Raw genomic sequence first — 144179 nt, forward strand, 5'->3', positions numbered from 1 at the left:
ATATGATTTTGAAATTGATGTACATATAAGCTTGATTGTATGAAAATAAATGATATGTACTCTTCATTCTTCATTGTGTTTATATTGGTATGTATATGACTATGTGTGTGTATGACTATGTGTGTATATATACATATGTGTGTGTGTGTGTGTGTGTGTGTGTGTGTGTGTGTGGGTGTGGTGTGTGTGTGTGTGTGTGTGTGTATGTACGCATATGTACAAATCCATGCATTTTCTTTACCAAGGAACTCAGGGGACTAACCCAACGCATGGCACTAACAAGACACAGGTCTGTTGCCTGGGGAAGAAAACCAGAAAACCTGGTGGAAACCCCCATAGCAAACATGCAAATGTCATGTACACAGAGCAGATGTGGGAATCAAACAACCCCATAGGTGTGAGCCAAACACTCTGGCCCTTTCTACAAATAAAATACGTCACTAATATTTTTGTATGATGTGTACTTTAAGCAATAATTTTTTTATATGTCCAATGTATAATTATACTTGTGTGTTTTTAACTATATGTATGCAAATATATTAATATTATATTAATATTAATATATCAATATAGCCAGCATTAATGATTCAATGCACTTATGTATGTTGCTCTGGATAAGGGTGTCTGCCAAATGCTGTAAATGTAAATGTAAATATATTTACCTGGATATTCTTTCATTCATTCATTCATTTTCTAACGCTTATCGGAACTTCTCGGGTCATGGGGAGCCTGTGCCTATCTCAGGTGTCATCGGGCATCAAGGCAGGATACACCCTGGACGGAGTGCCAACCCATCGCAGGGCACACATTCTCATTAACTCACGCAATCACACACTACGGACAATTTCCCAGAGATGCCAATCAACCTACCATGCATGTCTTTGGACCAGGGGAGGAAACTGGAGTACCTGGAGGAAACCCCGAGGCACGGGGAGAACATGCAAACTCAACACACACAAGGCAGAGGTGGGAATTCAACCCCCAACCCTGGAGGTGTGAAGCGAACGTGCTAACCACTAAGCCACCGTGCCCCCCTTACCTGGATATAAATATTTTTTTTAAAAATTAATAAATAACATTTTTGGCTCACTGAACCTACGTTAATGGAATCCATTTAATTATTCATTACTGGACTTCCCAATTGACATAATTTAAAGACCTAATTGTTAAATTTATGCAAGTGACCAGTCAAACAGGCTAATAACTATTCTGTCAGCTCAAGTGCCATGCACTTCTGGGTCTGCGACGCCCACTTCCATTTAGATGGTCTTCTCAGTTTTCCTTGTACTCCTGTTAAGCTATCCTGCCAAGTTTCTTTTTCCTGGCAACCCATCATGCCACACACCGTTCTCCTCCTCCGGCCCCTGCTCCTGCTAATCTCTTCCCGCCTGCAGCCCAAGCCTCGGCCTTTCTGAACAAAAATTATGTGATCAGGGGGCAAGAATAATTGATATAAAGCCATCATTGGAGGAATGGCATAACTGGTTGGAGGGCACTGTAACCCTTTCTGGTGTGAACAGACTACAAGAACATAGAGTACCTCGGGACAGCCAGAAGACAAGCATGCTAGGCTCCCTTTTTTGAGCAATCCTATCAGTTAGGAGTCTAGACCAGCAAACCTAATGCCCTCGCCTGGCAATTGGCCCCGGACTCAGGGAAATCCACCTCAGACCATATCCTCCTGTCTTACATCATGGTCTGGGGCCTCCACCTCAAAATTGAGAGAAGGGTTTGTCAAGCTGCTGACCACTGTTGGATGCCTGAAGGTAAGGTTATGCATCCCCAACCATCTACGATCCCAGGTTCTACAGTGTTACCAAACAGCTTGAAATAGGCCTCCACATTCTCTGCATGGAGGAACCTTCTTCCCGGGCCTTCAATTATTGTGGGTTGAATATGCGTATAACTGGGGCAGTGGTGGCTCATCTGGTTAAGGCTCTGGGTTCTTGATCGGCGGATCAGGGTTCAAGGCCGAGCACAGCCAAGCTGCCACTGCTGGGCTCTTGAGCAAGGCCTCCCTGAACTGGAGGCCTTGCTCCCCTTTGCCTTAGTACTCATCGATCATTGCTGGTGGTTCGGGAAAAGAGCCTGCACCACCCTGCTCTACAAAAGTTATTCCCCATGAGCCAACCATAACTGCCACCTCCTTTCCGCATCAACCAGAGGGTCTGGCTATCTACCAAAGACCTACCCTTGAAGGCTGCCTGCAGGAAGCTTGCATCTTGCTTTGTCGGCCCGTTTCCCATCTTAAAGGTACTAAACCCTGTGGCACTCCAGGTCAAGCTCCCTAGAGTGCTTCAGATCCATCCCAACATCCGGATCTACAATGCCCTCTTCCACATCTGCAGCCATCTTGGGGAAACACTCTGAGCACTTGTGGAGCTGTCATTTTATGGTATCCCATGCTAAATAAGTGCACAATGGAATCGATGTTCTCCACCAAATGGCCTTCTCAGTTTGCCTTTGCTCCTGTTAAGCTATCCTGCCTGCCTGGTTTGACCCTGCCTGTTCCCTGTTTGCTGACTCTGCTTTCTCTATGCTTGCCTGTCTGGTTTTAACCCTGCCTGTTTCTTGTTGCTGCCCCTGCCTGCTCAGTGTTTCACCAGTGCATAGGATTATTGGCAGTGCATAGGATTATCTGCCAGCTGCATACTATCCGTGACTGTTTGTTTAGTTATACTCATTCACTCCCTATACTTCCCTGCTACGCTTCCTGAAATCACTAGACTCTTAACTAGAAATCTAGTCTGTGTTCTGCATTTGGGTCCACCTCTATCATCACTGACATATTAGAACTAAAAATTAAATATAATGGCTTTGATAATGGTTTGTTGTGTTATGGTAGGCCATTGTAACAATGTTTTTATGGGCCCCCTGGCTAAACTGTGCATACCACTGGGCGATCCCCACTTCGAGGACCGGTGATATAGACAATATTGAAAAAATATTGACTGATTATAGGACCTCTGCCAAGTAGGAATTTTATTACACCTATATTTTTACTAGTCACATGTAGCAAATAAACCTTTATAACCATGTGGAATTAAAAACGAATTACAAATCTTTTGGCTCAGTGAAAAATAGCCTTCATGATGAAGCAGGTGGAGTAGCACAATAGTGTTATCTCTTAGTTATCAATTACCTTTTCACTATGCCACTATGAATAGCCCTGTTTATATTTAAATAAAACTGATATCCTAAGCCACACCAACAAAACCTTATATAAAAAAACTACAGTATATAAGCTATATACCTATATAAAAGAAATACATGTTACAATTTCAGTTACCAGAAATACTACATCTGTTACAGTATTTATAATTACATCACAAAAAAGCACCATGTAATGGTGAAAGGTTATTCTGCTATTTCGTATATATAGTGTATCACATATACAGTCATGTCTGTAAGAAGGCTGCATTCATTTTCAAATGGCTTTAATTAGCTGGCACAGATTGACTATGGTAGATAGCTTCTGCTAAATACTTGCTGAAATATTGATGTTGCCCAGTATGCACAGCTGAAGACTGAGCTGTTCTTAAATTACACTGTGTTGGATACATCAAACTAACTATTCTGCCTATGTATGGTTTTACATATATCTTGTATATTAAAAGGGGACTACTGATTATGTGTAACAGTGTTAGATTTGACCACTTTTATATTTTTTGTTTGTTTTAATTTTGGTTTCTTGCAATAAAAAAAAAATTCTTGCAAAATTTCCACTTTAAGTTGTTTTTCAGAAGTGAACTTAAATTCTTTAATGAAATATGTTGCTATGTATTGGTATTTCAGTATTTATAATGCAATACCAATAAAGCAGTAATAATTACATTTACACACGATACAACGTTCATAAATTAATTATCATTTATAAATTGTTTAACCACTCATAATTAGATATGTAATGTCTTTTCTCAAGGCTGATTTTACCGGAAGGCCTTTGGATAATGCTTTTCAAATTGTTCTTACTTTTTTAATGATCATTCTTATTATAAATTACAAAAAAGCATAGAGAAAAAAAAATTAATCAGGTTTAGCCTGATTACTGCAGAAAGATTAACACTTTACAGTTTAACTGCTGCACAAACATTGCTTTCTGTGATGTTTATTTATTCAATATATTGATTAATACAGTGTGTTACAGAAGAGGATTGAGTTAGAAACAAAGTGATTCAACAAGGGGAACACTTGAGTAAGTTATTTTTATACAAGTGTACCCGTACACAAGTGCATAATGTATGTGCATGTGTATTGTACACACAAAGTGGGAAATGTGATCCCAGTGTTGCAGTGCATCTGAAGGCCTCAATGTGCATTACGAATGAATAGGTCTTCAGTTTCATGGCTCTCACTACAGGTAAACATCTGAGTGGTCTGGGGCTCTTTAGACTTGTGATTATCGTTTATCCAGGTCTCGTATGACTTATGATGTTCTCAATTACCTACTGACAGCAGAGATCGGTATCATGTTACATTGATTTTTAGAGAAACTCTAGGCATATAATATAATATTATAACATTTCAGCTTTTTGTTGTTTTAGAAATAAGTAAAAATCCAGAGTTTAGAAATGTAACTGAATATCACAGACTTCAGGCGTTTAATTAAATATTATCCACAGATATTTTGAATATACAGATATCTATAATTCACTATCGGTGTAAGCAAAACATGAAAGTTTTAAAACAAATATACATGTTCTGTAATCATTTCAACATTGAATTCAATCGTAATCAATTCCTCACACAATCCATTATGTGCTTAAGCATTATGTGCATGATGTGTTTACTTGTCACCTGTAGTGTTAATATAGTTTAAAAAAAACATTTGTAGGGATATTATTTTCAAAGGAATTTAACAAAAGCATTATGATCTGAAATCTGAGATTTTTGTACAGGGTATGACTGTTAAGACATCTTGAACAAAATGAAGTTATGCTGTCAAAAGGATTTCTTACTTGAAAGGCCTTTTTGTTTAAGACTAGACCTAGCACTTGTCTTGGAAGCTGGCCCACATTTTTGAACTATTATTAGCTGTGTGATATTAAAAGACTCATACTTTGTATTTTATTAGAGCACAATAACAGTCATAGTGCAATGAATTTGCTGGCTTAGATATCCAATACTATTTTGTTGGTGCTGCGGCTGGGCATTTTAGCCCACAATATCTTTGCATGTTTATTGATTATACATTTTAACTAACTGAAAACATATGCTGTGCCTTTAGTGTCTGATCAGCAAACATTTTAATTACGTTTGGGATTACCTACTTTCTCTGAATGCCCTTTGTATTTTTCCAGATCTTCTACCAGAACTCTGAAATACCATTCAGTACCGCTCATGGTAGTTTAAAAAATATATTTATCTAGCTTGAGTAAATGCTAAATTTAAGATATAAATTGTCTGAGATTTTTTTTTACTTTTTTTTTCTCTGTGTGGAATTTTATCTACAAATGGAAACTCACACTTCTTATAAGACACAGGGATACAGTGCTTGTGTTGTAGGCCCAAATTCAGAGTGATTCACAAATTCCAGTTTTTTTTTTACAAGCTCTGGAAGGGGAAATGCCAATCTGTGCAATTTTAGACTGAATTCTGTGACTCAAAGTTAAACTCTCATGCAGTGACTCTTACAGCGACACCAAGCAGCGTTGGTGAAAAAAACACACTATAAAACAAAAATGCCACATAAACCTGAACCCTCTGCGTATTTATGTGATTACCTGTTTCTAATGACACCATGAACGAACCACAGTGAAACAGCATGCGGTTGGAAACTGTGGTTATTATCTGGAAAACTATTTTACGTAGGCCTCATTTTAATTCTCTTAACAGGGTTATATACTCTAGCATTTACATATACCATGAGGGATCTGGGACAGTTATGTGGACAAATATGACTTAGATATACAAATCTGTCACTGTTTGGGTGTTTTCTGTTAGTCATTTGTGTATTTAAAACAAGAACCAATACCGTTTTCATCACAGTGAATGATTAAATGTCTTGGTTATAGATTTATGAACCAGGCTAATGCTTCAAACTATATAGTCTGACTATCAGCTAGAGAAATTGCAGTTCCAAAATAAGTCCCAAGATAAGTCTTGTTTATAGACGTATCAACCAGGTTAATGCTTCAAACCCTCCGCATGTTTAAGTGATTACCTGTTTCTAATGACACCATAAACGTAAAAGTTTTTTAAGTAGGCCTCATTTTAATTCTCTTAAGAGGGATATATACTCTAGCATTTACATATGCCATGAGGGATCTGGGACAGTTATGGGTGGACAAATCTGTCACTGTTTGAGTGTTTAAAACAAGAACCAGTACCATTTGTATTACAGTAAATGATTAAATGTCTTAGATATGGACTTATCCACCAGGCTAATGCTTCAGACTATATAGGCTGACTTTCAGCTAGAGAAGTTGGATTGTAATAGTGACATGTGTCTGATATGGGATGCTACTGTCAAAAGATTACCAGCATACATTAGAAAGATTGACTCAAGTTATTAAATAAATAAATAAACAAACAAACAAATAAACAAATAAACAAACAGACAACCTATTCACACAGGCGTCTGTATGTGTTCAGGTGATTTGAGTGCATGGGTTTGAGCTGACATTTATGACTGGTTAAACGCTGCTGTGTGTGACCAAAGGAGTGACGCATTGCAGGTACAAACGAGCCAATCAGAAACTTCCGCACGACCGCATCACACGCGGTAATCATCCGCAATCAAATAGTCCTTGCGTGTTTTAGCGAATAATTTTCTTAGTTAAACAAAAAACTCATTTGTGTCACTTCTGAAGTGTATATTTCTCGATATGCTTTTAAATCGTTTTCGGTTAGAGTATGTAATATTTCAGTATTTGCGACAGGCTCTTCGCCAGAATGCAGATAAGCCGGCGGATGGATACATATACAGGGGAGGCGTTTTATGTACAACCGTCAAGGCGGGTCTGCACTGTAGTGAGTTCTGTGTTCACCATTAAAGAGGTCTATATTCGGGACAGAACGCTAGCAAAATAGCAAAATGGTGAGTACATTTTAAACTAATTCGCTTCTATTTCTATCCTATATACGATTCTCGTTTCGTAAACGCTTTAATCTGATTGTTTTTGCCAATGAAAGCAGGCGTTAATGCTGTATGAACGTTACATCATAGCTGTTATACAGGCTGCTTATTAGAGCAGGAATAACTGTATATAAGTATACAATCTAGTCATCGACCTATACTATATATTAATATATTACTATCTAACATGTTTATATAAGTATATATTTGCGTTTATGAGGTCATTCGTTTACACCGTTTTATAGTTTAGTAGTTAGCCTTGTAGCTAGCTGATTTAGCTAATGTACAATACTCGTTAAGTAATAATACATAAACGTTGGATTTTATTGGTTAGGAAAAACTAACTAACTCACTAACTATAGGGACGTTATTATATATTTGAAGTAAAGTTTATTTTATTTCCTATAGCTAGGTAACTGCTAACTGAACCGGTTTTTAATCAACCTTCCCGCCTTGGTGGAGATATACAGAAAAAAGCGCCAATGATTCATTGTTCAGAGTTCTTTCACTTTGTTCTTTTCAGGTGAAGAGCTCATAATCTTCCTTGTTATCAGCAAGTTAGTTAGAGTAGTTTGTACCAAGGCTAACTTTTGATACTTGGGTCGATCTGGTAAATTATACAGTTATAATGTCACACGTGCGACTAAACGTGTTTAATACAAAGATGGTTTTCGATCAACATACTATATAATAGTCTAATTACTTAATCTAATAGTCTAATGTCTGTATGCATAGATACAGTGACGTTTTTAATGACAGGCTAAATATCTAAATGTGATCAAATTAACTTAAGGAAAAAGAAAAGAGAAAGAATAAATGGTATTCATCTAGCACAATAATCTTTTGCAGCCTTCAAGGTTTTTTATTTTTTTAATTCCTGCATCTTTTCTTCTTTTTTTCTTTCTTTCAACAGAATAAGAGTAATAACCCTGTAATTTACACTGGCCACACCTGAACACTGTTAATTCATTGCCTGAGCTGGTTTATCCATGCGAATAAAAAAGCTTCTCAAATGGCTGTCTTTTACATTGTCTGTTCTAGGTGTGTTCACAATTTAAAATTGATGTTTAACATAAGAGCTGCTTGATTATTTCAAAGGAAATTTCACACACCGCTTACTGGGTAGTAAAGCTTCAGGGTTTGACTCTACACAAGGTACACGATGTTAGTCTGTCCCATCAGGATTAAGTTTCATATAAGGGAAGGCCCACTGATGCATCAACCTGTGAAGTGATTGTTTCCTCTCAGACAGCATGAATTACAAGAATTTTCACACCCTCGGCACCCTGTTTGGAGCTGTGGGATGAGGGCGGGTAGTGTGTGGGTTTAGTTAAGTAATTTTAAAAAGAAAGAAAGAGAAAGATGTGCACACTCAAAAAAAAAAAAAGGCGGTGTGTTTTGTAATGTTCTTGAAATGTTTAAACCAACTCACAAGCATTTTCTTGATTTTGTCTATTTTCTACAGGCTGATCAACTGACAGAAGAGCAGATTGCTGGTATGGTCATAAACATGTCTTCTCTCTCTCTCCTCCCCCCTCCTTTTCTTTTTTTTTTAACGCACTTATTCTTTCTCTGCACACTCTTTGTTGCATGGTTTCTTGCAGTCCTGCCAGCAACTTGTGTGCTGTTAGATTGTCATCTCTCTTGTTTCCTTTTAAGGTGGGTTTATGGACAAGCTTGTGTTGGCTAACTGGGTGCATCTGTGGGTTGGTCCAGAAAAAGTGAGATCACTTCCTCACAAGGACTATTAAATAAAAAGCTGTAGGCGTTTGGAAATATGTGGGAATAAATACTTAATTCATGACATTTGCTTAAGGTTTTCTTTGTTTTGGCCTCGGTTTTCGCTTTGTGTTTATGTTTTAGGGTGGTGTTATTATTTTTTGTTGTTTTTCCCTTAGAAGGTTTATATATATATATATATAAAGCTGTTGTGGGTTACTGTGGTTTTACAGTCTCCTGAAATTATTATTATTATTATTTCTTACATTTATTATCACTTGCTTACAATTACACATTACAATGTTGAGGCCACTTTTCCCAGAGGCATGTAAAAATTCCCCTTTTGTAACTTGTAGTCTTTTACTGATCTCTCCAACCTCATGCAGAAGGCAGTGTCATTAGCTTGGCCTTAGACTTGTTGGCGTGGGCTAGCGTTGCCATGGCTGCAGTTTGTTTGTACGTCTACTACAGCTCCCTCCTGCTCTAGACATTTCGGTCAAGGCATTGTTAGTTACTGTGTCTTGGTAACGGTCATAAATACAACTGTCTGAAAAGATTGGAATTGATCAGGTTGCCAGCACAGTGACTTTTCTGCCTTTTTGTGTGAAAAAGGTTTAATATACACTGATTTAGTAGTGGACCTTTTCTTAACAAAAAGGTGTTCTGGTTCCTGCTATAAACGATTTAGGCATGGCATTCTGTGTGGAAGGCTGGGTGAGGGTGTGTGTGTGTGTGTGTGTGTGTGTGTAATATGTATAAGTAGATAGCAAAATATGAACTGTGATGTGAAGCTCGACATGTTTATTCTATGCATCTTGACTCTATACTTGTGTCCTGACAGAATTCAAAGAGGCCTTCTCGCTATTTGACAAAGATGGAGATGGCACCATTACCACTAAAGAGCTTGGTACAGTGATGCGTTCTCTTGGGCAGAACCCAACGGAAGCTGAACTTCAGGATATGATCAATGAAGTGGATGCAGATGGTGAGCACACATTAAACTACTTTGGTCGATCTGGGTAATGGGAAAATTTTAAGTATTTATCTGAACTGCTAATTACGAGTATGAGGGTTTGCATATGACCCTGTGCAGCTCAACATGTTTCTCTGCTGTGACTTGCGTAGGTAATGGAACAATAGACTTTCCAGAGTTCTTGACCATGATGGCAAGGAAGATGAAAGACACAGACAGTGAGGAAGAGATCAGGGAAGCTTTCAGAGTATTTGACAAGGTACCCTATCTGTTGGTTTTGTCAGTAAAAGTAATGGGAGCCCCTTATGTCTAAACCATTGCTTAATTGCCTGTATACGTTCAGGATGGAAATGGATACATCAGTGCTGCTGAGCTGCGTCATGTCATGACAAACTTGGGGGAGAAGTTAACAGACGAGGAAGTTGATGAAATGATCAGAGAAGCAGATATTGATGGTGATGGCCAGGTCAATTATGAAGGTATGGATGCCAGGTCTGGATTTGTAAAAGCATTAAAACCTTTTAAAGTATAAATCTGAAGTAAAACACCCTTTTCTCTTTCCACAGAATTTGTACAGATGATGACAGCGAAGTGAAATCCTTGTACAGAATTTCTTGTATAAAACTATTTGCCTTTTCTTTTTAATCTATGTAAAATGTTTCATTTTAGTTCTCCCCATCTTCTACTGTCCAAAGGAACTGCATGTGTAATTTTTCTTTGTTTTGCCCCTTTCCGCACTTGGTAATTGTTAACATTTTGATTTAGTGGGCTGGCACAGGACCAGGTGATGGGTATAGGCAGACAGTTTGGCTGGCACTACCTTGATTTTATGCTTTTTGCAGTCTTTAACCTCATGGCTGGAGTTCAATTGATTCCGATTCCTTTTTTCCCCCCTCTCTCTTTCTTTCCTGTTTTGAGGAACTGCTCTGCATGGACAACGGACTACATATAAAAGTGGGGGGGGGATCCTCAACATTGCACTATTGCAACATCAGTGAATTAAATACTAACGGGTTTATCGGCAGGTACTCGTACACTATAGTCTTTTTGTATTTCTGTTCTCTCGTTATTACTATGCTTTATAATTGGTCACTTTTTCTTTGTTAACTGCTTATGGCACAGCCATGCCTCAAAGAATCCATTCCAAGTTGTATATTTGTTTTCCAATAAAATTAACAATTAATCCCAAATGCCTTTTCGCCCATTTGATAAGATTTTTTCTTTTCAGCTGAGATGGGAATTCAGAGGTTTTTTAATCAGCGTTTTACATATTTAAAGCTATTTAAAGTAATCATGGTCATATGGTCAACACGATTTTGTTTACAGTAAAATAATTTCCTTTACGATTCAGGTGGAATCTCCATTTTTACTCCAGCACAATTTACATGGCTCTATTCTTCAGCACAAAATAACCTTGAATTGTGGGACAGAGATTTGCTTGTAAATACAATAACACAAACCCACATACAGGATTTATTTATTTTTTGATCATCAGATTAGCTTGAGCCGTTTTTAGTATAAATTTTAAGCAATTTATGGTGGAGTATCTTATTATTCTAAATGTTTCCGTCCATTGATTGCATGCTCTCTCCTCACATCAATGTTTTTCCATCAATGCTAATGCTCAGCTTGATGTCTATCAGAGCACTGCCATTTCCTTAAATGGGGCTGTTGAAAAGCAGCCACAGTTCACTGTGGATGTACAAAAGGCTTGAAAGCGGAAAGGCAAACATGTTGCCTGAGTATCTTTTGTTAATGTGCATACATGGTGCTGGCTGACAAAGCCTTTTGGAGCTCAATTAGGTGCAGGTGGAATTTAAGGGTTGCTCCCTAAATATGAATGATATGGGCTTCAAGGAGATGTGAACGGTCCACTGTATCAAGAGAGTGACATTCTGCATATTTGTTTTAAGTTTCTTAGCAAACCACAATGTCCAGACTAGCTCTATTTCTAGCAAGGGTTGAAGGGCCATCCAAAGGGGACAGTTTTTGGGCTCCGGAGATGACATGTTGCTTACGAAATTGCCCATTTCGGGGTGTGTTAATTTTGCTACCTTTTTGGACAGTTACCATCAGAGTTTTTTCTAGATTGTTTGCAGTAAAAGCTCGTTAAACCCCCTGGGAACTAAGGGGCAATCAGTTTTTTCATATCCTTGTAGTTTTTGAGAATGACAGCTTTTTAGAGATTAAAATTTCTCCCTATTGGGAATATTTGATAGACAGAATAGATATGCTGTGACAATACAAGTAGTACTTACTAGCCATGAGAGATAAAATCAATGTTTAATGCGGGGTTTTACCCTGTTAGGGAAAACGCGTGGGTGTGTGGGTGTGTAAAAGAAAGATACAAAGTTGGCTGAATGATATTGGTTTATCAAAGGTGGCTTGCATCACCCTCTTTAATTTACCTCCTGATGGAAATGCATCCTCTTCTCCGATGGTGTTTTGTTCAGATGTTCTGGCTGTCTATCTCCAACAGATGCTGGTTTTATATATATATGTATATACATACATACATACATACATACATACATACATACATACATATTGCTCAGCAAGGACATGGTATGTGCCTGTCCCATAATGGGTTAGTTACCTTGTGTGTGCACCCCTACCCACCACACTGACACTTAATATGATCATCTTTCTCTTTGGCCCTGGCTGTTCACTATCTCTGCACATGGTTTAGTAATCGCTTGGGTCATTATCACATGCTGCTGATGGATGTGACTGTGCACACTCCTGAGCCCCCAGTTACTTCTGTTGTTGCTATGATAAATGAACAAGGGTGTCCAATAGGCCTTTGTTCCCTTTTCTCTTTTTTTTCCCCCTGCTTCAGTACTGTGCTTGATCACATTCTTCTTGTGAAGGAAAAGTGTTTATGCTTTTAAGATGATGCTGTCGGGTACCAACGATAGCCTCATCTTAAAAGCATAAACGCTTTTCCTTTCACCTGAATACACACCAGTATTAGGAAGCCTAGAAAATGGAAACTGAAAGTGAGTCAGCAGTTAAGAGTCTAAGCAAACAAATCCTCTATAAGTGGCAAAGAATCACTGCTAGGAAAAGTAAATGCCACTTTTCCTAGCAGTGATTCTTTGCAAGAATACAGCAAGGCAGAATACTTTGTTAGCTTGGTCTTGGTATACTCAGTTCTGCAGATTTTAGTGTTTTCCCTGTTCACAACACAACTGATTCAAATAATGAACCATTTCATTTATTAAGCGTCCTCATTTAACTTGAATTGAATATTAAAGATCATGGAAAACTCTAAAATGTGCAGGCCAGGGGGTTCTCCAGGACTGAGGGTTACAAACCATACTTGAACAAATATATTCTACAGTCCTTGTATTTAACCAACACCTTTTGGATATAATGCCTGTGCAAAAGTCCCCTGTTGATTAATGGCCTGCTTTTTGCACATCATACCTTTGGACAGGTCAGGGTCTCATCCAAATAAGCTCATGGTAATGAAGCAGTTATTAAAATAATAAATAATAATGCTTGACAGCCACTGCCACAGCTGATCACTATAATAAAGGATTTGCTGGACAGGCTTAACAGCATGTGGCTAAATTAACACCTCTTGTACATACAGACCCTGTCCTTCAAAAAAGGATTGAGTGCAACCTGCACATGATGCGTAAACTGCTGCTGCTGCTGCAAGTTGGTCACCAGGAGTACATACCTTATACCGTGGAAAAAAGTATTTACCCCCTTGGTTTTTGGCCTGATTTTCTGTGGTCTGTACATTGATTACGACCACATGATCTGTCACATGATGTCAATATTAATACACTTGGTTTGACAGACCACTGAGACTTTAACACTTCTTTGAAAGCCACATGTAGACCAAGGAGCTCTTAAAACAATTGTGATGTATAGAACAGGGTTGGGAGAGAAAGAATATGGCATCCCTACAAGAGAAGGCCACCCACCAAAACTCAGACCAGGCAAGAAGTGCATTAATCAAAGATGCAACAAAAACCCCAAAGATAACACTAAAGAAGCTTCAAAAGGAACAGTGGAATACAACTACTTATACTATTGTATGACTGTAGTATCCTTATCCAGAGTGACTTACAAAAGCTTTGAAGTCTTGATAAATTATTCATCATCACTGATTGACTAAGTTTGTGACAGACAAAGCTTAGGATACCATCAGTCTAAAAATGTTTAAGTGTTTCAGGAAGAGATAGGTCTTTACCCGTTGTTTAAAGCTAGCCAGTGACCCATAACAAAGAGAGATGGTGGGAACAGTCAAGAAAACACTGCCAAAATTGCCAAACAGCATGTGCCTGTCTCTCTAAGCACATGGAAGAAGCTTCGCTGGTCAGACAAGACGAAAATCAAGCATTTTACACAAACTCAACACTTTCCATTGCCTTGAGAACACCATTCCCAGAGTGATGCATGGTGATTCCAGCAGAGACCAAAAAACTGGTAAGGATTGAAGGAAAAATTTATGCCACTAGATACAGGGCAGTTCTTGAAGAAAACCTACTGCTAAAACTACATTGCATTGGCACTGGGATTTTGCCCATTTACTACATTGCATTGGCACTGGGATTTTGCCCATTTTTCAAGGCAAAACTGCTCCAGCTCCTTCAAGGTTGTTGGGTTGAATTGGTGCATAGCATAGATCTAAAACCAGTTGAAAGTCAGTGCCTAGATTTCCTAAGCCAATAGAGACATACCTGCGAAACTATTCCAGGTTGTAATGCAGAAAAACAGGACAAACACCAATGGGGTGAATACCTTTGCAACCCACTGTAAAACTCAATGATGTAAGAATTTGCATGACTTATTTAACAGGAAATCATTGCTTGCTCACTTTGTTTGTATTAAATTCATCTCCCTCACTTTTTTAGATGAGTAAAATAGATTATAAACAGGATTAGATTAATAACCTGCCACAAATATGTCATACTACAGATAAATGAAGTTAATTGTTTTCCTTTCTCATTTTATGTATTCATCAAATACAGACAGTGAAGTCAAATTGAAGAGACCCTTCCTCATCAACGTTATTAGGTGTCTGTCTTTGGGTGGCCTGGTGAGGGACGTGGTTGGGTCAGAGAACTGCATAATCTGCTTTCATATCAGTGTTTCTTTCGTCTTTCTAGAAAAGCACGGATAGATAGAAGCAATGTGCGCTATTTCTGCCTGCATGCCTGCAAGGCTTTGGGACGTGCCGGTGAGGGGGGAGGGCTGCTGAAAATAGTGGAAAGCAATTAGAATATCACAAAGTTCAGCTCCTGGAGGCAGCACTCATGAGAGTTTTTCAAACATTAGAACTGTTCTGAAATGTTCTGAGTGTGCATTTGGTATAGGAAATGGAGAGAGTGTGAAACAGAGAATGAAAGAGTGTGTAAAAAGGTGGGGGTTTGTGAAGTGACATCACAGGAAATTTAGCCACAGGGATCTGAAACCAAAAGGAGAGCGTTTTCTATTGCACAAAAGACTCTTTTCAGGAATGGAAATGTTAAGGGCTGAGATTATAAGTGCCTGTCTCTCAGGACTACTAAGTGCAGAGCAAATGTAACCGAACTCAAATAAACTACAAGAATAGGGCAGTGTGGTTAGCTTAGATGTGCACTGTAGTTTTTGTGAGAGAGTCACCATTTTTGTATTCCTGTCCATATATACTGGAAAAACTGGGCTTAGACATCACTTTCTCAGAAAGTCAGCTTCAAATACTTGATGGTTAACCTCCTAGAATAGGACTTCTTATCACCTTCTTTTATTCTCATACTTCCCTCAGCTTCAGGAGCTATCAGATACTATAAAATACACATATGAATGAGAAATGAAAAACACACAGCAGCATAGTCCTGCTCTCAGTAGTTCTCATTTCCTGATGGTGTAATGAATCGAAGGTTTTCCAAATCTAGAGATGGATGATAAATTAAAGGGCAAAAATAGAACATGACCGATAATGTAGGATGGATGAATACCATTCTTCCACAAGATATCAGTTGGTATATTGAAAATGGAGCGCACAGTGCAAGTATGTCCAAAATCATCCAAGGGTGTGTTGAGATCTTGAGATCTACAAAGGCCATAGTATATTGTTTTACATTACATTTCATCCTTAAACCAAACTGTTCAGGGAGCTCTTGTGAGCCTTGAGACCGCTAGGGAACATCCTGGAAGAGACCACTCCTACCAACATTTCATAGGATAATAAGGATAAAGGCCAGAAGAAATAGATAGCAGCTTCACTTGTATTCCTTTCATTCTTCCCCATTTGTATTCTGATAATATTGTAAGATTCAGATCCTGGTTGCTTAAGTTGTTCGTTCACTTTTAACGGATAAGGCTTTTAGTGAGAAAATTCAGTTGTAGGCTGCTAGGGGTACTTTTTCAATCATAATAAAATACATCTCAGTCCATGGGCACTGATGAGTGGAGCTGTTATGACATTTTTTCCACTGCCAGAGCAGTTTTATTTTTATAGCCTCTCTGAATGACTGAGACTTTGACTGAGTATAAAAGCAGAGAAGTGTCAGGTAATAAAACCTTACTATCACTATGTTACTACTATACTATAATGGCTGGGGAATAAATATTAAGAAATATGAGCAATCAGCATGAGTGAATGAGAGTGTGTGTGTGCCCTGCGATGGGTTGGCACTCCGTCCAGGGTGTATCCTGCCTTGATGCCCGATGAAGCCTGAGATAGGCACAGGCTCCCCGTGACCCGAGGTAGTTCGGATAAGCGATAGAAAATGAATGAATGAATGAGCAATCAGTTTTTATGATGCATTAAATCATGTGTGCTGTTTATGGTGATTGATATCAGTCTCATTCACTTCTTTGTTATTCTGACACAGGGACGACAACGTTGCATGCTATTGCAATGGCACCAGTAATACAAGCCCCGCATTAATTTTCCTCTATAGTCTTTTTTCTTCCCAAATACTATAAGATGCCATAATGAGCTGACAAATTTCTTGCACTTTCTAAATAGATTTCCAGACTTTCCATGTTCAGGTACCTTGAAATAATAAAAATAACCATAATTTTCCACGGCATGAAACGAATTGATCTAATGTTTGAAGGTCATTAAATATGTCTAATGGGAAAACATAAAATGCGGTATGCCTTAGTAAAAATAATTCATGCTGAAAATTGGATTGTCCATTCTAAAACATTTCCTAAACTGTTGTACATCCCAGGGACCAGCATAAAACATATCCCTATATGGGATATGAGTGAAAACGTTTGTCCAAGTCTTTACAGGATTACTGTATGGCACAGAGATTTGATATTGAGTTTTAATGTTTCTTTGGCATGCTGTGGGTATCGTAATGTAATCATGCTCATGTTAATCCATTTACAGTCAATCTCCAGCTGTTTGGTGGAGTGGCTGCTCTGCCTCCTCTCAATAATGGCTGCATCCTCTCTAATTGATCCACAATGGCAGTGAAACATGATGATTAATGATGACCAGCTCAGACACACTGCATTTCACTCAGCCTATTACTTCATAAATATTTTTCATGCAGGGATAATTCCATTTCCATTCCATTTAGAAGAAGATACATACACGATATTTCAGTTTATGCTTTAGACACAAAGAGTCATATTACAGATGTCCGTATATACAGTATGGGACGAGTTCACGTTTTTAATCAGGTAAACCAGCAATCTGCGCTTACTTAGTTTGCGTAACTAATATTTTAGGACAACTCAAATCAGCGGCATGAAACAACACATAAGGGCTCCAAGCCATCTCTCACTGTTTGTACTCTTTGGGGATTTATATATGTGCATCCCTTGTGATAACCATTGGAAAAATTCTAAGCACATTCCAATTTTAGAGATAGATACGACCGATGGGAATTCTGTAGAGTTCACTAAATCCCCAGTGATGTACTATATTAAGTTTCTGTTTAAAACCACAATTGAAAATTGATAAAGTATACAAACAATAACTACAGTTAATTTTATTAGCCATGTGCCATGTATTAGTATTATTCAACAGTTTGGGATAAAAACATTCAGTATAGTTATCAAGAATATGTACTGAGAAACGTTTCTATTGCTTAAAGTTTTTTTAACTGCTTTTTAAAAGAAATTTATAATTTCTACTCACTATAGATTGTTTAGAATTATGTCCAATGCTGACTTTTTGCAAGATGGCTTGAAGCTTTGCTGCTGTCATATTCTTCTGTAAATATAAAATATTCAAACAAGTCACTTAATATCTCTCACTTCAAGCATATACCATATCTGTCATTAGCTAAAATTTTTTTTTAGCCCTCCTGATCTTTTGTAGCCGTCCTGTGAGGTTCTTCTGGGTTTCCTCTTACTGTCCACAAACTTGCAGGTGGGTTGACTTGCCGTATAAATTTTCCCTGGATGTCAATGTTTGTGCAAATGGTGCCCTAAAATGGACCATTAACCCATCGGGGGTGACTGCTAATGAAGATAAATTCATTCAACTAGTTGGATCTCCATTACTAATAGTTTCTCAACTGCTTGGATGGATTAAAGTGGACTACAGTTAGTTCTGTATCCTAAAACAACAGAAAGTAACAATGTGCTTTTTTCACGGCTTCCTTAATATGCAGGAGTCATAAAATCTCTAAGGAAGAGATCAGTGACCTCTTCAGTATCCGTGTCCATGCCTTGGGTAATCCTCTGATCCGTCCAGATGACCCAGAATTTGTGATACGTGTCTATTCTCTGATTTAGGCTCATGGCTACGATTAAAATACCCATATTGTCTCCAAGTTAAACTCCATCACGGAGACCAGCGCATTACCCATGCACACACTCTATTGAGAATTAAATCCCCTGAAATCTCTCTGACCTTAATTCAACCTTTTCTAAAACTCCCCAAAGTACAAGATACGTATTCAAATAAACAATGGCTTGGCAAACAGACTGAAAAAAATCCAATTATTATAAATGACTTGGGAGTTTGTTTGACCTTCACATGGATATTCAAGCTGGAAAACCAGCTGGAAAAAAAAATAAATCAACAGACACTGAATAGAATAATAGCCCCTACCCCCATACCCCTCAGAGACACATACTTTTCAGCATCTTTAGAAAGTGTTGTGAGGTGAAGCAATAAAGGGAAAGGAGACCAAAATGTCCTCTCTTAGATTCCTCTTGAGAACAGAATCAGTAGTCAAATATTGTAATGAATTCGGAATAGTGATGCAGATCCTATAAATAAAGGACTCCAGAAATAAAATTTAGGACATGTCCATGTTTTATGTGTTGCAGCCACATACATTTAGGCAATATTACATAAAGCAACATTAAAGCATTGAAGTACAGATGTGCAGATATTTGCACAGCTATCAAAGACAGGTCAGATGTGAATTATCCATGGCTCTGCACACCACCTGTGCATTTTTTCCAGTGGCTCTCCAGATGAGATGGCCAAGACAGGGCCTCAGTAATAGAGCCAGGCCTGGGAGCCCTGGTGTCCAGTTCCGCTGCTAACACTGGCTCCCGTGGACAGATAGTGATGCTCTATTGAATGACTCCTGAAACTTTGATGAGACAGAATAGGCCACCACTCTGAAGACAAAAAAAGAGAATGCTGGTATCCAATAGTGGCACCAGCGTGATGTTGGGTCAACCATGAGACGTGAATAAAGCCTGTTGTGTTAATCTGATGCCACGCTTATATTTCCACAATTCAAGTGGGCAAGGGTGAACTCATTGGTTCTGCCAGCTCAATTAAGCTTATAAACAGAGTCAATTCCAAAGCTTAGTTGAAAAGAGAGGCGTCTGAGTGCTTGAGCCAACATGGCCATGATCATGAATTATTGCAGCCAGGATCAGAATATAATGAAACTGTATGATCACAACTACAGCACCTCATGCATTGCATTACAATACAGTACTGTACACAGTGCAAAGAAGTGTAACTACACAATCCTGATACTCTGAAGACTCTGAGATACCATATATAAATATAAAGAGTATCTCTAATAAGACACATTAAACCCATTTCACTTCACTTTCATGTTAGTTTAAGGACATATTCATAAATACTTGGGTATTCATAGTAAGGTGGATAGAAATACTGTTAAAGAGGGAAAATGAAGTCCACTATCACGAATTTAAAAGAATACAGAATATCCTGTGCATCTGAGTGGAAATCAATAGAAACAAAATGCATTTTCCAGTGATGGTGAAGAGGAGTTGCTCTCATGTTCCACGCAGTAAATGGTTGTCCACATGCAGAATGGAGCATGCATCAGTAAATAGCTCTCTAGAAGATCTTAAATGCTCTATTGGGATCAGCAATGAGAGGAGCATGAGAAAAAAATAAAAGGATTATCTAGCCTACCTTTAAGAACTACCCATTATATTGCTTCTATGATAGATAAAAAGAGAGTAAAATAGAAGACTTGGATTATTTCTGTCCCTTGTGATTGTGGTATCCATATTGTATTATCCTCATTCATAATTGTTTACCTGTAAGGATCGTATTTTCCTGAAGGTTCTATTAAAAAACTATGGACCACAAAAGCATTCTAAGGATCCACCAGATTATCATTGATGAGTTTCTGTCATAGAAACAGATGTAGAAATAGAAGTGCATCCTAAATAATACACACAAACAGGCCAAAGGTGTCTAGGATTAGTTCCTCGAATCCAAGATATTTCATTTATAAGGATGCCACACAAAATTGTACTCGGCATGTTTACTCAGAAGCGAGTGTCCTCATAACTGGATGTTACTTAGCAGGCAATGCTACTATGATCCTGTTGCTACACTAAGCTTCTATGAACGCACAGAGAGATGGCATTTACACTGATTTGTGTAGTATGCGAGGTACCTGCATATAAATCAATTTAGGTTCAGGTTGTTCTTCCTAGTATTAAATATCAAATGTGATTCTGGATGTTGTTCAAAAGGATGAGCTGGTCAATTCTTCTGTTTTGATTTGGCATAAAGTTGAGTAGTTTGTGGTAGAAATTTGGTGAAAGATCACTCTTTAAGCATGAGGTTTATTAATTGTCCATATTGTGAAAAAAAATGAATAAAAACTGCCTTTTCATAATTTTCTGAAAGGTGTAGTTAAATCTCAGGCATCTCTGTTTTATTTTCAGTATTTTATTAAAATACAAAATAATATTTTGTACTGGGTTTTTTGTAATATTTTGTGGGATTTTTTTGAAAGTGGAGCATAATGATTTTTTTTTTTTTGCATTTATAATAAATGTTTTTTTGCATGTTTCTTACAAATCCAAAAAAGGCATTGCAGTAAATTTTAACCAGGATTATGTTTTAAATCATCAGAATCTTAGATAATAATTACTGTCACACATTCCCTTCCCCTTTTATGGTCCATTAAATATTATGTTGTATAACATGTGTGGCCTCAGTGAACTTGACTTATGGCCGATCTTTAAACCCATGTCATTATGTAAACTTTGGACTAAAAGAGGTCATGTGATCTCTGTCACCACCCTCTCAACCGCAGCCATGTTCCGGCCTTTTCTCCTCTTTCATCCTCTCCACAGATATTTGCACATTTTTCCTCGGAAAACAAATCCAACGGAATAATTCTTTAATTATTCATGCTTCACTGGTGTAGCCATGCCCTAAGGTCTGTGTTCCACTAATGGAGATGGCAGGATGTTTGTGCTGTGTTATAAACGGCTGAGTGAACTCTTCATTGGTCTCAAAAGCAGATCTGCCACTCACTCCAATCAGCTTTGCCTGCTCAATGTCTAATTAAAACTAGACATGCCGATTTCTAGCCCAGGGATGTACATGTGCTCGTGAACGGAGGACTGACTGGTCGAAACCAGAGACGACCCAATAAAGGTTTCTTGTTACAGCTCCACTTTACACACAGACCCAGAACAATACACACACATCATGTAATTCTCTGGGTGCTAGATTTAGTAGTAGATGTATTGGCAGATCTATAATTAGGATTATTTGTATTATTCTATGTTAGCTGAAAGTTGCAGATGAGCCACAAAGAACACAGAGTTCAAGAAAAGCCGATGTGATGTTGCTTAGGGCGTCTGGTGTTCACAGAGGAGAAGATCCCTCTGGTAGATTAATGAGGAGCAGCCTGCTCATCTGCTTTCATGTTTTCTCTTGTAACACGCTTAATTATTTACTGAGCATCCTCTTGTTACAGAATGCAGAAAAGCACAGTTTTAAATGCGTGTATTTGCTCATGGCTCCCAGTGCACATTAATGTTTAATGAGACAAGATGAGGAATGAGAATTTGGGGAAAGGAGTCAAATTAAATGACATTGTTATCTCAGGACCAGGCAGTATACACTCCACCTAAAGTAAATTGAAAAATGTTAAGGAAATTATTACAAAAAATGAAAGCATCTCATCATTCATTCCTTATAATGAAATAATGTTTGATCGGAATGACATAATGACTGAGTGAATTTATCTACAATATAAAATAAAACAGATTGTCTATAGAACAAAGATGGGATTCTTCATTATAATTCTTGGAACATATACTATCTTTGGAAACAGTAAGACATGCGGACAGACAGACATGCACAAGCATGCACACACACGCGCGCGCACGCACACACACACAGAATGATGCAATGGGCTGCAATTCTGAGAAATATGAGAGTTTAATACCACTGACATAGCTTTCTATAACCCACTTAATGTCCTCTCTTAATTCTCAACACATTTTTTTTCAAGTCCAGTGACTGAAAATGCATTTATAGGTATAAGTTATTTCAGAGAGATCAGAGACTTCCTTGGTGGCTTTACCACAGAATGCAGATGCAAATCTGTGCTCACTGAACTGATCTTCCTTATGGCATTATTCAGATCACTGATCTTCAAGTGCTGTTTGCCAATGTTTCACTTGTAGATTAACTTGCGAATCAAATTCCAATTTCAAGATTGGAAAAACTCCAGCATTAAGGTGGATTACGTTGACGAATCTGGCTGACCTGGAGATGCACTCGATGTGTGATATATTTGAGGACAAAGTGAGAAGCACAGGCTGTAGTGTGTGTGTGTGTGTGTGTGTGTGTGTGTGTGTGTGTGTGTGTGTGTGTGTGTGTGTGTGTGTGTGTGTGTGGTGTGTGTGTGGTGTGTGTGTGTGTGTGTGTGTGTGTGTGTGTGTGTGTGTGTGTGTGTGTGTGTGTGTGTGTGTGTGTGTGTGTGTGTGTGTGTGTGTGTGTGAGAGAGAGAGAGAGAGAGAGAGAGAGAGAGAGAGAGAGAGAGAGAGAGAGTGCAGGATTAAATTCAGGTCAGTACTGTCATGACCCCTCTTCTACACCTGACCCTGCTCTCCACTTTCACATCTCATCACATTGTCAGCATTTTGCCTAACAGGTAATGAGGTGCAAAGTGTTTGAGATGTGTGTGTGTGTGTGTGTGTGTGTGTGTGTGTGTGTGTGTGTGTGTGTGTGTGTGTGTGTGTGTGTGTGTGTGTGTGTGTGTGTGTGTATGTGTGTCCTCACAGCTAAAATACAAGAACAAGAATACCTCTGTAAATGAATCCTCTAAACACTAATAAAAACAAAATTATTTACTTCACTGAACTTGAAGATGTTCAAATTTACTCCCTTTGTATGTTTGGCAGCTCAAAAAAGAGTTAGCTGATGGTATCGTAAGTCTGTAACCTAGTGAACCAGTGTAGATGTATTCATTGCTAGAGACTTGTTTGTATATTGTAGAGACATGTTTGTAGAGACATGTTTGTATATTGCTTTTGTAGGGGCATCTTCCTAATGGCATAAATGTAAACGTAAATGTAAAAAACTAAGTTTGACACTCAAACGTCCTTTTTCACACCTTATCTAGTCAAATGCAAAGTGAAAACGAATCTACCTGAATTTTTTACTGATTTAAATCATTTGCCTAGTGTTGTGCTGATTAATATTTGTTTTCTGTCAACATAAATCGTGTTATAAATCATGTCTGATACCTTGCATGTTGGATCAGATATATAACAGCTTATGAGAAAACAAATAATTGTCCAAAATATCTTTTGATGCTACGATGTTATTATTAGCAGCATCCTAAATTTAAATATGTTGGTTTTACAAATGCATTTTTTGCATGCTGAGAATGTATGTGTGTGTGTATATACACTATATGGCCAAAGGTATGTGGACACATGACTGTCACAGCATTGCTGATCATCTTATTACAGTACAAACCAATGGGCTTTAAAATTCATTTAGCTCCTCTATCTGCCAGTAACACACCCTGAAAAGGCTTTCCACTACATTATGTAGCAAGCTGCTGATTTCTGCTGATATAGCCACCAGGGTATTAAACAGATGTCAGATTTCCAGTTGGGATTCAGTGGGGTTGATATAAGGGCTTGGTGCAGGACACTCGACTTTATTCACACCAAGAGTAGAAAGCCATATCTGTATGGGGCTCGCTTTGTGCACATTAATTTGTCAAGTCAAGTCAAGTCAACAAGCTTATATTGTCATTTCAGCTATATATAGCTGATGCAGTAAATAGTGAAATGAAACAACATTTCTCCAGGACTATGGTGCTACATAAAACAACAGAGGGCTACGTAAGACAACACGGAGCTATGTTAAACAAACAAAAAAAACAAAAACAGACAGTGCAAACAATACAATACACTACAGTACTGATGCATAATATATAGCACTGACCAGGGTACAGAGAGTAAACATAGTGTGCAAATAGAGATTAGTAAACTGATATATATATATATATATATATATATATATATATATATATATATATATATATATATATATATATATATTCCTATTAAGTGAAGCTGGCATCCTGCTTCCTTTTTCTCTTCTTCTAACAAACTTTCATATTATATGCCAACGGTACTATTTCTGAAATGTTTCTTTTGCTTTTTCTGCTCATGATGTCACTAACAGTACTCTAGTCCCTTTTTTCAACTAGGAACTTTTTTCAACAATCCAGGGCTAAGCCTGTGTGTGTGTGTGTGTGTGTGTGTGTGTGTGTGTGTGTGTGTGTGTGTGTGTGTGTGTGTGTGTGTGTGTGTGTGTGTGTGTGTGTGTGTGTGTGTGTGTGTGTGTGTGTGTGTGAGAGAGAGAGAGAGAGAGAGAGAGAGAGAGAGAGAGAGAGAGATAGAGATGCTTTTTCAATTTGAAGTCTTCACAGCACAGCATGTATGAGAATTCCTCCAGCCACCTCCTTTGCATACTCTAATTGGTAGAGATCATGTGGGCATGCGTTAGGTGTGTCTCATGCCTATAAATCTTCAGTAAGTTGCCAGGCCTTACTCTGGAACAGCAGATGCCAGCTGGTATTTCAGAAATCTGGACGTGAGGAAAGGGCAGCAGGTGCTTCACCGTAACTGAGTGTGTCTCAAAGAGCAACAGGCCCAACCTGTTTACGATCTGCACCCTCCCTTGTGTGGTCACTGACTCACTGGGAACTGCTCCATCTACACACACACACACACACACACACACACACACACACACACACACACACACACACACACACATGCACAGACAGACATTAGCTCCTTGTTCCTTCTCCTCTCATGTTTTTCCTGATGATCTCAGAACCCCCCCCCCCCCCCTTCTCTGGAGGTAATTAGTGTGGTTGCTAGGGGATACCTGGAGGTTCACAGATTCTGTTGAGTTATAAAAAGCATGGTTTGCATCAGCTAATCAGAAAGAAATGTCCTTAAACGAGAAAAAGAGCAAAGGAGGGAGTGACAACACACTAAGGAGTGGAAGAAAGAAAAGTGTGAAAGGCTACGGCTACGGTTGGGGGGAGGGTGTGTGTTTCTTTAAGAAGTTGTGAATGCCTAAAGCGCTCAATGATCCACATTTCCTCAGGCTCAAATTCTCTTAGCCAAAAAAAAAAAAAAAAAAACAAGCAAGAATTAAGTAAAACCTGTATAGTGTGATCACATATGAAACACAATAGCCCTCAAATGACTAAAAGAAAAGCTTCCAGCTCAGGTGATGTGGGAATTCACTGTATACAGGAAATGTTTTCTTCATTTCCTGTTTATCCGCAATTTCACTGCAGCCCCCAACCAGGGCTCAGGTGGAAATGAGAGTTTTGGGAGTTGGTGTGGTGGGGCTCAGGGGTATGACACACACACACACAGAGAAAGAGAGAGAGAGAGAGAGAGAGAGAGAGAGAGAGAGAGAGAGAGAGAGAGAGAGAGAGAGAGAGAGAGAGAGAGAGAATCCCGAAGAGAGAGAATCCCAAAGAGAGGGTAAGACCAAGAAAGAGGACAAGGAAATGAGAGAGGGAGAGAGAGAGAGAGAGAGAGAGAGAGAGAGAGAGAGAGAGAGAGAGAGAGAGAGAGAGAGAGAGAGAGGTGCAGGAGTCCTCCATCTTCACAATTTTGTTGCAGCATACAATTACACTTTGGATTTGCTCCATAGTGACTCATCCTGCTAAGAAACTACTTCCACAAAATCATATAAACAGACTTATGCTCATGCTGCACTTGTCTGGGTGTGTCTGTGTGTGTGTGTGTTTTTGTCCATGTGTGTGTGTGAATAGAAGGAAAGAGGGGCAGCTGAATCCATTGCAATAATGAGAGAAGATCGATACTGAAGTGCATTAGTGATGTTTCGCACTCAGCAGTCAGACAGCACTCTGCAGTTTTTAATGAAACCTGCCTGTCCACACCTCGACCACAAACACACAAGGCTACACTGGATCAGGCTCTCAGCAGCAATATCAAGTAAACACATGCTTTCGGAAGTAGCCAGCTTACTGAGCTAATAAGAAATCTTTACAAGGGATGCTCAAAAAAAAAAAAAAAAAAAAAAAAAAAAAACCCTGATCACGTGAGACATGCTCGTCTGTCTGAAGAATAAAAGGCTAACTTCATTTGCTGCTGCTCCACGGATGGAATCAAGAAGACAAATAGTGCAAAAATGAATTGTGTAAGGCCTGCTCCAAAAATACCCCCACCAGCAGGCAGTGCAGTGAGTCATCCTGCCCCCACACTCTCATCTCCAATATCACCGAGATGGGCTACAGCCCTCTGTGTTAGAGAGCCATGTTCATTGCAGAAAGACAGCTCTCTAAGCCTGCAATAATACGCTTATTAAAACAGACAGATAGTCCATGGGTTGGTTGTTCCAGTGGAAGATCAGATGCATCAGACATTCTGTTCATATAGCAGTACCTTAAGTGTTCAGTTACAATCCTGTCTGCTCTTGTTTTATTACTGCAATAATTCACATCAGTGCTGTACAGAAAATAGATATGTCAGTAGCATTTTACAGGTAAGAAAATACACACAATTGACCATGCTGTTTGACAGGAATAATCCACATCAGGGTGGTGTAACACAAAGGATTATGTTTCTAAAACAGCACAGAGCAAAGTGTTATTCCACTTATATCCCAGCAATTAGCAATTACAGTTTTTAATTTGTTAATTACTGACTCAAAATGCTGTTAACTACTTATATTTACATGATATCCTATGGAACATATAAGATATGCTATTTACAGTCATTCCCTCATTAGCATCTATTGAGTTAATGAGACAAAAAGCTGGTCATAATTACAGAGAAACCAAGTGTAAACTTCTCTCTACTGTTTTTAATGCAAATATATATATATATATAAATCTGTGATATAAACCAATAAACTTTATAATATATTGTCATCCTACAGCTTCTCCCTGTCCGTGGTCGCCACAGCTGAACATTTGTTCTGCATATTTGATTTTGGTACGTTTTATGCCAAATGCCTTTCCTGACACAACCCTTGCATTTTATCCAGGCTTGGGATTGGCACTGAAATTTTAACCACTCAGTGGTTGGATTCGATCCTGTACTGTGGTAGTGAAAGCATACGATCTTGCTGCTGGACCAGCAGGAACATTGATAATATTGATAATATAGCTCTTTGAATACATGGGTGATTATAAATATGTGAACAAACAGATGCATATATAGATCAATATATTCAGGAAATAATTTATAATCTATAAACTATGCATTATATATTTGATATGATATGAAGGGAAGGGGGGCACGGTGGCTTATTGGTCAGCACGTTCGCCTCACACCTCCAAGGCTGGGGGTTTGATTCCCGCCTCCGCCTTGTGTGTAGAGTTTGCATGTTCTCCCCATGCCTCGGTGGTTTCCTCCCCCGGTCCAAAAACATGCATGGTAGGTTGATTGGCATCTCTGGAAAATTGTCCGTAGTGTGATTGCATGAGTGAATGAGAGTGTGTGCCCTGCGATGGGTTGGCACTCCGTCCAGGGTGTATCCTGCCTTGATGCCCAATGATGCCTGAGATAGGCACAGGCTCCCTGTGACCCGAGGTAGTTCGGATAAGCGGTAGAAAATGAATGAATGAATGAATGAATGAATGAATGAATGAATGAATGAATGAATGAATGAATGTGAAGGGAAGTCATAGCTTAGTGTTGTTTAAGCTGCTAGATGACTGTTCAGAAGGTTGTGAGTTGTAACTGCTGTGTTATATAATGAATAATTGTATAAGCAAGGTAAATATAAATGAGATAAATGCATCTGCTAAATGCTGCAAGTGATATTGTATACCTTGTTGTTTTAATTTCATCGTGCACCCATATACTTTATTACAGGAAAAGAATCCATCATTGAAATCATAGCCTTGTCATTAATTATCATTAAGCCTTGTCATTAATATCCAGAACTACACTTAAAGAGCTAGACCAAAAAGAAAAAAAGAGAAGTGACATATAACTTTCTTTTAGAGCAGCATGGCTAAAAATAGAAACATGTTTGATGGGATCCTTTCACTGTTACGTATGGGCTGATCTCCAACATGACTGTCAGATCCTCACATTTATTCCAAAGTCTCATTTTTAACCCATAACGCTTACGGGATGGTTCCTTGCTACTGCCGTTCACATCTCTAAAAATTGCTTGCAGCAGTACTGACGTGAAAAGCATAGTCTGACATTTAAAGGAGAAAGCTGTGTGCATCCTGTATCAGTATTTGGCACCCCGTGATGATTCTTCACTCCACAGAAGTCTGGCAAATTTGGAGCATTGGAAGGATGCATTCAAGGACACAGCTGGTATCAGGGTTAAAAAAAAGGATTGAAAGAATCAAGGGGAAATAATAAAAAATAAAATTAAAAACTCTGAACAGTGTAATGACCAATTTGGAAGAAATTATTACCATATTTAGAGAGAAAGAGAGGCAGGTGCAGGCACTTGAAAGCGATGCTGTGCCTTGATCTGACGCTGCTTAAAAATCAATCATCTGATTCATCAGCATTAGTCAAAATGACACTTGGACATTTGTAAACGTGATCCTCTCTCTGCCTACTGATCTGACTGCTGAATATTCATCAAACTCTCTCCATCTGTCACACCAAGTCTCTGCCATTATTTCTTGTGACGTAGCCTTTTAGGGTTCCAATGCCTATTTTATAAATTGTGGTTATTTTGATTTTTATAAAGCATCAGACCAATAAAGAATCCTCTTCATTTGAATTGCTTTCATTAACTTTCATTTAAGACCGTTTGTATTTGGACAATGTGTAATCTAATTTACATTTTATAAAATATATATATATATGTGTGTGTGTGTGTGTGTGTGTACTGTATGTGTATGCTTGAGCCCAATCAAATCTCAAGAGACTACATTTTAAGTCATCAATATAGCCTTACATTAATTAACATTTATCTTCCAAGTAAGGCTGCAAAATCCCAAAAACCTTTTAGTGGATGTTGCTATATCACAAAAACAGCTCTTATCAGTTTAGCTTAACACAGAGTTACTGTAAATGAACTGGATGGACATCATGGACAGTTCTATTCTGTACTATACAGTATATAGAGGATATAATATAATGTAGATGTACTGCATTCATCCAATCCTTTTTCCAATGCTGTAATATTGTAATTCTGATCAGAATAATGTTGCATTACCAAGCTGCTACTATTGGGCCCATGACCAAGGCCCTTAACCCTATCCACTCCAGGGGTGCTTGTATATGTGGAAAAAACAGTGTTGTAATGCAGATATGACAACACTATTTTGGAAACAAATGTTCATCTGCTGCCTTATAAACAGGAATAAACTTGAGTTTATGATAAGCTTTGATTTAACTCCCAATATTCAAGACAATAGATTACGTTTCTAACCTTGAGCTCAGTGTCCAAAACTTTTCAGGACAGTTGGTGTTATGACGAAAGACAGAAGTTTACATAACTTAATGTGGCTGTCATGATTTACAGTGAAATAAAGGCTTATTCTTTCAGAGCTATCATAGAGATGACTTTTGTAAACATTTCTTAAACTTATTAACTCAAACAAACTGAAGAGATATTAGCATTCATGGCTCCCACATTCGTTTACTTTGCCTTGAAACAGATTTACACATTAATAATTGTTGCTTATCCAGGATCAGATACAAAGACAGATATTAAACAGGGACAGAAAGTATACTTCACATGTTTCATGCATATACTGTACTAATGCACACCCACTTAAGCTTTTTTAATCTTGTCACCAATGCTTGGTCTCACAAATCTAGGGGTACATGTCCGGTCCTTCCTTTGCCAAGATTTCTTACATTGTTACTTGTATTTCTCTGCAACAGCTTGTTCTTTTGGACAGGTATAGCATAACAACGTCTAAAATAAACTATACTTTATATGGCAATTAAATAGATAGCAAGCAATGCAGAGCTCTTAAGTCTTGAGTTGTGGAATTGTGAGTCCCTTTCAAATTCCTTTGCTCATCTAGTTTCCATAAATCAGGGTGCAAAAGCATATCATTAAAAAAAAAAAAAAAAAGAACTCTAAATGCACAAATATGTGTTCTGTCCTTAACAAACATTAAAACAGTACAAAATTCTGCAACACTGCCAAAACTTTCCAGTCATTCGTGTGAAACAGTGCTCTAAGTTCCACTCTCAGTCCCAGATGTGAGTCATTTAAATGATCTAGTTTTTATAGAGTAGTATTTTAGAGATAAATAAAAATCATCATCCGCAGCATTGCACTACAGAGTGAAAGCCCCATCATATTGCCTCTCTGCTGATGCCGTTTCAGAAATGTTGTTTACAAGAAAGCTCTGCTTATGAGGCAGCAGATAAAGTGTAAGCCTTGAGTACTATAGTCATATTTTCCTTCCTTGTCTCATTGGCACCTCTTCAGTCTCATGAGCACAGCAGTACTGAAGCAGAATCTTGTGATAATAAGCAGCCCAGAGTAAGCTGACAGATGCTGTGTAGCATCAAACCCTTCAATGCGATTACTTCCCAACAAGAGCAATAATAAATTCGGTAATGGTGACTAAAACTTTGTCAGAAAGAAAACAGGGACTTCTCATGAGTGTTTTAAGAAAGGACAAAAGGAAGACAGCTGCACCTTCACTCTGTGCTATGTGCTCTGGCTGACCCATTGACCCAGTAATCAGAAATATCCCAGCATAACAAGCACATGGGTGGCCATGTCTTCAGTCCACACATCCATCTCCCCCATAGAGAGTACATTAAAATACAGAAATAAACCTCTTGTCATTTTAACTGCTGACTATAAATACATTTAAGTTTGTTCCACATGACTTCATTGAACTCATTCCTATACTATACTAGTATACTAATTACAATGCTGCAATGCTGAGATATATGTCTAACAAAAGTCTTCACATACCTGGTGTATATCTGTCTCAATGCTACAGATTTACTTCGTATGCATCTTTATTCTGAAACAATAATTTACTCATGAAAATCATTTCAGAATTTTTAGCTCACTGGAAAGTTATTAGATCACAAAATTCTCCTAAATCGGTTGAGAATAGATTTGGAGTTGCCATTTGCTGCAAGTCTCTATTCAGCTATTTACTCCTTTAGTAAATCTCCATGTGCAGCATTTGGGGATTTTATACAGTCTAATCGGTCCACAGTCGTTTTCTAAGAATGCTTTTTTGCAGTCATTTAAGGTGAAATATGTGTACTCTACTCTCAAAGCAGCTTTACAGAAAATAAGAAATATTGTACAAAAAGTACAAAAAAGGTTAACATTATACAAAGATTTATACAAAGATTCAAGAATAATATTAGACATGTATTTAATTGTGTTTGTATTTATTCCCAATAAACAAGCCTGAGGTGACTGAGGTGACTGTGTCAAGGAAAAACTCCCTTAGATGGAAGAGGAAGAAACCTTGAGAGGAACCATACGTAAAAGAGAACCTCATTCTCATTTGGGAGACACTGAAGGGTGTGGTTATAAATTGTTATAAACACCGGACAGTGTTATTATGAATATACGATTATAATCTTGCCAGTGAGTTTTTCTCAGAACTCTCTGTGCTGGTCCCAAGCTCAGATAAAATAGAACGGTTGCATCAAGAAGGTCCTTTGATGTAAAATCTTTTCCATGATTGCCTTCAGAGATACTTAATATACTGTATATAAGTGTGGATGTTCATGACTTGTTAATGTTAAATAATGCTGTACATATATAATGTACAACAGTGTAATTAAAACTGAATGAAACACTCTGCCTTTGACATCTGGTCTTAAAGTTCTGACTGCCGGTGTAGTGTACTGTATGTCTGCAACGTCACTCAGTGTGCAACAAGACACATTACTAAAGCTCACTCAGTTTCTACATTAACTCCTATATCAACAATATCAGCACAAACAGCAATGTTCAGCCAAAAAGAACAACAAGACATATCTATATCAAGCATCTCTCTGCCACATTCTATCCAGTCTTAGCAAAAAGTTAAGGATTACGTAAGAATGAGGCACGGTGCTTGCCAAGGATACATAGTTATCCCTCTCAGGATGAGTCACATTTCCTTTGTGTGATAAGAACTTATTTTTATTTCACCTACTCCCCGGTCGCGTATTCCATCAATCCTATTTATAACTTTATCTTCATACCTGACCATCCAGCACTCACAACTTTATCGCATTAATCACCTCTTAAGCAAATCTTCTGTTAGTGCTGGCATAAACAGTGCTGTTCTGTGTGTGTTAATCTGTGGGACTCTGGGATGCTGATGAGAGATTTGTTGATGTCTTTGTCCTCATTAAAGCTGCATCTGTGCTGGTTTCAGCTCTGTTGAAATTCACAGTGTTACTGTGAGCATCCCACATTGTGTTACGGCCCTCCTAGAGAACAAGATGGCATCATCATGAAAGTGTTGACCAGTCATGTGCAATGAAACACTCGCCTGCAGCAGAATGGAAAAAAGGCTGTTTTCTATCATCTACATGTAGAATAAGCTTATTTGTTTAACAAGGTACAATATAATCTGCAAAACTAGGAGTTGTACTACGTACAGTAGTTACTAGATCATATAGTTATAATGAAAAGAGCAAGTCTGTGATTTCTGCAAGTCTGAATACATTTAAATTACTATTTGAGAAACCTATGCAGAATAAAACACAAGCAATCCCTACAAATGTCTGCAAAAATTAATTTATGATTGCTTTTTCGTTTAGGACGTAACAAAATGACACTATTTTTATCTGTAATTGTATCTTTTTAAATCTCCAAATCTGGATTTAAACCTGAAGTGAGTGTGGTCAAAAGCAAGAAGTGAATTCTAGCCCTGTCAAATCCTCAACTTCATTCTTCATTCTCATCCTGACTGTTTTTTATTTACTCTGTTCAATGAGTTAGTATTTTTGTTTGTACCTCTATATCACCCCAGTCTTTCTCAAGCCACAACGGTTTGCTAATAAGTCATGTGGCAAAAGTGCTGAATGCTTTAGCTCGTACGTAGCTTGCTGATCTTCTGATACAGTGTCACCCATCCAAAGCTTTTAGCTGAGACAAGCCTGATCTTAATCCAAACTCTCACTACTGTAGCTCAGCCTTGTTTATTATCAGCACAAACAACACAAACAACAACAACAACAACAATAATAATAATAATAATAATAATAACAACAACAACAACAACAAGAAAAAGAAGAATATTTTATGATGATGAAGATTCTTCTTCTTCTTCTTTTTCGTCTCCTTATTATTATTATTATTATTGTTGTTGTTGTTGTTGTTGTTGTTGTTGTTGTTTGTGTTGTAGTTGTTTGAAAGCCTATGCAAAAAACAAACATCCTCACACACACACCCTGCATCACATTTAGAGAAGGTACTATCCCTGGAGTGTGTGTGTGTGTGTGTGTGTGTGTGTGTGTGTGTGTGTGTGTGTGTGTGTGTGTGTGTGTGTGTGTGTGTGTGTGTGTGTGTGTGTGTGTGTGTGTGTGTGTGTGCGTGCACTGAATATAAAGCATTGAATCTCATTTCACGGTCATCTCAAAATCACCATCTGAAGCATGAGTGTTTGGCCCAAACAAAGTATGCCAGACCAATTTCTGTGTCTAGATCTTAATCTTCATGACCAAGGGGATAAATGAATAGGGATCAGAACTGCTATTTTTCAGTGTATGGTCAACATGAACTGATTGAGGTGATTAAAAACAAGAAGGCAAGTTGTGATACTTGTAAATATGTTCCAAAGCAAGTAAAGATGGAAGCATGAAGACAAATGTTAACCAGCTCTTAATACGGAAATGAAACACACCATTTTTTCATGTCCTTTATTATGTATTATTATTCACACTGTACTTCCACTCTTCATCCATGTTTAATGTCAGATCCCATCTACGCTAAGGAAAGATCTCACTCATGTTAAAATCTTAATGATGGCACCAATAAATGAACTGAAATCCGTACATGTTTTATGAGTAATGGGATTTTCTACTTTATACTGAAGCTAAGTGTCCAACATAAGGGCAGAAAAGAAAGTGAAAACAGAGGAAAGAAGGAACAGGAGATAACAGGAAGGTCAGGCACAGGGGGAGCAAGAAATCATTTCATCTCATGTTGTCTGTTCCCCTTGCCCCCGCTTGTCTCACTTGGTGAAATGTTAATATGACAGAGAGCACAAGAAAAAGCTGTGACTCAAAAATAGGTCAGAAGCAAAAGAAAGAGGGGGTGAAGAATAACTTGCCCTGTGATTTACATGAGAGAGAAAGACAGAGGGAGCACAGATAAGATGAGGTTAATGCAGGATTAAAACGAGTCAGTTCATAGCAAAGAAACCAACATTTAACCCCTTAAAATCTTGTATTATTTATTAGTTATGAGAGTGTGAGTAAAATGTAAAATGGGTTAGAATGGGTGTGTGCTGCTGGAACATTTTTATAATCTGATAAAATGACATTTTTATTTATAAACCATAATCTGTGATTTTCTTGAATCACATCTAGGAACTCTAGGTTTTTAGTTTAGCTCATTCTTCACCTGATAAATTTGTCTGGTATTTTATTCACATTGTCGTATACTATTTTACATATTAACGCTCCCTGTGTAATGCCACGTCGACTTTCTAATTAATGTTCGGTAATCAAAACTACGTTATTGCGCTCATGTATAAGAATAAATTAATCCAGTCCTACATGTTTTCAGCTTCAACAAATGGCAGAACTACTCTACTGATGAATAAGTAATCACAACAGTTTCTTAAATACTATCTTGGCTACTATCTGAAGAACTAGCCAATGCTCACTTTAGTAACATACACTATATGGACAAAGGTATTGGGCTGCAAATCTTAATTATTGAATTACTGAACGGAGTTTCAGTCAAGACCACGTAAATTCACAGTGCAGGGTCCATGGTGTGTATAAGTTGTCAAAACCTTGCTGTTTTCATAGTAGAAGAACTTCAAACTTCCACTGGCATTAATATCAGAACACAAACTGTGCAGCGGGAACTTTATAGAATGAGTTTCCATGGCCAAGCAGCTGCATGCAAGCCACACGTCAATAAGAACACTGCCAAGTGTGTGGTGTAAAGCAAGCCGCTACTGGACTCTGGAGCAGTGGAAATGTGTTCTGTAGAGAGATGAATCATGCTTCTCTGTTTGCAGTCTGATGCTTGAGTCTGGGTTTGGTGGATGTCTGGAGAATGTTACCTGCCTGATTGCATTGTACCATCTGTAAAGATTGGTGGAGGAGGGGTAATGATATGGGGTTGTTTCCTTGGAGTTGATCTGTGCTACTTACTTCCAGTGAACTGAAATGGTAATGCTTTAACACTAAAAGATGTTTTGGACAATGCTATGTTTCCACCTTTGTGGGAACAGTTAGTCGTAGCTATATAATAATGTATTTAGAATGTGTGATATCATAAAAGTTCCTCTAAGAATAATGGACACTCATCCCAATACTTTTGTCCATAGAGTGTATCTGTTAAAATATGTAAGAGGTCACCACATGCCATATTCAACCACCATCCCTTCTGATTTCTCTTTGAGCCTTTATATGAGACAATTTGCACATTGGTCTACAAATGAAACTCAAAACATTAGTGTCTAGTTCTTTTCTGCAGGTGTAAATGTGCCAGTGTGTTCCTTCTGAATAATCACACAGACATGCTGACATAAATATATGGAATCTCACTCTGTTATATCTATCCCAGTTCTAAAATGTCTTTAAGGCATAATTTCCAAATATCATAATGTTATAATGACCGTGAGTATTTTAGATAATAACTGAAGTGACACTGTTTTTTTTTCCATAAGAGATAAGGACAACCTGATAAAGTACCACATCACATTATGACGCTACTAATGAACAGTTTAACAATAGTTTTCAAGGAAATTTGAATTTATTGCTGAGGATTTATAAGCTACTAAACCATTACTTTTTTTTTACTGGGCAATCAGACAGTATTCATTAGTAACTAAACTTTAATATGCTGCTAGTAATTTGTTTCTGCTAGTCCCTGCATATTTATCTAGGAGTTATTACAATGCATTGTAAAGTATTAATTATTTATGCTGAAATGGGGTGACACTGATAAAGTACATCCACAAAACTGAGTTGAAAGAAACAGTAGAGGACATTTAAGACTTTGCCTGAAGTCAATGCATCTATGCACAAATTAGCCTCAGCAGGGAGTAACATTAAAACCATTCTTGACCAGAGTAGGTCTGGAAATATCACTGTGCAGCAGTTTTTGAATGTCACACCCTTGTGGTGTGACATGCAGTTCCTCATTTAATAGCGTATAAGCTCAACAGTTATCGTAATGTGTTGTGTAAGTTTTAAGTACTGCCTTTAATGTTTATGTAACAACCAAAAGATTATCCTTCTGTTTCATTATTTCATCCCTGACTGTGTTTGTCTATTACTTGCATCACTGTTTGTAGAACCGAACTGCATTTTAGGGTTGACAGTAAAGTCTCTTTAAATGACTGCCAAAACTCTCCTTACTAGACTGGAAGATTACTATATATATCACATTTTTTAAAGAAGACTTCCTTTATTCACTTTGCTCTGCACAAATTAGTGAGAAAAGGCAAAATCTGGCCCTAAATCTTAACTCTGCTTTGCTCTTCTAATCATAAGCTTGGCATTTTTATTCAGGCCCTCTGTCTTTGGGATGGTCCTTTACTGTAATACAATTATTAATGGATTAATGCTTTTATGCAGCTTCAATGCAGACCATGACCCTCATTACCACATGTGGCACTGTAGAAAAAGACATTCTGCTCTCCAAGGAGGTCAGTCCATTTCTCTGCAGCTTTCAGCTTCCTTTCATGCAGAAAAGCATCTGACTCTCACTCTCTCTCTTTCTCTAACAGCTGTGTACACAATATCCCACTTTATAGACCCACACCAAGAGGCCCTAATCGGCTCTTATTGCTGCTATAATCACTCCTATGTGATGCTCAGTAATACAAAAAAAATAGAGACTGAGAGAGAGAGAGAGAGAGAGAGAGAGAAAGAGAGAGAGAGAGAGAGAAGGGAGGTGGATACTAAAATGCGTGTGGTTGTCTGTGTCATGTATGCTGTTCCTCTCACTCTTTATGCTTTATGAACAGTGTTAACATTCAGTCCTCCCACCCTTTAGCACTCAGAACTCAGAAAACATATCCAAGGCCTCTGGCATCTTTCTCTCTCTCTCTCTCTCTCTCTCTCTCTCTCTCTCTCTCTCTCTCTCTCTCTCTCTCTCTCTCTCTCTCTCTCTTACTCTCTCTCTCTTAGCTCTAATTATACTGAGAAGTAGGCTGCTGTTCTAGTTCAGAGCATGCAAGTGGGTGGCCTGATTCACCATCAATGGAAGGACAGAGGGAAAATGTGAGTACATGTACACTCAAGGCCAGATGTACTAAACTGTTTGTTCCTAGCTGGAATTAGGCTGCCTTCTTTGAAGAAAAAAAAACTGACAAAGACAATTCTGCACATAACTGTCAAACGAGGCTAAATGTGCAATTTAAACACATGCATGTGGCAAGACACAAACTGCACCACTTTCACTTTCACACATATCACACAAAAAGTGGGAAGAGGACATTGTACTACAGTTGCATGTGGTTTTGTCTGCTTCCCAACCCAAGTGTAAATTTGATTATGTGTTGCTTAGAACATCACGGGTACTGTTTTTCTGCAGATGGTTTGCCAGTGTGAGCTTTTTTTCATCCTCATTTTCATTTTCATGTCAAAAAGTGTAATAATAGGGTGCCATTTTAAGATCTTGGAGACAGGACAAATCAGGGAAATTACATGTGTTAATACTGGTTGTCAATTGACATTTTTTTTGTTCTGCGGATCTGGCAACCCTGTCCATGGCACATATGTCTGGAAGGCAATCATCATTTTTCCTCAGATCTAACAAAGAAATTCAACACAATAAGGAGCATTCTTGTTACATTTTTTGAAGCCACAGTCATTTACATGAAAAAAGCATGCACTATAATTAAAACATTTCTATATGTTTATTCTGTACACATGGGCTTTTTCATTAAAATCAGTTAGCAACCAAATGATATATTATTAGCTGCATTATTTCCATCAGCACTGTGCACATGTTCCTGTTTGCACGTTATATTTGTTACTGAGCTTGCACTTTTGTTTTTTTCTTTTGGACAGCAAATGCTCAGAGGCACAGTCTACATAATGCCTTAAATTAAATGTACATTTCATTGTGTGACTGCATCATTCATTAATCATTGTGTCCATTGACATGTTTGTTACTGCCTACAGTTTATTTCTGGACTGGTTTTTAGGTGAGGGGTAAAGTTAGGCCAGTTTTAACAGGTGCCAGTAGTAACACTATCAATTGCTCCAATCAGCAATAAGCTTCAGTAGTGAAACTCACTCTGCACATGCTCAGTATCACCCTCTAGCTGCCTGTAAAGGAACAGCAGCTTAATCACAGATCTGAAGAATTTATCAAACATTTTTTTCCTCAAAGTATTTACTACCAAAAAAAAAAAGAGATTCACTTTAACTATTATTGTTATTGTTATTATTTTTTAATAGTTATTTATTTATTTATTTTTTATTTAAGGATTGCCCAAAGATGAGACTTAAAACCCCAAGCACAGCGGATAAAACAGCTGTTATTCATATGATTGATGTATTTTATACAGTGTTTAATACTCATGCAGTCAATTAAAAATTTTACATTTTAGCAAAATAACGTGCTTTTTCATGTGCAAACTTTGTAAAACTACATGAGTTCTCTGCTCTGCTGTACGATTTCAAAAATAAATTGTATGCAACCTTAAGATATTAACATGAAAACGGTGTATATTAAGATATTATGAGTCGTTATCAGATACCTGCCTATCATGTGTTTACAAAATGGAACTTTGAGTTATTTTGCCCATACGATACACAAAAAAGTGACAGATATTACAACTCCCCCAATCATAGTATGAATCTGCACAAATGATTAGCATGTAATCATAGCATGTTATCTTTAAGGTAAAACTAGGTTTTTAATTACTGACTGTAGCCCAGAATACACAGTGTTCTGATATTCCTTATATGTTTGTACAATACAACACCCACTATCATTTCAGTGTCACTGCAGTGTTCAGAAAAGTCCAGTACAAAAATAATATCTGGACAAAGATGGCTATAGGGTGGCTGCTTCACCTTGAGAAACAGGGTGGGTGAGGATGACAAATGCATAGTAATTGTAGATACAAGGGAGCTACATGTGCCTAAAGTGTATATACACATATGCGTCATTGTGTGTGTGTGTGTGTGTGTGTGTGTGTGTGTGTGTGTGTGTGTGTGTGTGTGTGTGTGTGTGTGTGTGTGTGTGTGTGTGTGTGTGTGTCTGAGTAAGCCTTAACAGTAGTTATACAAGATTTTAGTCTACATTTTCTGCTTGGCTTGTCTAGTTGTCTTTTCTCTGCATGCCCCTCTTTATTTCTCTCTCCCTTTCTTCATATGCACACATTTACCAAGATGTTTACAAAGCCACAAATCTAATTCCATCATTAGCGGTTGCCCAGCAACACAGTCTCCTAAATGATCATCTTATCAGGCTTATCTGAAACTGAGCACTTTCAAAGTGAGATTCTAATTATCGTCTTGAACAGTTTTGAGAAACCGTGACCTGTTCAGACAGTAAGCTCTTCCTGTATCAGATAATCAGCACACTCCTTCTCACAACCATTTCAGATCCTAACAGCATCCCCATTTCACACCTCCCATCCTCACAGGAAGAGAGTCAGAGCAGAATTTAGAAAGTCCAATATTTTTAAAAGGAAAATTTTCCTAGTGTTTAAGTTAAGAAAGAAATGGGGGAAGAGAGAAGAAAGAGAGGGTGAGAAAAAAAAGAGAGATAGAAAGAGAACATTGGCAACATGTTTACTTGCATAACCATGAGTAGCTTTCAGCGAGGCTGAGACTACGGTTGCCAAGCAACGGCATCCGTGCAGCAGCTGCATTGCGCCATGGAGTTGGGAATATTGTGTGTGAAGTTGATCTTTTTTCCCCTCCCCCATAAACCCCCAGGACATTTCATTACAAAAGGTGTGTCTCTGATCTCAACACAACGGAAGTCACGTGTAACTCATGATTAAAGTCTTTTTCTTTCTTTTTTAATGTGAAATTCTGAGCACTTTTAAAATAGAGCAAATCTCAAACCTAAACAAACCCTCGCACACATACACCTACACATGTATATGCATAGTTCAACAGAGCCACAGATCCAGCAGGCTGTCTAGATAGTAGATTTGCTGACTCACTGCTTGTTTGGTGAAGCTATGGGGGATAGAGAGTGAGGGGAGACTATAATTCATATAAGACTATCTCTAACTGTTTGTTGCTTTTCTAAAATCCACAGTAAATTGAAATCGATCTCATATATTTTTAATAATTACAAAATTTAATACCAAAGTGCACACAATTTAGCATATAAGCAAATGCTGCAGCTCATCTCTTCTCTGCAGCAGTGTCTGCAAATACACTCCAGTATGATGTTCTACCTGTAACTTATGAAGCAGCACTGACACCAACTGGTCATGAAGATGAATGCCAGGTCACATATACAGAGACACAAGCAAGGGTGTCTGTGTGTGGTTGTGCCCTGTGATGTTAGCACTTTGTCCCCCATCTTGCCCTGAGTCCCCTGGGATAGAATCCAGGCTACCATTTGACCCTTGTAGGAGAGGAAAATGGATGGATGGATGGATGGATGGATGGATGGATGGATGGATGGATGGATGGATGGAGGATGATGTTATGATTATTTCTTGATTATCTTTTAATGGATATGAAGATGATAGCATAGTAACTTAGCGAGTAGCATTGCCGTTTCAGTGCTCTAGGGTCCCTGTCTCAATGAGAATGTATGGTTACATTCTCCCCTGTCTGCGTAGGCTTTCTCTGGATTCTTTAGTTTTCTTTCCACCTTCAAAAACATTCTGGTAGACGAACTGATTACACTAAATTGCTGCAGAACAGACATCCATCAGGTTCCAAAGTGCATTCCTATTTAAGTATTTCAGAAATTGATTTTCATGCACATCATTGGCCAGATACAGTAGGATACAGAAGGATACAGTAACTCAAACAACCACTTCTTACTAATGTGGTGATATGAAAAGCATCTAAGACCAAGTTGAACCTTGAGCAAGATACCTTGAGATACCTTTTCCTATAAAAACAGAAGACCACGTTAGGTTCCACTCCTGTCAGTCAAGAGCAAAAATTCTAGGCTACAGTGGGTACATGGGTATATTGTTCATGGAAATATAACAGTTGAAGATCAGTAGGATTGGAAAAAACTAGTGTTCAAGACTGTGTACAGTGTTTATGCACATAAACAGATAGAGGTATACAATGTGCTTGTGCTGTTTAAGAAATGTTTAAGAAATTAAATTATTTGATGATGATGATGATGATGATGATGATGATGATGATGATGAGGTCACATAATGAAAGTTATTCAATACAGAAATCCAAAATTTCCTCAAATTTCCTCAAAAAGAGTCCTCAAATATGTTTTCATCTTGTGACTGATTTGATGTACAAATACTGAGGCTGCCCTGAAAATGAAGACAGACAAAACAAAGCAACAAATTACAGAGAGTGGCAGGTTCATAGCTGCAGTTTCTCCACTTTAAATCCTTCAGACCAAAGACAACTTGTTTATTAACTTTCTTTTTTTTTTTTTTTAAATGGGACCTAAATAAGAATCGTGCAAAATCGACAGGAAATATTTGACTGGTCTTGAACTACCGTTAATGGGTAGGTCTGTTGAATAAATTTAAGCATTTCCTCTCTCTGTTGCCTCACTTCTGAAAAACAATAACCTGAAGGCATACTTTTCCTTGTATTTTTTATCCAGACATGCATTTTAAATCAGACTAGCAGCAGAAGCAGAGTAGAACAGGTTTGTTTAGATTGTCAGGAATAACTCAGGGTCCAGCAGGTCACAGCAACAATTGAGTAAAAGCAAGCTTTTTTTTTTTTAGTAACATGATTTCTGGTGTGAGCATAATGCTTTGTTTGATCTTCATTTTTGGATCATCTTATGCTTGTAAGTAGCCAATTTGCTTTGTTTTTTTTTTTTTGTTTTAAAATGCCACTATTCTAGAGCTAAACCTTGTTGGCTTCTGATATATTGTTACTTCATTTTGATGGAAATTAAGAACTTAAGTATATAGAGTGTACAGAACACATTTGTTGTTGTTGGTTTTTTTTGTCACAATAGGACATTATTATAAGCTAGAACATAACCAGGGCTTGAAAAGACATTAACAATCATAAAATATTTCTTCTTGTTCTTCACTTGACCTCAGTTTATTGTTTCGTGCATCGAGCCTATGCTGGACCACATGTGACAAATCTTTATGTGAATGTTAAATCACTGTTAGTAAAGGGGAAAAACAAATACTTTGACTTTTTTGCATTGTATTTGGCAGTGCAAACGTTTGTATACCCTTAAAGCATAGTGAAGAATTTATTGATCACACTGTACAATAACAGCAAATGAATAATCAGCCACTAATACATGAATTAATGCTTAGTTAATTATGCCCTAATGATGAGGTAGTGTATGTACTAATCACAAACTAATAAAGAGCTAATCTTGAGTCTTATGAATTCATCTAAACTTTAGTTTGTGTTTAGTACATGAACAACTCTAAACATTTTTCTGGCCATATGTTTGATCACTGACAAGTTATTCAGTTCAGGTCAACAGACCGAAGACTGTTAAAACCTAGATTTGTTTTGTGCTTGATTATGGCCTTACAGGACACACCCACACTTCATCTTGAACGTTTGTCTGCAGATTATTTGTATAACTGATTTCCCTAGGTAGAACAGGTTTTCTGTAAAACATGGGGGATGCAAACTTTTGCCATTGTACATATTTAAATACAGCCTTCAACCATTTCAAGAGCTTAAAGTCTGTTGGTGACTTGACCTTCAATCTGTCCTCTATGGCAGTGATTCCAAAATGCTTCCAGGTGAAAGCAGAAGTCTACCACTCTCAGCTGTTCTCAGAGAATAATATAACAGCTCTGACTGATGATGAAGGGCTTTATGATCCAGAGTGTCAACCCAATGGACTCTTCAAGGCCAAGCAGTGCAATAGCAGTGATGTGTGCTGGTGTGTAGACAGTGCAGGTGTGCGTCAATCTGACAACGGTGACAGAAACCTTCAGTGTGAGGAGTTAGTTCTGCCAAAGTCAGTATAAATATAACCTGTCAGTCTGAAATATTAGTATAAAATGATTGAATCTAAAATACTTAGCATTGTCTTCTTCTACAGCTGGGTACGTATTGAGATGAAGCACAAGAAGACCAGCAACCTCTTGGCGCTTTCCCAGTTGCAGAGGTAATTTGATGATTTCTCCTTAATTGTGGCCTTTCTGGATATATAGTTAATTATAAACAACTTCATTAATTCATTTCTAGTGATTGGAATCTGGTTACTTATTTACAGGGCTATTAGCACTGCTATTCAGGAACCAGATCCAAATGTGGATAGTAAAACTGAAGTCAAGGTGAGGCTGAATTAAAGTACACATTTATATCTTCCTTTTTAATCCAGCAATTCATTAGTAGATATCTATACTTGGTCATCAAACTCATATGTGGGCCTTCACTCCAAATTGCTGTCACAAAGTTGCAGAACATTTCCACCTGGTTATCTATATATAAAAAGTATGCAATTTATTTCCCTGGCGTAGTATAATGTTGATGCTCGTCTCATCACCATTGAGGTGAGGAAAAATCGTGATGATCAGAAAAAGAAGGAGTCTCTGTTGGCCTACTACATGGGGAAAGATGTAAGAAAGACATATTTACAAATTTGAACTAATACATGCACTTCAGTTCTGTTGTTACTTACCAAAATAATTATTATTTCCCACAAGGTTGTAGTGCAGTCACTCTTCAGTGACCAACTTAAGTTTGAACCATCATTCGAAGGGGAAAAACTGGAGATTGAGAGCATCATAGTTTATTATGTGGATGAGAAAGAACCCAAACATAGCATGCAAATGTTCACTACAGGCCTTCTGATTGTCACTGGTGTGTTCATCCTGGCAGCTTGTCTTGGGATCCTCATTCTGGTCAGTTCTCATACAGCGATAATGTTCTGTATTGATAGATGACAGGGAAATATTTATACCATTTGTGTAAATTGATGTAGAGAGAGTTATAGTCAAGAAATTAAATGTTCTTAATTTGGATTATATTATATGTCATTATGTTCCAGGTTGTTTTTTACATAACAGTCAGTGGATATGGAGAACATTAGTAAAATATATATATATATAAAACTATGTGTAACTATGAAATAAATGGAGAAGCCTTTCCCCACAACAACCAAACACTTGGAAATTGACAGAAGGCATACAGGGGGAAAAAGTCTGTGATAGCAAGAACCTTTTAGATTTGGCACAAGGTGCTAAATTTGGTGGAACATAAATGTTGTGTGAGAACATAATCCAATCAAGGTGAAACATGTTGGTATTAACAAAACTACAAAACTACAAAATAGAAAACTTTGAGGTGGTTGAATACTTATATAATCCACTGTATTGCCTTAAAGTATATTTGATTTCTTCTGAGTGGCTTGTGTTAGTTTGCAGTTACTGTAATACTCAGTGTTACAGGAATCCAAAGTTTACTGACCATCTTACTTTCTTCCTGATTTAGCTCTTGATCAGAAAACAAAAGAGGGGCCAATATGCAAAAGCTCAGGTGAGCTACTGATGCCATATTTTATAGACATTCTGTAATCTAATCTGTTAGAATTCCAAACACCTTAATACACATTTTAATGATCTCATAACTTCTTTGGAGATATGTTATGTTAGGATCTGTCATGTGTCAGGTTTGGAATTCTATGAAGATTAACCCTGTGTTGGGTCAAAGACAAAAATGGACATGTTAAAATTTCTTTGCAGACTTGTGAAATGGAGGAGATTTAGGTACTATTCTGGATTTCCAGATGATGGAAACTGATGCTACAACAAAACACCTGATGATTATTAATACATAAATTGTTTATGATTTTACATTTATGCTCTTGTCACTGCTTCTCTTTTTCTCTTTCTATTCTGTTGAGAAATATATTTAAAGTTAATCCTTTCAAATAAAGTTCTTTATTGTACTGATATTGGATAGACTTTGAGTATTTAATGTTGCACACCATCATCGTCACTGCCATCATCATCAACAGTATTATAATATTAGTATTATAAATATAAAAAAACTTGCCATAAATCCCATTGAGAATTGCTTAGTTTCAAGAATAAAGGCTTTCTGTTAGAGTCTGGCCTACAGTAGAGACAACCAATATAGCTGTATAGTTTTTGTTTCAGTCATGACCATTAAAAAATAATGCAGTCTGTATCATGACTGTAACATATTTACTCGTGTATCTGTTTAATAGTATGATTATATCATATCATCACTGTTGGTTAAAGGCAGTTTTTATAAAAGATTGGTTTACAATAAAATAACAATCCAATCTTTTATCAAAACTGACTTCTTGTACTGTAGAGATTAATGGACATTGAATTGTCTGTTTACATTTATGTTGTTAAATGCAGTGGTCTGTAAACCAGACCTCGACATTAAAAGGCCCTACAATGCTAACATCTTGTGGCTTTCTATGAACTCACATGGACAGTTGTTCATTCATTCATTCAGGCAGTCATCTTTGGTAACTCCTTTTTCCTGGTCACTGGTAATCTGGCAAACAGCCAGGTACACACCCTGGATTGGATGTCAGTCACTTGTGTGGAACCAGGCATACACATTCACATCTTGGGGCAATTTTACTTTCACCTGCTGGCATGATTTTGGGTGCTTCAAAGTAACCAGAGAACCTGGAGGATAACTCTAAAGCAGCAATGTGACCCACTGTGAAAGTGTGTGTGTATGTGTGTGTGAGATAACTCTAAAGCAGCAATGTGACCCACTGTGAAAGTGTGTGTGTATGTGTGTGTGAAATAACTCTAAAGCAGCAATGTGACCCACTGTGAAAGTGCGAGTGTGTGTGTTTATATATATATATATATATATATATATATATATATATATATATATATATATATATATATATATAAACACACACACTATATATATATATATATATATATATATATATATATATATATATATATATATATATATATATATATATATAAACACACACACTCGCACTTTCACAGTGGGTCACATTGCTGCTATATATATATATATATATATATATATATATATATATATATATATATATATATATAAACACACACACTATATATATATATATATATATATATATATATATATATATATATATATATATATATATATATATATATTCTGTTTCCAGTGAATTTTGTATAAAAAACATAGAGCCCGTTAATAACTAATATTTCAGGTTATTTGGATTTGCTTGTGATAAAAACATTAAAAACGCCAGGGCCAAAATATACAGTTGCTTAATTAGGATGTATTAATCTCTCAGTTTTCACTGTCTCTCATTACTCAAGAATAAAGTTCCGTATATAATTACCACTTATATAACCCCTTTTCCCCACTCAGAGTAATTAAAGACAAAGAAAACCGTTAAAACGAAGACAAACGGTCATGTTGTGGGTTTCTACAGGAACCTCGACCTGCCTGTGATGACGTGTTTCCGGAGCTGGTGCTGTCGGTGGCGGGAGATTCCAGCATGGCCGTTCAACCAAAACAGAACTTGTGCATGGACAGTGTGTCCGAAAGCGGCTTCCTAAACTTTTATTTTTCCATGCCGGAAAAACCGGACACTACGGTTAGAATATTTGACCGCAGCGATTACTACACCGTGCATGGAAAAGATGCGAGCTTTGCGGCAAAAGAAGTCTTTAAGACCAATGGAGTTATTAAAATGCTCGGTGCAGGTGGGTATGGCTAGGCTAGGCTAGGCTGATCTGATCTGGGTAGAGAAATGTAAGTCTTATCGTTTACTTTGCTTAAGTCACCAACCGAAAGTGTTCCAGTAAACACAATTATATTATCGGGTTCCTCTAAAGCTCGTTATGGAGATGTTTATGTGCGTGATTCGCTCATTTAGCTCTCATATTACTTAGCAGGATGTACACTCACTATAGGGCCAATAGTATGTGAACACTTAGTCATCAAACCCGTATGTTCAACCTCACCAGACTGTTGATCGAAAAGCACACAATACACACAAAGTCGCATTACAATTTCCCTTGAGTGGAATTAAGGAGCCCAAATTTGTTCCAGCATCTCAACGCCCATGTGCACAAAGTGAGAGCTGTGAAAGCTTGTTGACTGAACACCTAAAGATGAAAGGACACCACCCCATATTTGCTCACTTATTCTCTTATGGCTAAATGAGCACAAATCCCTGCAGCCATGCTCCAAAATCTAATGGAAAGATTACCTTAACGTCACACTGCCAGTAAAATATAGTTCCACACATATGTGCAGTTTTAATTATATGACTGTAATTTTAGACACAAGCTGATATTGTTTTATGGTTTTGCCAAAAAACTTTGCTGGATAAAGTTCAATGTGTTTTTTTTCCACACTGAAATGGCTGTTTATGTGAAATCCAGGCAGCAGGAGGCTGGAGAGTGTGGTGCTCAGTAAGATGAACTTTGAGGCGTTTGTGAGAGACTTGCTGTTGGTCAGGCAGTACCGTGTGGAAGTGTACAGGAATAAGACGGGAAGCAAGAGCAGCAAAGATCATGACTGGCAAATAGCCTACAAGGTAAAGTGACTCTGAAATTTGCCTAGACACCTAGTCCAGCTTTTATCTTCATGACTGGGCTTGAAGTTAACACCTAACCACCTACAATACAGTTTTCTACAGGCATATGTTCCATTTTACCATATAACCTTATAGTTAGGCTCAGTCAGTGTATGAATATATACACGTACACATACAAAAAATTGTATCTGTGATCACTATACATTTTCTCTATTTCTAGCAATTTATCCAGTACTTCAGATATGGACATATCAGAATGAGTGCAAAGATTGTGAAAAATCGGTGGGAAATAATATTAAGGTTAAAAAAACAAACAAACAGGAAGCTCAAATATGGCTTTGCTTATGATTACCCAAAAAACAAGCTAATCTTTTAATTCATTGTTTTATGAACACTTGTGATCATCTCATTCTCTTCTACACACTGTTACTTTTTTTACACGCTTTTTTTACACGCTGTAATGAGTAATAGAATGAGTTTTCTACATTTTAAATGTATATAGATACATTAAGGGATATTTTATGTTCACTAAAATATAATAAAAATATTGGGTCCATAGTAGTATATGCTTCTGTGTATTTTAGCTTATTTTTATGCATGTTTTTTAGTGTTTCATCTCAGTGTAAAGGAATGTGTGTTTTAGGCCTCTCCAGGAAACCTGACCCAGTTTGAGGAGGTTCTGTTTGGTAGCGGAGGAGGTTTAGGGGAGGGGGCTGCTGGAGTGGTCGGGATCCGCATTGGAACAGGAAGTGATGGACAGCGTGTCGTGGGTGTTGGGTATGTTGACAGCATACTCCGAAAGCTTGGGGTGTGCGAGTTTCCAGATAACGACCAGTTTTCCAATCTGGAAGCTCTCCTTGTGCAGATTGGACCCAAAGAGTGTGTGCTTCCTGCTGGAGATACAGCAGGAGATCTGGGTAAACTAAGAGAGGTATCTACAGTGGGAATTTTGATGTAATGATTTGATTTTGTGTGTGACATTGAATGAGAACCAAAAAGTGATGTGGTGCTTTTTGTTTTTTTCTTCAGGTGGTGCAGCGTGGAGGTATTCTTTTCTCAGACAGGAAGAAGGCAGAGTTTACAACCAAAGACATAGTTCAGGATCTGAACCGTTTACTGAAGGCTCAGAAGGGAGAGACAGTATCTAGTGCTGCACTCCCAGAGATGGAGAAACAGGTGATTTGTAGACATTTTAATTTCTCGGGAATAAGCACTGTTTATACAGCACACGATGTGAGGTTCTCACTTGGATTAGTAGAACAGAATAGTTTAGATTTAGCTCTGCAAAATGATACGGATCAGTAAACATTTTCTGTTTAAAGTTACTTATTCCTTCTCAGTTGACAGGTTATTAGTAGATTATTTTAAATAGTACAGAAATCAATATTTTTCCTGTTGGATGCAGAAATGCACAGGGTTTTTTAGTTAGTTATTTTTAGGTTCTGACATTTCAGCACTGCCAAACCATACATAATGCTAAAATAATTGATTCATAATTGATTTTTTTTTCCCGGATAGATTGCTATGTCTTCTTTGGCTGCGGTCATCAAGTATCTGGAGCTCCTTTCTGACGAGGCCAACTTCAGTTCCTACAAAATGACCACATTTGACCTCAGCCAGTACATGCGGCTCGACAACGCTGCTGTGAAAGCGCTTAACCTCTTCCAAGTGAGATACTTCCTGTAGTTGAATATAATATCTGAGCTTTTACATTTATTATGCAAATGTATGTTTTCCTGTGTAAGTAGGGCTAATTGTTGTATTCTAAATTATCACGTTTCCTTTATGGTACCTCTGTGTAATCTGCATTTCAGAAATATTATCATTAGTGTCTTTTGAAACATATTTTGTTTTTGTGACTTTTTTGACATTTTCCTCTTAAATCAAAGAGGAAATGGAATTTCCAATATAAACCCAACAACAGTTCTGTGAAAGTGTGCAAGGTTTTTGTCTTTAGCATTATTTTTGTAAAATTCTATTCATGAAGGAGAAAGAGTAGAGTAAATGAATAGAATTTTACAAAAATAATGTAATTATTAAATCCACCAATCCACCCTGAATGAGACATCACAAGCTGTATGACCAGCATGTGAATATGGTCAATACCTTTGACTGATTACTTTTTTCCCTCCTAGGCTTCCTCTGATGATCCCACAGGTACACACTCCCTGGCAGGACTTTTGAACAAGTGCCGCACACCTCAGGGCCAACGACTGGTCAGTCAGTGGCTTAAACAACCTCTAATGGACAAAAACAAGATTGAGGAAAGGTGAGACTATTGTGATCCCTCCTTCATTTACAGATAAATAAACATGGACGAAAATCAAAATTTGGAGTGGACAGGTTTATTAGTTCCTCTACAGAGTGGAGCGTCAGTGTTACTGAATCAGAATAAGACGTGCATGAGTTCGAGTATGCCATGGCATGAGTTTCAGTGCAAAGATGAAGTATAATCAAACATTCTGAAATACCTGACTGTGTGGAGATTTGTACACCAGTTTCGTGGTGGTAATTACTTCTGCCTTGTGTTTATAAATGGTCTTGCATTTCTGATTACATTTCTGATTCTGAAACATCATTCTTATTGAGTAAGGGGTGAAATATGAACATATATATGCATATATTAGGGCTGGGCAAGTTAACACGTTTTTATCGCGTTAACGCATTAATTAATTAACGCCGACAATTAGTTTATCGCGCGTTAACGTACTTTTTATTTTGAAATTCCGTTGCTCACTGTGTTTGAATACACATAGATAGACTGGGTCACAGGAGGGGTGGGATGTTTATCAGTAGGCTGCTGGCTGCTTGGGATGAGCGTCAAACTTGGTCAAACTTTAGCCTAACATCAGTACAGTTGGTTATGTTTAATTAATTAAAAAAATATAAGGTACACACAAACATTTAACATGGTGTGAAGACATCCTGTTGTTTTTTTTTTAGCAAGGATCCCAGTGAGAATTTCTATTACACTGGGATTAAAACATTTGTCCCAGATATGGAAATTATTTCAGCACTTTTTTATATATATATATATTCCCAAACCTTCTTTGTCTAGCAGAAATAAGCAATATGTATTTAAATTTATGGTATTTGGCAGATGTCCTTATTCAAAGGGCCTTACTGACGTGTTATATAAGTCAGGGTCTAAAAATACTCTCAAGCGTGAACCCTGTTAGAGAGAAAATGGTATGAATTGATACAGCAACAAACCTGTACAAGTTGAGAAGCTTAATTCATGACTTCCTGTACGCAGTGTACTACTAATTACAGAAAACTATAATAAACTATACCTATACACCATACTGTGCTGTTTTGATGTACATTGGTAAACTCTTTTCCTCAGGCTAGACCTTGTGGAGTGTTTTGTGGAGGACTCCGAGCTGAGACAGAGCTGCCACGAGGACCTGCTGCGTCGGTTGCCCGACATGAATCGCTTAGCTAAAAAATTTCAGCGTCAGAACGCCAATCTGCAGGACTGTTATCGTGTCTACCAGGCTGTGGGTCAGCTGCCAGGCCTGGTGCTGGCCCTAGAGAGACATTCTGGTGCGACCCTGGTGAAATTATATCTAGTGTTCTGTTCACAAAAAGATGACTCACAACATTGCTTTGTTGACAATATTTGGTATAGTTTTCTTCAGTTTAGATTTTCTATAGATTTAGAATAAATAAATGCGACTAGTAGCAGATTTTAACAACTCTGTAATCTCTGTTTAAAGTGTGTATTGGAGTTTAATATCTCCTTCCATTCCTACTGACCACTGACAGGCAAACATCAAGTCCTGTTGAACGCAGCGTTCATTACACCCTTCAATGACCTCGTCTCTGATTTCTCCAAGTTTCAGGAGATGATCGAAACGACGCTGGACATGAACCAGGTCAGCCGGATTTCTCCTTTATCTCTGCTGTACAGTACAAGGTCATTTTTTTCCTTCATGATTATTCTGTTAATGCTATTTGTGTCTATTTATAGATTGAGCACCATGAATTTCTGGTAAAACCCTCCTTTGACCCCACACTGAGTGAACTGAGGGAGGACATGGACAAGCTGGAGAAAAGCATGCAGGCAGCTTTAAACAGTGCAGCCCGAGAGCTTAGTACGAAGGAATCTACCATGATTTATCGTTGTCTCTTTTAGATAAAGACTACACTAGATGATCTAAACATTTTAAGTTATTTGATTTTACAGAAAACTGCAAGTTTATAACACATTTTTGTTAAAAATGTAAACCGTTCTGTCGATTTTATAAATGTAATTTTGTTTAAGTCCAGTTCAGTCTGCTTTATTTTTTATTATTAAGAGCTACATTTAGATGCATTTATGGTATTTGGCAGGTGCTCTTATCCAGGGCGACTTACATTTTTTACCTCATTTTTATACAACTTTTCATACGGGCAACATTGGAAGCTTGGTGGACCTGGGATTTGAGCTCACAACCTTTCGATCCGTAGACCAATGCCTAAAATCACAAGGCTACCACCTACCATCCCCAAATGATTCAGAAAGTTCTTTTTTTTTTTTTTTTTTTTTTTTTTTGCTTCGCTTCATTCCTTCTTCTGTGCTGTAGGTTTGGATGCAGGCAAAACAATAAAGCTGGAATCCAATGCACAGATAGGATACTACTTCCGTGTGACCTGCAAAGAGGAGAAAACCCTGCGCAACAATAAGAAATTCACAACCTTGGATGTGCAAAAGAACGGCGTGCGTTTCACCAACAGGTTAGACTAGTTCAGTGTGATGGGATGAACTGGTTTCAGTGTGCGATAACAGAAAGGTGATGTTTTAACTGCTTTTCAGTAAGCTGAGCTCTTTGAATGAGGAGTACACCAAAAACAGGGAAGAGTATGAGGAGGCTCAGAATGCCATTGTTAAAGAGATCATCAGCATCGCTGCTGGTAAAGAGCATGTCTGTCTTTTAAAGCCTTTTGTTAGTCTGAATGACCACTGATAGGGTCATGTATCAATGTTGTGCTTGATCTACAGGCTATGTGGACCCACTGCAGACCTTGAATGATGTGATTGCACAGTTGGATGCAGTGGTGAGCTTTGCAGTTGTGTCCCATGCTGCCCCTGTGCCCTATGTGAGGCCGACGATACTGGAGAAAGGGAGCGGCAGGTTAATCCTGAAGGGTGCACGTCATCCTTGTGTGGAAGCCCAGGACGACGTGGCCTTTATTCCCAATGATGTGACCTTCACTAAAGGAAAGGAGATGTTTCACATCATTACAGGTACGATGTTGTCTCACTGTTCTTGGAAAAAATCAATTTCATGGTTCTTTGGAGCTGAAGAGTAGGATGGGGAAGCAGGCCATTAAAGGGAGGCTTAATTTACACCAGCTGACATTAGATAAATCTTACAAACATATCAAAAGCTTGTACAGGCTTTATAAGGCACAAAGATGTTTAGATTAAAGTCTCATTAATGGACTTCTGTTATATTGCATTCCTTTATTCCAGTGTAAATATGTGGTAGCCTAGTGGTTAGGCTGTTGTCTTACCAATTGGAAGGTTGTGAGTTTGAATCAAAGGTCCACCAGGGTGCCACTGCTGGGCCCCTGAGCAAGGCCCTTAACCCTCAATTGCTCAGTTGTAAAAAAAAAAACTTAGATGAAATGTAAGTCGCTCTGGATAAGGGCATCTGCTATATGCTGGAAATGTAATTACAGTTTGCATACATGGTATAATTTCATTCCCAGCCTGTTTTTGTAGGGTTCTTTTGTGCTTTTTCAGTTAAAGCAGAGGTCGAATTAAACGCAAATAAATTGTGACCAGCAGAAAAGCCAGTTTTGTGAAATGGACAAGGATGCAGGATATAAAATACATACTTTTACCTCTGGTAGGAGTTGCTTTCTCTTTTACATAAACGTTATATGACAGATCTTTAACCTGTGCATTCAAAGGCCTCGGTCAAGTAAGCTAAAAGAAACCAAGAAGACAGGATTGTCGTTTTGATTGGCTAAAAAAAGTGATTTTATTAAGTAGACACATAGATGAGGAAATGTAGCTGTTTCATCTGCTGAGAAGTGCATAGTGTTTGCTTTATTTTCTATTTTTCTGAGCAGTGCTGGCACCTTTAGTTCAGGGGTGTGTAGGGAAACACAGAAATTTTTGGAAATTGCAGCCTGATGCTACAGTATATATACTGTGTAATGGGGGACCTCATACATACACTATAGTTTATAGTTTATCACACACACTCACAAAACGTCATAAAAAACGTTTAACACCCACTGTGCATTTCAACACTTCCCTGTAGGTCCAAACATGGGTGGGAAATCCACCTACATTCGTCAGGTGGGTGTGATTGTGCTGATGGCGCAGGTTGGCTGCTTTGTGCCATGTGATGAAGCGGAGGTGAGTGTGGTCGACAGCCTGCTGGCCCGTGTTGGTGCAGGGGACAGCCAGATTAAAGGAGTGTCCACATTTATGGCTGAGATGCTTGAGACAGCGTCTATTTTACGGTCAGTAATTCTGATCTTTAAGCAACATTTTTATTATTAACCACTTACAGAACAATGTGTTACATTTATCCCATTAGAACAATTTCAGAAACCACTTTATAGACAAGTCGATGAATATTGACATTAAGCATTGATGTGTTCTTGTGGGTAAATGTATGTTAAATCTTCATGTTTTTTCATCTTTTAAACATCAGTTCTGCCACTGAGGACTCTCTGATCATAATTGATGAACTGGGGAGAGGGACTTCCACATATGATGGCTTTGGCTTGGCTTGGGCCATCTCTGAGTACATTGCCACACGCCTGAAATCTTTCTGCCTGTTTGCCACACACTTCCATGAGCTGACCGCTTTAGCACAACAAGTGTCTACTGTGAACAACCTCCATGTCACTGCACTGACCACAGACAACACTCTCACCATGCTCTACAGGGTGAAACCCGGTCAGTCGCTTTTGATTGTATGAGGGCGAAAGGTGAACGTGGTTTGCATGTATCCGTCATATTTAATATGAAATTCAACACTACACGTTAAAACTGGCTTTAATTGATAATGTGATTACAGTGGCCCTTTTTTCATAATACCTATCACTGTGTGCAAGATGATGCCAAGATATTTGAATTCTAAACCAAACTGTATGATTGCTCGGTCAGATTATTTGATTAAGATTCTCTAATGATGGTCCATTAGCATATTGCGTTTACAGTTTTTCACTACCAGCTACCATTTTACATTCATTTTCACTACCATATTTGTGACACTGCTGCGAGTTTTATGGCATCCTACGCTGTCCTTCGATGCCACCCTTTTTTATAGACTAACTTTGAGACACCACTGTGAGATTTTAATGACAAAATTCTGAACTAGATCTTTGTTGCTTGCTGTCTTTGGTCACAGTAACACTCAATTGTCTGCCGGGGAGCTTGTCACATTATGATCTCAGCTCAAGGCTAGAGATTTCTTTTATAGTGTTTGTTTTTATCTGCAGCAGCAACAAAAAGCAAGGCTTTTTCAGGTATTAAAATGTGTAGATGCCAAATGTAAATATTTTATTACGATTTTAGAGTATAATAGTATGTCTAGTAATACAATTTTTTATAATAGGGTTTTAAAATAGTATTGTAAAAGACATATTCTTCAATAATGGCTTACAGATAAGTTATATAATATAGTACAGCAAAATATAGAGGATTTTGTCGTTTTGTTGCTGGCTTTCTAATTGTGTAGTTTTTGTGTTATTTTAATCTTTTGTCTTGTAGGAAATTACAAATTATACAACCCTAATGTATAGTGGCAACAAATTTTCACTTCTTTCTCTCCCCCAAATCCCCCCCCCCCCCCTTTTGTCTTTGCCCTGTGTGTCTTGTGTGTTTAATACTCGGATGTGCCGATATCAGGTGTGTGTGACCAGAGCTTTGGGATTCACGTGGCTGAGCTGGCTAACTTCCCCAAGCATGTCATTTCTTATGCTCGGGAAAAGGCTTTGGAGCTTGAGGAGTTTCAGGATGTGTCTAGAGAAGATCAGGATGCTGGACCTGAAGCTAAAAAGCGTTGCTTGGAGAAAAAAGTGAGACAATCGGAGTGTGCACATATTGCCTTTATTTTTCATACATGCGCTGTAATTTATTGGATGCTCTGCAAAACCTCAGACACATTTCTGTTTATTTCCTCCTGTTGATTCACCAAATAGGATGGTGAGAAGATTATTGAGGATTTCTTGGGAAAGGTGAAGGCTCTGCCTGTCCAGGATATGACTGATGAGGCTATCAAAGCGGAGCTACGCAAACTAAAGGCTGAGGTGGTCGTCCACAACAACTCCTTTGTTAATGACATAGTTGCACGTATTGAGAATGCAAAAACTACATTGGCATAAAGCTTGATGCTTGTAAGAAATGCATTTCTTGTGTATTTCCCTTCCATGTGTAATAATACTCTAAGATTTACCTATAGCATAAACTTGTTTTAGAGTTATGTCCTTTTGCATTTCATTGTTTTTCCTAATAAACGACTGTATTCTGCCTATTTGTGTTTGTTGCTTCCTTCAAACAGAATTTGTACCAGAATATTCCTGGTGGATTTTTATGTTAGGAAATTTTTGGTTGTCTTAGAAGGTTTTGTTCATGTTCGCTCCAACGATTCTGCATTGTAGAGAAAAATAAATCAAGGAAATTTTGCCATCTAGTGGGTGAATCATATATCAGAGAACTGGATGCAGTGTGACCCTGACCAGGATAAAGCACTTACAGAAGATGAATAAACAAAATTGCCCTCTTGATTTATTTGTGTCATTAGGCACGTTTTATCATAAGAAGAAAACTATGTAAAATTTGTGCCAGGATATTGATCTTTGTAAAGATCCGTTTTAATATGTAGATTTAATGCTAAAGTTAATTTGAATTATGTAATAGGACTAAAATATATTTCAGTTGTATTAAATTAATTATATGGATTTATTGTTTGTTATTATTATTATAGGAAAGTGCACAAAATCCTACTGAGTGAGAATTTACAAATATTCCATACTATATGAAGAGGGGCATGATGTCTTAATGATTAGCTTTAGAGATTGAATGTTCTCCCTGTGCTTCAGGGGTTTAGTACTCTGCTGTGGCATCTCTAAATTGTATGTGTGATTGTGCCCTGAAATTATTTGGCCCCCCATCCATGGTTTCCCCACCTTGTGTCCCCTGGGATAGACTTCAGGTTACCTGTGACCCTGTGCAATATGAGCACTAGAGAAAGTAGATGCACAGGTGGATACCATTTACAAGTTTTTTCTTCCATGCACACGTACATCTGGGTTTGAAACTGGCTTAACTAGCTTAGTGGTTAAGGTGTTGGACTACTAGCTGTAAGTTTGAACATAAATTGAAAAAGTAAATGTTTAAAGGCATTCTTGAAACCTCCCGGGCACAGTATAAATATTCTGTCAATGTAATATACACTACTGCATCTAAAGACTATATTCTCTTATTTTCTGTAGTAATAAAGTCTCACTAATACATTTCCTGTATCTTGGTTTGTTGTACAGTACATGCAAAACAATCTTATCATAGTGCCGAAAGTTTAATAAAGCCATCTGAGATCATCTTTAAAAGGTCTTGAGTTTATCAGGACAATCAAACAACTCTGTAAAGGTTTTTTATTTCACAAGCCGATCATTTCTGACTTGGACCACAATTATTTATTTTAAAAACACAGACACTAATGTAAAATGTACTGTATCCTCATATAAAATATGCTGATGACTTTATGCAGGCTTGCAGATTTTACTTAATATGTGGCATTGTTTAATGTGCTGGAGGTTTTTGGATTCAACTCAATTTCAGCCCAAAAGATCCTCAGTCTGATCCACCGATACTCAAAGCTTTATGCTTTTATGCTGTTCCTGTAAGGGCCTGTAAACTTTTCAGGTAAGATGGATATCATGGATTGTGATAACGATTCACTTTATTGTCCATTGAAGGATGGAAATATGTATTTTGGTTCAAAATATAAAAGATGTAATTGGCATTAATGCATTGATTATAACTCCTATAGAAAGACTTGCCTCACAGCACCAGGGTTGTTGTTGTGATCCGAAGTGTGTGTGTGTGTGTGTGTGTGTGTGTGTGTGTATAATTTCTTTACAGTAATACAGAGGCATTAATAATAATAATAATAATAATAATAATAATAATAATAATAATAATAATAATAATAATGCAGTGGAAAATTTAAATATTCAACAAAAATAGGGCTGTAAAGAAAATATGGTGCTGTAAGTACTGTACCACTACCACGTCACATCTCCAGTGTCCCAGATTTGATCCTGAACTTGGTTACTGTTTATACAGAGTCTTGAGTACTCTTTTTGAGTGGGCTTTTCTTCTGTTTCGTCCAAACGCCCAAATAAATAAATAAGTAAAATCAGCAAGGTGTGTGGCTTAACTAAATTGCTCCTAGGCATTAACGGTTGTGCAATTTTGGTTTTGGTTGGTCCTGTTCTATATGTGTTTCCAACTGGTGTCTGGTGTTATTTTTTATAACATACACGAATAAATAAATAACATTTTATTATTTAATAAATAACATTTATTTATTATGTAATGGGAATATACTTACAGATAATATAATACTTGTTAACATGTAATAAATAAAAATTAAATAAATGAATAACATTTAAAAAGTATTTAATGGGAATATACTTACAGATAATATAATACTTGTTGACGTAATAATAAAATAAATAAATAAATAGATAGATAGATAGATAGATAGATAGATAGATAGATAGATAGATAGATAGATAGATAAATAAATAAAATTTTAAAAGTATTTAATGGGAATATACTTACAGATAATATAATACTTGTTAACACGTAATAAAAATATACAAATAAATAAATAAATAAATAAATAAATAAATAACATTTCGAAAGTATTTACTGGGAATATACTTACAGATAATATAATACTTGTTAACATGTAATAAAAACAAACAAACAAACAAACAATTAAATAAATAACATTTCAAAAGTATTTACTGGGAATATACTTACAGATAATATAATACTTGTTAACATTTAATAAATATATATATATATATATATATATATATATATATATATATATATATATATATATATATATATAAATAAATAAATAAATAGACAAACAAACAAACAAATAAAAAACATTTCAAAAGTATTTACTGAGAATATACTTACAGATAATATAATACTTGTTAACATGTAATAATAAATAGATAAATAAATAATCAAATAAATAAATAAATAAATAAATAAATAAAGTAAGTCACACCTTATAATGTTGACAATGTTCAGAAAAGTGGACCTTGATACTAGTATATCGCGGTATCGATATCACGATCATATCTCTCAGCTCTGTAAGGTTCACGATAATTAAAAGAAGCAACCGTTTGACGTGATTTAAATCACGTGCACATTCATGTCGGGCGATCACGTTAAAGTGCCTCGTGTGTGTTTTGAGTACCGCGATCTTTAGATATGTTTATTATGAATCTCTACATTAGAGGTATAGAGGACGCACAGTGTAATGTGGAGCGTGAGCGGATGCGGTGTGCGCGTGCACTTCATTGGTGAATAGAGGGATCCCTTGTGATGTCCTCCCCCCTCCTCCCCTCCTCCCCTCTCTCGCGTGCGTGCGCGCGGTGCCTGTGAGTGCGTTAGCGTTAATGGCTCCTCCTGCGCGAGAGAGAGACACCGAGCTCCAGCACCGAGCAGTACAGGGGGAGCTGTCCGAACACCCCGAAAAACTCGCTCTCCGTCAGCGAAAATACAACTGTTTACGCCTTTCAGTTGGTCCGTTTTAAACCGAAGACCCTCATGTTAACGACGGAAGCGGGACGTTAGAGGAAAAAGCGTTGTGAGTTTTTTCAAACAAACAAACAAACAAAAAAAAATCAACTCGCCAAATGAACTCCGTCAGAGCGACCAACAGAAGACCCAGGCGAGTATCGAGGCCGCGCCCGGTGCAGCCCGAGAGGAACAACGGCGAAAGAGGTGAGACGTGCTTCACACGCCGCCACCATATCGCCATTTTTTCGTCTTTTCTCTTCGTTCCGCTGTCGTGCTTTTACCCGAATCAACTCAATTAAAGCCTCGACGACTAAGACGCTTGATCAGGAAACGTCGAGGCTTCTACAGACCGCGCCATACAGGCCAGGCCACAGGCCGCGCTTTGTTTAGCCTGACAAATGTTAGCTTCTCGGCTAACACTGGGATTACAGCTAAAACTCTGACGTCTTGTTAAGTCAGGAAACTCTAATTAAACGTCTCTTTGTAGCACGTTTTGGACGTGTATCCTAAACAAAATATTTTATTATTGAGTCAAAACGTAACAAAATCCTGTGTTTGGATGTTAAATCTGCGTTGCGCAGCTGCTTAGCTAGCTAGCCGGTGGGCTGCCATTTTGGAGAGGGGGGGTTGTAGTGTATATGTAGTGATAGCTAATGCTAACTAGCTAGTTTGCTAGCTAACTATCTATCTATCTATCTACCTATCTATTTATCTACCCGCCGTCAGGCGAACAAAACACCCAAATCACCGTTACAGAAAAGAAGGAAGCGCAGACAGTGAGTACGTGTAAATGTACTACCGGGTCGCAGCATTGTTAAAATTTCACTGTTTTATTTCAAACAGATTACAGGCTAGCTAGCTCGGTGAGTAATTAAGCTAACTAGCCACCAGCAACTACGCAGTTGGGTTCACACTGAAGAGGTGTGAAAAAAAATGCTCGTGTTTCAGGATTGTATACGTTTATGTTGGGTAACTGTCAAGCCGTCCGGTGTTGTTATTAAGGTTCATGTCAACAGTAGGTAGCTCATTGGAAACGCCATGGTTTCACTAAACATCTCGGTCGACAAGGCCTTGGTTTGCTTTGCAACCATTGACTACTTTATGTGGTGGTGATAAAAGCATCGTTTTAACCCTTTTCGTCCAACATGGATCATCGACTAGTGGGTGTTTTTTGGTTTTGGTTCCCCACAAACACCCACCCAGGAAGGTAAACCCCTGTGCTTCTGATCGGTCTTTGTATTGGTGTTGTCAGGCATTTTTATTGTTGGTTGATTTCAAGTGGTCTGTTGAGCTAATCATTCAGTCTGATTTTGCCATTTGCTGTAATTCGTAGCCCATTATTATTAAACATACTGTCTTTAGTGCAGCACTGTTTCCCATGTTAATGTTTGGGATGGTTTTAGATATTGGGCTGGTATTTGCGTTCACTTGCAACATAGGGTATGAACTGTATAAGAGCGTGTTCTCATGACTGGTGTTTCACATAAACTTGGCAACAAAAGCTTGCACAGACTAGGCTGGTTTACTGTAAGGATATAGACCATATATCAGATGTCTTCAGGGACTCAGTTCAGATAGTAGTCTGTTTTTTTTTTGTATCAATTACAAATATTAATACTGCACTGCTAATGTCACACTGGTTTTGATCCGCATGCAGGTGTTGATTCATTCAGTTTGATGTACAATTCAGTCACACGTCTGAACATGCAAATCCAATCCCGTAGTAAAATATACCCTCAACCATGTTGTACATGTAGCTGTAAATCCACCAACATGTTGCTTTTTTAGAGAAGACCAGGAATCTTATCAGTATTGCAAAACCCACTGCACTACTCAGGAGCAGAGAAGAGTTAACATTTGGACATCTTGTCGTCATTTGCCGAAGATTAGGTCTGGCTGAAATAAAGAGGATACAACTTGTTTTCAGTGGCAGTACACAAGACTAGAGCATCATTTATCTCAAAAATTTTGGATGTTGTCTCCAGGTACCAAATGTGCAGTAGGGAGGAACAGACTGTAGACCTCTCAGGTGATCAGTACACCAGGTAGGTAGGGCCTTCACATACAGCGGTGAAGAACGTGTAGGGATTCTGCAGTACAGGTTAGTATCTAATGCAAAAAAAAAAAAAATCCCTGCACATATTAGGGTCAAGACAGAATTTGATGAATAGTCCTGTTTTGCAGATGATTCTTAGCTCGCCGTCTTATTTTCATCTCTTTTTGGTGGGAGTAAGTAAAGAACGTCACGTCAGCCACCATAGATGAAGTAACGCGATTCCTTTGCTTTAAGATCAATGTTTTGGGTTTTTTTTTGTTTTTTTTGTTTTTTTGTAGGCTTTTGATGAATTTCCTGCGAGTGTGTATCTATTTTTACGTGTTTGCTCTGTTATGATTAATCTAGTTTTGACTTTTTAGTGGGCATCTCAGTCACTGTGGGTTTGGCTGCAGTATTTTCCCTAGGAGGGCAGCATTATAAAAGGGGTTATTTAACCCAGGCAACTGAAATTTTCCCACTGAAATCATCCAGAAAGGGGAAGAAATGCTATAATTATACAGCATAGCTGTAGAGGGTGAGAGGTCCTACTGTAAAATGTAAAATGCAAAGCTGATTGAGGTTTTTCTTCTTTTGTCCCACCTCTTTGCAGATGAGGACGTCCCTGCAGATATGGTTGCAGAAGAATCTGGTCCAGGAGCTCAAAACAGTCCATATCAACTCCGCAGAAAGTCTTTGTTGCCTAAGAGAACCGCGTGTCCCACAAAAAGCAGTATGGAGGTAACAGTCATATGTTAAATAACGTCACATGTTACATATATCAGTGCATTTGTACTTGCTCTTTATAACACAGTAAATGAATTTACACAATTTCTTCTGTTGATGGTGTTTCTTAGATTTACTTAGCTTAGCACTTCTATATAGATGTGAGGGTTTTGTGTGAATGGTGGCGTAGTTAAAAATCAGAACACATTTGGAGCTGAACAAACAGTATACTGTCCAATTGGGAGAGTTAGTAATGTAAGTGATTTAAACATTTAGTATCAGCATTGATTTCAAATGGTCCTTATATTCCTGTTTGCAGGGAGCCTCCACTTCAGCAACAGAAACCTTTGGTCACAGAGCAAAACGTGCCCGAGTGTCAGGAAAGTCCCAAGACCTTCCAGGTAAGTGATCATTTATGGTCATTTCTCACTGCTCTGAAAATGTAGACATAGAAGCCTATTTAGTAAACATTTGACAGGGGTGGACACCTGAAGAAATGCCTTTAGCTTATAGTTAATGAACAGCTAATGGGTCGAATGCAGCTTAACTTAAAATTTTTATAGTTTTTTTTTTGACTGGTTAAATATTTCTGTGCTTTTCATTATCATGAAATTTAACATGCGTACCTGGTGGTATCTTTGTGTTCGTGTTCTGTTTATTGCAAGACCAGCATAAATATTTTGTTTGCTACTATTGCTAAGGAGAGGAATAATCTTCATTTCAACACCCAAATGATAAATAACAAAATGGCCCCTTACTGTCAGGTTTGAAATTTTTTTTCCCCATACAAGAATGTGCTTTAATACAGGTACAGATTTCTAATAGCGAATTCTGGGAAATGCTAGTTTCTGTAGTTTTGTTCATTTTGCAGTTTGGTAACTGTTTGAAGCTCAGTGATTTTAGCAGCATTAAGCTGTGGACTGTTCTGTTTTATGTGCATATCTCATTTGAATTTCATAGATCACAGGCATGTCAGTTGTTCTACATTAGCATAAATGATGTAGGACAATAAAAGGACAGCAGGAGCACTCTGGTTTCATTTTTTTTTCTCCTGTCCTGTCCTCTAGCTTCCCCTGCAGAACAGTATCTCCAAGAAAAGCTTCCAGATGAGGTGGTCCTGAAGATTTTTTCCTACTTGCTAGAGCAAGATCTGTGTCAGGCTGCTTGTGTCTGCAAGCGCTTTAGTGAGCTAGCTAATGACCCTATTCTCTGGTAAGCAATCAGTTTTGTACTATTTAGTGTTTATAGGTAGTAATCTGTGTTTTTGTTCTTGAATAAGATGAATTCTATCGTGTTTTATTTAACTTACTACAAAATATCAATTTGTTGCCCTTCATATTACTGATCATGCAGAAATATGAAAATAAACCAACGGACAAATCACATTTTCTCTTGCAATATGATGTTCCAGATGAGTGTCTGTGGGTGTTGAATCATGAGATTAGTGTGATCACGGGAATATTAATGTTTCTACTCTACAGTACTAATTTGAATTAAACCTGTAAGAAAGTGTCACAGGTTACTATAAATTGCTTATATATTGGCACAACTAATAGTTCTGTATCATCTATAAAGGCCCTTATTGGAGGTTTTATTTATTATTGAAGCTCCAATTTATTTGGATATTGTTCTTAAAATGTACCACAGGAAAAGATTGTACATGGAGGTGTTTGAATACACACGGCCCATGATGCATCCAGAACCAGGGAAATTCTATCAAATAAACCCTGAAGAATATGAGCAGCCTAACCCATGGAAGGAAAGCTTTCAGCAACTGGTATGAGTGTTTGGTTAAACGTCTTTGGGCATTCTTTAAAAAGGGGCGGGATCTACAGCTTCTGCCATTTGAGTCACAGTTAAACACTGAACATGTTGCTTTCATTATTTTGAAACTATGGATCGATTTGTTTGCCCCCTCCTTTTTTTCCCCCCTACAGTATAAAGGTGCACATGTTAAGCCTGGCTTTGCAGAACATTTTTACAGCAATCCAGCCAGATACAAAGGCAGAGAGAATATGCTGGTATGAAATTGTTTCCATTGTTTGGCGTTTCCTACTAAAAAGATGCTTGCTTACCCAACCTAATGTTTTGATCTGATTTGTAGTACTATGACACCATTGAGGATGCATTGGGAGGAGTTCAGGAGGCCCATTTTGATGGGCTAATATTTGTTCATTCTGGAATCTACACAGATGAATGGATCTACATCGAGTCTCCCATTACAATGATCGGTGCAGGTGAGTCTAGTTTTTAACTAAATGAATCCAAATCCGTTTCTTTCATATAGTCTTTTTTCCAGATTAATAAATTTGTAATATCCACTTCTTACAGCTCCTGGAAAAGTAGCTGATAAGGTTGTCATTGAGAACACTAGAGATTCAACATTTGTGTTTATGGAGGGTTCAGAAGATGCATATGTAGGTTACATGACCATTAGGGTAAGTCCTGCGTATCCCTTCCATGTTTTTAAACCGATAAGTCAAACTATGGTGGCAGGATGCTTAAGTATTTGGTTTCCCATATACAGTTCAACCCTGATGATAAATCAGCTCAGCATCACAATGCACACCACTGCCTGGAGATCACAGTGAACTGCAGCCCGAATATTGACCACTGCATTATCCGCAGCACCTGCACAGGTAACATCGCAGTGTTTCTTGCTTGTGCTCTTGCTCTCTCTCTCACTCTCAATTTGCTGCTTGGGCTTCACTTTATGAAGTGAATTACTTTGTGATTTACTTTATGGATATTCTCTCTCTTTTTTTTTTTTTTTCTTTTTCTTTCAGTGGGTTCGGCAGTATGTGTAAGTGGTCAGGGTGCATGTCCCACCATCAAGCACTGCAACATCAGTGACTGTGAAAATGTGGGGCTCTACATCACTGATCATGCGCAGGTAAGAGCCCAATCAAAATCTCCAGTAGGTCCATCAGCAGAGCACTTATTTACTCAGATATTCATCAAGTCAACCAAAATTTTGTCTACATTTCATGGAAAGGCAAACCTACACTAAACTGCTTGCCTATCACAGCTAATAACTGTGTAGTGGTATAGGCAATGGTCACACTGGCTGTGTGCCTATTCTCTTTGATCGTTGTTTCTGGCTGCCTGCATGAGAGAGAAAGCCTCCTGCAGAATCTTGGTACTGATGCATATGGCAGTAGGTATTAGCCCATGCTTCATTACTGCATAAAGGGATCAGTTCACCCGCCGTCTCCTCTGTACACTCCGGCACACTTTGACATTGTTACAAAGCTTCAACTTTAATGCTTATAGTTCTCACTTAACACCACAGAGCTTACTCGGGGAAATTGTGTTGTGTTGCCGCATTGCATTCTTTGACCCGGAGTCTAACTGAGTGGACCATTGACAATAACTGAGCAATTATCTTTGAGATGGTTGGAAATGTTTTGTTTTCTTTTAAGTGAACATTTCAGACGGACGTGATTTAGGCTTAAAATATGTTAGATTAAATCTTAATTAAATTAATTAAGTTAATTAAATTAATTAAGTTAAATTAATTTAATTAAGATTAAATTCTGTTTTGAGGTGGTGTTCAACTGCGTAGAATTTAAATATGATTTGTGAAAATAAATACTCTAAGTATTCAGACTTTACCTATGCCCCAGATGGTTTAATACACAATGTGCACACGTACTGCCATAACGTGAGACTGCATAGTGAAGTTTGAATATTGGATTTAAATTTGCCACCACAACTGGGCCTTCTTGTCCTGTGCTAGTAATAAAGTATTGCTTTATTTGTTCATGTTTACAGTTAGTCATGGCTTTAACACGAGTGTGCTAACAATCTAGTGTGGTGAAGTCTCAAGTCTAGTGGTATCTTTGCCAGGCTTGTAGATGACTGCGATATTTGCTCTTCTTTGCTTTTTATTCACTTTTTATTCAAGGGAGCCCTCTTGTGGTCTCAGGAGCTTTAAGCAATAAGCTTTCACTTACACCTATTAACTAGACAACACTGAAGGTTATCTAATAAAACTAAAGGCAGATATTGTAACATTGCTTGCTCCTGTGTAATACCCTGTGGGGGGCTGTGGTTTGGTGGGTGGGTGGTTTTGAGTTTTGGTGGGTTTTTTTTGTTTTTTTAATGATTAAATGTGATCACTGCTTTTTTAAGCCAGTGTTTTCTTTATGATGACATTCATGCAATGAAACGCATTCAGCATTTTTTTCAAAGTCAAAAGAGGCATTACTTCTAAATATGAGCAAAACAACATCTGGTTATATTGCATAGTGAACACTTAAAATTGTAAGATTTGCTAGGGTCAACAACAGAGAGCTGGCGTAATTGGGTTTGTTTGACATTTCTAGGGCATTTATGAAGATAATGAAATCTCCAACAATGCATTAGCGGGGATCTGGGTGAAAAACCATGGCAACCCCATCATTAGGAGGAACCATATCCATCATGGCAGAGATGTTGGCGTGTTCACATTTGACCATGGCATGGTAGGATCAATGCTCCATTTTGACTTTATGATCTCACTGCTCTTTGCCAGCCATTAAGTGAAATCTTCTCTCTTTTTTTGTCTCCCTCTACAGGGCTACTTTGAGAGCTGCAACATACATAGAAACAGAATTGCAGGTTTTGAGGTAAAGGCGTATGCCAACCCCACAGTGGTGCGCTGTGAAATTCACCACGGCCAAACAGGCGGCATCTACGTCCACGAGAAGGGCCGGGGACAGTTTATAGAGAATAAGATCTATGCTAATAACTTTGCTGGTGTGTGGATCACGTCAAACAGTGACCCCACCATTAGGTTAGTGTTCCTTACCTGTCCCTAACTTTGAAACTTTGAGACAAGGTTTCTATCAGAGTAATGTTTGTTTCTACTGTAGATGTTTGAAACTTGTTTGGTTTTCGGACATGTATTCAGATTAAATAAAGAACGGTCTACACTACATAAGCTTACCTTCCTCTTAACTTTTCGGGACTACAGTTGTATGTTGTATTTTTCTTTCAGGGGTAATGCCATCTTCAATGGAAATCAAGGGGGCGTTTACATATTTGGTGATGGCAGAGGTCTCATAGAGGGCAATGATATTTATGGAAACGCCCTGGCTGGCATTCAGATCCGAACCAACAGCTGCCCTATAGTCCGACACAACAAGATACATGATGGACAGCATGGAGGAATCTATGTAGTAAGTAAAGATTTATTTAGATAGATTAAATTACTGGAGTTAATTGTCATAAAATGGCCATAATGTTCCAAAAATGTTTTGTGGCCTTGCCTAATGATGTATGCACTACTGTGTATCATGTGTAGCATGAGAAGGGCCAGGGTGTTATTGAGGAGAATGAAGTGTATAGCAACACCCTAGCAGGAGTGTGGGTGACCACAGGGAGCACACCCGTGCTCAGGCGGAACAGAATACACAGTGGCAAACAGGTGGGGAGATCCTTCACCATTTAACATTTCATGTTTTATTTCAATTTGTGCTTTATTACCTTTATTAGGCATGGTTTCTGTTTATAGGTTGGAGTGTATTTCTATGATAATGGTCATGGTGTATTGGAGGATAATGATATCTATAACCACATGTACTCTGGTGTACAAATCAGGTACGGTAATCATTGACTATATCAGTGGGTTTGTCTGTGTGAGTGTGAGGATTCTGCATCTGTTCCAAAGAATTTATATGAACTGCATAACCACAACATAACACATCCACATATCCAATCCTTTTTTATCTTCACACAGAACTGGAAGCAACCCTAAGATTAGACGAAACAAAATCTGGGGAGGGCAGAATGGAGGTATTCTTGTTTACAACTCTGGTAAGTTTGGCACCTCCCTCCTCCATCCTCCCTTCTTTATAAGAACACAGTATGAGGGCCATCATGCATCATTTTTTCTCCCTCAGGGTTGGGCTTCATTGAGGACAATGAGATATTTGACAATGCCATGGCTGGAGTATGGATTAAGACTGACAGCAACCCCACCCTACGCAGGAACAAGATCCATGATGGCCGAGATGGTGGTATCTGCATATTTAACGGTGGAAGGGGTAAGGCTCAAGAAGTTGGAGTTGCATTACAAATGTAAAAATAAACAGCAATTTGTTGACCCAATGTGATCTATGATTGTTGGTTTAGGCAATGCTATAAATGTTTCTTTATGCAGGATTGTTGGAGGAAAATGACATCTTCAGAAATGCCCAGGCTGGTGTCCTCATTAGTACTAACAGTCACCCAGTATTGCGGAAGAACCGAATATTTGATGGCTTTGCTGCTGGTCAGTTGGCTTTTGTACACTGTACAAAATAATTCTGTTTATTAGTGATCATGTAACAGGCTTTGTTTTGATAGCGGTCATGTATTTATCATTTTCTCTGTATAGGCATTGAGATAACAAACCATGCTACTGCAACTTTAGAAGGCAATCAAATATTCAATAACAGATTTGGAGGGCTGTTTCTTGCTTCTGGTGTCAATGTCACAATGAAAGGTAATTATTTTTATCGAACACCAAAAATACTCTTTGTTTGCTTGGTCACATCTGATGCAACCGTTCCTTGTTAACCCGTCAGACAACAAAATCATGAACAATCAGGATGCCATAGAGAAAGCAGTGAGCAGAGGTCAGTGCCTGTACAAGATTTCCAGTTACACCAGCTATCCCATGCACGACTTTTACAGGTACAGTAACCGGTGTGACAATCACCTCATTACAACAATTTAGAATTTTGCCAATTTGCTAATGTCATTTCCTTTATCTCCTCTGCTGATTTAGGTGCCACACCTGTAACACAACAGACAGAAATGCAATCTGTGTGAACTGTATTAAGAAGTGCCACCAAGGGCATGATGTTGAGTTTATACGACATGATAGGTTAGTCCTACAGCTTAATTGTTCATAATGCACATACCTGGATTATGTATGTTTTTTGTTTAATACCAGCTAATTCATGCATGCCTGATCTAATCCACATAGGTTTTTCTGTGACTGTGGTGCGGGAACACTGTCGAACCCTTGCACGTTAGCTGGAGAGCCGACACACGACACGGACACTCTGTATGACTCGGCGCCTCCTATAGAGTCTAACACGTTACAACACAACTGAGGTTCAGCCTGTTCTCCATCTCAGCACCCTGGTCTTTAATTTATCCTGTCTATAAAGTCAGAGCTTCTATAACTCTGGTCTTAGAAAGACTCTGCAAACAACGTGACAGGACAACAAACTTTTTAGACTTGAATAAATTGTATGGTAAAGGAAACCATTTTGAGTGGAGACATGGGACTCCTTTGGATCTCTGCCTGTTTTCTGGATAGAGATGTCTCTATATTGCTAAAAGGGTTCTGATGCAAGCGGATACGAGAGATTCCCTGTTCATATTCACTTGGCTCTCAATCTGCAAAGAGTTAATAGTTGACTAAAGCTTTGGAAGAGTTAAGAGCTGCACAGAGAAGCAATATGTTGACTCAGGATTCTGGAGATTAAGAGAATAGACAACAGTGGCATCAACTTTCAGCAGAAGAACGAAGGAAATGTCCAAACCGATAAGCCTGTGCAGTCTCTGATGCGTGCAGGTTCAGGTGAAGTTCTTTTGCAGTTTTGTACAGGCGTAACAGTGGCCAGAAACACACAGCCATCACCCCTCCCCCCCAGAGACGCTGCCTGGATAAGAGGGAGAGCCATGATGACATGGCTTCCTTGGCAACTGTTTCTAGGTAACAGATTTGCTGGTTATATGTATGGTATAAAAAAAAATGAAAAAAATGTGGTTAGCACTTGCTTTTTCTTTTCTTTCCTTCTTTCTTTATTTTTTAAACATTAATGTTATTCTGATCAACAAATATGATTTTAATGCTTTCTCATGTAGTTTTGTATTTTCAAGCAAAATCTTACAGTATTTGAATGTCTTTTATTTTATTATATATTATAATTATTATTGTTATTAATATTTTCGTTAGCGCATGTTAGGCTTGTAATCATACTGTGTCTCAGCATATAAATTCTTTCTGTGAAAGAGGAATAGTGAAAAAAAAAAAGGATTTGGAAAACACTACAACATCCTCCAGCTATGGTTTTCGATAGGCAATGGTATGAAGCGGTTGTTAATGTGTGGTGGGTTTATTTTTTTTTATTATTTTGTTCTTTTCATTTTATTATTTATTTTGCCTTTTTATAAACTTTCCTCTGGCTGTGAGTCTTATAAAGCCTACATGTGGTCCCCCAGCTCACAGTGTTCGCTTTACCTTTCACTGCCATTTAGACAAACAGGGACATTTCCCTGGCCTTTTTTTTCCCCCTACCTAAACATTTGGAAAAGTGATTTCTAACCAGACTTTAAAGTGCTAATAAGATTCTAATGGAAGTGTTTATGAACATTTATTAATGTTTATACAAAGTCCTGCTTCACTTATGCTTTTATTCTAGTCTGTAAAAGTTTCATGGACAGGATTGAGTATATCTCAGTTTTATTAGAATATATTCTTTTCTTTTGGCCATTGACCCATTACGTGCCTGTTTTCTTTCTTTTCTTTCCGTTTCATTTTTTTTTTTTTTTTGAGTGATTAGTATGATTGAAAAGCATTGCTGGAGTTTGCCATGTTTTAAGGCCCTGGCCTCTTCGAAGCTGAAACACAAGTCTCTACGGCCTCATTGTCTTTTTGCCCCTCTCTTCACCCCCATCTCTGTGTATTGTGGTGACTGTGGCTTCTCATGCTGCCGCAATTGTATGCATGTACCATAACATCTAGACTTAATATATTGTGAAGTATTCAATAACCATTATGTAGATGCTAGTGTGAATTCAAAAAGGGTTTAATTTCCTAGAAAACAAAACAAAAAGGAAACTGGTCATTTTTAAGAAAATAAACTTTATTAGATCAAGGCTCATTGCTTTATTTGTGTGAATTTACAAATTTGGTGTCAGAAGGTTGTCAAATATAGTTATTGCCTTAATATTTGTTTATTCTTTGATATAGAATATTTGATACTTTAAAAATGTCTGCATTCACATCACTGATATTCTACTGCCATGTGTGTCTTGTGCCTTTCAACACAGTTGTAAAGATTTAAAAAAAAAAAGTCTTTTTAAGAGCATGATAAACATGCCTGTGTTAATTACTGTAAAAGGTAGTACTATAATGGTTACAGGTGTGGCCTGGGTGTAAGTAGCCAATAGGCCAGGTTGTCTTTGTACGGCAAGCAAATATTGGGAGAGCAAAGTCCTTAAATATGCAATGCTCCACACTATTGGAGAATTTTACTGCAGCTTGCCTTAGAGGGTTTTTATCCAGTCACTGATAAGACATCTAGGTCATTATTGACTCAATTCATAAAGCCCAGGCTTTCCTCAATACCCAGGTAAATATAGGTGTTCTCTGCGCAAACAAGCTAAACAAGGGCCCTTCAAATTCTACAACAGCCTGTGTTGACTGAGACCAGCGGGTGGTGTGTTTATCATCCTTAAGACAGGATAGTACAATACTATCAGTATTCATTATAAAGTTAGAATTGTCTCAGTTGATTTTTTTTTTCATTATAAGCTTATTTTATGGATGATTAACAACTAATTTGCTTTACGTTTTTCTACTAAAGAACATACTTGGTATTTAAAATTTTCTCTTACTCGCTAACAGTTGGTCTTGAATAATGTTTGGAAGCCTGATCCATTTGGGTCTGTGGTTTGCAACCTTAATCACTTAAAGTTAGTAACTCCAAAAAGGTCATAAAGTTTTCACTGTTACTGGATACTGTATCATCATCATGTGAGTATTTTATGCACCATATTTGGCATTCCAATATGTGCACGTATTTTACGTGTTTCTTTGTTGTGGCATTCAATTAGACGTACCTTACTAACCGGCAGGACTCATGCTTGATTAAATGAAAACATGTATTGTTTGCACATACTCTTGGCCTTGAGCTGTTATCTGCCAATGTGTGTTCTAGTGACACAGTGGTTTGGATATTAAACTGGTTAGTGTTTGTGCAGCTCTTTAGATTTGGTCAGAACATGTGCACAACTGTAGGCTGTCTTTATATCTGCTGATTGACTGTTAACAGAAATCATAAAACATTTAGCCTGGAAGACCAAACGTATCCGAATGAGATATCTGTGATCTTAAACAAATAATTCAAATAGTACAAATTAGACTATAATAATGAATAATACATTTTTCTGATTTTTTTTTCTGGCTGCATATCACATTTAAAAATGTATTACTTGGTCAAGAAAATCTTGTAGCATTGGCATTAACCATCAGTAAAATATACCACATGGATGCAGTTTGTAGTATCACAATTACCAACTCATTAGCAGTACGACCTGTCAGATTTCCTCTTCCATATCCATTATTAGAAAGAATAATTAAAATTGTTTAATAAGTCTTTAAATATTTATACTAGCAATATTATTAGACATCATCTAGTGAGTACACAATCTTTACTTGTCCACTATGTATTATCTGGCACTTCAACCGTGTCTGTTTCTGACAAAAGCGTTGCTGTTGGGTGGACATTTTCAGTTGGTGTGCTGTTTCTCAGCCTAGCATAGATAGTAAGGTGTTTAAAAATCCCAGCAATGCTGGTGTGCCTGATATATACATACCAGTACAGCTCTAACACCATGCTACCATCTCAATGTCATTGCTGTGGCAAATAAGATCTGGTCAGTGTTGATCCTCTGGACAAACACTGTTAAGGAATAAATGAGCTACACTGGGGATTTAGCCTGACATTTTACAATAGGAGGGTTGCCAAGTTGGGCCTACAACTTACTGAAAACTTAATAAATACTAAACAGCATTTGATTGTTGTCTAGCAAAGTTACAAATAATCATACCAAGATATTTTTCTTACCAAAACTTTTAGTTTTGCATCATATGACTGGTAAACATGCTGACTATTAGTACTAGTACTACTAAGTACTAGTAGTAATTAACAAGCATGAGGTGGCCATGCTTCACACTAGGGACACTGGGGTGGCCAAGCATCACACTAGGGACACTGGGGTTACCAGGCTTCACACTAGGGACACTTGGGTGGCCGAGCTTCGCACTAGGGACACTTGGGTGGTCAGGCTTCACACTAGGGACACTGGCCTCAGGCTTCTCACTAGGGACACGGGTGGCTAGGCTTCACACTAGAGAACCTGGGGTGGCCACACTTCACAATAGGGACACTGGCCATAGGCTTTACACTAGGGACACTGGTCCTAGGCTTCACACTAGGGACACTGGCCCTAAGCTTCACATTAGGGACACTGTCCCCAGGCTTCACACTAAGGACACTGGGGTGGCCATGCTTCACACTAGGGACACTGGGGTGGTCATGCTTCACACTAGGGACACTGGCTACCCCTAGCCAGTGCTTCAATAAGTGTATACACTGCAAAGTAACCTGCATGAGAAAATGACTAATGTGTTTATACAGAAGATGGAGGAAGGGCAACTCACCATACTGGTTTAGCTGGTGTTTAAAGTGAAAGTACTCCTTATGAACCATGTTAGATTTCTGACATGGTGACATGGGATCATGGTGTCTTGCTATTGTTACTGAATTGTGCTCTAAATGGCAGGGCTGAAGGGAAGATAATTACTGGTGTCTATATTGTTATTTCAGTCTGTAGCCTGACCCATTATAATCAGACACCACACTTCCGTGAATTCGATCTCGGGTAAACAGTGAAACGGTTCTTACTTCACCACCGACATCCCTTCATCACGACCCGCCTCCAGGACTTCCCCCGCCGAATGACGTCACGGGTATCTGACCTCGTTTTTCTCCACGTTCCCTCTGAGATTATGCATTTTAAAGCAACCATGCACACCAGAGAGACGTGATAATCGAGAGCATCACGTCACACAGTGCTATTTTTTTGCGTGCGTGCACGCGCGTTCATCCGTATCACCCTGAAAGCATAACAAATGGTGTAACGTGTACGGTGACGGTGCATAGAGAAGCATCGCGACTCAGAGGCAACACGTGGTGTAAATATAGGAATGAACTGTGAACAGCGCAATTGCTTAGGTTTGCTAAAAAAAAAAAAAAAGAGGCTACAGTGCGCTGCGGCAGTTGTCAGGGGATATCGGAGAGCTCCGCTCTGATTGGCTGGAGGGGCCTTGTTGCTATGGCGACGGACGGGGGGGTACGGTAGCGTTGCTGTGCGGCGTGATCTGTGTGCGCGCGGATGGAGGAAGCAGCTGCTGATCTTTTGACACAGTAGCTACAGCAGAGAAAAAGCGACTGCATGAAACACACCGGAGCTGCGGAGTCTGAAACGACCTTTTAGTATGCACGAATGTAAGTCAGTGTCTTTTCACTTCGTTCCCGTTAAACGTTTCGGCGGGATTCAGTAAGATTTTGACATATAAACCGAGCTGTATTATAATAACAATAAGAATATTGTTACGTGTCATGTAAAATTCCGGGGCAATAAAAAAACCCACAAAAAAACACCTCAGTCCTGCTGTGTGTCGTGCGTTTAATTGAATTCACATCGAATCTTTGATGAACGGGATGTTTACTCGACGTGGTTTTACTCCCGTGATTGTTATGGTGTTCAATTCGGGTTATTTGACTTGTTTTGTTTCACCATGAGGCGCAAACAGACCATGTGATCCGGCTAGCTAACTAAGTTGAATCAGAAGAAGGCACGCATTTCGCCTTTCAGCCTCCACACAACGCGTCCGTGTGCTCCGTTAAACCCGCGTTTCGTCTCGTCTCTTCACACGAACAACGTTATCCAGCGAGAGCTATAAATATCCAGCGGCACGTAGTTTCACAGAAACGAAGCGAGTGTGAAGAAGAAGAAGCGCGTTAGCTTCAATGCTACATGTTAGCCAGCCTTTGCTAACTGAGCTGTTTACTTCACACTGAAACATTTCAAAGCGACGCTCATAAACATTTCGGCTTTAGCGAAGGTTTCCTGACATCGTGTTGTGTTTAAAGACGTGTTTAAGAACTTTTCCCCTCACGTCAAACTAAAGAGAAGGAAACGTATAAGGATGAAATACGCGAGATAACACGTTTTTGACGTGTGTTAAAAGGTTATTAATGAACGTGACGGTGGTGAACTGTGTGTTTATGGTGTTATGGATGAACTTTGAGCTGTTTAAAGTGTGTGTGATTGATGAAGGCGCACAAGGTGAGGATGTCTTCTGACTTATTTACGTGCTGAGTGTCGTTTGACGTGTGACTTTAGACGTACGTGGCGTTCCGACACGCTGATATGTCTGATCACGTCCATATTAACACATTGTGTAGTCGACGACAGTGTCGTTCATTTCCGGCACAGGCTGCATTCTGTGACTGACACTGACACGTGGTCTCAGAGATAGAGAGATAGCGAGACAGAGAGAATGTGACAGAGAGAGACGGAGAATGTGTGTGTGTGAGAGAGAGAGTGTGTGTGTGAGAGAGAGAGAGAGAGAGAGAGAGAGAGAGAGAGAGAGAGATAGTGCTCAGAAACAAGAGAAAAAGGGAGGGATCGACGACCAGTAGATGTTGTCACATGATCATGTCATTTAGTTCTGGTTTCATGGCTGAAAGTGTATCCACTCCAACGCCTCACACTGTAAACACACAACAGTCACACACAGCTTGTAGATAATAGTCCAGTGTTGTTTAGGTGACGTGATCATCCTGGTCATTATAGTGGTGAACAACCCTTTTGTTAACGCCGGGTCATACTTGGAGTTGAACTGAAGGAAATTTTCAACGAAAAAAATCCTATCTGTGCTTTAAAACACATACAAACAAACGAACAAAGAACATACAAACCCCCAGCCTACAAATGCTGTTGTATTATTGATGCATGTGTCTGTTGTATGTTGTAACTGGTGTAACATTAAAGGGAATGAGGGTGAATAACAGTAGATATCAATTTTAATTCGCTTGACCACCAGAAGTTTGACCATCTATCAGCTCACCAGTTGGAAGCTACTCAACAGCCTCTGTTTGTGGGGTTATAGTTTGTGATTCAGGTCATGTTAGTGCTTGCTTTCAGAATGGGAATCGTCCAGTGTGATTTCTCAAGGCCTGACTGTGACTCTGGATTACTGAATGGTACGATGGTTGTCTGTTTAGTGTTGCTCTCTGGAGGGCTCTTGTAGGGCACAGCAAATGATCCCTTGCTTATTGCTGCTCTCCTGACACTAGCCTGGGAAATTAATTAGCCTCATTATGACTTGCACAAAGACGGATATGTTCTGGCTTTTCCTTGCATGGAAGTGTTCTTTCAGAGAATAAGAAAATGCAGCCGTTTGTTTTATTAGTCCCGAATTTTTTTTTTTTTGAAAGACTGGCTTGAATGTGCTCTTTGAGTATTGTTACATGGGTCTTGCTCTCGATCAAATATAGTTGTTTGTTAATGGTCAAAAATAACTGACTTCTCTAAGGGTGTGCAATTTTTTTTAATTAAGACCCTACTGCGGCATCTAACTGGGTGGACCAGATTTCCAAATGGTACCACTGAGCAAGCAGGTCCTACTTGTGTCCCTGCTTTCCACTAACGACCATGCCTTTGTTTGCCGTTTCCCCCTTCCTCCTCTTCCTCCTCCTCCTTCCATCTTCGTGTTATGGCCCATCTGCACATATTTCTCGGTTCACCTCTTTTTGTTCACCGTGCCCTCAGTGATGGGCCAAGAGATGTAGTCTGGCGTCCCCGGGAGGCCGGGACGCTTGGGTTGCCATGGTTGCGCCATGACACCGGGGCGTGGTAATCAAATGGAGGCACTGCTCTGGATTTCATTTGCAAATGTGACCCACGGCCAGAGCGCGCTCCCAGCCCCCACTCCCATCCTGCTTCAAGCCAGCCTTGAGTCCTCCATCTTCAGCACTGCTCGCTTTCTCTGCCATCCCTCTTTTTCCTTCTGAAAGATTTAGATTTTGCCTCTGAACCCAGGGCCTCTTTGCCTATTGATGGCCATGCTAATGTCGAGCGCTGCCTTGATGCGGAGAGCCGCAGCCCCCCGTGTCACCCTGTGCACAATGGCCTCCTTTGTGTGGGTCACTCCTGCCTGAATGAACTGGGTGTGTTTAATTGAGATGGCAGGGTGTGAGGGTGACACGGGACGAGGAGCAGGCAGTGTGCTGAGGCGACAGAATGCACAAGGACCATGTGGATTATGTGTACACACACAAATGACTCAAAACGTCTAGCAAAATAGATTGCTCACTGTCTAATTGATAAGTGGACGATAGACTAGCTTTCAACTGCAGTAGCATGTTTGTTTATATTAGTTATTGTTTATATATATAATTATGTGTAGACATAATTTAAATTGGCAGAATATCATCAGCGATTAGAGAATTCATAAATAAAGGCTAAAAGATTTCCCCCAGTGAATGTTAAAAACCTAATCTCTGAACTGCATAATGGAGTCTTATTTCAGGTTTTGAATTTGCTTTTTTTTTATTTTATTATTATTATTTTTTTTTTTGAGTTTGGCTTGCTCAGAATAGAAACCTGAGCCACAATGATGCAATGTCTACCAGGTTTAGGATTACAGCTTTGCAGATTCCATAACACTTTATGTCTGATCCTAAGAAGCGTGGGCTTTGAAACATGACCACATGGTGCTCAAAATTGGACGCTAAGCAAATTAGTGACTGAGACATCGTTCTAAGTTAGGAAATGAGTTTCTAACACCACTAAGGAGTTTCAGAGTCTGAATTGGTTTGTGTCAAGAGAAAGAGGTCTGGAAGGTGAGTCATTTTCACACAGCGTCAGTGACCTTTGTAAGTGAAAATATCTGAATTCAGGATTTTTTTTTCTTTCAAGGTGAGAGAGTCTCCGTATCTATGCCAGTTGTTAGTCTCTGACAGCTGTGTAATGAGGCTAGGTGACCGTCCTGCTGAGTCAGATCAAATCTCCCAAAACACCCAAGAAACTCCGGGAGCTGCTGACTTACGCCTGATCTGCCTGTCATAAGAACGTTGTAAGCGCAAGAGAGAAAGTCATCTCTGTAAGTATTTCTGACTGTGACATATTAGTTGAGGAGGGCTGATTGCACATTTTGGGCCATGCAGTGCACAGTTGGCTTATATTTGAGAGATTCTGACTGAATTTACTCTGGTTTTAAATCCAAATTAACTGTTTACATTCCAACCAAAGTCACGTGCGTGTGTCAAGAGGTCTTTAGGGGTGTGTGTGTGTGTGTGTGTGTGTGTGTGTGTGTGTGTGTGTGTGTGTGTGTGTGTGTGTGTGTGTGTGAGTGTGTGAATGTTCCACTAAAAAGTGACCGGAGTGTTTCTTTTCTCAGTGTCACTAACATTAGTTTTAATCGTCTTTTTTGCATTTCAGTCTCAATTCTGTCTCAGCAAAACGTCCTCCCAGGTGTCCTGCATAAACTGGCTTTTGAAGCATCGATTAGATTTCCATACTCACTTCAATTCCTTGTAACTCTGTACACATTTACGTCTAGATTATTATCCGATTATTATAGTTTCCTCACCACCATCCCAAAAAGCACTCGCTTTGCCATGTTTGCGAATATCTCTTTCATAGCACAGAGGCAGTTCAGTGCTGAATGAATCCCTTAAACGCTGATGGAAATGAGGCCGCCAGTGCCGGTTGACGATAAGGGAAAAGGTGGTTATTTTTAGCAAATTCATCTCTGTTAAAAGGTGCGTTGCTTTCTCTATGGGGAGCCGATAACTCTGATGATACAAGAACTCTGCTTTCATTATTGAGACAGGAAGCAAATAAGTGAATGTCTTTCACAACATTTTTTATTTTTAGCTGCAAGAAGAAAAAAAACCCAGCAGAGCACTTCTAATTGAGAGGACAGCTTTGTGATTGTGTGTGTTGGAAAATTCCATGCCCATACATTGGCTATTCAAATGAAGGTGTGCCTGTGTGTGTGTGTGTGCCTGTGTGTGTGTGTTTTGCAGCTGCTCCACCCATACACATTGTCTGTGTTTGTGTTTGAAGTGGCTGAGAGCCGTTGAACGGCGTCATTAGCATTGTTTCTTTTCGAGGATGATGAGCTCGTCGATGTGCTGATGAGCTAGCCGGAGCAGGTTGGCTTTGTCTTGCTAATGGAGGTTAATAAGAGCGTGTGTGATGCAGGGACGAGAGCAGAGTGCAGGGCCAGCAGACGAACCGACACAAGCTGTTCCAAACATGCTCTGGATAAACTGCTAATATAGGTCTTTTGTAGAGAAGAGCGACATTTTGAAGTGTCCACTTCCCTCCCAAGCAGAGATTCCAGGCGGCTCGTTCTCAGGTTTCACTAAACAGTTTCCTGTATTCTGCTGAAACTGAGCTGATGATTTTGTCAACAAGAAGAGTTCCTCAGGCAAACAGGAACAGGTTTTTTTTTTTTGACTCGTCTATAGTGTAAGGGACAAAACGTCATGAAAGAGGAACAAACGTCCCTCCCCCAAACCACTTTCCTGAAAGTGAGAGAGGGAGAGAGGCATGGAGATAGGTAGGAGAGTGTGTGATTCAGAGCAGCACTTTAGGTGATTATTTATTTATTGACGAGCTGTATGGTTTCCATGGCAGTGCCTCATTTGAGTGGTAGTAGCAAGAGAGCGAAGCAGTCACTCTCCCCAAGACTGCCAGCCAGATCCCATTCGCTTGAGCTGATTATTTATTCATCAGTGTATTCGGCGTGATTTCCGTGGCCGTCCATCAGTGGAAGCCATTTAGCCTGCATCTAGGCAGCGCTCTGATTGGTCGCCAGGACTCTCAGGGCTTCCTGTTCCTCTAGGCTGTCTGTCTCTCGCGTCTCTTTGTCACTTTTGTTCACAGACGGCATTATTGAGCTCTGGATTCAGGAGCTGTGGCTTGCGCTGTGTTTCTTTGGTGGTTAGATTGGCGAGGCCGTCGCTGTTCCAGTGCAATTTTTAAGCTGATGGCGATGATCAGGGTCCTTACAGACATTTGAGTAGAGTTCTAAGAGGCCCTTAACATTGTGCTGAGGATCCTTTCAAGAGCCTTTCAATTCACTTAGGAAAGTAGCAGGGAAAGAGAGAAGCAAAGAAGAGTGGAGGATCAGATGAGTGACTGACTGTCTACAGTTTCTATTGTCTATATGAAGCCTAATGATTTGATTAATAATTCAAACAAAAACAATAAAGCGTATACTCTTAAATCGATAAATAAATATGTTTTTTAAAAATAACGCATTAAATTGAAAAACGGATTACGTAAACGATGGAAACTTTCGCATACGTTCTGCACGTGTGCTAATCAAGCTTTCGTCACTGCCCCAGTTCAAGTTCACGATACAGACGTTATGCTGTTTAAAGGAAGCTGAAAGCTGAACATTTAACTAACATTTCAAAGCAGAATGCGACTGAAAAGAGCCGTGACTCAAATGGTGTATTATTCACTGAGTTCATAACGTGTATCAATCGAACTCTAATGTTTTATAGAACAAATCACTATGCAGTTTCGCACATCAATAAGGCTGTTATGATTATTAAATAACCGTATGATCGCAGTTGTTTGACATAATCGCGGTTGTTGTATCCAACCGCGATTATTGCGCACTTTTATTAGCCATAAGAGGGAACTTGTAGTACCTGCATCACCCTTCATCCAGCACACTTTCTCTGCACGCATTACGCTAAGCAAATACGCGTGTTCACTTCAAATGACGCTGTTCTGCCTGGTTTTCCATCACTGAGCCATATCAGCGTGATAATAATACAGAAAAGATGGATTTAATATGAAAAAGGACGTTTGAAAGACATTGACACAGCAGTGTGTTGAATATGTAAAAGAGAAATAAAGGCAAAAGGCACCAACACCACAAATCTTAGAAACCATATAAAGACACATCATCCCACTGAATTTGCAGAATCCACAGCCGCACGTATATTCCGTCAGCTGGCAATAGCGAAGGCTTCGAACGGGTAACGAAATATAAACGTGACCGCATCATATGGCGCACATGAACAGACAGTGTTATGAGGTACGTTGCGAAGGAGATGCAGCCGTTTTAATACGGCGGAACAACCAGCATTTAAAGAAATGCTCCAGAGCTTTAACGAGCAATATAAATTGCTAGGAAAAGCATTTTAAAGCGGCAATCCCGAAATTCCTTTTTTTTCTGCTACTACATACATGTGGTCCAGCTCATACACGACTCTACACATGAGCTTTACAGCTCTTTACCTCACAGCTCACTGAACTGACAGGAAATTTCTGAATATGTGAACATGGTTTTATTTGGAATCTACAGTCTCTTCTTATGATCACGGTATTGTGATGGTCTCTGTTATGTACAGAATGTTCGTATTTCTGAAAGATATAGTTTATATTATTCACTGAATCAATAACTATATTAAATGCATTTAAATGTGTGAAGTGTGTTACTTGTATATCGCAAACAATAAATCGTCAATGTCCTAAAACAAACAATTAATCGCTAAAGCTCCAAAACAGGCAATAAATTGTCATAATCGCAATTATTTATTTGACAATTAACCGTCACCCAAATTTCAGAATCGTGACAGCCCTACACATCATTGGCCAGCCTCCATGAGAACAAATTTTATTATCGCTTCATCTTCAGTTCACCACTTTATCCTGTCAGTGGATTCTGGGAACTCAGCGTGCAATGCACAAATACACCGTTTATGGGACACTAGTTAATCTCAGCTAATGCACACACATTCACACCTAGGGACAATTTGGCATAGGGAAACCATCTACTGGATTGTTTTTGAGAGGTGGAAAGAAACCGGTAAACCCACATAGACATGCTAGAACACGCAAAAACACGTCACAGCGTCCCAAGTTCTCGATCGACCAGGGACCGTGGATTTGTGATGTGACACAGTTTTTGGTAATTAAAGCCTGTAATTCTAGACATTGCGTGTTGTTTGTTCTTTTGTAATACGGTCTTTGGCTGTGGTTTTGTCTTTAATATGAAGCTATTGTAGGTCACATGGAAATAAATTACTGGAAGAGGAAGTGGAGAGAATGCAAGATTCAGAAATGATTTTAACAATAAAGTGAAATGTTTCCAGAAATGTTTAGAATCACAATGCACGGAACACCAGTGTGATTTAATCAACAAATATACAACAAAACTGACGTTCAGGAACTGTAGATTATTTCAAGAAGTAACGCCTTAATATGCAAACCACTGCAGACCTGTAATCTGGGTTTAGGTACTTCAGTCTGTAAAATTGAATCTTAATAACTCTTCTATCTTCTTTTCCCTTTTATCTTTTCTCAAACAGACCCTCCAAGTTTGATGGGTCCGATAATCGGGATGTCTCCAGATAAGAAAGCCGACTCTCCAGGATCTCAGGGTATGTGCGGAGCAGGAACTCTCCCAGAAGCAGAAAGTGCCTCCAGCCCTCTAGCCACTAGTCTGGACAGGATCGGTCCATCTGGGGCCGTAAGCAGGTCCCGACTCGAACCCGAGGACGACGAGCTGACTAATCTGAACTGGCTCCACGAGAACCTGCTGCAGAACTTCACTCTTGGAGATGCGCAGTCTTGCAGTGGTCCTTTGTTTGACATCGAGGGTAGTGTGGGCTCTCCACGTGGACACAGTCTGTCCTCGTCCTCTTCATCTGTCTCATCTGGGAGTCCAGGTAGTGAACGGGATCCCCTCAAATCCAAGCCTCCTTTTTCCTTCTCGCTTCTGATCTACATGGCTATTGAACAGTCTCCCAGTAAATCCCTTCCTGTAAAGGACATCTATGGCTGGATCCTGGAACACTTCCCATACTTCTCCAGCGCTCCCACAGGATGGAAGAACTCGGTGCGGCACAACCTGTCTCTGAACAAGTGCTTCCGCAAGGTGGAGCGCGGCCTGGGGAAGGTAAGAACACCTACGCGTGTTTAGCGATCGTGTTTTTCATTGTCCTGAATATCAGGATTATATCATCAAAGCAGGTATTAAATAAATAAATCTGATTAAGATTAAAAAACACACAGGGAGGTTAGAGATGCATTTAATCAGTGTGGAGAAATAGATGTTTTTTTGCTGAGCCACGTCTGACAAACATGTTCCAATACAAGACATAAAACCACACTGATTATTTTCTACCACAGCAGCAGGGGTTATATTAATGCACACTTCGTGGGTTCTATAGTAACAAAGCGCACAGGACCTTGTTTGATGGACATTTCACAACAACCAGATTTAAAAAAAGAAACGTTTATAACGATATGTTGAACATTTCTGTGAGATGATAAGTGAACATTTTTGGAAGGAGACGGTGATTTAAAAGCTGTAACTTCATGTCGAATCGAAGCTGCGACTTTAATGATTTTGTGGTTTCATGGTAACAAAAATTGTGTGTGTGTGTGTGTGGGTGGGTGGGGGGGGTGGGGTTTTTTTTGATGTACTATGAACGTCACACTATTTCTTTCCAAGACTTTCCACAACATAACAATAAATGGATAAAAAGGATGACCCGTGATTTAGTATTTAATACAGATTTGTTACTGTTGGCAAATTGCCACGGTATAAGAGCAATAAAACGCTATGTTGTGCTGTAATTGTAAAGTAATCAGCTTCAGGTCGTAATAGTAACTCTTTCTGGTGTCAGGCTTCATCACACACAGTCGTTTATTATTTTTCTACAGGAGAGAGACTTGTGGTCGTAATTGAAATGCACACGGTGCACAACGTATTAAACAGTTAAACTTTGTCACTTGATCTTTAGAAAAAATGTGGCTGTTTAATTGAATTACGCTGTTTTGACGCAACAAATTTGAGTCTTTTACAAAGAGCAAAAAAGACACAGGAAGTTGGCTGTTCTGCTTATTTGCATAGTTCACCAGGTTCAGTATGTGTTTTAGTTACCCAGAAACATGAGTCTAAGTGTAAATGCACAAGTTTCCAATCTTATCAAGATGTACTGTGTATGTGTGGACTTTTTTTTTTTTAATGTAAAATAGACTTTATCGTATTTGTGGCCAGGCTGAAACAGGAGAGTTGATGTTCATTTCTGAGAGCAGGCCACATAACCGATTGCGCAGGTTTACAGTCAAGCTTCCATTTCTTTTCAGCACGACCTGCAGAAAGCGAGATGACTCGATGATGTGATGTGTTACGTTAATGTGTGTGTCTGAGTGAATCTGTGGGTTTCACGTGGCGCAGCCTGGTGTCTGTTGCCATGGCGATGTTTCCTCTTTCCTGTTTATGAGCCCGGCTGATGATTTGAGTCAAGGTCATATTAACCCTGCAGGGCCACACCTCAGACAAAGAGGTGATGAGTCGGGTTTTATGTACACAAGCCAACATGCACACACACACATGCATGAACATGCAGACAAACAAGCAAACACACACACACGCACGCACACACACACACACACACACACACAACCAGTTCTGAGCTGTTCAACCATGTTGCCTGAGGAAGCTTCTGGGGCTTTTTGCATAAATAGACTATTATGTATCACTGAATGCTACACAATGACAATTGGTTTACTCCTGTATTGTGTTGTGTGTGTGTGTGTACATGCGTGTGTGTGCATGTGTGCATGTGGTGTGGCTATGAGTAAGCACATAAAGGTGTGTATTTGCAGTGCTTCCTGAAAACAGCTTGCTGAAGTCATGCTCATTTCTTGGCATTCGACTCCTTCCCTCTTTTTAATTCAGGCCAATGGGAAAGGCTCTCTGTGGTGTGTTCACCCTGAGTTCCGGCCCACGCTGATGCAAGCCCTGAAGAAACAGCACTTCCCGAGCGCACAAGCTTTCTGCACGCCACCTGCCTCTCCTCCCAGGTGACCATCTTCAGCAATATGCTTTAAACCAGGGCTCAGTAGCCATTTGTTTGAGCTGTTCATTTGTCCACTTGTCATTTGTGATGAACAATAGCATACTCATATTCCTTTTATATATTAAAAGCAACAAAATATATCCTTTCTAGGTTTCTAATACTGGATTTTGATAGTAACTGTGAAATTGAACAAACCTCAATTTAATAAAATAATTTAAACCTTTAAATGATTATTTTCAAAGTGATTTAAACGGTTATTAATGAGTTGAAAATAAGAAATATAATTACTTCATTATTTGACACTCAATTGGTTATCACGTACGAGCAGCAACATTTTACTCCCATCTGCTGTCATCGTATCGAAGATTGTACGTTTTGTTTAATGAGGCATGTAGTAAACACAGTATAAAACATGCTTGTTCAAGGTCGGGTTGGTTCAGCAACGATAGTTAGGTTGTAGAGAAAACAAAGCTGAAGGAAGTCAGGTATATGTTTAGCGATATAATTACAATATGCTATTTTTTGTCCATTTTGTGCAGCCCTAAAGCTCCAGTGTCAGTTCTGTGCATAATGAATGTCTCTCTGTTCTCCGCAGTGCCTCTTCTCCTCCTTGTCACCTGTTCTCCTTGGAGCAAGGCTACTCTCTAAAGGGTAAGTGGACTTAACTACAGTGCCTCCGAGCATCCGTTCTCTTCTGAAGGACTTTAAGTGGGTCATATCCTTCACACACCATTAGCAAATCTATCATTACACATTTAAGCAGATCACTCATCTCGGCTCCTTTTGTTCCCTCATCCTCTGCTGGGCCACACCGAGTGCAAATGCCATCTCTTGCCTGTATTTTGTAACCTTGACAACCAAGGCACTGGTGCTTTTGTAATGTAGGATCACTCTGGCTGAAAGTGGCTCATTCATTCACGTACACGCACATACACACAAACCTAGACCGGCGCACTGACTGTCAAACCTGTGTCCATTCGATGTTTTTTTTTTTTTTTTGTTTGTTTCAGAATGTGATTTTGACGCTGCCACTGCCATGATGCTGTTAAAGTCTGCCTCAGAGCAGAACATTGACCCATGTAAGAGAGCACCATTATACAGATGCCATCCATCTTTCTGTCATTTCCTCTCCTATAGTTTTTGTCTTTCATCTCATGTTTTGTCTAGACATATTTATTCACATCCCTTTTTTTCGAGGTTTAGAGGAGATTTTCACCGGTTGTTCTGATAATCTCTCTGTCTCAGATGAGCAAGAGGGACCGATCGATCTTTCCCGGAGGGATCTGGTGGTGGTAAGCCGAGATCCAAAACAGGACCACAACTACAGCAGCGTCCCCGTGTCTCCCTCTCCGCAGCAGACAACGGGTTCCAGTGCTCCCACACACGGGCAACAAGAGAGAGCAGGCTTGGCAAACGGTAGCCACCCTCCATTAAAGAGGGCCAGACATGATTCCAAGCCTGATGTAGATGATGAGTTGAAAGAGGCAGCTGGCTCGCTTCTGCACCTAGCAGGCATTCGAACCAGCCTCGGTGCCACGAGACGCAAGAGCAGGAAGCTGGACAGGAAATGAAGCCGGGCTCTTTAGCCTGCTCATTCTTTTGTTTCCCTTTACACCCCTCACTATGTGACTCGTTCCTGTGGCCTGTTCTGGCCTCTCTCCTCTGGTTGAAGTTAATTTGTTTGAAATTAATCCTTTTTTTTTTTTTTCCTCAAAATATTCCAATCATCTCATCCAACAGGCAATACTAACACAAACACAGGAGAGAAAAGCCATACTGATGCTTTTGTTTGTTGTACAGAAAAGATTAGGAGAGAAAAAAAAAAGTTAAATCATCCACCAACCTACATTCACAACTAAAAGAGTTTGAGGGGAGAAAAAAGAGAACTTTTTGGGGAGGGGAAAAAAAAACTCAGAGGAGATTTGCATGCTTCCACCTCTTAAAAAAAACAACACAAATGTATATATCTTGAGAATGAATGCATGACTTTCACAAGTGGCTTGGGCTTCAGCATAATGACGAAAAGCTAGATAAGAAAAAAAGATTTAAAAGTGCCATTGATTTTGGATCATAAGACTTCAGTTAAGAAATATGATACAATGATAAATGCAATAATTAGTTGACCTAAATACTTGTAGTTATTTTATTTTTGTACTGCTGTTTTTTGTATTTCGTCTGGTAAAGATGACGTGTCCCCTGAAGCCCCGTGCACTCGTAGCTATGATGTCAAATCCATGTGACTTTCCTCTTCATCCTGATTGGATCAGTGCCCCAACCCTAACCTCCCTGAGCAGTATCACTGTAGTTGAGAGAACAGCATGAAAGTAGAGCGGTGGCTCTTTGCATTCACTTCAGTATTTATCCAACGATTATCTCCGTAGTAAGTGTAGTCCTGTGCCATTACATCTCCAGAATTATTTCCCCACATACGTTTAAACGTGTGTCACTTAAGCATTTAAACTATAGGACACAATGCAAAGAGGCCAGATTTAACCAAGAACTTTTTTCTCTCTTCAGCAACCCATTTCTATAGGTGTCATTATTACGTCACAGCTTCAGAGCTGTCTGACCAATCCGACACAAGTGCTGAGAGAAGTCAGAGCAGGGTTTTCGAAATAAATCTTCAGTGGACTTTAGCAGGATCTGTATGCATGGGGCTTGTGCTTCGGGTTTGGATGTAGCACTCCGCTGCACAGATGACCTCGAGAGAGTTGTTCTGGCTCAAGAGGAAACTGGAGACAATGTGGGCTCTGGAAGAAAAGCGGCTGTGGGAAGAAAGGAAAAAAACACTTGCCTTTCTGCAGCTCTGTAAATGAGGAAGTCATGGGAACGGAAGTCAAACTGATGAGACAGGAAGCTGATATCCTCAGAACCTGCTACTACCAGGACTGGGTTTGGCACGAGTACTGGACTATTCAGGCTCTCTGTCTAAACTCCTACTTTATGTTAAACCATCAGGGGTGTTGCCGCTATCTTTGCAACTCTCATCCTTTTTTTGTTTTGATCATTGTTTTAACTGCCTAAGTAAGTGAAATACCACTCACCTCTTTCTTGTGATGGCTAAATTAAGCTCTAATCAGGAACGATTGCACCCGACAGGCGGGGAACTTCTACGGCAAACGACGGAGCCTGTTGAATCATGGTGCTACTAAAATGTATCAGGACATATCCTGTATCCTGTGTGTGAGCTCACTAGTCCTGTGGTACCTGTGAAGCTTTTCAGCAAATTTCATGATGACCTTTTAACACTTCTCTATTTAATTGCATCACTTTAACTGTTGCCATTTTCAAGTTGCTGCCCAAACACTTTTGCCAAGGCTGCCAATTTCCCCTCTATTTGTACATAGTGATAACACAGGATGCAAGTATTACTAGAGGAGGTTTAGAGGAGAGAGTGACAGAGCTGTAGTGTTAGAATTAAAGCTTGTAAAAGCAGCCACTTGTTTCTCCCCAAACAGGAGTATTGACTTCTGAATATCTGACCTCTCTCTGTGATACAGCATAGTGATAATTGTTTATTATTATTATTATTATTATTATTATTATTATTATTATTATTATTATTATTATTACTATTCTGCTCCACTAATTCAGAGCTGCCAATCAGTTTGCTTGCATTTGTCTGCCATGTCTGTCTGACAGACTTCCATCTTTTGGTTTTGTAAGCTAACCTATGTTAATAAAATGTTTATAAAGTTTATTTTTGCCAAAGATATGCAATTGTTGCATTATATATGGTATTAAAATAAAAAAGGGTTTCTTTTATGTCTGTCTTTGATGATTTATTTTATTACAATTAAGTCTTATATTGGTGTCATTGTGCAGCGAGGCCACCTGGTGTTTAAAAATGTAAGTAGCGCGTTGGCTTTCGAATCATTTTTTTAAGAGGTGTGGGGTCAGATGAAGCACTTGGTATATCCTAAAGTGCCATCACACATGATGGGTACTTTGGTTGTTATTCACAATTCTTTCTGCTTCCTTTAAGTTAATATTAAAGGATGTATAAAATTATGTTAAAAAAAATAGTCACCCTGACTCAGTTCAGAACTCTGTTCATTAAGTCTGTGACATGTAATTATATGATCGGTATTGATTTATAAAGAAAACAAAGTTGTTCGATGCTTTGCAGTATTTGAAGCAATCGAAATTTGGTGATTCATTCTTGGGGAAAAAGGAAACCATTTTTCAACCAAGTGGACTTTTTTACATTTTTGTGACGAATCATTTAAAATCTGATTTTTGATGCTAGGTTCTTTAGAGCTGTGACTAAATTGGTGTTATTTTGCAGACAGGCAGAGCTTGCTACTGAGCATGTGCAGACTGAGTGGCATCACTGTAGCCTGTTCCTGATTGGAGCAATTGATATTGACCCCAGTCTCCCTTACATATGGCATATTGAACAAAAAAGCTGAAATAGAACAGGAGAAATACACCACTAGTGGTCAGTGTGTAAATTTATTTATACCCTATTTAAAAATACTTACATCATGACTAACTCATTTCACACCGAAAGCATATAAACAGCTGTTCTGATCGCTTGGATTGCAATTTAATTATTGCTAATAGAACTATTGTACATGTAAAAAAACAAGTTGGATAGATGCATGTATTTATAGATGCAGTATTATTTGATGCAGTATATTTTTGGATATTCACTGTGTGTGGTTCTTCTGTTCGCTTAGCCCTTGACCCGTAGCCTTGAACCCCAGGCCTTGATACGTGAGGCATATCATCATACCAAATTCCTCTTCCTGTGTATCTTCATTCAACAGAGTCCAGCTGCAGCTGCCACACATCTCTCATCTCCCACCTATTCTTTCACACTGACAATTTCAAGGAGGAAATTGTTCACCTGACCCGTGTCTTGTTCCCCAACACAAGTGCAGGTGCATTGATAAGCTGCCTTTGGGTCTCAGTGAATCACCCCTATTCTGGTCAATAAGCCTCCGTTTCATTTTTCATGCTGGTTTATTCAAGGACGAAGATGTAAATCAAAAATTGAACGATTTTGACACCTACCGAGTCAGGTCCCTTCTGGCATAACATCTGGACTCGGCTCTGGCTGCAAGGTTACTGTGACACTGAACATACTGTATGTGCTAAATGAAGGAAGTGCTGAGATAAGAGCCAAGAAAAAGCAAGAAACCTCAGTGAGTTTGAGGCTATTTTGCACACATATATTTGATGATAGCAAATTTTGTACAGATGTATTAATTTCCTTTTTATGGTTTTTGAAGTCCAAGCAGCATGGAATAGATCATATGTAGACGACAATAGCTTATGGTGTATGAATTTGGAAAGTTTTTGGGGGTCAGTGGGGATGAGCAACATGTCCCAGTGAGTATAGCGTCCCATCACTATTCTTGGCTGAGCACATCCTAGGGCCATTATGTAGAGAAGATGTTTCTGTGCGATAGACACGGGCATGTGACTCGAAACAGCCAAAGCGACTGGTGAGAAGAAAGAAGTCCAGCTTGAAGTTTTTGGTGAAGAAGGCATAGAGGAAGGGATTGGCACATGAATTGATAGGGTAGAAGAGCACAAGCAGTACCTTGGCATGTGAAACGGTGATAAGTGGTTGCCTGAGAGCTGCCGAGATGGCAAAGAACGAGATGGGTGCCATGCACAGGAAGTCTGTGAAGACTAGCACAGCCATGCGCTTGGCCACACGGGCATCGGCACTGTCAGGCACCGAAGCAGGGTGCCGCACTGTGAGGTAGATGCGCACATAGCAAGTGCAAACTGCCATAAATGCAAGTACATTGAGAATGAGCAGCAACATCACGTAGACCTGTGATGACACCGTCTCTACATCCATGGGTAGACATATGCTGGTCTTCATGTAGCTGCTCACACCTATCACTGGCATTAGAGCAGCAAGGACCGAAAAGAGCCAACCCAACGCCATGACTCCACACGCATGGTGTAAACGGAGTTGGCGCTCCAGGCGCATGGCGTAGGTAATGGTATGCCAGCGCTCGAGTGTGATAGCTGTTAGCGTGTATACAGAAAGCTCACTCGCAAAAACTGTCAGGAAGCCTGCCGAGCTGCACCCAGCACCGGTTTGCCACTCGATGCCATAGTTGTAGTAGTGCGATCGGGTTTGTACATCCACTGAGGCGATTATCAGTAAGTAGAGGCCCATGCAGAAATCAGCAAATGCCAAATGGCACATCAGAAACCTGGGTACTGTTAGCTTTGTACGGCTACTGAGGAGCACTAACAGAACGGTGAAGTTTCCCAAGACTGCCAGCACACTGATAAACCAGATGAGGACACGCAGGAAGGTGAAGCCCATGATGTCCTCGCATGGGTTGAAGGCATCTGGCTTGGGGTAGCAGCTCACTTCTATCACATCCTTACAGTGCTCCTTAAAGAAATGTGGCTCCTCGTTGCGAATGGAATCGTTACAAAAATGGTTCTTCGCTGACCTATATGCGCACACAAAACATGCAGTAATTAATTCAGATGTATGAAGACACAATATGACAGTGACCTTTTTACTATTAAATAACAATTAATTTTAGTTTTTAAATTAAGCCCATTCAATTGAAGTGGCCAATAAATCATGGACCTCCTGGCTATGCTGTAATGATCACTGAAATCCTATAGTGACCACAATCAAAGCAAAATTGTGTATCTTATCAGCTAAAGAACAGCTTTACTTACTTGTTCTTTTTGAAGTTTTTGAAGGCACAGCAGTGGCTTGGGTACGTGAGGTTGGCCTGAGTGAGCTCTGTGAATATCTCCAGGTTGGGTAGCCATCTCAGAGAATAGACTGATGTGGCAATCAGCAGCTTCAGTCTCCTCAGCATGTTCTCTGGCAAGGAACTGATTGCAGTGCGGGAGATGTCCCTGTACAAACAAGCACATCTGCCTCAGGTAAATATTACTAACGAATGTGGGAAGTATTTCTGTAGCTTGAATTTTGCAACTGATGTCTATGCATGTGACACTAAACAAGAAACTCCAGGGTGTTTCTCAACAAATAAATAAACAAACAAACAAACAAACAAACACACACTCAATATCTATCCTCTGCAAATGTATCCAATGAGCAGTTACAACAGACAGTAAGCTTTCCTTTACTGAAGAAGAATGGAAAACTGATTTACTCAATACTCATTTATAATAGAAATCTTATGCCAGCTGCAGACTGTAATATACAGTATGTTTAAGCGAACATATATTAAGAGAACATTTCTTTTGAACACTTTCATTAATTTTTTATTAAAATCCCGTTGAAAATAGAACACTATATAATTCACCTTCTTTTTCATGGGGTAGAGTTTCAGGGTTTGAGTTACCAGTGTAGATTTAATTACGCAAGAAATATCATGAAACATTTAGCAAAATATAAATAAGGAGTGTAACTTTTTTATTGTATTGCTACAGTGTGATAAAGCCAAATTAACTGACTTATGTAGTAAGACCAGGGAAAGCTGAATAGGCAGTGGTGTAAAAGTTCTTGCTGGACTGTGTGATGCAGCTGGTGGGTTGGATTGTTGTTGACTTTGAGAGCTGCTCATGCTTACAGAACGAGGGGGCCTTCAGCACCAAGGAAGGCGTAGTTGTGGATACGCTTCAGCTGTTGGTTTCCCATGAGAAACCTGGGGGAGGGTGGAGGTTGTGTCAGAGATGAACTTTTTTATAGAGATGTTTTTATGTATGTATTTATAACAAACACATTTTGATGGCACTTACAGTTTTTCTATTTTGGTGCCGTTAAAGGCATTTATGTCCACTTCGGTGATTCCATTCTTTGTTAGTCTCCTTTAGGATGAGATAACAATAGTAAAAGTGTAATCTCACAGTTTTTATTATTGTACCATGTAGTACAAATAAAGGAAGAAACAATGATCCTCTTCCAGAATATACTTACAGTTCGGTTATTGTACCACTGGTAAGTCCCACAAAAGCATTGCTGGGAATCACTTGAATATGCATGTTATCTTCTAGGTCACTAAAAAGCATAACAGCCTTACTCAAGCTTTAATAAACACTTTTAGACATACATCTAAGATATTTATCCAATACCTGGGTTAAAACCTGATGTATTAGATAATTTATAGGGACACAATGACAAACATACAAACATCTATCTATAAATGTATATAAATGAATCTTTTGATACGTCTATATCTATACACACACACACACTGAAAATACTGTACAGAAAAAGTATTCTATACTTACAACAGGAATTCAAAAGCAGCAGACTGGACATTGGAGAAGTCAGGTAAGACTGTGAGGCCTGTGTTTGAAATAGTCCTGAAACGTACACAGACACACTGATGTAGATTTAATGAAACTAGTTCATCAATAAAGCCAAACAAAACACTAAACTTTGTAGGTTTCTTGTAAAACAGTTCTTTGATAGAGTAACGAGATGTGTTTGGACCTTTCTGCCTTTTGCTGAAACGTTACAGCGAATTTCACCATGAAGTTTAGACAGAAACCCTAAAGGGCATACATTCCTTTTGCCCTAGAACAGGGGTGTCAAACATACGGCCCACGGGCCGGAACCGGCCAGCCAGGGAGTTCAGTCCGGCCCGGGGGTAAATCTGTAATATGAAAAAAAAATAATTTTCATTTTCGGCGGAACTACCAGCAGATGGTAGTACTGAGCATCAGGGTCTGAGTGACATTTTAGTCAATAACACCTGAGCTAAACGCTGTTACTACACAAAACACGGTTGTAGCTGCCTCTTTACATTACTACAACAGAAAAGAGGTGTTATTTGTGTAGTAACAGCGTTTAGCTCAGGAGTTATTGACTCGGGAAACTCCAATCTGTGAATATGTGGCCCGCTCCTTCAGTTCTCTCCAGCGCTGGAAAGCTGATTATATTAACACGTCCTACTTCTTTGCTTTCTTTCTTTGTTTTTATCCTCCATGTCAATGTTAATACTGCTTTCTGCTAATTACACACATGTGCACTGAACACTCTCTCTGCCCATATTGACAAGCCCCGCCCCTTTCTGCTCATTGGCTACACGTTTGTTTTGATTTTGGTTTAGTTTGGTGCTTCAACGCAGTTTTCGGAAGCATTTCTCAAATATCGGAGAAAATTGGCTGCTACTCAGGACATAATGCCTGATATTGATGCACATGTGCAGGCTAAACGATGAAAACGAAAGTTTCAGGGGCAAATTGATCAAATTAATTTGTTTACTTTAAAAAAACATACATACTTATGTATAAATGAACATTTTTTACAAAGTTTTTCTTTTTAAAACAGCTGCCACTTAAGATTTTAAGTGTGTGGAGTCAATTCATGTATTCAGAATTGCTTCCCGGAATTGGAAATTGGATTTTAAACAGTTTCTATATTTTGATGTTTGATTTATGTTAACATGCAGGACAGTCTTTTTAAGTTCTACAAACCTGTGACTAAATGTTTTGCGCCATTGTGCAATAATTGTGTTCAGTTTTTTTTTTGCATAATGCACTTAAATAAATGTTAAACTGGGTAAAAGTGTTGTTGAAATTGCACATACTACTTAGGTTGTTCATAATATATTTTTGTAAAAAGACAATTCATTTAATATAAAGATTTTTATAATTTACTTCTTCTTTGCACTAATACAAAGAAAAAAAATGGACTTATTGTTAGTTCTATGTAATTTTTCTATGAGTTTACTGGTCTGGCCCCTTGAGATCAGATTAAGCTGTATGCGGCCCCCAGACCAAAATGAGTTTGACACCCCTGCCCTAGAAGAATACAGAAAAAGTCATACTCACAGATATCTCAGTCTTGGAAGTCCCCAGAATGTATTTCTGTCCATTCTGACAAGATTTTTTGATTTAGTAATAGTACTGTAATGAAGAAAACCATGTAAAAGATACATTTTGTGCGTGCTATTAGAATGATTGTTAATAGTGTTACTTTTCTTTGTATTTGTTGTTTCTGTTGCAGAATACAATTCATTGATGAAGGTATATAATGGTACAACTGGTTCAAGCTAAAAACATACATCTCTTCCAGTTTAGTCAGGTTCGCAAACGCGTAGGCTTCAATACTCTGGAGGACTCCGTTCTCCGACACCATTCTGAGAGAGTGATAACAGCCATAATGATCATTTCACACTGATATCATCAGCAACACACACAATATTAAAGCTAGTAATAAAAGCCTAATTTGGTTGTAAAAAAAAAAGTACAGTTTACTATATGTTTACCCTCTTAATGATCATCTTGAGGAAATCACATCTGTAGTATTAATCTACATTTAATTTCAAGTGTTTCATACTTTTAAGGTCGTTCTAAACCAAGGCTTGCACCTAATTTACAATATATGTTCTTCTCATGACTGCTATATTTCTGCAATTCATATCTCATGTGTTTTGTCCCTTCTCAATATCAAAGACTAAACATGTTTAATCCAGACTAAATACCGAATATTTTTGACTTTTCACTTTAAAAACAAAAACACCAGACACACAGAAAAACACATGGCAGGTAAAGTGGTTCTTTAATATTTTTACTCACATGCGCTTAAGGTCATGAAGGGATGACATGGCTTTACTTGGAAACATGATGATCTGAGTCAGCTTGATCTCCCTGACCATAAAGAAAGTTTTTTATACAATGATTTTCCGCATGTAATACATTAACAGAGTAAAAAAAAACACTAATATGTATTTAATGTTTCGGCATTAAACATATTACAGTGTTATTAATATATCAATCGCATGACTGTGCTAGAAAGTACACTGATAAACTGCTCCAATAAATTTAATGGTGCAACGTTTCGACCATCAGGTCTTCGTCAGGCACAATATAAAAATGAGATCACCTCACCTCTATAAATAGGAAACAGGTGAATGCCTTAATTATACTCGCTTTCAAAATAAGGCACACTATACACAAACATTAATCAACTCACATGTTACAAAGATACACAGAAAAATAAAAAATAAAATCTAAAAAAAATTGTGCCTTTTTTTTTTTTTAAAAGTGTGCCTTATTTTGAAAGAGAGTGTAATTAAGGCCTACACCTGTTTCCTATTTATAGAGGTGAGGTGATCTCATTTTTATATTGTGCCTGACGAAGACCTGATGGTCGAAACATTGCACCATTAAATTTATTGCAGCAGTTTATCAGTGTGCGGGCTTTTTCTGTTGTTTTTTCGTTGATTATTTGTTGCCCAGCGCCTAACATTAACACAGTACCCTAACATTTTTGGGGTTTTTTGGATGTGCAGTCCTCCTTGCAAGCTATAGATCTAGAAAGTACAGTGTCACACACGCATCATGTAGACTAGCACTGTGTATCTGGGATATTCTGAAATGGTCTAAATAATAGAAGATGAAATCTTTTTTAACAAACCAACCTTTCCCCATTACTCATATTTACAGTCCAAATGACACCTTTACACATTTTTATATAAATATTTCATAAATCTAGTTTATGTTTTTATGCCAGATGATAATGCTTGACTTCAACCCAGTGTCACAAGACCTGAACATCTTGTCATAATAGGGGTGAGTAATAAAAGTCTTGTCACGTTATCATTATTGGCAATAACTGTAATAGCGAATTTTCACTTAGTGTGTTCTAGTCTGCATAGTTTCTTCTAGATTTTATGATATAGAGAACAACTTTTGTTTGAAATGTATAAATGTTATCAGAGTTAGAAATAAATGCTTTTGACCGAATCTGAAGATAGAATAATGATTGGGGCACCAAATAAAGTAAAATAAAGTACACGGAAATTACCGATTTATAAGGTACATGTGGAACATGTGGAAATGTGTAATAAAAAGTAATAAGAACAGAGTGAGGTATCAGCCTTTATGATAGACAAATACATATGATAGAATAACATTGTCATGAATGAACACAGCGTTTTATAAGCTCTATATGTCAGGTGTATGATTATAATGCCAAAGGGAATATAACATGTACTTCAAGCATGATGACGATGTGATGATATACATGTTTGGGTTATAATAGAATATAATAAACCATTTGCTCATTAGAGAACATTCATCAAATGACACATAAAACTCAGTGTAAGCTCTAAATCTCTGTGACTTATAACAGCATATCATGTCTTGCATGGCATGTTTATGAGCAGTTTATGTATTGTGCTACCCAATATTTTTACCCAGCACAAAAACATCTGAGTTATCTACTTATCTGTAACATCGGATGACAGGTCGACTGATAAACTCTTCATACGCACTAACTGGGATGAAGTGTAATGAATAAAATAATCATGAAAACTAAATGGCCCAGATAAAAAAAAAGAAGAAAAACGTATTACTCATTCAAACAGCAGCACCAGATGATTGACAAAAAAAGTATGATTATTATGCCGACTATAAGCAATTTGCTGGCATGACATGGCATGCAACCAAATGCAAAGTAGGAGAAAAAAAATGCTTTAAGCAGTAAATGTTCTCTTCATGTTAAAGTGAGGAGATGAAATGTCTGGTCCGATCAGTACAAAAACATTAACTTGAAAAGCAGTTGTGTCTGGACTTGCCAGTGCAAATATAATATGCTTTTGTTAGATTAAAAATAAAATGGGATGGAGAGTACCTATCATTTTCTACACTGTAGAATTCAGAGACAAGTGCAATACATGCAAGTGTTCTTTTTTCTTCTTGTTTGAATAGATTGATTCATGGGAGAGAAAAAATAGTTCTAAGAAGCGGCTGATTCAGACACGTGGCGTAATGCGAAAACAACTCTCGTGGAAAGTATGAATGCTCTTTCTTGATATCGCTAACAATCAATGGATTTTGTAGCACGTTATTTATACACACACACACACACACACACACACACACACACACACACACACACACACACACACACACACACACACACACACACACACACTCTTGCAATTAAAGAATACATCAAGAAGCTTTGTTTGGACCACAGTATGTTCTTGCAAATAGATTTATTCCTAATATGTTTGTATGAACAATTATTAAAAAACATTGAGAGAGTTTTATTTTGCTTAGCTCACTTTACAGTCTTTAAGGTCTTTCTTATTACTTATTATTGTTATTTATTATGTTTCTTTATCTTTTTTATCTCTTTATCTGTGTCGAAACTGTTTTTAATCATGTAAAACATTGTCTTTTTATTACTTCTGCTTTTATTGAGCTATTTTCATCTTTTGTTTCCTTTCACAGAATGAGAATGATAAATTCACTTCAGGTGAAAATTCTGTTGTTTTTCTCCGTCTCTATCTTTGTGTCTTTGTGGAATATTCTAACATTGGTCCACATGGGATGTCTGCATAGGAATGTGTCTGGATTGTCTGCGGTTACGATATTATTCAGAATGAAGGGAGCCATCTGCAGCCCTGTGTCTCCTCTATCAGCTCCTATCAAGCGCAGAACTGTATGTTCTAGCTAAGTAGCAAATTTGTGTTGCTCAGACACATGGTGCAGGACTCTTGTATCCTTCCTTGTGCTCACCCAAAAATGGCTGAAATAAAAAGTAGCCAGCTTGAACATAAAGTCCTATTCTGGAAAGTTATGCAGGAATACAGCATGGTGTAGCTTAAGCAGTGTGAGGGATGACACTGGGCTTAAAGCTAACAGCTACAGAGGCAGGTGTCTCTGAGAGTGACGTCACCTGATGTGAGCACAAACTGCTCACAGAAATAAAAGTTATAACAAACCACCCAGGTTTAATGAGCCTACGTGCTGAGCATGTGCTCTTCTTTCCCTCCTTCCCTCTCTTTCTCAGTCAGAGTCAAACATGCTGAATGAGAATAGCTTCTTATGCTTGAAAAAAAAAAATTAATGATGAATGAAAAAACAGGCTATTACCACTCACCCCACCAGTCCAAGGCTGAACTGTGCGTGTGGAATCCAACAGCCTTGAGATTGCAAAATATATGTTTCAGGAATCACAACAGCAGCATAATTTTGTTGTCAGTCAAAATTCGCAAAACCAAGAACAACAATCGGCTTGAAAACAATAAAGGAATGCTACTGCTGTACAACAGGTTTTCATGAGAAATGTCAGACTATTCTTTTAGAAATTGAAGCATATTTGTTGTATTATAATCCTGTGCAAATGTCTAACCTAAATTCTATATACTTTTGCATATATACATGCATGTGCTCTATATGTTTGTCCACCAAAAATAAGAAGTAACAGAGTTTGCATTCTATTGGATTATATATTTTAAAGCAATTATCACATTAAATAATAGACCATTTTTCAGTTAAAACCATTATCCCTGGGATGTGTAGGTAACAAGTAAATGAAACAAAGACTGCAGTTTGAAACGCTTTCATTTTACAATTTTTCTGAAGGCATGTAAAATTCTACCAATTTTTGTCTCATCTAATGCAGTATTTTTTGACTCCCATGATGTTAATAGAACAGGGTATTGTAACAAATGTGTAATGTATAAAGTGCATATACTTACACGTATGTGGTATTTTTTGGTATTTGGCATGGCATCTGATGCACTTTGCTGCCAAGACACAAGAAGGTGCGAGTTGTCCCATTGGCCAAACAAGCATAAGATCCTAAAAACATGTCCCCTGCGTGCATCATGAGCCAAGAGAGTGTGAAGCGCAGCATAGCCACCCAGACCATCTTCTTCATTTTTATGAAGAAATGCCCTCCTAGTACACTCTTTCTATCCTGTGTGGTAAAGCGATGGTTTATTTGACTCTATTAAAGCCCGAGCAAAGCCCTCAGTGCCTCCATCTCCACACTCCAGGTAAGACTCTGGACTGTTTATGTGGATTTGCGGCACTGGGATGCTACAAGTTCAGAGTATTGTGGCTGGAGTTGTGGGAAGGGCGATTCTTGCTGAGCAGTGTGGTTGGTTTAGAATACTACAGCCAAAGCCATCGAAGACCTTGGGATAGACGACCTCTGATAACAGCCGTATGTAACGCTCGTTTCTATTCCCAGCCGCCTTACCCTCCTCCTTCTCCTCTTTTACTCCAAATCTCATCCCGCTCTTCGCAATCCTTCCTCCCATTTCTTACCAAGATCTTCAAACACAAACATGGCCAAGTCCAACATGCTAGCATTCAGTGTTTCACTGACCTATGGTAAAACCAAATCTTCAATATCTTTTCTAGACATTTCTTCAGAGGAGAGATGTTCCCAGAAACCATTCCTTGAATGGGGGCATTTGAGGTTCTGTGTTGACCTGCACTCTGTTTAGTCCTAAAATCTTATTTTGTGTGTCAAAAGGACGTGTGATAGCAGTGAACATTGTGTTCCCTTACTCTCTTCAGCAACTTCCGCTCTTAAGAGTTTTGACTTTAAACACAAGTACAGATTAGGGGCAGGCAATATGACAATATTCTATCAAGTTCAAAAGAGATGACAGTATGCTTTTCAGAGAATATTATTATTATATTATAAGGTGTTGTGAGTGTCTAGATAGACGGATGGATGGATGGATGGATACTTTTTTGATCCTAGAGGAAATTCAAGGATCAGTAGCAACATACAGAGAAACAATATGATCACAACACATACATGTTTATACAACTTTTACCTCACTTAATATACACATTTAAATTGTATTTTGTTTAGAAGATATGTTCAGCTATTTTACCAATTTATTAATTTACTATTTATTACTATTTACTTATTTATTTATTGCCTCTGTGACTGATTATTCAGGTTATTCAATTATTTTTTCAATATGTTTAATATTATTTGTAACCTATTTGTGCTTTAGTTTATTCTTATTTTATATAAAATATGCATTTGTGCCTTATCTTTTATATATGCAATTGGAACAGCTCTAATTTCCCCTTGGGATCAGTAATGCTGTCTGATCTTATCTGATGTAAGTTGTTATCTCTTAATGAAATTAAGCTTGCTTGTGTTGTTAATTTCCCCTGGATTTTAGTCATACAAAGGTGTTTTATTGTTCTGACAACTCTAAAGAAATTGTTGATACTCCTAATGGTTTTGTGTTGATTTTCCCAGCACTGTCTTTAAGCAATCCATAAAATCACGGGTTTATCTGAAACTAGAGTATTCCAGAAATTGTTCCAAAATTTTATACAGAATGCTGCAAAATAAAAATAAAAAATAAACAAATACATAAATACAAATCAATCAATTAAATAAACAAGCTGACAAACAAACAGAAATTCAGGAAATTATTTTTTTTAACCTTACTTTTTTTTTTGTTTTAATGTCTAGTTGATTTTCTGAAATCTGCAAAGATATATATTTTTAACTACTCATCTCTCTCAGATTTTTGTAGAATGTCAGGAGTAATACATTCATGCTTAATTTATGCCACAGCACAGCTTGCTGATCACAGCATGACCCTGGTTGGCATCAAGAGGCCCCTTGCTGTAGTGACTGGAAACCAAAAGATTTAAAACATGTTTTTGGAATTGACTGTAACTTGTCCTTGGCAATGCCACATGTTTAGCTTAGTGAATAGATGTGCTGTTAGTATAAAATAGTGAATAAAGATCTAAATGTTAAAATGATCAGGTGGTTGATACGGTGCTTATTGGAATGCAACAATTGATGTTCACATCTCTCAGATGCCCCTATATAAAGCGAATAAAGCCTTTATCAATTAATACATTGATAGTGATTCACTGGTCATGGACTAAGAATATCATTCTGTTTGTAGGTAATACAGCAAGAAACTTTTTAAAACAAGTGCTAGTTTAAGTATTTCAGGAAGCAGTAGGTTTTTATTTGATGACATCCAGTGACTCAGCTGTTCAGACATCTAGGGGAAGTTCATTCCACCACCAAGGTGCCAGACTTTTAAGAAACATTAGAGCTTTGAACATATAACGAACATAATAACACAAACTGTATTCCAAGTGACAAAGACCAAAGTAAATATAAAGAGGCTGGATTGTTATACTGTAGGTTGTTTGTTAATGTGATAACATTAGCTTTGTCATTGCAGATATTGTATTTGGTTAAGTTTAATAAAAGCAACAGTGAACTCAGGAAGATAACGTTTTATAGAGTAACATTATTAACAGAAAACTCAAGTAACAGATTAGCATTTGTTTGTCTAGTACATCACACAGATGCTTGATTGTCCTTCCTTTTTACTGCTTTTGGAAGGTACCAGCCACTGCATACCCAGTACTGAAAATCTGTTTTAAAAATATCCCACCTCTCAAGGGGTAAGATATATTAGGCAGCGTGTGAACAGTCAGTTCTTGAAGTTGATGTGTTGGTAGCAGGATAAATGGGTGTGGATAAAGGTAAGGAAAAATCAGGAAAAAGTGTAAGGATCTGAGTGACTTTGACAAGCCAAACTGAAATTGTTAGACAACTGGATAAGAGCATCTCTATGGCAGTGGATCTTGTTGGGTATTTCTAGTTAGCAGCGGTTAGTATCTATTCGTATTCAATGAAGGAAAAATGGTGAACCAGTAACAAGGTCATGAGCATCCAAGGCTCAATGATGTGAATGGGAAGTGAAGGCAAGCACACCTAGTCCAATTTCACAAAAGAGCTACTGTCGCAAAAATTGCTGAAAAAGATAACACCATCTATGAATGGTCCTCATGCTGACCCACAACCTTCTCTGAAAATGCCTAAAATGAGAAGAACAGAAAATATTCAGGAACAATATGAAGAACATGACAGGGAGTTCATGGTGTTGACTTGGCCTCCAAATTCCCCAGATCTTGATCCAATTCAGCATCTGTGAGATGTACTAGAGAAACAAGTCCAATCCATGGAGGTTTCACAGGGCAACTTACATGACTTATAGCATCTGCTACTAATGTCTTAGTGTCAGATACCACAGAACACCTTCAGAGATCTTGGCCTCAACAGGTCTGAGCTGTTTTGTGAGTTATTTTAAGAATGCCTGACTCCAGCAGTGCTAGATTTAAATAGAATGCTACAAAAAAAACGTATATATGATGGTACATGTGCCAGATTCTGTGTGCTTTTTCAGTTCAAACGTATAATGCTTGGTTCTGTACAACACAGCTGGAGCTCCAGATGTTGAAAATGACACACAAAGCAAGCACATTAATCTTGTTAGACATAATTAGGTATAAGTGCAACATAACGCAGATAATGTCTCTATCATTTAAAAGTATGCACGAATGTTGCCAAGAGAGATAAAAAGTCTATGAGGGGGAAAAAAGAGCAACAATAAAAATCTGCATTAATACTAGGAGTTCTCTTTATTCCTCATTTCATTTTCTGTTGTTTTGCATGCTTGTCTCCTATAACAAATCATTTTTGTCATAGGTTTGCTATAAATAGTAAAACAGCAGGATCTGAAAGCACAGAGAGCAGGTTTGTTTTGTCTGCCATAGATGTTCAGCTTGAGAGGAACTGAAAGCTGCCCCTACTGTAAATTCTTCATCCTCACACTGATTTCTTTACCCGGGGGAGAAAGAGTAGGTTCTGAATGAGTCTAACAGTGAACCTCTTTTATTGATGTGCACTTGCAGAAGTGTGAAGTTTTTTAGATTTAAAAGCCAGATGAAATAAATGGTTATGGGTTTGAGAACCTGCCAAAGTTGTTGATGATATGTAGTACTTTCAGGTGACTGATTAAATATACATAATCAAATGTTTATCATTTTCATATATTTTGTGTTGTGTTTAATTTGGCAGGCATGCAGGACAGGGTGGACTTTGGCTGATTGAACAAAACGATAAAAAAGGTAAATGGTGAATAGTGATAGAGTGACTGTTTAAATGAATAAGTGAATAATTTGAGAGGACTGGTTGAGGTGGATGGGCTACAACAGCAGAAAACCACATCAGCAACCAACATAACGCTGAGGCTGCATTGGGCACAAGCGCACCAAAACTGCACAGTTGAAGACTGGAAAAATGTAGCCTGGTCTCGTTACTCACCATTTCAGCTGAGGCACACAGTTAAGATGGTCAGAATTTGGTGCCAACAGCATGAATCTATGGAACACAATCTGCCTTGTGTGAACAGTCCAGGCTGGTGGAGGTAATGTGGGGGAAAAGCTTCTTGTTATATATCTGTCAGTCATTACTTGAATACCATAGTCTTTGAGTTGTTGTTTATCATTTGAATCCCTTTGGAACTACAATTTACACATCTACTAATGGCTACTTCCAGCATGATAATGCACCCTGTCACAAGGCACGTCTGTCTCAGACTGGTTTCATGAACGTTACAATGAGTTTCATGTTCTTCAGCTGCTTTCAGTCATCAGACCTAAATTCAGTAGGGCACCTTTGGGATGTGGAAGACCAGGAGATTTTCAGCATAAAAGTGTAACTGAAAAATCTTGAGTATTCAATGCAATCTGGATAAAGATGTCATAATTGTAATTAAGAGAATACTTCCCCTTAATAATGAAGTATTCCTGGTCAGAATTGTGGTGGATCCAGGAACTGAAGAAATCCTGGTGGAGACAGCAGTACATTACATTTACTCACTCACTCACTCACTCAATCATTTTCTACCGCTTATCCGAACTACCTCGGGTCACGGGGAGCCTGTGCCTATCTCAGGCGTCATAGGGCATCAAGCCAGGATACACCCTGGACAGAGTGCCAACCCATCACAGGGCACACACACTCTCATTCACTCATGCAATCACACACTACGGACAATTTTCCAGAGATGCCAATCAACCTACAATGCATGTCTTTGGACTGGGGGAGGAAACCGGAGTACCCGGAGGAAACCCCCGAGGCACGGGGAGAATATGCAAACTCCACACACACAAGGCGGAGGTGGGAATCAAACCCCGACCCTGGAGGTGTGAGGAAAACGTGCGAACCACTAAGCCACCATGCCCCCCACATTACATTTATTAACAGATTATTTTTGCCATTTCTCCTTCTAGCATGCTTCACCTTCTAGCTTGGGAACCTGGAGGAATAAAGGTATCATAGTATAAAGAATAAAGGTATATAGACTAAGGCTGTGGACACCTGACCGTCACACCCATATGTGTGTCTTTCCCAAACTGCTACCACATAGTTGGAGGTGCTTTTGTATAGAATGTCTTTGTTTGCTGTAGCATTACAATTTCTATTACCTGGAAATAAAGAGCCCAAACATGTTCCAGCATGAAATGCACGAATTGTAGTCAATAACGACAAAATTGGTTTGCCAAAAATGAAGTGTATGAACTTGAGTGAGCTGGACAATGTCCTGACCTCAACCCCACTGAACATCTTTGGGATGTACTGGAACATTGACTGCACTCCAGTCCTCTTTGTCCGACATTGTCTGAACTCACTAATGCTCTTGTGGCTGAATGATCACAAATCCTCACAGCCATGCTCCAAAATTTAGTGGTAAGCCTCCTAGAAGAGTGAAGGGAATGTTAAAAAAGACATATTGCTGTGATGGTCATGCATCCTTAAACTTTTGGCTATGTAGTGTATATGTGCATTAAAATTCCTATATCATAGGTTAAAGCATAAAACATTTACTTAACATTATTACATTTTGTTAGTAAACTGAAGTGAAGTCTAGGTTATTTGTACAAATACAATATACTAAGTACAGAAATAGTGTTTTAGTGTATTAATCATGTGTTTAGCTACAATTATACTAAAATGTGCTGTAGCATAATCAGGTAAAGTGTACTTATTTCTGTGTTTGTACAAGGAATGTTCATTTACCTGTTTATTTATTCATTATGTTCCACCAGAGGGCAATAAAACACCATCAGAACACACATTCAGCTTCACCACTAGAGAGCAGTGTTAGATGACAGAGGAAACCTCAACAGACACTCTGATGTTTGTTCAGCTGTTCAGGCAGACTTACACTCCATCTCTGTCACAACAAAGATTTGATTTCTGTCTCATATATGCTTGCCTTACTGTATGTATATAGGTGTTACATATGTAGGAGAATGGAGATGCATGTGATTAAACTGCTTACTGTGCACTGCTAGAATTTTTGCTGATGTTGTTACTGGTTCTATGCAGAGCTGTGATGCAGAGAGCACTGGTCAGCATGTTTCATGCTCATTTAATGGCTTAATCCTTTTAGATTCTTTGTGATCTCTCTACATGTGATCCCAGCATAGATTTATGTGCTTTTCTGTAAATAGCTCCAGAACATCATGTAGAGTGAATATAAAACCCCCTACACATGTCTAAAATACACACATGCAGGAAGACAGATAGTCACTGAGCGTGGAAAAAAGAGCTCCGTGTCTATTTGTGAATGATTGTATAAGCGCTCACAGTTTTATTTTTCTATTTATATTTGTTTATTCTTAGAATCATTTGCACTCTGTGTAGACAGATTTACCTAAAAGTGAATATTCTTGCTAGAGAGATGAGAATCAGCAGAGAGATGGTGCTTGTCAGTGGTCAGACGCATGGTGAGATTCACTCTGACAGCTACCTCATTCTTTTCACACGTTCTCCGTCATGAGATCAAAAATCACAGAGGGCTCAGGTGTCTGATGCAGTGGGATAATAAAGGGGTTTTATAAGTTCTTTACGCATTTCTGAACACTAGGAAGGCTTTAAAAAAACTGCCATGGCTTATTTATTGCTTTCTCTCTCTCTCTCTCTCTCTCTCTCTCTCTCTCTCTCTCTCTCTCTCTCTCTCTCTCTCTCTCTCTCTCTACCCATTTAAAATAAATGCTAGATAAAAATGAGATAATGCTCTTTTTTGTCTTACAATAAAATAAAAAATCATTGTGATTTGCATTAAATTTACTTAAACCCACCTTTTGTAGAATTCAGGCTTTTAGACAAGAATGACTTGTTTACTTCTTGACCCTGCCTCCCTCCAGTCCCATATAAACAAAACCACATTGATTTGTAAGCTAGCTACTTAACATTCCACTTTCTCAACATACTTGGCGTTATTAAAAAACTTTGCTCTAAACACAAGAAATACTGGCATACCAAATATTATATTGATTTACTGTTGCAAGAAAGTCAGTAGCAAAAGGGAATGTGCACTGTTTATTTTAGTCACATTGTTCCTTTTAGCTGTTAGCCACTTTGGCTAGCTAGCTTACAAACACTGCATGGTCATTAAAGATAAGAGTTATATATAAACACATAAAATACTGAAACAGCAAATAACTTAATGATTTGTTGCTGCAGTCATTGATCCAAGCAGCAAAACAGTTTATAACATTTAGAATTGCATTATCTGTCTGGAAGAAATATAGCTTATTCATTGACCACCCTCAAGCCCTTCACAGTCAGCAGGTTATCCATCCACTCATTTCATTTATTTTGGCATCATTACACTGGATTTCAGCATATTTGCCTTTCTAAGCAGTAAACATGGGGGTGTGCCTATTATGACTGACATAAGGGATGTAAACACAAATGAAGAGTCTAGCAAATGCCTGCATTTATTAGGTGCTAGTTTGGCAAGAGCTGATTTTTGCCCCCTCAGGCTTATGACACATTTCTTTGGATAACATTTATTCTCTAATGTCTCATTGTGTTCTTCCAGATATTTCCACATTATCACATTAAGCAGGGACCACAGAGACTGGACTGGTGTATATTGTGGAAAATCTTATTGCCACAGCTAGCAGCATAGAAGTAATTGTCATGGGTAAAGTGTCTATTGTGTGCATGGCTACGAAAGGTAATTTTATAGTTGGTCATTGCAAAACAACATTTTTTTGTTTTGAAGATTTCTCTCTGTTGGTGTATCTAGAATTTTACTGATATAGGTTGGATATATCAAAGCTGATATAGGATGAAAAACCAGCAGTGCAGAACTTAGCCCTGTTTCATGGACACTTTGGTCAAACGACTAGCATTTACCCAGACTATTATTCTGCTATGAATGGAGATTGCTTTACATTTTGACAAGAGATGTTCACTTTTACGCTCCATCAGTCTTCTCCTTTGTTTTCTCCTATAACACCAGTCCAATCAAGCACATCACAGTCATAACCTCAACATGGGCAGAAAACAAGCTAACCATTGAGAGGAGTGAAGACAGGAGAGAAGCAGAGATGAAAAAGGTGAGAAGGGTTAGAAGAGAAAAACTCCTGTACTTATTTGACTTTTTGAACCAAAGCCTTAGTTGAATAGTTACAAATTCCATTGTGGAGAGGCCTACATTGTTACTAAGCACTGAAATTGTTTCAGCCATTGTTTGCTTGGAGATAGAATCTAGCCAAACAAAATCTTTGGTCTCTGTCTAGAATTACTTTTATATTGGTCCTAAGTAGACAATCAAAGTGGAGACAATTAATTCAGTGGCATCCGTCTCCAATAGTTTTTCCTTTTTCTAGAAGCTTGAGAACACCTTATAATAACTCGGTCATATATTTCAATGTTTTTTTGTTTGTTTTTTATTCAGCTGCAGTAATGATGTATTCAGTTTTTGTCTCATGTTTATATTCTTTAAGTCCTTTGCAGAGCTGCTAACATTCATGATTTAGCCACAGTAATTTTTTGAAAAAAGTAAGATTTTGAACCAGAAGATAAACTGTTCAGCAGTCAAACATTACAAAAACTTTCTGCAGACAAAGCAATCCACTGGAAAAGTAATACACACTTAGCACAGAGTCATCCTGATCACTGACATGCTCTAGAGGTTATGTGGTAAAATTATGTTTTTTCTTTAGCTGCTAGGATTTTCTTGTTAGCAGCTCTGTATTAAATTCACTGTTTCAAGTCCCTAGCTGTCTTCCTGGCCCTAGTTAACTCTCAGTGCAGGTAAAAAAAAAAACATTAGCAGAACAGTATGAGTGGGATTAAGTATTCACTCGTGTGATATGAGAATATAAAAAGGTGACACCTGAACTCTAGCGGTATAGCAATTAATGGAAAGAGTTGGGTTAGCTGTTGTGAATTTCAAAAGTGTTAAAAAAAATCGTATTGATGTGAGATTACCTGTAGATGGTCATGATCCTTCAGTGTCAGGTCAGACCTTACTCACAGACCACCGGACTCTGGTGACTTCAGAGGGATTTACTTAGAGGGACTTACTTACAGTAGAGGGATTTATTCTGCACACAAAAGATGTGTGTTTATAAAGCTAAATCTTGACTTTTAGTTGTTAAAAGCCCTCCTAAGCCTTGCCATGGATCATGATTGCCAGAGTCAGGCCATACTCTACTTACCTGCCCACTGAGCCACAAGTGCAGAGTGCAGGAGGTATGAATCATGGCTTGGGTCAAATCCTGAACAAGGACCAGATGACAGGATATTGTTGGGTGTCCGGCTTGATTTGTTGGTATTGAGGATAAAGTGTGAGGTTTTGAGGCTTTGTGAGATAACAAAGCACATTGCATTCTGGCATTGTGCCTTTTTTCCTGTTGGGTGTTTTACTATTAAAGATTAAGCCTGCTTTTGGATGATAAATATGCTAAACAAAAGCCTTGCTTTTTGTACAAATTAGTGGCTCAGCAGGTGTGTGATGCTGAAACTCATGGTTCAATACTGAAAGCCAAGGCTTTAAGCCTATAAGAAGAAATACACGGTTTATACTAATGGTGTGAGAAATCTTTATTCATAATGCAGCATGAAGATAATGTACATATACACCTGATTACATAATCAATCAAGAAATCACACCAGCAACACAATGCATGAAACTATGCCAAAAAAATCAAAGCTCTAACTGTAACAGTTAAAGTATAAAAGGCTTTGACACACAGAGTTACTGTGAGATTTGATGTAATGAAAATTGGACAAGATTTCTGGCTTGGTCTGAATCTCTGCAAGAGTGAAGAGATGAAATGAGAGAAGAAACTTCCTTGTTGTCCTTTCTTGATGGACTCCCACAGGTAGATTTCTTCATTTTCTTTTACAGAAACCGAAGGAGAGAGGCTTCTGCTACAGCTGCTGCTGCTCCAAACTTACTTAAAGAAATACTTCACAACTAATTAGCTTTGATTAGCCTCCAGCTGGGAGTGCTGAATAATTGCTAATTGAGCAGTTTCAGCATGCTAATAATACTCCACCCCCTGCGATTACGCAGCTATGGTACCGCAAGGTAGCCTAAGATTCAAATCAAGCCGGAAACAAATGTAAATCGACTTAGTAACCATACTGTGCTGCCTGGGCCGGTAGGAAACTGTTATTGTTCTTTGACTGACGCTATAAATGAAGTGGTGTGAAAAATTTTGTGTGATTGCTGAATGTTTATGAACCCTATATAGTCCTCAGATTCAGCTTTGGATAAATATGTATGGCCAGTATACAGTACGTCTGAATGTCTGCAGGTTTGTGGTTACCGTACAACAGTCAAACGAGTCAACGTGAAAGGTTGGAACGAAGTGTTTAAAAGTGTTTTCCTTAAATGAGTCCACTTTAACCTTCTTTTTAGTAAAACTAAAGTTGGTTTCAAATGAGGCATTAGGCTCAGTGACTAGGAAACAGATGGATTAAAAACAATTGGCAAACAAAAACAATCTTACTTATGAAGAGGTTTGTCCTTGGTGCATATTTACATGGGTATTTAATGTGCATGTCTATGTCGATGTGTTTGATGGTATGGTTTTGGAGATATAATAGAGTAAATTACTTAATCAGGAACGCTTGAAAATGATTAAAGTTCTCTCTTTCTGGATCACTAAGTGGAGGTGAAAGTGTCTCCTTTAGTGGGAGTAGAGGCCTTGGACACCAATCAATGAAAAAGCCTTTAAGTAAGTCAAGAGAAAGGGTAATGTTGAGACATCTCTCTGTGAACGTTTGATGAAGAAAGGGTTAAACAGCATCTACAGATTGAATCATCTGAGCTCTTTAATGTGTACATACATCTTATGAATAAGGCATGAAGGTCAGATAGGGTCAAGGCCATCCAAACATGAAGTGCTTAATATTTAATGACAGACTATTTCACAGGTAGAATTCATAGCTGTTTTCCTTTTTCCCTTCCTAATGCTATAAATGTCTTATTTGATGGAATGCATGTGACCTGCGAGCCTATAATAATAATTTTCCTAGGAGCTTAGTTTCTATATTAAGATCTTCCAGAAGTTCAGAAAAAGTTAAAGTTTGAGCTAGTATTACTCTTAAGAGGTTATACAATATGTTGAACCCTACCAATGCTTCTGTGTCAGAGACAGAATCCCTGATTGTTTTTGGCCAGCATCCAAGTCTGTTGTCAGTTGTGTTTTTATGTTCATTATTATGTTTGTTTAGAATATTCTGTCAAATTAATTTCCTTTTTTTTCCCCAAAATATTTGATTACACTCGGGCACATAAATTTTCAGTCAAGTCGAATTTGTACTAGGTACCTCCATTTAGATTTTGACACAACAACCACGTTATGTGGAATTCAGAACAACAAACCACTAGATCTAACCTTTTGATTAACCTTTTTTTACTAAGTTTTTTCTAGGGGTCTTGTGGCTCAGATCCTGTGCTCCTACCACCCTGGGTTTGATTCCTGGGAAGTAAACCAAACCAGCTACTGCAGTCAGTGCACTCTGTTCTGGTCACAATCTCAGATTAAATGGCAGAAGGCTGTCAGGGGAGCATCTGGTGTAAAACTTGTCCCAAATCAAATACGTGGATCAATGATTTTCTTTGGCGACCCTTAACAGGATAAAAAAAACAAAAAAAAACATTCAAGTTGTTTGTCAAATTCTTTGTTCTTCCTCACAGGCAACAAAATCAAGGAATCAAGTACGTTGGTACAGAAATATATTTTTTATGTTTTCCAATAACCTTCTTACCAGCTCGGCCAAATAACCCAGAGTTAACAAACATGATGTGGCACTAAACAAAGACCCCAGAGTGCTAGTTGTGAGATTAAATTGCTACAAAGAAGCCTTATCTATATACTCAGTGCCTGATTTCCCCAAAGGCTTCCAGAACAATGAGTATAATAGTAAGGTGATATTAGCACTTTGGTGAAAATCAGGCCAGAGAAGAAAAACAATCAATAGAACAGACTAAAGCCTACAGCACAGAATAAATAAAAGAGAGCCTCTGTCTTGGAGTCCTCCCTCCAGCTTTAACTGTGTGTGTGTGTGTGTGTGTGTGTGTGTGTGTGTGTGTTTAGGTGAGAGAGACAGACAGTGAGTGAGTGTGTGTGGTGTTGTGAGATGTATGATAAGGACTAATGCTCCCCTGACAAGTGTCCATGATCACAGCAGCAGGCGAATCACGAATTCATCACACATAACAGGTGTTAATTCATTCTCTCACACCAATATCTGCTATCCCAACCTCTCTTGCTCTCATGCCCAGCATCCTGTCCTCTGTCTCTGTTTTCTTTTAGACCTGAAGGCTTTACAGTCTTCTGAGATAGTGTATCGTATTTGAACAATGATGCAGAAACCTAGACTTTCTTCAGGGAGCTTAAAATGCAGATATAGAGCTATCTGTGAATCATCTCCCAGTGCCTTTGCTTTTAGAACTGATGCTTTGTCAGGAACAAATCCTGACCTTATATAGATCTGAGGATCTATATGCCATTCAGTTTTCGTCCAGATAGTTATAATAGTAAGCTTATACAATAGTAAGCTTATACAATGTTAGACGTTCTGGCTATATATATAATAGTAATTGTTGATAACAGAATGTTCTTTGGGTCTAATGTTAACTCCTTAAACTTACAGATTATAATCAGGTTAATCATGTATTGTAAATGGCTTAAGTGGGGCTTAAACATTCAATAATAATTTTAAGGCATCAGTAGCATTGTATTCTAATCAACACCAAACCTCTCTAAACAGCATGTTACTGTGTTCATTGTTCCAAAACAGCAGACAATTAATGGTTCTGACATAAAAATACTGGCCTTGCATAAATCGCAGATTAGCTTTAGAAGTATAAAATAAGATTTTTTACAGATGCAATTGGATGTACATCTGGGAAACTAAGAGTAGACTGACTTTAGTAGGAAGAACATTTTTTATGCACCTTTGTTACCATTAGAATGAAGGATTTCTGATTTTCTTGCCAAGACACATGAGCAACAATGGACCAAGCATTAACATAAATAACTGTTAGTGAGGTTGGTTGTTCCCATAGCAACAACAAAATGAGGAAACTTTGAGAGAAACCGTTATATGCACTCACTCTTTAAAATGAATGTTGTGTTTTGACAAACCAATCTACTGATCCCTGGAATAAAAAACCTTTAAGGGGAGACAACAGTGGCTGTTTTATGCTGTATAGGTGCGTTTGATGACATGTTTCAGGTCCACTTGTCCCCTGAACACTGCAAATCAATACAAAGACATTCGGACTGATCACCAGTGCATGATGGCTTAGGTGAGTATAGAAAGGATGTAAATTATATGCTATGGCCTTTGCAGTTAACATATCTCAGACCATATGAACATCTCCGAGAGATTTTGTACTGACATGTTAGACGTCATTCAACACAAGTTCAGGTGTTTTTTTTTTTCAAAGAGGAATTGTGTTTAATCCCTTAGTGCAATGTTCTGGTGGCTCATGGTGGCCCACCAGCTAACCCACATAACATGTTTTATTTCCTTTATTGTCTCACTCATCTGTATATTCATTATAGACTGGTTCCTCCTCCTATTTCTTCAGAAGCAGTTTCTGGATTATTCTTTATACAGATATACAAATATTTGAGATCCGCATGCTTAAAATCCTCACACATATATGCTCATACGTATCTTAAAGCAGCATCTATTTCTCAGAATAATGACTGATGAATAATTATACAATACATAGCAACAGCATAAATGTTCTGTAATTTCTGGCTTGTATACTAACAAAGAAGAAATGCCTCAAAATTTAGCATCAAACCTCCATTGTATTTTGTCGGGTATGATATTGACCACTCTATACTGTCTATACTCCTTTATGAATCATCTACTGTAGGTGGGTGGTACAGACTGGTCAGTGATGAGTGGAATAACACGTTGTCATCTTGAGAAGGTAGGCCATTCAAATCTCTGTGACTTCTATTCATACTGCAAAAATAGATTGCAGTTAAAATCATCGAGAATGAACAGAAAATTGTTACTCATCAATTTTCTGCACTAACATTCAATGCCTGTCACTGTTTCATATGTGCTGATTTATTACTACTAATTAAATGGAGACAAATAGAATTCTAGGTTGTCTGGATTACAAGTGGCAGAATAGTTGGTTTAAAAATTCTACTCTGTCAGTCTTATGAGCCATATCAGTCTTATTTTGGTTTTGCTGTCTGTCCTTTGGTGTACTGGAGAAACTTGGTCTATATAGATGGCGTTCATTTTGCGGTCTAGTGCAAAATAGTTCGGTATGAGAAACCGGTCATGTGAAAGTTGTCACTTGGCTCTGGAGGCATGCTGAGATACTGAAATCAAGACTACACGTCGAAGGTCATTTAAGTTCAATTGCACTGGAATTGTGCTGTGATTCCTGTGAATGTGAACACAACTTGTGCTCAGGCCTGCACTTGTTCAGGAAGTAAGTAACCTGCGTGTGTTTTAGTCGATGGCGACATCACTAGTTACTACAACACTTGGGTAGCATCAGGGGAGTTTCAGGGGAATATTGTGACATAGAAGAGATGAGGTGCCCTGCTGTACATAATAAAAACAAAATGTGTTCTCCTTTAACATTTAATCCTTAAGAAAACAAATGAAAAAGAAAAGAAAAATGATAACAGACATTATGCATTTTATACAGAAGATACAAAAAAATGGCCTTTTAGATGTCTGTGCAAAACAGATTTTAATTTCATGAATTTAAATTTTTCAACAATAAATATACCTTTAACTTTTTAGTAAGTGCTGGATATTCTTTGTACAAACCAGGATCAACAAACGAGAAAAAATATTTAAAAAGATTGTTTAAATAATACATTTACTTCCACATATTGGTATATTGTTGTCAATTTAATAACAATTTAAAACTGTTTTCATTCATTTTTATTCGATTTTAATCTTAATTCAAGTTTATATTCAAATTTAAGCCTTAATTCATAACATTCTCAATAATAGATGGAAAGAGAGGGTGTTGTCGACTAAGCATGATAAACTTTCTAGAACTTGTTCTATGTGCATCTCTGGGTACTGTTATGAATGAATCAGCAGGCGGCCATAAATCTCCTCCTGCTCACGACATCTGCAATTAGGTCAAATCCTCTTTGTGAAGCCCAATAATCAGCCAGTGATGGGAAATTATATACCCCCATGTAGAGCAGTATGGATTTCCTGGATCTCTTTTGGATTTGTCTAGATTGGATATCCATTCAGTTGAGCAGAGTAAATATTGGTCTACTTGCTCACTTAATTTCATCAGTGAAAAGTCTGCTAAAGTAAGTGAAAGGAAAACCAAGCTCACTGATTTCTGGGGAAACAATGTCAGGGGTGGTGAATGGTGTAATATCCATTGTCTTCCATAGATTATCCTTACCCAAGGTGCTGGTCCGAGTATCTGGATCCTGATCTCCTACATAATGTACAAGAGCTGTGTTTTACCTCCTCTCTTCCTGTACAAGCTAAAATAAGCTCTAGCACCTGTATATCATCAGGTTCTTCATCATCACATGCATGCATGCCCTGGAACATAATCAGTGTTCACTGTTTATTTCTGATTGCTCTGACTAAACTGGAAGAACAGATTTTACCACAAAACAATTTAGTGTCCAACTTTCCTATGCAGTACAATAAGAGAAATAAAATACGAAATAGAACAAAATAAATTGTTTGTGTGTAATATTTACACAATTGTGTTTAAAACCCCACTTAATTCTTTAAAATCACCTTAAAAATCATTGTTTACTTGAGTAAAAAAAGAATACTCCCATGTCCATCCTTATCACAGTTCCCCATCTCATTACACTTTAGCCTGTGATACCATATGGCTATTTTCACCCTTTACATTCATTTCAACCATACAATGTCACATGATTTTGAGAAATTATGGCATCCATGTATTACTGTAATTCGTCATATATTCTGCTAGATTTTATATGCTATATTGTTTTATATTACCCTCTATCTTCTTCACAGCAACATCATGGATGAATCCCTGATAACATGATTTCTCGTTTGACCCTTTTACTTGATGACTGACCAGCAAATTTCTTCCCTTGTGTGACTGACAGAAGTTTGATTCTCGTCGTGTCACTTGAAAACTGAAAGGCAGTAGACCTCTGGGATCCTCTCTCATCTCTTCCTTTGGACAGAGTTTTTTCACACTTAAAGTAAAGTCTACCATATGGTAGAGACCTCGATTAAAGCACTAAACATGAGGCTTGAAATAAATGAAACAATGTACAAGATATTTATGAGTTTTAAATCTAATGAACTCAATTGACATGATTGTAAATGATAATCTGCAGTTTAGGCTTGAAAATAAATAAGGTTCTGCCTCTTCCATGTATATTCCTTATGACCATTGGTGTGGTTCCTCAATTTAACTTCAAGCCATATGGTAATAATAATTAAGACAGCATAGATGCCAATAATCAAGCCTTATATTTATTTCCCTGAAAGAACGGCCAGGCTAGCCCGTTTATACTAGGCAGCAGCCCTGCAATACAGAGAGCCACTTGGTATTGCTTATGCAACACAGATGCATGCACAAAAATACAAATTCTTGTCACTGATGTTTTGATCTGCAATGATAGTGTCTGTCCATGTGGGATTAAAGTGACTGGCCAGTATAAAGTGGGCGGGACTTCAGAGATGGATGGTTCTGGGATGATGCATGATTGACTCCCTGATAAATGATCATGGTGAGACGGAGTGACACAGTGGGAGAAACATGGAGTCAGGAAGCGATTATGGCAGGCGAAAAAAAAGACAGTCTCTCTGACATCTCTCCCAGTACCCAACCACATGAGACAGAGTGATATGGAAAGCCACTCAGATAGGCCTCAGTGCCTCACTGCCACCATGAGCCTTTTTTTTCCCAACAGGCACTGTGATTTTTAAGGCCATTTATGTTTCTGAGTTTGATACACTCCAAATAATTATACATTTGTATGCACGTGAGTTATGCCTGACCTTCTGAGATAGTTATAGCTAATTCTTTTATTGACAGCGCACACACAGTTCTTAGGTTTCTGCCAACAAGACGGCCAATTTATCCCAGGTGAAAACACCCTCATCTGTCAGTGTCTTATCTGTCAAGCTCCTTTCAAAATGTCAGTCTAGTTTTTCACTCAATCATCATCAACAGCTGAGTTGTCCCACATGTCAGACTGACAGCTTTGCTCTGTGAATCAGAAGAAGCTTCTTAGCTATTTGACTTTCCATCCTCACATTTATTTTAATGTAGCACCAAGTTACACATTTCTTTGTGAGCAAAACTGCTCAAAGAACATGATGGCTGCCTCTGATATTCAGATCTGGCATGTCACCTGGAAGAGTTCCCAGGCATCTGGATCATAATGCACACACTGAAAATGATCAAACAGCCACATGCCCTCTTCCTCCAATGGAGTCCCACTTCCCATGCCTTAATTTCCCTCTCATACATTTCCATTTTCTGACGATTTTCAAATTTCCTTTTGATATCCAATTTCCAATTTCACTTCCACTCCTCTGCACGACTTACTGTCAGCACTCAGGTCTGCAGGTATTATCAAACATGGCAGCTTCTCAAGACCCTGCCATTTACATTCCATCCAGGGAAATGTCACAGTGCAGCAGTGTCCCATTGAAGTAGACAGATGGCCCCCATGTGGGCCTCTGGTGCTGGAAATAGAAATGAAGAAGAAGCTATGCTGACCTGTGGAGGATCTTGATGAAGTTCAGGAAAGTGATCAATAAAAAACTGCCATCTTTGGTAATAACCTTACACATAAAATTAAAGTAAAAGTGCACTGCACATGCAAAATAAAAATAAATAAATAAATAAAAAACTGAAAAGATACAAATAAATTGTTAGGTTTAGCAGGCAGTATGTAGTATACAAGTTGAAAAATATAATGGTATACCATATGCTCTAATGAAGTTCAATATGTTCCAAATTATTGGAAGACAAAAGCCTGAGTTTTCAGTAAAAGCAGCAATCTTTAATTTAATTAAATTAATTTTCAAAAATTCAATTCAACTTTATTTGTGTAGTACAATCAACAATGATCATTGTCACAAAGCAGCTAAAGAGAGATATGTATATTTAGACTATGCTGAGTGTTTGCCTGCCTTGCCTGATTATTTTAGTCAAGCTCATTTAAAGACCTTTATTATTTACATCAGCGTTGTGTATTTGAGTCCTCCCTTCACGGCCCACCCTAACCGTACCATCTGGCCAGTTATGGACTTGGTTAAGGCCAAAAAGGAACTCATCCGCCGGCTTAGCGCTCTCTCCAGTTCAGTCACCCCTGCACCCATGATGCTTGAGCCTCTTTCAGCTCCCTCCCCCGTATCGACTCCAGCCCGGGAGCCACATCTGCCTCACCCTGAGCGTTTCTCTGGAGAACCAGGGATGTGCCGGCCTTTCCTTATGCAGTGTGTGGTTGTATTCGAGTTGCAGCTCTCTGTTTTTCCATCAGATGTTTTCACCTCCTGGACTGGACAACCTGATCACACTGGCTACTCGCGTTGACCAACGTATTCGAGAATGCCGCTCTGAAAGAGTTTCCCGTTGCTCATGGTAGCCCAGTGCCCATCCTCCAACTCCATGTTTCCCACCAAGTTCTTCATTACAGGGGACCATTTCTGGAGGTTTTGGTCCTGTTTAGCCCATGGAAATTGGCTGGCGACACTTTTCACCCACAGAAAAGGAGAGACGGTGTTCCCAGGGACTTTGCCTCTACTGTGCTGTGGGGAGGCTGGTTACATGGCTGCTTATTGTCCAGCAAAAGACAGAGTTTGTCCTTAAAGGAAGGGCCAGCGATGAGCCCACAGTTTCCTGCTCCTCCCAAACTGTTTCTCAAGATTCACATCTCTGTTAACAATCATGACCATTGTCTGGCAGTCTTCATTGACTCTGGAGTGGATTCAGAATTTCTGGACGAGGAATTGGCCAACCAGCTGGGCATCAAGACTGAACCCTTGCCGTCTGTTCTCCATGTCTGGGCACTTTATGGCCACATCTTACATAAGGTCTCACCTCGTACCCAACCTGTGCGCCTGACCGTTGCCGAACATCACCAAGAGTATATAACATTCCTGCTAATTCCATCGCCGCAAGCACCCATAATGCTGGGATTCTCCTGGCATCAGAAACACAATCCCCTCCTGGACTGGACTAGCGGCCGTATCTTGGACTACTGCCTACTGCCAAATTCGACTTATGTAATGCCTAGCACCTTATCTGTATTCAGGATGGAGACGAGTGGAAGATGACTTTCAATACCCCTTCTGGTCACTATGAATATCTGGTCATGCCGTTTGGCCTGATCAATGTGCTGGCGGTCTTCCAGGTCTTGGTTAATGATGTCCTGTGAGACCTTGCAAGTTTGTCTTTGTTTACTTGGATGATTTTCAGTTCTTTTCTCGCTCCTTGGAGGAACACAGTCAAAATGCTCCAATGCCTCCTTGAGAATCATCTGTATGTTACAGCTGAGAAATGTGAATTCCACACCAACAGTGCCAGCTTCTTGGGCTTCATTCTCTTACCCGGTAGCATACAGATGGACTTCAACCAGGTCAATGCAGTTAGGGACTGGCCACACCTGGATAACAGAAAGCAGCTCCAGGGTCTGGGGTTTGTGAACTTCAATCGCAAGTTCATCAGGGGCTACAGCACTCCAGCTGGCTTGCTTCATCCTCTCCCTGTTCCCAGGGGGCCCTGCTCTCACGTCTCCAAGATGGCCCATTTCATTGCCTTGCCCAAACTTCTGTCAGCCAAGGAAAGAGCCCTGCTCATACACCAGCATGTCTTTCATCTTCATGGCATCCCACACAACCTCTAACTTCTGGAGAGAGTTTTGCCAGATCCTGGGGTCACCATCATGTATGTACTTATTTACATCCTGGTCCTTCAACCTTGTGTGGGTGGAAAACGCCCACAACACCCTGCTGTCGGCTGCCACAGGTCTCTCATATCGTTTCGGTCAGAGCGTCTGGCTATCCACGAGAAAATTGCCACTTAAAGTTGCCTTCAGGAAATTTGCCCCACTCTTTTTTGGGCCTTTTCCCATCTCCAAGGTGCTCAATCCAGTGGAGGTTCCTCGAAAGCTCCCCAGAGTCCTACGTATTCACCCTAGCTTCCATGTCTCCAGACTCAAACCGGTTCAAGCCTGCTCACTGGTTACTCTACCTGCCTGTGTACTGACTGGTCTTTAAGCTGAGTGTTTGCCTGCCTTGCCTGATTATTTTTGTCAAGCTCATTAAAGACTTCTATTATTTACATCGGCATCCTGCATTTGAGTTCTCCCGTCCGGCCGACCCTGACAGTAGGACTGGGATTTAATGTAGGTCTTGTTTGAAACCTATGCCCATATTCTTTATTTATATACTCATATACTTTTTGTATATTAGATAGTCTCTGACTTAATTTTAAAACAGCTTCTATAAAATCAAATTACAAATTTGTGAACTCCTTTGCATTGCCAATATGTGGGAATAACAGTGAAACATCAACAATGATCAATTAATTTAGTTATTTAAACCAGGCTTTTACTCTATGATGAGAGAAATCTGGCCATCTGATTGCTGCACACACTGCATGACATGATCTCTTAAAGCAGTGGTTAAAAATTGTATCCCACTGTACAATAAATCAGAATGCAGACGTTACTTTCCCTTTTCCCTCAGTAACATGTTTGTAGTAGGATTTCAACTTGAAAAATAAAATGTGTGCAGCCTACAGTTCATGAATATGGTTACTAAGCAACCATGACACCGCAGATGAGATAGCAAGGTCACAGATAGTTTTTAACTGATGCCGCTAATTAGCTTCTAATATGAATATCGGCTCATGACACCACTCACACTACATGACGCCCCTTTAAATTTTCTGCTATGTCAGAAATCGTGGTGACCTGTCAGGCCGATTAAACGCAATTGCAATTTGACTGATTGAACACATTTGAATATGTTGTTTATCCTCTCACACTGTACAATTCATACATGATTTATTCACATTTAAAAATAAGTGTGATATTTGGTGAAAGAAAACAACAGGTGTAAATTGTTCCTGAGCCTTATTTTAGTTCCACTTCAAAAATTCAATAGTATCATTTGGAAAATAACTAGTGTTCAAAAACCAGAGCCCAAAATACAAACACAGTCCAGAACACAAACCTTTAAAATGAGCTTTGAGACCTGCGGATTTAAGCAGATAACAATTTCAATGTATTTGGCCTTTTATTAAAAAAAAAAAAAAAATTATATATATATATATATATATATATATATATATATATATATATATATATATATATATATATATATATATATATATATATATTACATGTGTATATATAATCATATATGCTGCACCCTGTTTCCTACACAAGGCTTCATGGAATCTATCATGGAGTCTATAACAGGGGACTTAGGGCACAAGATGAGGGACACCCTGGACAGGATGCCATCCTATCACAGGGCACAATCTCTCTTGCACATGAACGCACGCACACACAATGGGCACAATGCCAATCAACCATAACACATAGCTGGACTGGGGGAGGAAAAAGAGGTGGGAAATAAGCCCCCAACCCTGGAGGTGTGTGGCAAATACTAACACTTAGCCTGAATTTATCCCAGTTTTCAACACAACGGTATTCATAAAATGTTGATGTCGCTATAAACATGGACTCTTGTATGTCACATTCACATTCTTTGTGAAGAAAAAACTATGCGCTTCTATACAATACTGATAAGATTCACCAAAGAAACCACATATTTAAGATTCACAACTTGCAGTGAATTGTAAGAGGCCTAAGTGTAAGTTTCCCTGTTGAGACAGGAAAAGTAATGAGGAGATAAAATAGAGAATGTTAGATATAAAAGAACAGCTAATGACAGAGACAAAAAGGAAACAAGGACGGAAGAGGCAGGCAATAAGAATAAGTTGGAAATCTGTCCTAATTTGTTAGCCTGGTCTATCATGCAAGAACTCATATAAAATGTAATAATTATTTTATTTTAGTTGCAGACTAGATTCTTTTTGTCTTTTTCTAAGATGCATACACCTCTGAGATCCCTGTTTGTAATTAGAGGCATGTAATGACACAGCAGCTCTGCCTGAGCATTACTGTGACACACTGCGCAAAGCAATGAAGATTTATTGCTAAATTATGCATATCTACATATGCGCTTTCTTCATTTTATCTTGCAGAACAAAACGCTTTTATGTTAGCTTTTTTTAGTGCAACAGTATAAAACCACTACACAATACACTTCAGCCACAAAGCCATCTATTCCCTGCTGGAATCTCTGATCATATTGTCCATAATTATATAAAACACAATAAACTAAATTATGGTTATCATTCAGTTAAACACAGTAAATAGGTTTTGTGTCCACTTTTAGTTTGGTTTTTGGGTTTAATGGGTAATATCAGAGAGTGTAATCAGAGGAAAACAAGGACCTCATGCTGGTCTTGCTGAAAAAAGATCTAGTATGTAGTGAATACCTTTGTATGGTACATAAGCTTGATGGACCTTCTTACCCTTCCTTACAGATGGGGACCGAGACAAAAGAATAGCCATAGGCATCCCACAGGGTTTCACTGACACTGCTAATGTAAAGAGCATTCAAAATGAAATTGGCAAGTGAGGTCTGAAATGGAATAGCTTCTACTTTATATTTTCCTAATATCAAATAGTAAGATGATACAAATAACAGCAAGAACACTAAAATTGTTCCCTATATCTCTGGCCCATTATGATACTTTAAGGTGAAATTATTCACTAGCGAGACATTAACAGGAATTTTATGTGCTGGCAGAAAGCAGAGAAAGTATTTTCAAATACATGGACAGAAGGGAAGAGAGGGAGAGAGAAAAAGAGAAGCTGAAATACTGATAGAAATGACAGCTACATGAAGGAACTGTATAATCTGCTGAAGTGTGCTTGGTCATTTTTCAAACTGTCTGAAAGTGTCTTCTAACTATGTTTTTGAAAGTGAGAACTTCAACAACAATTTTTATGTCATCTACAGGGACTGAAAAAAGCTGTATAGGATGTGAGCAATATTACAGCAATGATGAATGACTCCATTTATACAACAGTTTGGCAATTAAAACAAGTACATATCACAACCCTTAATACTGAATGCTGTATTAAAATGGTAAATGGGTGGATATGGAACAGAGTTGGGTAGAAAGTATGGTGGAATAATAAAACTGCTTACTGCTTTAAGAGAAACAGACAAATGGTACATGGTAATGTAGATTTAAGATGGAACATTTGATGGATTGGCAAATTTAACTCATATGTTAGTCTATAAATTAACTGTACTAAACGCACTCACAAGATACCAAGAATTTAAAGAGACTAACGCTTCAATCAAGCCAGTCCAATCAAGCCAGGAACTCACATATCAGAATATTGTCTCACACAAACACACAATTTATATATATATATATATATATATATATATATATATATATATATATATATATATATATATATATATATATATATATATATATATATATATATGAGTGTCTTGTGAGTGCATATTAGTACAGTTAATTTATAGACTAACAACTCGTGTGTGTGTGTGTAAATACATATATATATATATATATATATATATATATATATATATATATATATATGTATTTACACACACACACACGGGTTTGTGTGTATACTATATATGTGTGTATAATGAACCTACAACGATGTGTGGTTATTTAAATATTTAAGTATAAAGGAAAGAATACTAACTGCAGCACTTTGCAAGGTCATACTTTTTTTTTACTCTTTATGGCATTCTGACAGATAAAAAAAAATAAAAATACACTCCAGTAATAAAAACAGAGCAATGTGAATGTTACACTGTTTATATTACCATGCCACAAATTCATTGAATAATAAATTTATTTGATTTACTCAGTAAAATTAACTCCTTATAGTCAAGTCCTGGTTTATTATTCTCTTAACCAAGTGAAAGCATATTATTTAATAACTAGTATAAAATATCCAGTAACTGAAATGAAACTAATAGAGAATATGAGTAGTTACTACAGTGAGACTAGTACCATGCTTCTTCTATCAAGATTTATTTTTTTTTTGACAGGGTTGCACCCAACTGGACAGGATTGACAAAGTAATGTTTTTTTCTGGACAAGATCTTGTTTTATAGCAAATAATGACAGAGAATCTAAGACAGGGTGTGGAAGAGGAAACAAGTTTTTGAACAACCAATAAGCAGTGACGAGGAGAACAGTTTAATCTCAACTCCTTTTTAACAGTCAGTGTAGATGATGCAGTTTCGATAGCTTAGCTATTAGCCATGGCACCGTAGACTTCTGAACATTGAACGTTTGTTGTTGAAAACTATTTCAAAGGTGGTGAATCCGTACCTAGCACCTTTTCTATAGACAATTCAAAATGGGTCATCATGGAAAACATTCCTGAATGTAAAATGACCATCAGGTGGGTTAAAGCGTTCAGAACAACAGGGTCTGTGATGAAGAGGAAACCACCTGGCTTTCCTGTGTCTGTGCGTACACCTTAAAACATTGAAATTGTATTATCTATGCTGCCTGTTAACAAGGAGTGGAGCTTACCTGCCCTCCTGATTGCTGTATTGGCTGTTCAGAAAACATGCATTTCACATGCATTTCAACTGCTGCACCCTATCAATTTCTGCCAACAAAGGCAAAATGTAAGTGTACACATTGTGTCTATGATGAACTGCAACCACTTATGTTTTGTTGCAAAAATTTGGGGAAGGATAAAAATTAATAATGTCCGTGTACCAGAGGCGCATGCACACCATGGTGACCTTGATTTTTGCATGCGCGGTTTTTGAGATGAAGCTGGGCTGGAACTTTCTGAAACCTGGAAACCCTGGTTAATGACTAGCATCTTCTGTGTGCACCTTGTGTGATATGCACCAGATGTATTAAACACAGTTAAGGAAAGTACATCTCGATCTGCTCAAAAGAGATAAAAGATAAAGTGAGTTAGCCATACATACACGCACCCTATGGTCCTGTGCAAAGCAAGTCCAGCAGACCCACGACTTAATGTTTTTTGAAGCAGTGTCATTTTTAATGTCATCCAGCTGTATTAAAATCCATAGTCACCTTATTAGCGGAACAAGCTTAATTCACCAGCTTCTTATAGGTTTCAAAATCAGACTACTGAAAAAAAATTTGCTTACAAAACTGCCATTTGAGCGGCATATATTATCTTTAAGGTATGTTGCAGAGAATCACTATCATCTTGCTGCTTTTATACAGAGGAAATTTTAAGTGAGGTCTTCACAAATCTGGACCTCATGACCAATTTATACAATGTTTCAAGCATGAGAGTTTGCAAATAGACCACTTTCCAATAGACAGAGAGTGTGTTTTTTTTTTGTTTTGTCTCTCTCTGGTTCCCTTTACTCTTTTTATTCAAGGACATAAAAGCAACAAGATTTGGATTTTACAGGGTAACACTATTCATGCCATTATCATTGTGTGAGAATAGACTTGAAAAAGGCCCTGGCCGATGCACAGACTACAGGCAAGTCCAAACACAAAATGCATTAGTATGGCTCTCTAGATCAGAGAGACTGAAGCATGGGGAACATTTAGAGAGCTCTGTTAACTGGAGAAGAAAGTGACTGGTGGAGAGAAGAGGTCGTCATTGCTGACATGCTAGTCCCACAAGACTGCTGAAACTCCTTATGTCCTACTTACCCAAGACCCACAATCAAAGCTCAGATAAGGATGTCAACCTCACTCCAGTGCACCACTGCCACATCTGAAATATGACTCTGCAGCCAGTAATAACACTACACAGAGAGCATTCAATTACAACCCTGCCTTTGCCAAGGTCTTTCTCTGGGGGGCAGGGGTGTCGTATATACACCAGTCTGCCTATATCTGTTCCCCCCTGGGTTGAGTTATGACCCTCCATCCAAAGTACTGCAGCTCAGATGAGCTTCACACTTATTTTCACATCCTCTCTACTACACACAACTGCAGATAGCACACCAGCTCCAATTTAATTAAAAGTACACAATTATTTCATAATGATTTATAGAGCTGTCATCAGGCAGGGGGACAAGATAGAGGCATAACGTGAACTTCTCATTTTTTTTCTCATTTTGACAGGGAAGGCAGAGCAAAGTCAATTGTTTTGTCTCTCTCCTTGCAATCTGCTGAAGCTTCTGAAGACTTCAATAAAATGGTGCAGCATATCACGACATGACCTGCTATTGCAGTAATTGAGGTAGAGTAAAAGTATTTTGTGCTTAGAGCTGGGGAGGAATGATAAGACAAGCTTGTCAGAGTGCCCCTGAGCAGATGGACAACCAAAGAACATAATTATATGGAAACAGAAGTTAAAGCAGTTAATTACAGGCATTGCTCATATCTAATACTGTTAATGCAGATACCCAGATATTCACTACTTCAGCATTTCTGCTTGTACAATTCATTCTCATTCCTACGGCAGCTGTGACAGATGTGAGCTGTTTGTGCAGGGACTTGCAGGAAATGAGCTGAAAGTGTCCATTCAGGACTTTGTGCCCAAGACCCAAGTTTCACTTTTTGCACTTCTTTCTAATCGCTCGAGACACAAGCTGAAATGTTGTGTGTCTTGTCATGTCTTCTCATTATTTCTATGTATGTGAAACTTAACTATGGAAACAAATGTCTTTAAACAGGTAAACATTTGGAATATGAACATAATCCATTTGTCCATATAAAGATGTTACCAGCATTTAAACTCCATGACATTTATCAACATTTAACCCCCAGCTACATCAGTTTTTTTTTTTATGTTTTCAAACCTGGAAATTGTTGAACATTTTACACAAATGAACCACAGAATATTCATCTACAGACGATTTAGGAACCAGTAATGAAAAAAAGAAGCAATATAATTCTAGCCATATTTCTCCCACATCCAGATTATTTGTAACTATGCCAATGATATAAAGATTCTGAAGAGGAGTTTTGAACTCCTTAAACTGCTGGTTTCTTATTTAGTTTTCTTCTCTCACACTGGTTTAAATGTTGTTATTACAGCAGCCATTTATAGATTATTACCTTTACACTGCATAAGATGATCCTAGTAAAATTCTTGCTGAATCTAACAGGATGTGATATAATATGTGTTCTTCATATCAGGTTATAAGGTAAAGATCCTCTAATGGTAGACCTGTGATAAAAGAAAATGAAAGAAACTACTTACATCATCAGTAAAAAAGATCAATATTGATGCAGAAAAGCAGGTAACAAACAGCTATTCTTACAAATTTTTATTTTCCATTAATACATTTTATTTATGGTTCACAACTGCCAATACAATATTTGTAGCGATCCCTTGAGTTTTGTATCATCCCATGAAAGGTGTATCCAGTCCTGGCACCAAATGAGGCCGGAGTATGAATGTTAAGAAGCCTGTGGCTTCTCCTATACAATGTTTGATCGATGGCTTGATGGACAATAGGTTGCATGTTTTTCTTTCACCTGACGGTGGCAGCAGACAGTGTTAACACATTTAGCTAAATTTTAAGAGCCTTTTATTCTCTGGTTACATCTGCAAAGCAATCTACTGCATGATTTGTAGTCATAGCTACAGAGAAAAATGGAAGGGATAATTTCTTAAAAGCTTTTCCACATAAATACTATTCATTGAGAGACATAGCAAATGCATATGCCTCTTACGTCAACAGACTTTAGGGGTAATTAAGGAATTGTATATGATACTAATTATGGAACTATTTATGTTCAGGGGAAAAATATAGAATCAGGGAAATGGAGGACAGCGAAACTGAAATGGAAGCAGCTGGAAGCTTTCCAGACAGATGCAAATGTCTGTTGGTGGCTGTAAGTGCACTGAAGAGCACCAGGCATCACAAGTTCTGGAAGTTGTTTATTCTCTAACAAAATAGCAGAGAGCACGGTTAACACATGCCCTGTGGCAGGATCTCAATTATTTCGAGACCAAGAAACATTTACTCAACATTTTCTCATAAGCATACTAGAGATAATATGGTATTGTTTTTAATACAGTTAAAGTCAAATTACACGACTTCTGACTTTAACCGAATGACTTTAACCGAATGAAAAAGTCTTACCTGCACCAGTATCAAACAGTCTTTGCCGTTAATACAGCGCTGATGAATATTCCTAAAAATTAAAGTTGAAGTTTTGAGAATGTTCTCTAAACTAAAACAATAAAACTTTGCTACACAAACAGGGAGCAAAACTTTACTTGAGCTAATAAGTGACAATGCTTCCAAGCACTGTGTAGAGACACCTTTCTTGAAAGTCACCTAACCTAAGTAAGCCTCCAAACCTAAAGTACATTTGCGACAAACCATGTTTTGTTCAAAGTTTCAACCAAGGTTCAAAGTTGTTTAAAAATATAAAAGGCGCTGCAATTTCTACAGTATTCACCTAATTCAGATGTAAATCCCCTCAAATTAAATCTGGAACTCTGCACTTGAACTCTAATATACTTTGTAGACATTTTGATTTATGGAACTTACTACATGTGCCTAGATTTTTTAATATTGTAAATATTTAGTATTTTGCATAATTCCTTAATAAATTTTGGTGACTGGCTGTCAGGTATTTTGATGTTGTCTAATCTTCCCCCCCAAGTTTACTCTTGTCCAAAGCAGTACTTCTACTGGGGGAATTAGGTCAGTGTTATATATTAGATTATAAACAAAATTCATGTCACTGTCAGAACTTTGCCTTTGGCTGTTTTTACACTACAATAATAATGAACTTTTACATTCTAAGTCCACACTCATGCCTAAAGAGTTATTTTATTATGCAACATTTTTTGCAGCAAAAACAGGTTGAAAGTACTACAGTATAAACCTGGCTTTAAAATATCCTCATTAATATTATTCAGAAACCACTAACTACTATTCACTAAACACAGTAAAACTGATCCATATATAGTTACAAGAGTGAATACAGAAAATCTGGAACTGTCTAAAAAAAGACTGCACTGAAATTTTAGCCTCCAGACAAGACTAGTAGGAAAACATCTTGGCCAATATAAATATACATTCAACACCTGTCTGTATTGAGTTAAAAAAGGAACACTGTACCTGAATAATGCACCAGAAAAGTGTAAAAGGAGACTTGAGACGGAGAGGAGATGGTGAAGAGGAGACTTCTTCGACAACAAGGATCTGTTTTCTGAAAACAGTTCTCATTTTTCACTTTTCTTAGTTCTCTCTTTTTAATTAAAGATGATGGTAACTGAAAAGAAAAGGCAACTGCAGGGAATGTAATAAAACAATCGTCTGTATTTCTTAGTATCTTAGCATATTTTGATTCAACATCCATGACAACCCAACAACCTGTGAAAGCTATACTAGAGTATTTTACATCCATCTTTTGTTGTTTGGAGGATGAATGTAAAATTGTGCAATTAAAAGTAGGTAATAAGGAATAGCAGGTAAAGTTCACCATCACGGTCACTGAGGCATTGAAAATGGATGCTTCATGACTGGGGATTACTGAAGTGATTTGTGAGTTGTTACCATGTTCAGGATACAATGCAAAACTTCATTAGACATCTGAGTTGCCTTAGCAACGGTGTCTGCTGCTGCGATTCGAAGTTATTTCAGTCCAGCTAAATCCTGTCTTCTGCTATCAAGATTCCTACAGTATTTAGCACACACACATATCTCAGAGTCTTTCTATTATTCCTATATTTCTACATATTTTACTCTATATGTTCAACACATTTGAATAGTTCACTATATGACCATAAATACTATAAACAGTCACAGCAAAGATCACGGGTTCTGATGAACTGTGCAGAGAAGATAGGTTGCTTCTTTAAAGCCTCCTTCTTGATGTTGGCTCAGTGAGTTTTCCAGAATCTGTGAAATTTTACTTGGTTATTATGGATTTTAGTTAAAACCCAGCTTTCTGTAAAGGTGCTGTATACTAAAGTATATTGTTAAAAATACAAAACAAATTAAATAGAACTACATCAAATTAAAAAATAAATAAATAAAAGAAAAGAAAAATTGATGTTACCATGGGTTGGGTTTCATTTAAATCATACTGCACATTTAAAATATATCTATAGTTTTCTTTGTAGATATATTGAAATGCTCTAGAAGTAGAGATGTTATTTACATACATACATTTGGAACATACACACTTGTTGATGGTGAAACTCAAAAGGCAGATGCATGCAGATTTTAATAAACAGATGTAAGTTCATCAAGAGCATGTTAAGAACAACTATGTATTTCCAAAACAATAGTTATTCCACATACTTTGTGTCTCACACAGCTTGGAGACAGAAAGATTAAGCCAACAAAGCTCTGCTATTAAACCAGCTGTACTTGGCAGTTATGATATAGATATTTAGATTAGATCTCCCCTTCAAACAGATGATGACTTCATTCCTAGCAGAGCATAAAAAAAAAAAAAATCACAGTCTGGCCTACTTTATATTCATATCATAGAACTGTTTAGTACTCAGTAACAGCAGGATTCTGTCAGATGCTGTCAAATAATCTGATGAGAACAAAGAGAAATCGTCAGTACAACTGCTAGGTGAACAGCTGGAGACATTAAAATGAGGTGGCTTTCTTGTGAATGAAATACAGCCTCTAGATGACCGAGGTTTGTTGTTCTTTAAAATGTTTACTGATGCATGATATTTATTTTAGACCATCTGCTATATTCCCAAAAGTCCTCCACTGTAGTATCTCAATTACATTATTTGTGACATTTTAAGTTATGAAATCCTATTTACAGAATATTAGGGATTGCACCACACCGAAGCCAGCACAAGCCTTATACAGAGAATCCAAATCAAAACAATCAATAGAACAGGACTCAAATTATCAGTTTAACAAGGATTAATCAAAAGTGAAAGGAAGGGAAGGAGCAGGTCTAAAGTTTAATCCAGGTATGATTTGATAGCTTTTATGAAACTTGGATTCAGTATAGCATGCACGTTCATATTTATATTGGCAATAAACTTTACTGAATGACTTCAGTAACCTGCAAGCTACAGTGTGATCTCAGGAAACCTTACTTCCATTTCAGTCCAATTCAATTATGTTTGTAGCACACCTTTAAACAGACGTTTCAACAAAGCAGCTTTACATTTGGAAGAAACCTTGAGAAGAGCCAGACTCGAAAGGGAACTTATCTTCTTCTATCAAATGATGAGCACAGGATATCCTTAATGATAACAGAAGCAGGTCAGATGATCAACAAACTGTATCCATCTTCATTAGCTTGATTATATACAATTAATATCATTCATTCATTCATTTTCTACCGCTTATCCAAACTTCTCGGGTCACGTGGAGCCTGTGCCTATTTCAGGCGTCATCGGGCAACAAGGCAGGATACACCCTGGACGGACACGCTACAATTAATATCATTGTTATATAATTATGTATAGTTTACATAATTAACATTAGTAACTCCCACCACATCATTTTAGTGTTTACCCTCTACTTCATTTTCTTGCTTATATTTTGGTTAATCAAATAGACAGCTTGAATACAGACTGGAGGTTTTCATAGTTTAATCTTCTGCTACCAAATTGCATTTTTTTTTTAAACCAAAGCTACGTAGATACATAAGACAAGCATATTCCCAACTTCATCCTTCTCTCTGGCATATACAAGCAACATACAATATTCTAATCAAGGCCGAAGATACAGAACATTTTATAAAGTAAAAATAATGGGAAAGTTTTCTGCTGCTGTAAGAATCAATCAAATGGACTGGAATGGTTCACTAATATCTCATTTCAGCTTGCAAAATATCAAATACATTTACCGCATTTAGCAGACTCCCATATCCAGAGCAACATTTAAACTTACAACCCACCAACCTGTAGTCCAACATCTCAAACACTGAGCTACCACATCCAAAATAGGCAGATAATTGATTCAATTTTAAAAAAGATTTAAAAATAGATTTTACTAATCAAAAAAGTCATGTTTCATGGAAAATAAATAAAATATTTGATTGATTATATATAAATATAGTTATAGTATGTGATTGGGAAAAACTCCCCAAGGCTATAGTGGTTAGAATAATTGCTTTATACCTATTGGGGTTGTGGTTTGATTCCCACCTCCTTCCTCCAGGTGTGGAGCTTGAAGTTCTTCCTGTGCTTGGATGGTTTCCTCCAGGTACTTTGGTTTCCTCCCCTAGTCTAAAGAGATGCATTTTACTAGGCTCCTTGTGACCATATAAAAGATAAATGGAATAGAAAATGGATGGGGGGGGGGCACTGTGGCTTCGTGGTTAGCACGTTTGCCTCACATCTCGGTACGAGTGGTTAGCACGTTTGCCTCTCACCACGGAGTTTGCATGTTCTCCCCGTGCCTCGGGGGTTTCCTCCGGGTACTCTGGTTTCCTCCCCCGGTCCAAAGACATGCATGGTAGGTTGATTGGCATCTCTGGAAAATTGTCTGTAGTGTGTGATTGCAAGAGTGAATGAGAGTGTGTGTGCCCTGCGATGGGTTGGCACTCTGTCCAGGGTGTATCCTGCCTTGATGCCCGATGACGCCTGAGATAGGCACAGGCTCCCCGTGACCCGAGGTAGTTCGGATAAGTGAGAGTGAGAGTGAGAGAGGAAATGGATGTATGGAACTATTTGACAATTCCACTAGGGTGGTCCTATCAGAAGGTGTTAGTAAAAATATTAGTAATGATCTGATATTTGGATCTGATATTTATAATAACATGAAAATTAACATGTGCAAAACAGAATCAAATAATGCTTCTTATTAAAACTGTAAAGTACTGCCGTTATATGGCACTGGTAGCAGAGCAGGAGCAGAGCGTTGATGCATGTATGTTAACTAAGATGATGCCAGCAGTGTGGGTGGATTTGGACTGTGGCAAAGATCTGAAGCTGCATCTACTCAGATCCCAAGTTTTCTGTTTCACAGCATCGTGATGTAATTGGCATTTTTGTCACAAGTTTGCTGCACGACCTTCAGACTGTTTCTCACGAGTGTTTGAGATTTTACATAATTTAAAATGTAAGATCAAATTGCATGATACTGTGAAGTAGTTTTGCAGTCACATAAAATATATAATTCATGTTTGACATTATATGGAATCATGCAGTAAGTCATCATTTTAAAGCACTACATTAAAATTTGTAGCTTTTCTCATTTGATCATTTTGTCATAACTACATTGTAATTGTTTATTGAAACAATAAAACGCATGATTTCTGTTTCAGTGCCCCAAAGTGTGGAGGAATAGAAAAAGTGTATTATATAAGGCAATGATTTGCTCTTTTGAATGTGTGCATTCTGCAATGCAGATCTTTGTCTATGCCTCTGGGAATAAAAAAATCTTGAGATTAGTTTTTTCCAGTTTGCCTTTAATCCTGAGTTTATGAAGCGTGTTGACGTGCTTTTGAATTCCATTTTGTCTTAAAACAATACTTCTCACGTTATTGCTTTTACACAAGGCTAATCTTCTTCCAGTCCAAACACGTCTAATCTGATGTAAAATTATTTGCTCAGCCATGTTACAGAATCCAGTTAATGACTAAGACTCAGTTACACAATGAGATGATTTAGTTGTCCCGTGGAACACAGTAGAGCTGCTGATGTTAATAGATTTCTGGTTGTAATCATTTGTCGTCAGCGCCTGCACAAGGCTGAAAAAGACACTATGGTACAATGGATAAAAGCTATTACAGACAATTCAGTCTAATGTACAGCCACATTACATCATGGAAATGTAACTGGTGGATTGTACAAAAAAAGACAGATGATCGTTAACAGTCTTGTGCAGGTTAGACCTTGTGGGGAAGTTCTAGGGAAAAATAAAGAACACTTTAATATGCACATTTATAATAAAGCAGTTCACAAGGGGGTTTCTCAAGTGGGGTTTTCATGATTGTATTGAGTCTTTCTTTCAATGGGTTCTATGTTGGATCATCAATGATAAATGAAACATTTTGTTCAACATAGAAATTTTAATGTTTCCTTTATACCAGGGATTAACAATTTGATGTCTTGAGTGCTTGTGCATAACCTGATAGAGACATATAAGGGAAGATGTTTGTCTGTCTTTTGTCTTGCACGGCACACATGCCGTTTATGTGAATATATTACTTTTTAGCTCTTAATTCTCTGTTATGTAACTCTATGTCTTTATGCAGCACCAGGGTCTTGGAGGAAACGGGGTCACAGGGAGCCTGTGCCTATCTCAGGCGTCATCGGGCATCAAGGCAGGATACACCCTGGACGGAGTGCCAACGCATCACAGGGCACACACACACTCTCATTCACTAGAAACCCCCGAGGCACGGGGAGAACTCAAATGCAAACTCCACACACACAAGGTGGAGGTGGGAATCGAACCTCGACCCTGGAGGTGTGAGGCAAACGTGCTAACCACTAAGCCACCGTGCCCCCCATATAATCTACTGTATGTTTTTAAGAACAAGTATGAGTAGCTCTCTTCATGTGGCCGTGAGAAGCATACATATTTGTGCTCGTGCACTTAAAGTACTAAACTTGTTCTTTATAGTACTCTGATTTCAAATAACATGTTAAATAGCTACACTGAATCTAATAGGGTGTCAAAACGAGTGGGTTTCGCTTGTCTGCTGTATAGCCGAAAGAATATTTTTGTTTTCCTTTTGCTTTCAGTGTTGGAAGCCCATAATGTTAATGTCTAATTGTTGCTCATTGTCACGAAAAACATACTGGTTACATCACATATTATTACATAGTACTAGGTGATGAAATTGTAGAATATTTTGAGTATGGATTGATGCATGTCTAGCTTTTTGTCCCTTTTACAGTATATATTGGTACTTCTGATTGGTACTTTAATTTCTCTGTGAAAATTTGCTTGCCAATCAAATATTACACTTTCGTACAAGCATTTGAACAATCTTGAACTAAGCAAGCAAGGTTTATTCTTTATTTTATATTGTTAAATACAGTGAAAGGAATGTATGTCGTTAGTAGAGTGAAGTCTGGACTCACTCATTGGGTTAAAGCAATCAGTCAGGTTAGTCAGAATCATGTCCTGGAAGGTCACAGCACTGCTGAGTTTACTGTTCTACCTCATTTAACAAACCTGATTCAACTCATTGGCTAATTTAAAAGGGCTTCATGGATGGAGAAGTTATACAAGTGGAAAATATCTACACAAATCTCTATGTAACAGTGACCCTTCCTGACCTGAGTTTGAACCTTCATCCGAAACTAAATTTTCCACAGGACCATCTTCACACCCTCATTACCCTCCCCTCCCCACCTCAGCTCGGCTCTCCCGTCCTCAACAAAGTCAAAATGATGCCTGAAAAACGGTCTGTGGCTGCTGGGAATAATTCATGAATCATAAATTGGCAAGGATGCTTCCCTGTTGTGGTGGTTATTTCATGCAAGTTGTTCCCTCGCTTCCTCCTGTGCAGAAAATGAAAAAGCGCCTTCGACCTGCAGGTCCAGCGTTGTGACTGTGTGCCCACAGCATCCAGCTCTCTTAAGGTGCAGTGCCGTTCTTGTTCAACCATGCATGGTCTATAAGTGATGTTCATTATCATACTGGATCAATGACCTCCTGCAGAATGAAGACCCAGTATGAGGTCCTGCGAGATGACCAGAACAGTGCCTAAACGAGGGTCTAAAGAATTTTATGCTTTAAATAACATACTCATTTATATTCAGTATGTATATGTAGGCATGTATGGTATACGCCAATCATCAATAACACTGAATAAAATCACTGAGAGGTGAAATGAATAACACTGATGGTCTAGTTAGGATGGCAGGTATATTTAAGGCAGCAAGTGAACAGTCAGGTCTTGTGAAATGTTCTCAGTATGCAGGGATTAGTATCCACCAAAAACAGTCCAAGGAAGAACAACCAATAAACCAGCAACAGGATCATGAGCTCTCAATACTCAGTGATGAGTGTGCAAAATAAAAGCTTCCTTTTCTGCTCTAATCTCACAGAAAAGCTGCTGAAGTTCAAATTGCTGAAAAAGTTTATGCTGGCTATGACAGAAATGTGTCCGTCACAGCAGCTTGTTGTGTATGAGGCTACATAGCTGCAGATCGGTCCAAGTGCCCATGCTAACCCCTGTCTACTACCAAAATCACCTACAATGGGCATGTGAATAAAGAAATGCACCATGAAGCGATGGAAGAAAGAGTCTTGGCTTTTATGACTCATGTTTTCTTTTATATCATGTAGACAACTGTGTGTGTAGTTTAACTGGGGGGAAAATGGCACCAGGATGCACTATGGGAAGAAAGCAAGCTTACAGAAGTTCATGCTTTATTCCTTACAAAATGCAAAGTATATTATGGCTATGCTGCCAGCCTTAGAAAACATATACTGTAGTACCAAACCAAATGTTTACTACGTAGTGCACTAGCTAGAGAGTTTTTGCAATCATGCACCAAAGCATAGGGGAGGGAACAGCCAGTGCACTAGTTACATCACAGAGAGCATTGCAATATAGTTGTATATTTGAATGACAACTTGAGGTGGATAGGAGAAAAAATGTGTCTCTGCTTTTCACTGCCAGTTCCTCTTCTTCTCACTCCTCAGTGATTTTCTGACACTTTGTGAAACAGCACTCATCTTTTCATTCTAACAGTTTATAGCAGCAGTCTTTCTGCCTGATCACATGTGGATGTTTTTATTTTTTTTGTCCTACTCTAATTGTCACCTACACAAAAATTCAATCCAAAAAAACACACAGGGATAAATAGAAAAATAGAAATAAAAATCTAAATAAACACATGTACCACAAAATCAAATCAAACAGCATTTACATCAAACTTCCTAGCCAAAATCTTTGATGTGATTTGGTAACATGAACAATAAGAGGCAAATAGCTTTTAGTCTTAATTAATATTTTATTTATTTGTTCGATTTTTCAAAACTATTTTTTTTTTCATAATAAATTTTCACTTTGAGGTCGTTAAAGAATTGTCACAATAAAAACAAAAGAAGGTATCATAGAAAAATTGTACACAAATAAAAACAAATAAAAAAACAAACAAAAGAAATCAAACATTTATTCTGAAACTATTATGTACTTTGTGCCTCTTGTGCATTCAGTGTAGTACAATATAGCAAAGAGGTGTGTTCACAAACAATACATTTTTAGATTTTGTTGAGATTTGTGTATTCTGGCTGACATATTTTAATACCTAATATATTGGGATCCGTTTATTTATTTATTTATTTATTTACTTATTTATTTTTTTTACAATATGATGTCGTCTCATAATAAATCCATGTCAGAAGAGCAAAATGATATTGCTTTAACAGTTCCAATCATTTTACATTGTGACGATTTGCTTTTGCACAAATCCAAACCAGTGTTTGTGTCTTTTGTATGTTGAACATAAGGAATAGTTGTGAAATTAAAGAATAATGGCAGAAATAAAATACTGGCATTGAAGGTGTGCATAAAAGAGAAAAAAAAAATACAGGAGCCCAAATGTTCATAGCTAATGGCAGAAACGGTTCTATCTCTATAGCAACACACTGACATTTAGTTTTTTTCTGTTTTTAATAATTTTCCCAGTTGCTTTTACTAAAAAATGTTTGAAGAGCAGGTATACTGTAGTTGGCATCATCTATATAACAGGCTATAAAACACCACTTCAGCCACAGTCCAGAGAGCACACATAGATAGTCTTTGCACCGTATATAAACATATGTAATAAGATACTTCACGTGCATGGAGTATTTCTCAAACTATCGCCAAACGAGCCCACCTTTCTATACCTTATTCATCAGCATCACCACCTCGTTGCTGCTGTCATTATCATGACAAACATACAAATAGAAACAATGATCGATTTTGCGATTTGCTTCATAATAAAGCCTCCACAGTCCTCTTTGATCAAAGGCATTCATTCTCAATGTCGTCTTATGTTTGGATCCTTTATCCTTTATCTTTCTCTTCAGTTTGGTTCTGTCTCCAGATGGCCAACACTGCCATTTAGAAAAGAGGGGGCGAATACTTTGGCTGATTGAACGATCGTACAGTAGGTAGCTTCTCAGTGTAATAAGTCACTTGTTCCTTACGTGTAGTGAATGTCTTTAATTTTCCAGACGTTTATGGATTTTCTGCATGTATAGGGCATGTCCCAGTAACACATACACAGGCAACATAATATGAAACACAGTAAGACCTCAGTTCTGACCAGCGGCCATGTCTTTAGGAGATTCACCCTAACATACAGGGCTGTACTGGCTTGTACTTGTCCAGAGGATTGATTTTTATTTTCAAGGGTCCTGTCATTCTCACTTGATTCCTTTTGTACACACGCATAGCTTGGTATAGTTCTTGTGTGCTTGAGTATAAATTATATGTTCTTATTGTTAGTAACAGAATATCTGTGTCTCAGTTAAAACTAAGACTGTGCTTTTTTTCCTCTTAATTACTATACACAGGGTTGGCGTCGCCTCCCTTTGGCCTGTGTTGCTTCTGAACACAGGAACTGGGAGGGGGGAGTCTGTGGGATCAGACGTAGTACTCTTTGTCTTTGTTCTTTTTGTTCTTGCTAGAGATCTTAGCCACGCCGATGGGTTTTTCTTTGACAGCAGCTCCATTGGGCTGCGTGGCTGAGTTACTGATGTAGTTGCGGCTCTCGTCCACGTGGTACGATCCCTCGTCCCGGTTGCGGTATTTGTACATGGCGTAGAGGAGGATGAGGATGCAGAGGGCGGCAGCTGCTACGATGCCCACCACCATGCCCGTAGTACTGCTGGACTCGCGAATCACCTCTGGGCTCGGGTAACCCTTCGCTTCCGGCAGGGGAGGGTGTGCTGTATATATATGTAGATGTATATGGCAAAGACAGAAAAAGTGAGACTGTTCATTATCAAATCGTCATCAATCTATCTGCTTTCCAGCAGCAGGATTTCATCATTGATTAGCCAAGCATTAATGAGTAATCAGCTCAAACATTTACAGCATGCAGAGTAGTACAGTCTGTAGTAAGCCTTTGATTATAAGCCAGAGAGTTTTATAAGGAATTGATGAAGGGTAGATACAAAGAAGGCTAGACATGAAGAAAATCAATCGTTTAAGAAATGGATTTGCTCAACTGGATTGACTGATAACTCACTAACTGCTTTGTAGCATATATAGTACATCAAAAAAAAATCCATGACACCAGTGATATGTGCATCTCAAAGGCGTTGGCCTTTCGCCTGCATTCACTTTACAGCTTTAATGCAATCTACTCATCACATTGACTCTAGCAAGCCATAATGTGCACCTTGTTATTGGCTGATGCACTAACACACAATGATTAAATTGGATGTGCCAGACATTTTTTATCTCTGGCGACCACTGAGAGAGCTTCATTTACTCGCTGTTTATTTCCGAGCAGAGAGATAGTGATCCGTTTTTGTGATTTATGTCATGATTTGCTTTAAGTCACAATGAGAAAGGGGAATAATTCGGCATCTGCATGGCTGCAGGCAGGACTGTACTGAAATGAGACCCGAAACAAACAAGTTCCCTTACTGTCGCTGAGTCAACCGCAGCCTGCAGGTGTGGAAAAATGTGATGATAAATGTATCGGAAGAACAAATCAAGTTTTTGGCCGGTGCATTTGGGTAATAGAGTGATCACATCACAATGCAGGGAAACAACAGAAAGTTAATTCCTGCTAACATTATTATTCAGCTTTATCTCTGTCTGACTATAATAGCCTCATTCACATTATTCACGTTATTCTGAAATGTACAATTTCTTGCCTTAGGAGAGGAATTTCATTATTTCCCTGACATGCTTACAACACTACAGTAAATGGAACAAATACATGGGTCACTTGCAGCTTGCATGGAGCTGCTGAAAAAACCTATTTTTGTTAACATTTATTCTTTTCATTCTTTGTCAAATGCAGTTGACAGCATTAGCATGTAGACAGATTTTTGAGAATTTCGGAAAAGGTTTACAGTCTGTGCTCAGTGGCCTTTTCCAAATCTCTGTTCTACAACCACACACCAATCCAGCCGATTTAAAAAGGAAATTAAGACGTTTAATTAAAACAATGTTAAGCAGTGAATGGATGGATCTGAAATGAAAAAAATATGAGTGTTATCAAAGAAAACAAACTATGATTTATAAATTAATGGCTTCCACATGGGCTATTTATATATGAATAGTTAATGGTTCTTAGATTCCTAAAATATTTATACATGAAACTATCTATTTCCCTCTCTCCATTACTCCTAAAAGCCTTCCATTTAAAAGATTACATGCTGGTCATTATGTGCATATTTGTATTATGTGTTACATAATAGAAACTGCTCTTGGTAGTTCCTTTCTTCCTTGTAATAAATAATTAGTCCTTGCATTAATGTCTGAGCGATCTACATTCATTAATCATCAGCCAATGATCCCAAAAGGTGTGTTTTGTCTCCACATGACATGCCTAGGTCAAATATGTTAAATAAACCATTGAAATTATTATTATATTATGTTAATATATTAAATTATTATAATAGATCCAATGCTGATCTTCACATATCAAACCCTATTAGTCAAATGTCCAGTTATTAGATTTCATGGCAAAAGGTAGTTTACAGTAAACTGACTCACAGTTTATGGTAACCAGAGATTTATTTAAATTGTTGACTTTAAGGCTATTATGGAAAATGAGCTGCAGCAAAAGAAAGACACATGGACAGCAATAATAAAAAAGAAAGATGACTAACCTAACCCACCTGATGTTGGGTCACACGGGTCGATGTCTTCATCATCAGTGGGACATTCAGCTGATGCTACTAACAGATCGTCCTAGAGTGGGGCAGAGAGAGAGAGAGAGCGAGAGAGAGAGAGAGAGAGAGAGAAAAAAGGTTTATTCCCAACATTAAGCTTGTGGATGTTGGCTGTCTCATCCGAGCCATGAGCCTGTTGGAGACAGACAGAGAACGCTGGTGATGTTTGAAGTGAACTAAACAAAGATCACCGCTAAAGAGAGAAACATGAAGCTCTACAGTCCTTGTATATATCCACAGGCCTAGCACTCTTTCCCGAACACACATTACCCTCAAGTGCAATAAACCAACGGTTCAATAGTAAGCATCATGTAAGTGCTTTTTAACATGCACTCATTTTTTTCCATGCCAAACCCTTTATGTAGATTTCAATCCTGATTTCATTAAAATGAATTTAAGTGATATGGCTTGATACAGGACCGTCTTCAGTTTTGTACAGAAAGTAACGCTAACCTTCCTACAAACTATTCATGCAAGCCTGAGACCATGTTATCATACAGTAAGTTTAAATTGAGCTACAGCTACAGAACAGTGTTAGCTTAAAGAAACACTTACGTGCATGTTTCACAAACACAACAGTATACAATATCAGTATACACTGTAGTTTAATTTTGTACAAATTGCGTACAGATAACATTATTCCCATCCCTCCTTGAAAACCAAAAGGAATTGGAACAAGGCCATATACACGATACACGCAAATGCACATAAGTAACAAACAACACATAGCAAAAGCTTGCCTCTATTCCGGTAATAGTCCCAAAAGGAAAGAAAGCCATTGCCGTCGATGAAATTCCACTGCAGCCGATCAGCACAAAATCAACTTAGATGAACGTCTGTGTCTGTAAAGCTGATCTGCTCAGTGTGGAGAATGTTGGTGCTACATTCTTCTCCGTTCTCCAGCAAGAATCTGACGATGTGAAGTGGTGGCATTCATTCAGCGCCAGCATTCACACCTCTCTGATTAGCCCTGTGTGGATTTGACGCCAGCTGGCGCATGCCTGTCTGTGTGTGAGTCGACTGAAAGGCAGAGATGGATATAACATCGATCTGCCTCTATGTAGTTTCACACACATACACATACACACACACACACTACCCACAGGCATCAGGGCAGTGCCCACTCCAGTCAGGACGTCTCATCGGCATCACAGATTCCACCCCACACAAACAATAGTGGGAGAAAGAACGAGCGTGAGATGGTGGGAGTGGGAGTGCCCCTGCACAGTTATATCAGTGTAGTTGCCATAACCACACGGCAGCCGCTTTTGCTCACAGCAATATCTCTTCAACTCCCAACTCTCAAACGCTCTGCAAGTAGGTCAGTACGGGTAAATAATTTAGATCCCTAGTGATGGGGCACTGGGCAGATAGCAGACAGGAGAGAATGAGAGTGCGAGAGAGAGAGAGTGATAGAGTGATAGAGTGAGAGAGAGAGAGAGAGAGAGAGAGAGAGAGAGAGAGAGAGAGAGAGAGAGAGAGACTCTATAGCTTCACTCAGTCAATTTAATGCACCTTGCCTTGCTTTACTGGCAGCACACTATCACATACGCTGATATTAGGCTTGGGTTACTAATGTTAGGAGGAGAATTATTTTAAGTCAAATGAAATCTGAGAAACATTATTAATGAATTAACTGTTAAGGTTACTGTTAAGGTTTCTCTTCTTCATCACGTCATCTCAGAGAGTTTTCCTTGCTTCGTTCACCTCTGGCTTTTGATCATTAGGGATCCAGAGCTACATGTGGATATCAATACAGCTGCTTTTGTTGTTAAAAGGCACTAGACCTACAATTAAACTGTGTCATGTAAACCATGTAGTATGACAAGTTAAAATGATTATTTAACTATGTAATTTGAGTACCTATGTATCTTCAATAATTATGAGATGAATGCAGAGGCATTTGGAAATAAGCAATATCTGTGGATACATTTAGGGAGACCTAAACTCAATTATTTATTATACAGTAGACGTCTTGTAAGTTATAGGCATGTATAATTTACTCTTTTAATAACTAATAACTTTGTAAGTTGTAGCAATTTTCTTTGTAATTTTTACCCCTGAAAATGATCCTGTCAAGCCATTGCTTTTAGAAACTAATTACAAAATCTTGTTGATCTGGACTCTATGGACCTCAGTAATCAGGAAGCTCAGCACATCTAAACCGATAAAACCACACAAAGACACACCAGAGCAGAAGCAGTAAACAGCACAGAATTACCAGGTCAACAGAAGAACATTTTATTTGTGAAGAAATGTTGCTGTAATTTTACTTTCCTATGAAATGACGTATTTTAAAGGAAATATGAAGCTAAAAAGTTACTTACAGTAATTCATAAACATCATGGAATTATTGCCAAAGTCATTATTTGGAGAATGTAAATGTGCTCAGTGAACTTCGGCCACACCACATCTGCATGTTCTAGGTCCTTTCTTTTTCTTTTTTCTTGCTCTTTCTTTCCTTTCAGAAGTGAAAAGTCTCACTGAAGTGTCAGGACTAAAATCAGACTCCTCAGATGTGGTATTACACAAGCAGTGAGCATGAGGCTCCATAAAAGTCAAATATGACTAAGACTGAGCCTCCATCTGCTGTGCTTTACCATCCTCCTCTGCCTACTCAACAGCTGTGCCGAGTTGGACATGGGGACATGGGGGGGAAAAGGAGACACAACATGGGTACATGGGTTAAAGTAAAGAAGAGAAGATAGTTTGCTCTAACTTATGGGTACCCTGTCAGAGCATCTCAGTGGATGATCCTCTTTCTACGTTTCCTCTGTGTCTCTTGTATATAATTACTGAGCAACCATGAAGCACAATGAAAGGCCTGACATGTTGCCAAACAAGTGGAGAAAGCATGCGCACCAGAGAGTAGAGAGACACAGAGAAAGGGAAAAGCTCAGCTCAGCTCACCTACGTTTATACTCAGAACCAACTGTGCTCTAATTAGAAAGCACCACCCCTGTTCACCCTCTTCAATTCCCCCCCTAACTCCCACAGAGAGCCATGGTACCAAAAAAAAAAAGAACTGAGGCAAAAAAGAGCTGACACAGACTC

At 38.3% G+C, this 144179-nt stretch overlaps 7 protein-coding genes and 1 long non-coding RNA gene across 31 annotated transcripts in view; 5 read left to right on the forward strand and 3 right to left on the reverse strand.

The window, feature by feature from the left end:
• The first annotated feature begins 6908 nt into the window (after positions 1–6908).
• On the forward strand, positions 6909–10960 carry calm2b (calmodulin 2b, (phosphorylase kinase, delta)). Its single transcript, XM_027177707.2, has 6 exons — positions 6909–7039; positions 8544–8574; positions 9639–9782; positions 9923–10029; positions 10114–10249; positions 10337–10960. The coding sequence occupies exons 1-6, from the start codon at positions 7037–7039 to the stop codon at positions 10363–10365; spliced, it is 450 nt and encodes a 149-aa protein (XP_027033508.1). The 5' UTR covers positions 6909–7036; the 3' UTR covers positions 10366–10960.
• A 31348-nt stretch (positions 10961–42308) lies between these two features.
• On the forward strand, positions 42309–45633 carry LOC113662684 (epithelial cell adhesion molecule-like). Its single transcript, XM_027177754.2, has 8 exons — positions 42309–42537; positions 43452–43692; positions 43777–43842; positions 43951–44011; positions 44198–44296; positions 44384–44581; positions 45171–45215; positions 45422–45633. The coding sequence occupies exons 1-8, from the start codon at positions 42477–42479 to the stop codon at positions 45443–45445; spliced, it is 795 nt and encodes a 264-aa protein (XP_027033555.1). The 5' UTR covers positions 42309–42476; the 3' UTR covers positions 45446–45633.
• On the reverse strand, positions 42895–46517 carry LOC113662685. Its single transcript, XR_007143649.1, has 3 exons — positions 46142–46517; positions 44359–44607; positions 42895–43876 (listed from the first exon to the last, which is right to left on the reverse strand). It is a non-coding gene; the product is annotated as an uncharacterized LOC113662685 (long non-coding RNA).
• Positions 46518–47102: 585 nt separating this feature from the next.
• On the forward strand, positions 47103–56726 carry msh2 (mutS homolog 2 (E. coli)). Its single transcript, XM_027177752.2, has 16 exons — positions 47103–47404; positions 48089–48243; positions 48887–49174; positions 49273–49419; positions 49762–49911; positions 50379–50512; positions 51590–51789; positions 52012–52121; positions 52217–52340; positions 52812–52962; positions 53042–53139; positions 53228–53473; positions 54501–54705; positions 54900–55147; positions 56102–56271; positions 56395–56726. The coding sequence occupies exons 1-16, from the start codon at positions 47197–47199 to the stop codon at positions 56575–56577; spliced, it is 2817 nt and encodes a 938-aa protein (XP_027033553.2). The 5' UTR covers positions 47103–47196; the 3' UTR covers positions 56578–56726.
• A 3091-nt stretch (positions 56727–59817) lies between these two features.
• On the forward strand, positions 59818–71642 carry fbxo11b (F-box protein 11b). 3 transcript variants are annotated; one of them, XM_047817503.1, is made up of 24 exons: positions 59826–60229; positions 61814–61915; positions 62011–62070; positions 62671–62798; positions 63103–63184; positions 63851–63995; positions 64431–64560; positions 64721–64804; positions 64888–65020; positions 65115–65221; positions 65311–65422; positions 65570–65676; positions 67112–67249; positions 67343–67560; positions 67765–67945; positions 68071–68193; positions 68281–68366; positions 68506–68582; positions 68669–68812; positions 68929–69039; positions 69145–69252; positions 69335–69443; positions 69538–69636; positions 69739–71642. In XM_047817503.1, the coding sequence occupies exons 4-24, from the start codon at positions 62691–62693 to the stop codon at positions 69866–69868; spliced, it is 2532 nt and encodes an 843-aa protein (XP_047673459.1). In that variant the 5' UTR covers positions 59826–60229; positions 61814–61915; positions 62011–62070; positions 62671–62690; the 3' UTR covers positions 69869–71642. The 3 variants fall into 3 exon arrangements, with proteins under 3 accessions (XP_027033428.1, XP_047673459.1, XP_027033434.1); XM_027177633.2 differs by lacking the exon at positions 61814–61915; XM_027177627.2 differs by lacking the exons at positions 61814–61915; positions 62011–62070 and having other exon boundaries at positions 59818–60229.
• Positions 71643–74595: 2953 nt separating this feature from the next.
• On the forward strand, positions 74596–89227 carry foxn2b (forkhead box N2b). Of its 4 annotated transcripts, none has more exons than XM_027177498.2 (7): positions 74599–75058; positions 78540–78723; positions 82961–83550; positions 85342–85466; positions 86058–86113; positions 86473–86541; positions 86708–89227. In XM_027177498.2, the coding sequence occupies exons 3-7, from the start codon at positions 82975–82977 to the stop codon at positions 87031–87033; spliced, it is 1152 nt and encodes a 383-aa protein (XP_027033299.1). In that variant the 5' UTR covers positions 74599–75058; positions 78540–78723; positions 82961–82974; the 3' UTR covers positions 87034–89227. The 4 variants fall into 4 exon arrangements, with proteins under 4 accessions (XP_027033301.1, XP_027033299.1, XP_027033297.1 ...); XM_027177499.2 differs by lacking the exon at positions 74599–75058 and adding an exon at positions 78442–78463; XM_027177496.2 differs by lacking the exon at positions 78540–78723 and having other exon boundaries at positions 74604–75058.
• Positions 89228–89885: 658 nt separating this feature from the next.
• On the reverse strand, positions 89886–109412 carry fshr (follicle stimulating hormone receptor). Of its 4 annotated transcripts, none has more exons than XM_047817244.1 (10): positions 109263–109412; positions 95954–96025; positions 95440–95514; positions 95207–95281; positions 93659–93733; positions 93345–93425; positions 93167–93235; positions 92998–93072; positions 92132–92317; positions 89886–91893 (listed from the first exon to the last, which is right to left on the reverse strand). In XM_047817244.1, the coding sequence occupies exons 1-10, from the start codon at positions 109274–109276 to the stop codon at positions 90774–90776; spliced, it is 1842 nt and encodes a 613-aa protein (XP_047673200.1). In that variant the 5' UTR covers positions 109277–109412; the 3' UTR covers positions 89886–90773. The 4 variants fall into 4 exon arrangements, with proteins under 4 accessions (XP_047673200.1, XP_027033294.2, XP_027033295.2 ...); XM_027177493.2 differs by lacking the exon at positions 109263–109412 and adding an exon at positions 99871–100387; XM_027177494.2 differs by lacking the exon at positions 109263–109412 and adding an exon at positions 99871–100269 and having other exon boundaries at positions 95207–95251.
• A 27824-nt stretch (positions 109413–137236) lies between these two features.
• nrxn1a (neurexin 1a) overlaps positions 137237–144179 on the reverse strand; it is a 157272-nt gene continuing 150329 nt past the window's right edge. For 12 of the 16 annotated variants that reach the window (XM_027177427.2, XM_047817462.1, XM_047817461.1 and 9 more), the window contains 2 exons: positions 141063–141144; positions 137237–139160 (listed from right to left, as the gene is read on the reverse strand). In XM_027177427.2, coding sequence (XP_027033228.2) covers positions 138856–139160; positions 141063–141144 — 387 coding nt within the window. In that variant the 3' untranslated portion in view covers positions 137237–138855. The remainder of the gene's footprint in view (positions 139161–141062; positions 141145–144179) is intronic. The other 4 variants (XM_047817458.1, XM_047817455.1, XM_047817451.1 and 1 more) reach the window with 3 other exon arrangements.

The sequence above is a fragment of the Tachysurus fulvidraco genome, chromosome 8, assembly GCF_022655615.1.
Source record: "Tachysurus fulvidraco isolate hzauxx_2018 chromosome 8, HZAU_PFXX_2.0, whole genome shotgun sequence".
Lineage (NCBI taxonomy): Eukaryota > Metazoa > Chordata > Actinopteri > Siluriformes > Bagridae > Tachysurus > Tachysurus fulvidraco.

Coding starts and splice junctions, on each gene's coding strand:
- calm2b (XM_027177707.2), top strand. Junction 8,575..9,638: donor GACAGAAGAGCAGATTGCTG/GTATGGTCATAA, acceptor GTGTCCTGACAG/AATTCAAAGAGGCCTTCTCG. Junction 10,030..10,113: donor CTTTCAGAGTATTTGACAAG/GTACCCTATCTG, acceptor GTATACGTTCAG/GATGGAAATGGATACATCAG.
- LOC113662684 (XM_027177754.2), top strand. CDS start 42,477: ATGATTTCTGGTGTGAGCATAATGCTTTGTTTGATCTTCATTTTTGGA. Junction 43,843..43,950: donor GCGCTTTCCCAGTTGCAGAG/GTAATTTGATGA, acceptor ACTTATTTACAG/GGCTATTAGCACTGCTATTC. Junction 44,582..45,170: donor GTCTTGGGATCCTCATTCTG/GTCAGTTCTCAT, acceptor TTCCTGATTTAG/CTCTTGATCAGAAAACAAAA.
- msh2 (XM_027177752.2), top strand. CDS start 47,197: ATGGCCGTTCAACCAAAACAGAACTTGTGCATGGACAGTGTGTCCGAA. Junction 50,513..51,589: donor AAAAACAAGATTGAGGAAAG/GTGAGACTATTG, acceptor TCTTTTCCTCAG/GCTAGACCTTGTGGAGTGTT. Junction 56,272..56,394: donor AGCGTTGCTTGGAGAAAAAA/GTGAGACAATCG, acceptor TTCACCAAATAG/GATGGTGAGAAGATTATTGA.
- fbxo11b (XM_027177627.2), top strand. CDS start 60,142: ATGAACTCCGTCAGAGCGACCAACAGAAGACCCAGGCGAGTATCGAGG. Junction 67,250..67,342: donor TCACATTTGACCATGGCATG/GTAGGATCAATG, acceptor CTCCCTCTACAG/GGCTACTTTGAGAGCTGCAA. Junction 67,561..67,764: donor AACAGTGACCCCACCATTAG/GTTAGTGTTCCT, acceptor TTTTTCTTTCAG/GGGTAATGCCATCTTCAATG.
- foxn2b (XM_027177496.2), top strand. Junction 85,467..86,057: donor CCACCTGCCTCTCCTCCCAG/GTGACCATCTTC, acceptor TGTTCTCCGCAG/TGCCTCTTCTCCTCCTTGTC. Junction 86,114..86,472: donor GCAAGGCTACTCTCTAAAGG/GTAAGTGGACTT, acceptor TGTTTGTTTCAG/AATGTGATTTTGACGCTGCC.
- fshr (XM_027177493.2), bottom strand. CDS start 100,052: ATGAAGAAGATGGTCTGGGTGGCTATGCTGCGCTTCACACTCTCTTGG. Junction 96,026..99,870: donor CCAAAAAATACCACATACGT/GTAAGTATATGC, acceptor CTTTATGGTCAG/GGAGATCAAGCTGACTCAGA. Junction 92,318..92,997: donor GCTGAAGGCCCCCTCGTTCT/GTAAGCATGAGC, acceptor TTGTTTGTACAG/GGACATCTCCCGCACTGCAA.